This window comes from Mustelus asterias, chromosome 9 (genome assembly GCF_964213995.1).
Source record: "Mustelus asterias chromosome 9, sMusAst1.hap1.1, whole genome shotgun sequence".
Lineage (NCBI taxonomy): Eukaryota > Metazoa > Chordata > Chondrichthyes > Carcharhiniformes > Triakidae > Mustelus > Mustelus asterias.
The window spans coordinates 99867915-100012093 of record NC_135809.1 but is presented as its reverse complement, the minus strand read 5'-3'; the positions used below and the strand labels follow the sequence as shown (position 1 = coordinate 100012093).

The following is a 144179-nucleotide window of genomic DNA, read 5'->3' as shown; positions in this document are numbered from 1 at the left end:
CATCCCGTTGCAGGGGAACGGTGATTTGGCTGGGCGCCAAATTCTCCGACTTGGCTGCAGCGGGAGTGTGGCATGAACGGTCGGTAAGATCGTGCCCTAAGTTTCCAGTGAAGCACTCAGACATTGGGTAGTTAATATTTGTATTGCAGTGAAAGTTGTGACATCGGCCATCAGGCGCTGCATTCTGCTTAGATGCATAAATGTGCTGATGAAATTGGTTACCAGTTACAAGGTGGAAAGCATGGGCCCCAAGCTATGCTAGTGCTTGAATCCTCTGTGCTCCTTAACATTAACTGCAGACTTTCTGGCAGGCTTCCCAATGCATTTTGTTGTGCATATCTATCAGCATTCCTCTGTAGGCTGACCCTTCAAAGTCCTCATCTGAGTCCTCTCAGCCGAACCCGTGTACTATGTCACCATCCAGCCACATGTGCTATCCCTGTCCCCTGCCCTGGCTGCAATGCACTCACACACGAGACCTCACCACATGCAGATCCCACCTCTAAACTCCTCTCTAAGATATATGCAGAGTCAGTATCAGAATTGGTTCCTGCAGTTGTGAAATTATTAACAGAGCTATATTTTCATCATCACTGTCTTCTTGGTGCTCCCCCACTGTATGATCAGATTGCATCTCTTGGGTATCTGAAAGGAAAAAGGTACAAAGTAAGGTTATGGCACAGGATGTGGAAGAAAGTAAGAGACACATGCTTATACCATATGCAGCCTGTAAATCAGAAGAAATTGAAGAGGGAATGAGGAATGTGAGAAAGGATGAAGTGGAAATGGGAGGTGAAAATTAGGCATGAGGATTCCATCATGTGACATGTGGGTGTGAGGTTTGCAGTAGTGCTAACTGTGCGAAGGTGTTGTGTTGTGAAGCATATAAATGTTAGGTCTGAGCTGTGATTGATAGAGATTATTGGTAGGTGAGTTGAGGATTAGCTGAGGCTAGTGGTGCAGTTGGTAGAATATGCCATTTGAAGATGTATTCACTGACCTTGACCACTCATGTGAGGTCATTGAACTTCTTGTGGTATTGCAACCATGTCCTAGGAACTTGAACCTTAGCATTGACCTCAGCGGCTATCTGCTCCCACTGCCTTTCGATAATGTGTCTGGTGCATCTTCTCTCCTAGATTTTCTCTGTTCTTTTTCACCTCCTCCACCAAGGAGTCCAGTACAATATCTGATAATCATGGAATTTGCTCAGTTCCATGTTACATCATTCCTTTCCCAGGACAGATTTACTTCCTACATGACTTCCAGGACCTGCTCCAGCTAAAATGCACCTCCCCTTTAAGAAGTGCAGACTAGCTTTAAGTGGTTCTAGGAAGTTACGATTTTGGCTCTGGACTGGCTGCACAGAAAAATCGCGATAATGAAACGGCTACATGAAGTTGGCAAGCTGCCAACGTTTCAATCACCAGGCTCAGGTTAATTGAGCATCACAATCCATGCACCCATTTTAAGGGCTACCCAATTTAGCCTCCCATGATCAAAGGTGGTTTGAATGACTTTTTATATTGGGATTTTCTGCCCCCACCCCCTGGCTGGCCCATGGCATTCCTCATGGTGGTCCCATCACGGCAGGGCCAGAAAATCCCCACCTTAGCCTCTATGTATCTTGTGAATTACAGCTGAATACAGAATTGTTCACCAAGGCCAAAGAAAGTGAGGACTCAGTAACACAGCATTACAGGAGGCAATCTGACAGTCAATTAATGTAATTGTTTAAAGAATGAAGATAAAGGAGTGAGACCTTTTTTTATCCATTTGCAGGATGTGTGCATTGCTGGCAGTGCTGGCATTTATAGCCCATCCATGGATATCCTTTAGAAGGTGGTGATGAGTTCCCTTTTTGAACTGCTACAGCCCATGTAATGTAGGAAGAGCTACAATGCAGTTAAATAGGGAATTCCATAATTTTGATCCAGCAATGATAAGCCAACAGCGATATTCTCTGTTTCTAAATCAGGATGCTATGTGACTTGAAGGGAACTTAAAGGAAAGTATTGTCCCTATGCACCTGTTACCTTGGTCTTTCTCAGTGGTAGGAGTTGTGGGTTTGAAAGGTGCTGTTGATGGAAGCTTGGCAGGTTGCTGCAGCATTAGTTGAGATGATATACACAGCCACATTGCATTGGTGATGGTTGGCATGAATGTTCAAGTGCAGGATGGGGTGCCAACCAAATGAACTGCTTTGTCCAGGATGTTGTCAAGCTGCTTGAATGATGGAGCTGTGCTCATCCAGGGAAGTGAACAGTGTTATATCTCACTCCTAACTTGTGCCTTGTTGGTGATGAAAAAGCTTTGGGGAGTGAGGAGATGATTCAGTCACTGTAGCCTTGAACCTGCTTCTGTGGCCACTGTAATTGTAGCTGGTAAAAATATGTCTCTAGTCAATTGTGACCACCAGCATGCTGGTGGTGGGGGACTCAGTAACGTTAATGCTGCTGAATTATCAAGAGGAGATATTCTCTTTTGTTTCAGATGGTTATTACCTGATACTTGTGTAGCGTGAATGTTACTTACCATATATTGGGTGGCATGGTGGCACAGTGGTTAGCACTGCTGTCTCTCATCACCAGGGACCTGGGTTCAATTCTGGCCTCAGGTGACTGTCTGTAGAGTTTGCACGTTCTCCCCATCTCTGTGTGAGTTTCCTCCAGGTTCACCAATTTCCCAGGTGCACCAGTTTCTTCCCACAATCCAAAAATGTGCAGGTTAGGTGGACTGACCATGTTAAATTACCCCCTAGTGTACTATGATGTGTAGGTTAGGGAGATTAGTGGGATAAATGTGTGGGGTTATGGGGATAGTGCAGGGGGGTGGGCCTGGGTAAGATGCTCTGTTGAAGAGTCGGTGCAGACTGCATGGGCTGAATGTCCTCCTTCTGCATTGTTGGGATTCTATGGTTCTATTCTATATCAACCCAAACTTGTATGTTGTTCAGGTCTTGATGCAAGTGAATCAAGCTGCATTATGTTCTGAGTTATCGCAAATGGAACTGATCACCGTGTAACATCCTCACTTCTGATTTTATAAAGGAGGGAAGGACATTGGTAAAGCAGCTGGAGATTGGGCCGAGAACACTATCCTGAGAAATCCCTGCACTGATGTCGTGAGGCTGAGATGATTGATCTCCAACATTTATCTTCCTTTGTGTCAGGTTCCAACCAGGAAAGAGCTTTCCCTCTGATCCCCATTGACTTCAATTTTACTGGAGCTCCTTGGTGCAATATTCAGTCAAATAGCCGGGGGGTGTGTGGCGGGGCTGGGGGGGGGGGGGCGGGGTGGGTATAAGCATAGTGGTTTTGCTAATTGACTGGTAATCCAGAGGCCTGGATTAATAATCCAGAGAGGTGGGTTCAAATCTCATCATGGCAGCTGAGGAGTTCAAATTTAATTCATGAAATAATTCTGGAATTAAAAAGCTAGCATCAATAATGGTGACCATGAACCAACCAGATTGTCATAAAGAAAAACTACCTGGTCATTAATGTCCTTTAGGGAAGGAAATTTGGTGCCCTTACCTGGTCTGGCCTGTATGTGACTCCAGGCCTGCAGAAATATGATTGACACGTAACTGCCCAGGAAGTGTCTGAGTTGTATTCAAGAAGAAGGCCTTACCTACTCCAGAACAAATAGTGTTAAGCAATAAATGCTTGTCAATGACACCAACAACCTGTAAATTAATTTTTAAAATGCCCACCTCAAATATTGCTGATGCCAATATGCATTCGCCTTCTTGCTGTCAGGGAATGTTGTCTCTTGGTACCAGTTATCTGCTGCTCAGCCTCTAGGAAATACTGCAGAAGCAGAATGCAGAGGGGCAGTAAATGGGTTACTGATGCGTATACACAGTATATCAGGGGACTCTGCACTTCCATTCAGCATCCAGTCAAGGACTTGTCCTTCAGAACTAAATTAGAATCCCTAAAATCATCCCATCCTAAGCCAACTGAGTTGTAGCAGTAATCGCTGTACTGTAGAAAAGTATTGAGGGATAAATATTGCAATACGAAAGTGGCACTCTTTATAGCATCAGAAACAAATTCCGAGAGCAAAATATCACAAAATGTCAATGTTTCTTCAACCTCACAGTTTTAACAGTCCAGATTTTGCAAGTCAAGCCTCTGCATAATTTTAGACAATCAGTTGATGAAGGGTCGAATCTTTTCCCTCTCCTTGTTCACTATAACAGGATTTTTATTTTGGATAAGGATCTTTGCAATTTTAGTGTCTACTTAACCATTTACGCGCTGTGATCATAAAGAACTAGTCAGACAGGTTTTCTTGAGTTTAACAAAAGATGTCACAGTCTTAAAGTTCACACACAAATAAAGTAAATAAAAGAAGCTCACAGTTAATAGCTTGGAGTATCTGCTGGCTACAGGTGAATTGGTGCTCTCATTTTCAGTGTCAAGGCAGTTTGATGCTGTCGCTGGGCTTCTTGTCCTTTTGCAGACACTTCTGGGGAATTGAATTCTTTCTTTAAAGAAATCATTACTTACGCAGAATGGTGGAATTTTCTCAGAAAAATTCTAAGTGTCAAACGGTGAGAAAACGAGAGGTTTTTTCACTTGTTTGTCTAGTGAGGTAAGTGGTGGTAATTTAGGGCACTCCGTGCAATACAGAGGCCGTATTGTAAGTTCCGCCAGTAAGGGAGGCGGAGTCTATTCACATGGGAAGCCAGCTGCGGACTGCGATATGCGCTATTGCACAAGTGCCCCGATCTCCCAGGGGCCCTCAATTTCCTCCAGTGTCAGCGGTGAGGCCATCACATGGACCAGCTACGATTCTCATCGGTGAGGATTTCTACTGGGGAGGTCGGGAAGGTAAGTGAGCCCGGACTATTGTGTCCCAGGCTCACTAATTACATTAAAATAAATTAATAAATATTTAAATCAGTCTCGTGCCCTTCCCAGGCATGAGCCGATTTCACTGGTAGAACGGGGCCAGCAATATCAGGAGAGGCGAGAAATCAGGCGCTCACTGTGGCAAGTTTTGAAGATTTGCCATCTCTCCTCCATAGGATTGGAAATATATAGTAATGTAAATTGGAAATCATTTTAGACTGTCTCAAAAAAAAATTGTCTTTTTAGAGGTCCAATTCCTGTTTCTAGTCAATTAATTAAAACAATATTTGATATAAACACACCTTCATAACAATATGTACTCAGTTAATATTGACAAAGCCAGCAGTGGGAGTGGAGTTTAACTGAAGAACAGGAAACCTGACATGAGATCTGATTTGCAATTGAATCTTGCAATTGAAATGCAGCATGCTTAGATACTTGTGCACCTTTCATTTCCCTGCTCATTTCCTTTGCCATGCTGTAAAGTATCAAAAGTATCGAAAAAAAAATAATACAGCTGAGTGTCTCAATCACTCTCACTGATCTGCCTCTGACTTTAATAAATTTTCTAGACTTCACCTTGTAAAATTTTCCATTTCTGGGAACTTACCGACACACTCTGCAGCAGCTCACAGACTCAGGAAGCATTGTCTCCACGAATGACAAAATTAAATCAAAAGGATATTTGCCTTGATCCTCTGTCCCTTGATTCATGTGGCTGCCATAACTAAAAGTCCTTTCTTTTGGATTGCCCTTTTGTCCAGTAACATTGATATTTTTTCTATATATAACCAAATGGTGTGTGAACCAATAATAATGCAAATATCTGAAATAGAACATCACAGATTATTACCTCATTTAAATTTGTCCTCACATTTTGGGGAGTGTGATGGAATATTCTCCACTTGCCTGAATGAGTGCAGCTCCAACAACATTGTGGGGGAGATGGCGGCACAGTGGTAATGTCACTGGACGAGTAATCCAAGGACCCAGATTAATGCACTGGGGACAAGGGTTCAAATTCTACCATGGCAGCTGGTAGAATTTAATTTAATCAATAAATTTAGAAATTGAAAGCTAGTCTCCGTAATGGTGACGATGATAGCTGTTATAGTGGCCATGAAGGATACGGGGGGATCATCAATAGACCCTCTCGTGGGCTTTGTGGAGTACGAGTTTCCCTATTAAGTGAAGGGGAGCTTGCCCAATGAGAAACAAGCAGCAGGAGTTTAAAACCTACGCTCACAGCTTGGACTGGGATATTGTAGGTCTGGCGCTTAAGACTTATGTTGCTGTAAGCTGCGGATGTGACCTTTTCTTTATGTTAAATAAAGCAATGTGACACCAGAAGACTAGCCTTTGACGGGGTTATTACATTGGCGACGAGAGTAAACAGGACTATTTTTTTATCTCCTCCTGACAACCTTCACTGTCGAGCACAAACAGCCTTCTTCTCTGGTAAGAAACAAAATGCCTCTCCTCAGTAAACATGAACCCTATGACGTAAATGGAGAAAACTGGGCCCAATATACGGAGGGCATGTGTTTTTTCTTCTGGACAAATAATATTGAGGGTGATGAAAAACAGAAAGCAATCTTACTGACAACATGCGGGGCCCCGACATTCAGCGTGATTAAAAGCCTGACCTACCCACCCTGATTTGAAGACTTAATGAGCTCGTAGACCTGGTTAAAAACCATTATGATCCAAAGAGAAGCAGTTGAGGCTACCTCATTGAATGTTTCTAAGGGAAGGGTAGATGAATTTTTGAACAGTAAAGGAATTAAGCGTTATGGTGAGCGGGCAGGTGAGTGAAGCTGAGTCCACAAAAAGATCAGCCGTGATTTTATTGAATGGCGGAGCAGTATAGAGGGGTCAGATGGCCTACTCCTGCTCCTAGTTCTTATGTTCTTATGTAAAGTCCTCTGTCATACTCCAGAGGTATTGCTTCAATACAACAGGGAGAACCCCTGGGGAGCCTGTTACCGGAGATTTGGCCAGATTATGAAATTTGACAGAATATTGTGAATTTGGTTTATCCCTGAACAAAATGTTGCGAGACAGATTGGTGTGTGGAATAAACAACTTAATAATCCAGAAACAAAATATTGGCAGAATCTGATTTGGACTAAAAGAAAGCTATTGAAATAGTTTTATCATTGGAAAATGCAGAAAAAGGGGCTCAAGAGCTACAAGGGGCATCTAAAAATAATATTCTCCAGTTAGAGAGAAGGGCCTCAAATAACAGCAACCGTTCCTAAACTGAGGGCATCTGTGCAACTACGATCTCTGAGTTTCCATTACAATACTAGAGCTCAGCTTGTGTCACCAGGCAATCAGTTATAAATATGGTGGGGAACATATTCTGGAAGGTTGCAAATGCCAGATAATAGACTGTTGTAGGCACAGCCAAATGGCTCAGCCAAGGCACGGTTACAGGAGCAGACAAAATGCATGTTGTTCTGGGAAGAGGCCAAGGCCAGTACCGGCTCATATCTTACAAGTACATCCACTACCAGAACAAGAAACATGCAACTAAACCACATTATTAGGACCAAGGTCATCCCAATAATGGTGGAACTGCTGGTTAATGGTCACCCATTGAAAATGGAGGTGGGCATGGGAGCTGCAGATTCCATCACGGGCAGCTGACATATGATTATTTTCAAGCCAGTATTCAACTTCTGAACTTAGAGCACACAAAGGCCAGACTAGCCACCTCCATGAGGAGACCACCGAGAATCAGTGACCTACGGACAACAATCAACCCGACTCCCGCTCATTATTGTGCGTGACAAGGACCAAGTCTAATGGGGAGAGATTGTTCCAGCAACTCAGGCTGAACTGCTTGGAGATCTTTTGGCTAGGTGTGGGAGGGCTGAATGAAGTCATCAGCAGACACCCTGAAATTTTTTGGGAACGACTTAGGAAAATAAGAGGGGCCCAAGCCAAAATTTATGTCAGATGCCGCACCTAAGTACTATAGAGCAATACCTGTTCCTTACTCTCTACTCGAAAAAATGGAGACTGAACTCAGGTATCTGGAAGACCTAGGTAGAACCAGGCCCGTGCAGTTCACTGAGTGTGCCATGCTTATCGTTGCTGTCCTTAAGCCAGAAAAGTCGGTCCTCATATGTGGAGATTATAAGTTATCGATGAATCGAGTCTCTAAATTGGATGGATACCCAATGCCCAGGATCAGGGATCTGTATGGCAAATTAGTAAGTGGCCAGGTGTTCACTAAGCTGGATATGAGCCATCTGTATCTTCAATTTGAATTAGATGAGGCATCCTGGAAGTATGTTATGATCAATACGCTCAAAGGTTTATATGATTATACTCGTTTGCCCTTCGGGGTCTCATCCGCATGTGCCATATTCTAATGGACGGTGGAAAACATGCTCCAGGGGTTACTCAAAATGGCAGTACATACTGAGAAGATAACCTGGTCACGGGGACATGAGAAAAAGAACACTTGGCAAACCTGGAAGAGCTCTTGGGGAGATTTTCGCGAGCTGGGGTGTGTATAAAGAGGGAAATCGTTTCCTGTTTCTTGTTGTGGCAGTGGATGTACTTGTAAGATATGAGCCGGTATATCTTCCTGGCAACTGAAGTGACCTACTTGGATTATTGGTAGATGTGAAAGGGTTCCATCCAATAGAAGACAAAGTAAAGTCCATTAAGGAGGCACCAATTCCAAAATGTACCACAGAGTTAAAATCTTCTCCTGGATTAATAAACTACTATGGGAAATACATCCCGTACTTAGCCACCTTACTGATGCCTTCGCACACCCTGCTGCAGAAGTCTCAAAAATGGTCTTGGGAGGTTCATCAGGCTGAGGCCTTCAATAAGGTTAAATAACAATTTGTTGGCCCATTGTGACCCAAAGAAGAAACTCGTCTTGACGTGTGATGTTTCTCCTTACAGGATTGGAGCGGTACTTTTGCATTGCTGGAAAGATATGCATATGCATCCAGGATCCTCTCAGATGCAGTGTGAAGGTACTCACAAATTGAGAAATAGGGGTTGGTGGTCATTTTTGGTGTAAAAAAGTTCCATCAATATATCTATGGCAGATGCTTCATAATAGTGACCGACCACAAACACTTACTAGGGTTTTTTAAGGAGAATAAGCCATCCTTTCTCGTGCCTCCACCTGGATACAGAGTTGAGCCCTGTTACTTGCAGTTTGTGAACCTTTTAGAACACCACTCTGGAACCTGAATAGCCAACGTCAATGTGTTGAGCTGCCTTCCACTCCCCATAAGTTCAGCTGCTCTGCCAACATTGGAGGAAGTCGTAATGACTTTGAATTTTTTTAGAGACCCTACTGGTGTGCACAAAACAAATCAGGACGTGGACACAAATAGATCCAACCTTATCCAAAATAAAGCAAATGATGCAGAATGGTGGATTCCAAAGATGATCGCCACAAGAGGTGAAGCCTTATTTGACTACGACGAGCTAAGGGCTGAGGACAGTATAATTCTCTGGAGATCTTGAGCTGTTGTCCCTTATCCAGGGCAGTGCCCAATACTTATGGAACTATAAAATGGCCACCCTAGGATATCAAAAATGAAAATGTTGGCCAGGAGCTACTTCTGGTGGCCTAGCCTTGTCTTGGACATTACGGACCTGGTAAGACAGTGCGACCTATGTCAAGAGAGCTAAAAGCTCCCTCCCTCAGCCTCTTTGCACCCATGGCAGTGGCTTGGCACGCCATGGGTGCGAGTGCGCATGGACTTTGCTGGGCCTTTTATGGGCTACATGTTTTTGATCCTGGTAGATGCACACTCAAAATGGTTAGAGATACATCGCATGAACTCCACTACTTCCCATGCCGTGATCAAGAAGCTATGGCAGAGTTTCTGTACGCACGGGGTCCAGGAATCCTGATGTCCAACAACGGCACTGCCTTCAGCAGTAGTGAATTCCAAAACTTCATGCTTTCCAGTGGCATCAAACATTTCAAATCAGCACCCTTTGTTGAATGGGCTGGTCAAATGGGCAGCGCAAACATTTAAAACTGGCATCAAAAAACAACCAGCAGCATTTTTAGAGATAAAATTGGCACATTTTTTATTTGTTTATAGAATCACCCAGCATACAATGACAGGAATCACTCCAGTGGAACTGTTAATGGGACATCTCTTCATACCATACAAAGCCTACCATTCCCAAATTTGGTGGGGAGGCTGGAGTCAAGACAAGAGGACCAGAAAATAAATTATGACTCCACAAGAGCAGAGAGGACATTTGGGATGAGTGATCAGGTTTAGGGGAAGAGCTTTGGGGGTAGTTTCAGCTGACTCCCTGGGAGCAAAATGCAAAAAATGGAGTCAGTGTCCTATAAGATGCAAGTCCAGGGCAGCACAGTGCAACAGCTCGAAGCTGACCTGGTGCCCGTCCCACTGGACAATAAAGAAACAGACTCAGAGATGGAAGCTGAAGAAGCAGGAGTCCCGGGTGAGACGAACCCCAAAGAGTAACCTGCGTCAGTGACTCTTGGGCACTCCCTCCAGAAATGAAGGTCACCGATTCGGTTCATACTGCCATTCCCAGCTGACCTTAGACAGGTCGCTAAGCAGCAGAAAGAACTCCTTTGCAGTGAGGTTACTGGGGGAGCTATGGGTCTGAGAGAGGAGGGATGTTATGGTGGCCACAAAGGACACGGGGATATCATCAATTTATCTCCCTGTGAGCTTTGTAGAGTATGAGTTTCCCTATTAAGAGAGCGGGAGCTCTCCCAGTGAGAAATGAGCAGTGGGAGTTTAAAACCCGCGTTCACAGCCTGGACCAGGGAATTGTAGGACCAGAGCTTAGGACTTGTCTTGCTGTAAGCCATGGATGTGGTCTTTTCTTTATGTTAAGTAAAACAATGTGATACCTGAAGACTGGCCCTGGCTATCATCGATTGTTGTAAAAAAAAAACCCTCTGGTTCACTAATGTCTTTTTGGGAAGGAAATTTGCCATTCTTCCCTGGTCTTGCCTACTTGTGACTCCAAACTTACAACAATGTGGTTGAGACTTAACTGCCCTTGAAATGGCCTAGCCATTGAATCACTTGATTCAAGGCAATTAGGGATGGGCAACAATTGCTGGGCTTGCCAGAGATGCCCACATTGCATGAAAGAATAAAGAAAAATGCTGGCCTTGTCACCGATGCTCCTATTCCAAAAATGGACAGCAAATTTCACTCTAATTACTGCACAAATACTTAAGCAAAGCAATGTCACTTTTAGCCTTTCTGTGGTCAGCAAAAGCACCAACTTCCTCCAACATTTCACCACGGTATTTCCGCCAACTTTGCCTGAGTACAGGACAAAGGCATTGCAGCTGAAACTTACTGAGTGACCCTTTACATAACCCCAGAACAGGGCCTTTCTTGCTTCCTAAAGCTTTTTGTTTCTGGAGTGAATAAGAAGGATATTATCTGCACATTCATTAATCAATTTGATATTTTATTGCATCAGCCTGTTGTTTTAGAAACATAGAAGATAGGAGCAGGAGGAGGCCATTAGGCCCTTCGAGCCTGCTCCGCCACTCACTACGATCATGGCTCATCGTCCAACTCAATAGCCTAATCCTGCTTTCTCCCCATAACCTTTTGATCCCATTCACCCCAAGTGCTATATCCAGCTGCCTCTTGAATACATTCAATGCTTTGGCATCAACTACTTCCTGTGGTAATGAATTCCACAGGCTCACCACTCTTTGGATGAAGAAATGTCTCCTCACCTCTGACCTAAATGGTATACCCTGAATCCTCAGACTGTGACCCCTGGTTCTGGGGTCATGCACACTCAGCAACTTACAATGCACACAGGGGATGTACCTGTGCCACCATGCACTGATCACATGGGAAGCACCCACTGACACCTCGTCCACTACAAACCTTCAGGCAGACACTACGCAAATGAGCTTTGCACTCATACTTTTTAAAACCTGAAATAAACGAGATAAAAGCTGCTGCTCTTATCTGGCAAGGTCAGCTCCCAGTAATCAATGAAACATCTGCACTTTCATCTTTCCTCAGAAACGATGAGGTTTCTTTAGTATGAAATTTCTTTTTAGAAATACCCTGTTACGAAATCTAAATAATCTTCTCATCAAGGACAGTGGTTGGGAACTCCAAGTGCTGACAGACTTCAGAGTTTCCTTGCATGCATGGACCAGGAGTGGGAATTCTTTGGGCTGAGGACGGGTCCAGTACACCTGTGCAAAAATAAAGTGTGAAAATCTGGATGATGTGACTGGGAGTGGGGTGCCATTGCAGAGAATTGTCCCAGGCAAGGGATAGGGAGAGGTCCCAAAGGGAGAGTCCCGGCCAAATTAAAAAAAATAGAGGAGAACCGAAAGAGGCTCTAAACAGAAAAGGGTTGCGGTTAGCAGACTTTAAGTGGTGAGGGCTCAGGAGGAGATTAAAGGAGGTGCACGGAAAGTGCTGCTTTGAATGTTTGGCCCTGAGACCGTGTCCGACCTATCTCCCACACCACTGCTTTCACCCCTTCCTTTTCCTCCCAGAACCAGGAGAGGTTCCCCTTGTCCTCACTTTCCATCCCTCCAGCTTACGCAATTTTCGCCAACTCCAACATGATGCCACCACCAAACACATTTTCCCCTCACTCCCCCTGTCAGCATTCTGCAGGGACCGTTCCCTCCAGGACACCCTGGTCCACTCCTCCATCACGCCCAACACCTCACCCACCACCCACAGCACCTTCACATTGCCTCCTCCCTGCTCACCATCCCAGGGCCCAAGCACTCTTGTCAGGTGAAGCAGCGCTTCACGTGCATCTCCTTTAATCTGGTCTATTGCATTCACTGCTCCCAATGCGGTCTACTCTACATTGGAGAGACCAAACGCAGACTGGGTGACCACTTATAACATAGAACATAACAGCGCAGTACAGGCCCTTCGGCCCTCGATGTTGCACCGACCAGTGAAACCAATCTAAAGCCCATCTAACCTACACTATTCCAATATCATCCATATGTTTATCCAATGACCATTTAAATGCCCTTAATGTTGGCGAGTCCACTACTGCTGCAGGCAGGGCATTCCACGCACTTACTACTTTCTGAGTGAAGAACCTACCTCTGACATCTGTCCTAAATCTATCACCCCTCAATTTAAAGCTATGTCCCCTCGTGCTAGCTATCACCATCCGAGGAAAAAGGCTCTCACTATCCACCCTATCTAATCGTCTGATCATCTTGTATGCCTCTATTAAGTCACCTCTTAACCTTCTTCTCTCTAATGAAAACAACCTCAAGTCCCTCAGCCTTTCCTCATAAGACCTTCCCACCATACCGGGCAACATCCTAGTAAATCTCCTCTGCACCCTTTCCAATGTTTCCACATCCTTCCTATAATGCGGCGACCAGAACTGTACGCAATACTCCAAGTGCAGCCGCACCAGAGTTTTGTACAGCTGCAACATGACCTTCTGGCTCCGAAACTCAATCCCTCCACCAATAAAAACTAACACTCCGTACGCCTTCTTAACAATCCTATCAACCTGGGTGCCAACTTTCAGGGATCTATGCACACGGACACCGAGGTCTCTCTGTTCATCCACACAACCAAGTATCTTACCATTAGCCCAGTACTCTGTAATCCTGTTACTCCTTCCAAAGTGAATCACCTCACATTTTTCCGCATTGAACTCCATTTGCCACCTCTCAGTCTAGCATTGCAGTTTATCTATGTCCCTTTGTAACCTGCAACAACCTTCCGCACTGTCCACAACTCCACCGACTTTACTATCATCCGCAAATTTACTAACCCATCCTTCTACGCCCTCATCCAGGTCATTTATAAAAATGACAAACAGCAGTGGCCCCAAAACAGATCCTTGCGGTACACCACTAGTAACTGAACTCCAGGATGAACATTTCCCATCAACCACCACCCTCTGTTTTCTTACAGTGAGCAAATTCCTGATCCAAACCGCTAAATCACCCTCAATCCCATGCCTCCGTATCTTCTACAATAGCCTACCGTGGGGAACCTTATCAAACGTTTTACTGAAATCCATATACACCACATCAACTGCTTTACCCTCATCCACCTCTTTGGTCACCTTCTCAAAGAACTCAATAAGGTTTGTGAGGCACGACCTACCCTTCACAAAACCGTGTTGACTATCCCTAATCAAATTATTCCTTACTAGATGATTATAAATCCTATCTCTTATAATCCTTTCCAAAACTTTGCCCACAACAGAAGTAAGGCTCACTGGTCTATAATTACCAGGGTTGTCTCTACTCCCCTTCTTGAACAAGGGGACAACATTTGCTATCCTCCAGTCTTCTGGCACTATTCCTGTAGACAATGACGACATAAAGATCAAAGCCAAAGGCTCTGCAATCTCCTCCCTAGCCTCCCAGAGAATCCTGGGATAAATCCCATCCGGCCCAGGGGACTTATCTATTTTCACACTTTCCAGAATTGCTAACACCTCCTCCTTATTAACCTCAATCCTGTCTAGTCCAATAGCCTATATCTCAGTATTCTCCTCGACAACATTGTCTTTTTCCTATGTGAATGCTGACGAAAAATATTCATTTAGTGCCTCTCCTATCTCTTCAGACTCCACGCACAACTTCCCACTACTGTCCTTGACTGGCCCTAATCTTACCCTAGTCATTCTTTTACTCCTGACATACCTATAGAAAGCTTTAGGGTTTTCCTTGATCCTACCTGCCAAAGACTTCTCATGTCCCCTCCTGGCTCTTCTTAACTCTTTCTTTAGGTCCTTCCTGGCTAACTTGTAACTCTCAAGTAACCTAATTAAACCTTCACGTCTCATCTTTACATAAGTCTCCTTCTTCCTCTTCACAAGAGATTCAACTTCTTTAGTAAACCAAGGTTCCCTCACTCAACCACTTCCTCCCTGCCTGACAGGTACATACTTATCAAGGACACCCAGTAGTTGTTCCTTGAACAAGCTCCACATTTCAATTGTGCCCATCCCCTGCAGTTTTCTTCCCCAACCTATGCATCTAAATCTCGCCTAATCGCATCATAATTTCCTTTCCCCCAGCTATAACTCTTGCCCTTCTGTATATACCTATTCCTTTCCATCGCTAAAGTAAACGTAACCGAATTGTGGCCACTATCACCAAAGTGCTCCCCTACCTCCAAATCTAACACCTGGTCTGGTTCATTACCCAGTACCAAATCCAATGTGGCCTCGCCTCTTGTTGGCCTAACTACATACTGTGTCAGGAAACCCTCCTGCACACATTGGACAAAAACTGACCCATCTAAAGTACTCGAACTTTAGCTTTTCCAGTCAATATTTGCAAAGTTAAAGTCCCCCATAACAACTACCCTGTTATTTTCACTACTATCCAGAATCATCTTTGCAATCCTTTCCTCTACATCTCTGGAACTTTTCGGAGGCCTATAGAAAACTCCCAACAGGGTGACCTCTCCTTTGCTGTTTCTAACCTCAGCCCATACTACCTCAGTAGACGAGTCCTCATCAAACGTCCTTTCTGCCGCCGTAATACTGTCCTTGACTAACAATGCCACACCTCCACCTCTTTTACCACCTTCCCTGCTACTTTGCAGAACACCTTTGGTCCGTCCGCAAGCAGAACCTCCTGCCGCTTGCCATTTCAACACACCATCCTGCTCTCATGTCCACATGTCCATCCTTGGCCTGTTGCAATGTTCCAGTGAAGCCCAACGCAAACTGGAGGAAAGGCACCTGATCTTCCGATTAGGCACTTTACAACCTTCCGGGCGGAACATTGACTTCAACAACTTCAGAGCATGAAATCTCTCCTTTGCCTCTACTCCGTTTCCATTTATTTTATTTTATTTCTTCTTATCTTATTAATTTATTTTTATTATTTTATATTATTACTTTTAATTTTCATTTCTTCAATTCTCTCATTGCCCACTTCATAAAAATCTCACTTTCCATCTTGTTTCTTCACCCCCCCCCCCCCCGCCATTCCACTAGGGCCATGTGCCACATGCCCCACATTGTCCTTTGACACTCTGTGCCTTTATTCTGCCATTTATATCATCTGATCTCTTAATGGAGGTTATCCCTTCTTAGCCATGATCATTCCCTTTGTCCTTTGTCAATTACACCCCCCCATCCCACCCTTACAGCATAAACCTTGTCCTATTTTCTTTGTCTTCAGCTCTGACGAATGGTCATACCTACTTGACATGTTGGCTCTATTCTCTCTCCACAGATGCTGTCAGACCTGCTGAGATTTGCCAGCATTTTCTGATTTAGTTTCAGATTCCAACAACCACAGTAATTTGCTTTTATATGATATTGAACATAACTTCCATGCACCTATTTACAAAGCCCAAGCTCTCATATGCTGCATTTCTCAATCTGCCCTGCTACCTTGAATGATTTGTGCACAGATACCCACCCAGGTCATTCTGCTCCTGCATCCCTTTTAGAATTCTACCCATTATTTTGTATTACCTCTCCCTGCTCTTCCTACCAAACTGAATCACATCACACTTCTCTACATTAAATTCCATCTGCCACTTGTCCAACCATTCCACCATTCTATCCGTGTCCTTTTGAAGTTTAACACCGTTCTCCTCACAGTTCACAATACTTCAGCAAGTCTTGAAATTATGCCCTGTATACCAGAGTCTAGGTCAGAAGAGCAGGGGTTCAACACTTATCCCAGGGGAACACCCTATAAATCTATCTCCATTCCAAAAATCAGCCGTTCACAACTACCCTTTGTTTCCTGTCACTCAGCCAATTTTGTATCCATATCCCTTTTATTCCATGAGCTCTAACTTTGCTCACAAGTCTGTGGTGTGGCTCTTTATCAAAAGGGAAAGATTGTACAGATAGGGGGAAAGAGCAGAACAATGGGAGTAATTGGATAACTCTTTCAAAAATCTGGAAGAGATATGATGGGCTTAATGATCTCCTCTTTGCCTTCTAATTCTATATACCACCACACTTACATTGATGCAAAACATTTGTGTGTGTGTATCGTTATTAAAGTAGCAATATAATATGGGAGTTGGGTGATAATCTAAGTGCACTAAACCAGGATGTGCATGATCATCTTCAAAAGATCTAGGCATTGCTGGAAAGACCAACATTTGTTGCTAGTCCCTAATTGTCCTTGAAACGGTAGTGAGCTGCCATCTATGTGTTCTCGGTACACGCACAATGCTGTTAGGAAGGGAGTTCCAGGATTTTGATTTAGTGATAATGAAGAAATTGAGTCATAGTTATAGGCCTTGATTTTACCGGCATGTCCGCTCCAGAATCGAAGCAGGCGAGGCTCTCAAAACGGCATTCTCCGTTGGCCTCGGGTGTGATCTTCTGAATCTCGGGTGGGCATGCCAGTAAAATTCTGGCCATAGTGTTATATGGTACAGAAGAGGCCCTTCGGCCCGTCAACAAAACAACACTAAATCTACACTAATCCCACTTTCCAGCACTTGGCCCATAGCCTTGTATGTTATGACATTTCAAATGTTCATCCACATACTTCTTAAAGGTTGAGGTTTTTCGCCTCTATCACCCTCCCAGGCAGTGCATTCTAGACTCCCACCACCCTCTGGGTGAAAAAATGTTTCCTCAGATCCCCTTAAATCTCCTGCCCCTCACCTTAAAATTATGCCCCCTCATTATTGACCCTTCAACTAAGGGGAACAGCTGCTTCCTATCCACCTTATCCAGACCCTCATAATCTTATATACTTCAATCAGGTGCCCCCTCAGCCTTCTCTGCCCTAAAGAAAACAACCTGAGCCTATCCAGCCTCTCTTCATAGCACAAATGCTCCATCCCAGGCAACATCCTGGTGAATCTCCTCTGCACCCTTGCCAGTGTAATCACATCCTTCCTATAGTGAGGTGACCAGAACTGAACATAGTGCTCCAGCTGTGGCCGAACCAAAGTTTTGTACATCTCCAACATAACCTCCTTGCCCTTATAATCTATGCCACAACTGAGAAAGGCAAGTGTCCTGTATGCCTTCTTAACTACCATATTAACCTGTCCTGCTGCCTTTAAGGATCTGTGGACAAACATTCCCAGATTCCTCTGTTCCTCTGAGCTTCCTAATGTCCTGCCATTCATTGAGCACTCGTTTGTTTTGTTAATCCTTCCAAAATACGTCACCTCACATTTTCCAAAGGTTAAATTCCATATGCCACTGATCTGCCCACCTGACCAAACTATCTACATCTTCCTGCAACCTAAGACCTTGTTCCTCATTGTTAACTACCCTGAGAATCAGGGTAGTTAACAATGAGGAACCGGGGCGGCACGGTAGCACAGTGGTTAGCACTGCTGCTTCACAGCTCCAGGGTCCCGGGTTCGATTCCCGGCTTGGGTCACTGTCTGTGTGGAGTTTGCACGTTCTCCTCGTGTCTGCGTGGGTTTCCTCCGGGTGCTCCGGTTTCCTCCCACGGTCCAAAGATGTGTGGGTTAGGTTGATTGGCCAGGTTAAAAATTGCCCCTTAGAGTCCTGGGATGCGTAGGTTAGAGGGATTAGTGGGTAAATATGTGGGGTGGGATTGTGGTCGGTGCAGACTCGATGGGCCGAATGGCCTCCTTCTGCACTGTAGGGTTTCTATGAATCTTCATGTCATCTGCAAACTTTCTTATCATCCCCCACCCCCACATTCTCACTTTCATCATTTACATATATCACAAACAATAAGGGATCTAGCCACTGGACACTGGCCTCCGTCATACAAACAGCCTTCTACCACCACCCTCTGTCTCCTACCACTTCAGCACTTCAGCAGTCATGGGCATTCAGCCTTGGATCTTCAGGTAAGCGTTCTCCAAGGCGGCCTTCACGACACACGACAGCGCAGAGTCACTGAGCAGAAACTGATAGCCAAGTTTCGCACTCATGAGGACGGTCTAAACCGGGATGTTGGATTTATGTCACATTATCAGTAACCCCCACAGCTTGACTCCTGGACTTGCACAATTTCACAAGCTGTACTGTCTGGAGACAATACACATCTCTTTAACCTGTGTTGAATGCTCCCTCCACCCACATTGTCTGTGCATTTAAGACCTGGCTGGCTGTAGAGATTTGCATTCTAATCAGTATTCTGTAATTTGATTTCTGTGTCTGTGCCCTGTTTGAGAACAGAGACCACTCCATCTGACGAAGGAGCATTGCTCCGAAAGCTTATGGTATTTGCTACCAAATAAACCTGTTGGACTTTAACCTGGTGTTGTGAGACTTCTTACGGTCCTACCACTAAGCCAGTTTTAGATCCATCTTGCCAAGTTACCCTGGATCCCATGTGCTTTTATCTTCTTTATCAGTCTCCCACGTGGGACCTTGTCAAAGGCTTTGCTAAAATCCATTTAAATTACATCAACTGCACTACCCTCATCTACACACCCGATTACCTCCTTGAAAAATTCAATCAAATTTGTTAGGCATGACCACCCTCTAACAAAGCCATGCTGACTATCCCTTGCTTTTCCAAGTGGAGATTATTTTCCTCCTACAGAATTTCTTCAATAGTTTCCCCATCATTGATGTGGGTTGTAATTCCCTGGTTTATCTCGATCACCCGTCTTGAAAAGTGGAACCATAATAGCTGTCCTCCAATCCTCTGGCACCACCCTGTGGCCAGAGAAGAATTAAAAATTTGGGTCAGACCTCCTGTAATATCTTTTCTTGCCTCCCACAGCAGTCTGAGGTACAACTCATCCAGACCTGGGGATTTGTCCACTTTTAAGCCCACCAAAACCTCCTCATTCGCTATGTTGAACTGGTCAAGAACCTCACAGTCCCTCTCCACAAATTCTGTACCAACATCCTCCTTCTCCTGAGTGAAGACAGATGTGAAACATGCAACTGTACAGCACCTCGGTGAGACCACATTTGGAATATTGTGTGCAGTTCTGGTCACCTCACTATAAGAAGGACATGGAAGCATTGGAAAGAGTGCAAAAGAGATTTACCAGGATGCTGCCTGGTTTGGAGGGTAGGTCTTATGAGGAAAGGTTGAGGGAGCTAGGGCTTTTCTCTTTCGAGCGGAGGAGGATGAGAGGCGACTTAATAGAGATTTATAAGATGATGAGGAGGATAGATAGAGTGGACGTTCAGAGACTATTTCCTCGGGTGAATGTAGCTGTTACTAGGGGGCATAACTATAAGGTTCATGGTGGGAGATATAGGAGGGATGTCCGAGGTAGGTTCTTTACTCAGAGAGTAGTTGGGGTGTGGAATGGACTGCCTGCTGTGATAGTGGAGTCGGACACTTTAGGAACTTTCAAGCGGTTATTGGATAGGCACATGGAGCACACCAGAATGATAGGGAGTGGGATAGCTTGATCTTGGTTTCGGACAAAACTCGGCACAACATCGAGGGCTGAAGGGCCGTACTGTGCTATACTGTTCTATGTTCTATTTAACACCTTACCAATGTCCTCCAGCTCCATGCACAGATTGCCCCCTCGGTCAGTAATGGGCCCCACTCTTTCCCTTAATATACTTATAAAATATCTTGGGATTCTCCCTAATCATATCCACCAATGCTTTTTCATGCCTCCTCTTTGCTCTCCTAATCACTTTCTTAAGTCCCCATCTGCACCAATAAGGCCTCCACTTATTTGCTCTCTTTTCTTTCTTAGCCAGTCCTGAATATTCCTAAACATCCAGGGTTCTCTAGGTTTGTTGCTCCTACATTTCACCCCTAAGGGAACATGCTGGGCCTGTACTCTCCCCATTTTCTTTTTGAATGCTCCCCACTCCTACCGATTACTCTGTTGTAGGTTTTCCCACAGGAAGCTTTTCCCAACCTACTTTGACCAGAGCCTGCCTTATTTTAATAAAATCTGCCTTCCCCCAATCCAAAACCGGTTTTTGCAGACAATCATTTTCCTTTTCCATAACAAACTTAAATCGTACTATGTTGTGGTCACTATTACTAAAATGCTCCCCTACTGCCACATCGAACGACTGTCCGGCTTCATTCCTCAGAATTAGATCCAGCACTGTGCTATCCCTTGTTGGACCTTCTACATATTGACATACAAAGCTCTCCTGAATACATTTCAAGAAATCCACCCCCTCTAACTCCTTTACACCATGACTTTCCCAATTAATGTTGGGGAAGTTGAAATCCCCTAATATATGAATATATAAATGGTAGTCTAAATTTTCATTATCCCCTAATGTAGACACAGTCCTGATGACATTGTGTTATGTACCAGAGGCTTGAGAATCTTGGACCGCATGAAAATATAAGAAACTAAAAACCGGGAATGATGCTAAATTAGGAGTAGACACACTATCGCCTATTTTGTTACTCTTGCAAAGTCTATTAATTAAATCCTCATTTGTTGCTAAGGGATTGCTTAAAGAAATGTTCTACCTCTGCTCCATCCTTAGTTCACCCCCACCCTGCGTCGTCCTGTTTAAATTGTAGTTATAATGTAGGACTAAATATTTCTGGGAGGATTCCCCATCATCCATTGTAGATTTGGCAGAAAAAATCCATTGAAATCCCAGAGAACAGCTCAAAGGGCGTTTACCATTAAAGGCCTTTATAAAAACTTAATTCTTTGACTTAAGAGCTTCTGGAAATGATTTCTCTGAAGATATTGCTGTCACATTTTTTTTTGCTGTTGCGGTCTCTTACTTATTAAATGATTTTTTACATTTTAGGCTCTAAATTCTCTGCGCACAACACAATTTGTATCACAGCTTCTGGGGAAAGGGAAAACAAACGAGTTCTTGAGTTAAGGCTGCAGGGAATTTTTGCACCATGCAATAGCTTTCTCTGAAAAATTCAGATCAATAATTCAATCTACATTTTTCCTGAGCTGCTGGTAGATGTCCGATTGACAAAAGCTGGAGATAGTGTCATTAGCATAAAAGGAGCATGTGCCATTTATGGTATACTATGGATTGGCACAAGAGAAGTCAGAATGGTAAGGTTGTAATAGCTACAGCATTAAATTGTTTTATAAATGTAGTGATTTATTTGTAGCCACTTTACTAACATCAGTTGATTGATCTGTGGTTCATTTTCCTCAGAGAATCAGTATTGCATCTCCAATTTTCCCATTGTTACAGTTACACTACCTACTGATTTGATTTAATTTGCTTTATTATTGTCACATGTATTGGTGCAGAAAAAAGTATTGTTTCTTGCGTGTTATACAGACAAAGCATATCGTTCATAGTGAAGGAAAGGAGAGGATGCTGATTGCAGTGTTACAGTTATAGCTAGGACATAGAGAAAGATGAACTTAATATAAGGTATGTCCATTCAAAGGTATGATGGCAACAGGGAAGTCTTGAGTTGGTTGGTATGTGACCTCAGACTTCTGTATCTTTAAGCCGACAGAAGAAGGTGGAAGAGAATATGTCCAGGATACATGGGGTCCTTGATTATTCTGGTTGCTTTTCCGAGACAGTGAGAAGTGTAGTCAGAGTCAATGGATGGGAGGCTGATTTGCGTGATGAACTGGGCTTCATTCACAGTCCTTTGTAGTTTCTTGCGGTCTTGGTCAGAACAGGAGCCATACCTGTGATATATCCAGAAAGAATACTTTCCATGGTGCATCTGTAAAAGTTGGTGAGAATTGTAGCAGACAAGATATATTTCCTTAGCCTTCTGAGAAAGTAGAGGTGTTGGTGGGCTTTCTTAACTATAGCGTCGGCATGGAGGGACCAGGACAGGTTGTTGGTGATCTGGACACCTAAAAACTTGAAGCTCTCGACCATTTCCACTTCATCCTCGTTGATATAGACAGGGGCATGTGCTTTACTACGCTTCCTGAAGTCAATGACTATCTGTATACAGGTGTAATGAAAGAAAGGAAAGACTTACATTTAAACAACACCTTTCATGATGTCCTAAATTGCTTTACAGCCAATGAAAAACTTTTACGTTGTAATCATTGGTATAATGTAGGCAACGTTATTAAATGGCAATACAGGCTAAAGGGGCTGAATGGCTTACCCTTTCTCTTAATATATTAATTATTCTGGATGGGTGAGTTGAGCCGGGATAGATGGCCTTTGTCATTCATAATTATCTTGTGAATAGAGTGGAGTCATAGTTGGAATTCTGTTTATTTTGTTGTGAACAGGTTTTGTGCGGTGGAATTGCCAGTACAGGAGTGGGCAATGGTCTCGTAGTGAATCAGTAACCTGTTTTATTCTACACATGATTCTAAGCTTCTTTTCCATTGACTTTAATCTTGTCCTTTTGTATATCTACTTATTATCCAACTCTATCTTGGTTCTTTCATGAGTTTTTGACAAATGAAATGTTGTGTTGCATAGTAGTTATGGAAAATATATTGTAGTGAAAAGCAGCAATCAGCAAAGTCTTCAAACGATAAACACCAAAAGCCCCTTGATTTTTCGCCCTGGCCCTGGGCATAGGTAAGGCTGCACCTAAAGCACTGCGTGTAATTTTGATCTCCTCACTTGAGGAGGAATTTATTTGCATTGGAAGCAGTTCAGAGAAAGTTTATGAGGCTGATTCCTGGGATGAAGGAGCATCTTACGAGTTAAGGTTCAGAAAGTTGAGCCTATACTCGTTGGCATTTATTAGAATGAGAATGTGATCTTATTGAAACATACAAGATTCTGACAGGGCTTGACAGGGAAGATGCTGAGAGGATGTTTCCCCTCATGCAGGAATCTAGCACTTGGGGGCACAGTTTAAGTTAGAAGTGAGGAGGAATTTCTTCTCTCAGAGTATTGTTAGCCTTTGGGATTCCCTTCCACAGAAAGCGGTGGAGACTGGGTCATTGAATATATTCAAGGCTGAGTTAGACACGTTTTCGATCTACAAAGGAGTCAAGGGATTCTGCGGGGTAGGCAGGAAAGTGGAGTTAAGGCCACAGTGAGATCAGTCATTATCTTATTAAATGGTAGAGAAGCTTTAATGGGTTGAATGGCCTATTCCTGCTCCTATTTGTTATGACTTTATGGTCACTTGAATGTTGTTCAGGTCTTGCTGTATAGGGGCACGGACCGCTTTAGTATCTACGTTGACAACAGTACTAAACACTTTGCAATCTTCAGCGAGCTTCCTCACTTATGGCATTATGTTAAAGTGAGTTTATTAATGAAGTAGTTGGAGATGGTTGAGTCGAAAACATTGCCCTCAGGAGCTCCTGCAGAGATGTCCTAGGGCTCAAGTGATTGGCCTCAGCAACCCCAACCACATCTTCCATTGTGCTAGGTATGACTCCAGGCAGTGCAAAGTCCTCCATCCCCCTCATCGATTCCATTGACTTCAATTTTACTAGCTGAAGATGGTTGTAAATGCTTCAGCATTGTCATCATTGAGGATGGGGATCTTTGCAGAGCCTACTGCTCCGGTTGGTTGCTTGTGTTAAACCGGAGAAATGTGTCAGAACCATAAATGTAGTTTGTGACATTTGCACTGCTGCCCAAGGCCAGTAGTTGTGGGTTAACATCAGTCTAAACTCATCGAAAATGTAACCTGGATACTTTTGCCCTGCAGGACACTACACTACACTTACAGCACAGAATCTCACTCGATGGCAGTGTAAAATGGCGAATTAGATGCTATAATCAGGACAACTTATTTGCATTGCTCTTGGTTTTCCAGTTGTCATATATTTTTAAAAGTTAGGAATGCCAAATTTGGCACACTGACCTTTTACAGTCAAGCTGGTTGATAGCTCAACTCAACATGCAACAGAGTCAGTTTCCTGTTTTCAAAGGAAATTGAACAAATTTTAAATCAAATTCTGCCATCTAGTGGTTTCATTCTGTCAACAATATTCTGTAAAATGGTAGTTATTCCAGTCTTAAACTTTACTTCATGCACAGAAACTATTTTTCTTACTTAATACATTTTTATGTAATCCATAGGTTGGCCCTAATGCACTTCCTTCGTAATAGGCAGGTGAAGATACATTGAAAAATATTTGCACATATATTTGTTATAGCTCTTTCTCTTTAATTTGTTGCCAAAAATGTCAATGGATCAAAACTGAATATGGGCATGTTATGCTTTACTTAGCTCATAAGGCAGCATTACAGATGACACCTGTAATAAAACCAATAAGTTAACAGTTAAATACTTGTTCAGTATAATCTTAAATAAGTGTGGGTTTCCTCTGGGTTCTCCGGTTTCCTCCCACGGTCCAAAGATGTGTGGGTTAGGTGCACTGGCCATGCTAAATTGCCCCTTAGTGTTCCGGGATGTGGAGGTTAGAGGGATTAATGGGGTAAGTATGTGGAGTTACAGGGATAGGGCCTGAGTAGGATTGCTATTGGTGCATGCTCGATGGGCCGAATGGTCTCTTTCTGCACTGTAGGGATTCTATTCTATTCTAAGTTAACTAAATTCTACATCAGAGAACGCCTAATATCCTCTTTATAAAGTAAAGTCACCATGGTCCCCGATGACCATAGGCTGCTCTCCTATGAGAGTTAGCTGATGGTGATTTAACCTTTTGTTTCTAACTCAGGCAAGGTTGAGAAGGCAGGGCCTTCATGAATAACCTCAGTTGGTACAGTGAATTAAACTAACGCTGTTGGCATCACTCTACATCACGAGCCAGGCGTCCAGCCAACAGAGCTAACCGACTTCGCTTTATACCCCACGTCTGCATAAACCACATTTTCCTGAATGACAAACATATAAAAATGAAAAATAACAATTATTAAGAATTGAGGAAAATTAAGATTAAAAAATGAAATTGGGATAAAATAAAGGGATTGTTAAGTGCAGCTGTCTGAAGGAGTGTTTTGATATGTGTATTAGCATATCAATGGGAAAAACAAGTGTTTACCCATGTGACCAGGGGAAAAACAATGATGTATAGAATAGGTGACTTCAAAGTGGAGAGATAAGGGAACTGGCACTTATAATGCCAAAAGCCGGATCCATGGGGTGGGTAACATCAAAGGGAAAAATTATATATCCAAAGCCAGATAACTGGAGAAAGGGTCACAGTAGAATCATAGCCACAACCAGCTGTAGAAAGCATGCTCTCCCAAAAACAAGTCATTGCTGAAAGGCTGCTGTTTAAAATCCAAAACTTGAACAGAGAAGATTATTCCTTTACTCAGACTGAAGACGAGTTTCCCAAACATGGACAAATAACCTGTGCGTGGTAACTACCTGCTGGATTGAATTCATTAGAGTTATATAATGGAACAAAAACAGAAAATGCTGGAAAATCTCAGCAGGTCTGTGGAGAGAGAGCAGAGCTAACATTTCAAGTCTGGATGACTCTTCATCAGAGCTGGATAATATTGGATGTTGTTTGGGAAATAGGGGCATTTCTCAGACCTCAGGAAATGTAGGTAGTTAGAAACAAAGGGGTAACTTCATGAGATATTGTGTGTATAGCCATCAGTGTAGTTAAGTGTACTGTTGTCGTATATTATAGTCCTTCTTGTCGTATGTTTTTTTTGAGCTAATAAACATTCCTTATTAATTGGTCACAAAATGACTGGACTGTTCCTCACTGGTTTGCATATGTTTTCTCACATTATAACAAATTGAAAATATACACCACTATGAACCATTATTCCAAGTTACCCTTCTGGGTTTTGGGATACCCTTGCATTTAACATCAGTGTGGTTCGAAACACAATCATTTTCCTAAGATTTTAGGACAGATTGGAAATATATTCAATATGTTACCTCTGTTGATAATTCATACTATTTGAGTCACGTTGTAGGATATTTGTCAGCAGATTTGGGGTTGGGGCATGAAGCACAAAGTGGGAGTGGAGTAGAGGAACTTTTTATTTAATTATTTACAGTACATGTCTTGGGGTCAGGGAGGAGGTGAGCTCATAGATGAGTGGGTCTTGAAGCTGCTGTCATGAATGTGAAATAAACAAATCCAATTGATATTACATCAATGGTCATGAGATTGCAATTGATTAATGAAAATAAATTTGTGGTGAGGGAGAGCAACAACAGAAAGATTTTGTGGTCTTGTGGAATGGTTCCTGTGGATCATCAGGTTGTTAGAAAATGAAATTGGATTTATTTGTATCGCTGTAATCCATTGGTTTTTTACTAGTCTCTGTGATCAGTTTGTTATCCTTTTAAGAAAGCCATGGATTGCCAATGAACAGCTGCTTCTTTCTGAGCCACACTGAGGGGGCCATTTTATGAGAAAAATTCTAAGTGCCGGACTAGTGTGAAAACGGGAACCTTTCAGATCTGTTTTTTTGGGTGAGTCCAAATTGCATTTTTTACGAACTTAGAGAAGGAAAAAATGGACGAGACGATTTCTAGCCAATAGATGGAGGGGTGAGGCTTAACTTGCAACAGCAGAGAGAGCCATTGTGCATGTGCAAACCTGTGGCTGCACATGCGCAATGGCAACCAGCAAAGAGCCGACAGGTCTGAGAAAGATCTGTCAGGCCTCTGTTGCTGCAGCTGGCCTCAATGAACCCCCCTCCAGCTATCCTGGGGGCCCGTGGCTGATCACGAGCGGCCCCCGCCCGGAAATGTCACCCTGCCGCCGCATAGGCTAATCGTTCCTGCCCCTGCCTCCAGACCAATCATACCCCCCTCCCCACCGACTGTATTGCAGAGTGGCAGTGGGGTCCCCTCCCCCCGATGCAGAGTGGCAGCGGACCCCTCTCAACCTCCCCCCACGATCATGATGCAGAGTGGCAGCGTCCCTCCCCAACCGATCACAATGCAGAGTGGCAGCGGGCACTCCCTTCCCTCCCGATCGGCCTCACCCATTCAGGCCCTGCCCAGGCCTGGCCCTGCCACTTCAGGCCCCTCCCTTGTAGACTCCACCCACTCAGGCTCTGCCCTGCCTGGCACTGCCCATCAGGCAGTGCCAGGCAGGGCAGAGCCTGAGTGGGTGGAGCTTCAATGGCCTCTGGTTCTACCAGTGAGGCCATCACGACTGGTCCCCATTCGTGGGAACCATATGTGATCCTCACTGGAGAGAACCTCTCCTGGCATGGCCACAAAAGCAAATGAGCCCGGACGATTGCATCTCAGGGCTCATAATTTCTATTCAAATGAAGGTTTAAATATATTTAAATAATATATTCAGCCTCTTGCCAGAAATAGGCGAGGGGCTGAATGCGCCGGATATCCGATGCCGGTAAGATCGCGAGAGGCTCTCTTGGCTCTCATACGATTTTGCCGGCTTGCCCTGTCCAAGTGGCAACATCGTCCCTGAGAGAGACAAGGCAGATTCTGTTGTATGGTGAAGCAATGAAGGTACTACTGAGAGAAGGCTTATAATACAAATCCCATGGGAAAGCCATAAACCAAAATATCCAAATCTACTGAATGACCTCAAAATGAAGAAATTATCAACAAAATTATACATTTTGTAGCTTTTACCTCAACGTGAATCAGAACCAATGCAAATTACACTTGAATTAACATGTAAATTATACTTTAAATAAAAGGGTAACTTTCATTTTAAATAGTCAATACAACAAAGATACATATTTTGTAAAGAGAAGCACCTGCAACACCTCACAAAAATCGGGCACCATGTGCAATCTCAGTCTTTCCCTATGGGATTGTATTAAAATCCTGCTCACACAGCAGTATTTCCATTGTTTCTTTTATTTTATTTCCATTCTCTCTGTGTATTTTAAAAAGGAGCAGCTGTCCATTTCCAATCCTCTGGTATGTCGATCTCTCACTTTCCCACACAATTGCCTCAATCCTTACACATGTCTATGAACCAATCAGGTCACGACAGTTCTGATGGTGTAGTTCTCCAGGGTTCCTTTTGAATCGACCAACCCATAACAACCCAGTTCATGGTTTGGCCATTTCTGATAAAACACCCAGCTCTTAAGTGTCTCTAAGCAGTTCACAGTGCTTTTACGATTCAGTCCCTTTTAGTTCTGTCATTTATCGCTTCCCCTAGAGATTCAGCAATTCCATTTTTCTTCATACTACCAAAGAGAAAACAGACCTTTTCATAGTGCTTGATCTATTGTTGATTTTAGTTGTTTGTTGTAGCAGAAGTCTGAAAATGTGAAATCTTGTTGTTTGGTCCTGTGGGAAATTAATCTCTTTTTAAGTTATTTATGGGGCTTAAGGTCTCTTCAGGGTTTGTAACACAGACTGTAGGGACATTTTCAGCGATATTCCCCTGGTGTTGGTATTGGGTTCTTTTGCTATCCATTAATGATTTTTATTAAGGAATGAAACTGGTACCACTGATATCAACTGGCATTGACCTCGGCACCGGAAATGACAATCGCACACCCAGCTCGGTCAACCCTATAAAGTCCTTTTTACCACCATCTGGATGTTTATGGCAAAATTAGGAGAGCTGTCCCACAGGCTAGTCAAGCAACAGCGGGACATAGTCATACTTACGGAATCATACCTTACAGATGTCCGAGATGCCCGCATCACCATCCCTGGCTATATCCTGTCCCACTGGCACAGAGTCTCACCAGAATGGTGGAACAGTAGTATGCAGTTAGGAGGGAGTTGCTCTAGGAGTCCTCAGAATTGATTCTGAACCGCATGATATTTCATGGCATTCGGTCAAAACATGGGCAAAGAAATCTTCTGCTGATGACTACCTACCTCACCACCCTCTCACCCCACTTGATGAATAAATACTCCTCCATGTTGAACACCACTTGAAGGAAGCACTGGAGTAGATTGTACTCTGGGTGGGGAATTCAACGTCCATAACCAAGTATGGCTTGATAGCATTCCTACTGACAGAATAAAAGCAAATTACTGCGGATGCTGGAAAATCTCAGCAGGTCTGGCAGCATCTGTAAGGAGAGAAAATAGCTGATGTTTCGAGTCCAGATGACCCTTTGGCAAATCTTTGACAAAGGGTCATCTGGACTCGAAACATCAGCTCTTTTCTCTCTTTACAGATGCTGCCTGTAAGTTTCAGGGCAATCCTTCATATTTTAAAAGAACTCAGGAGAAACCTGACAGTTTAAAAGTGGCCAACTCTGGCTGCTGGCTGATAAAACCTCCCAGAAGGCTCGGCAGGACAAACATAACCTGCCTATGGACTGTGCTAAGGAAAGGTGTGAGCCCCCTGAATATGCAAGTGGCCAGGTGCGGCAGAGAGGCAGACACACCAGTGATCTAATCATCAGAAGGACAAAGGGAGATGGAGACCAGCAGACGAACAGTAAACAGACCAGCAGGGAGACAATGGCCACGGAAATCGGCCCATCCACAGAAGACCCATCCCACTAATGGGATACCGTTCAGGAAGCTCCGGAGGAGCATTAAAAAGACATTAAAATAATGACCAACGGGGGTCAAGGCAGTTCCAGCCTTTTGTGTTTGGACTTGACTCAATTAAACCGAGACTGCTGGTGATCGAAAGCCCATTGTCCTTGAAACTCACCTACGGGGGCAGGGAAGTTGGTTGTTAAATTGGGCTGAAGTTAAGATCAAGGGAGGCAGACAAGCCAAACCGAGCTCTCTTCCAGAATCGCAAGCTCATGTGCAGAAGTGAAGACCAACAGCAACCCAGTTTCGACCCTGCACTAAGACGTTCGAGCTCATCACAAAAGAACCCCTTTTAGAATTGTGAGTATCCCAGCCAACCTTGTGAAGCTCCCGAGGATAGGATAGAGGTTGAGGCAAGGGGAGGGGTGGTGTATTGTAATTATAAAGTTCAGTAATCTTGTTTTGAACTGTGTAAAGTAAGATTTTACATTGTACCCGTTAGCATTTCTCCCATAGTGATAATATAAAGTATATGTTTTATTCATGTGTGGTGTGGTATTGGAGAGGTTGATTCTATTGTTAAATAAATCACTGAAAGTTTTGAGTTTGGAGTTCGTCTTGCCTCTTGTTCTCTCATCAGCGCACTCTGGCGAGGTCAGTTTCAATATCCCTTACCATAAATCCGGAGTCCAGAACCGAGGGTGATCTGAGCGATTTTAACCCGCTCACTCAAGGGAGACTGCTGGTCAGGAGATAAAGAAGTCTCTCTGTTCTCTCTCTTGGAGACCTACTCAAGTGGAGTGGGTGCAGGGTGGCCGTTGTCCCACTGACAAGGGAGAGAATCACTCAGGCCTTGGTGGCGGTTTTGGGATGGCTGTGTGATATAAGTGTCAGGCTACCGGTCAGGTATAAACGCTGAGCTCTCTCCTGCGGAGTTGCCCCAGTGCAGCATTCCCCGGCCTTTGAAATTTCAAGGCCTGTAAGAAAGAGACACTCGCAGCTATCGGCAGACTCCCAAATACTGGCCTGTAAGCGGAGTAAAGAGAAAGATCCCGCTACATGCCAGACCTGCTGAGATTTTCCAGTGTTTTCTCTTTTAGTTCCTACTGACAGAACTGGCTGATTCCTAAAGGACATAGCTATTAGACTGGGTCTGTGGTAGGTGGTGAGGGAACCAACAGGAAGAAAAGCCTACCTGTCCTCATTCTCACCAACCTACCTGTCGCAGACGCATCTGTCCATGACAATTTTGGTAGGAATAACCACCTCACAGTCCTTGTGGAAACAAAGTTTCATCTTCACATTGAGGATACCCGCCACCAGAATGTGTGGCACCACCACTTGCGAAGTGGGATAGATTTTGAATAGGTCTAGTAATTCAAAACTGAGCATCCATGTGGTGCTGTGAAGCGTCAGCAGCAACAGAATTTAATTCAACAGCAATCTGTTACCTCATGGCCCAGCATATGCCCCATTCTACCATTATCAAAAGGTTGGGGGATCCATGAAGAGTGCTGGAGGGCATGCCAGGAGTAGCATTAGGCATACCAAAAAATTAGGCATCAATCTGGTGAAGCGACACACTTTAGGAAGGTTTCAAACTTTGAAGGGCTTTATATTCATAATGCAATGGGAACATAAGTAACACAGCTTTTATGCCCATCCCTATTTGCCCTTGAGAAGGTGATGGTGAGCCACCTTCTTAAACCGCAGCAGCCTGTTTGGTGTAGGTACACACACAGTGCTGTTAAGGGGTTTGGTCCTGTGCCAGTGAAGGAGCAGTGATATAGTTCCAAGTCAAGATGATGGGGATCTTTCAGGCAGTGAAGTTCTTTTACGGCTGTTGCCATTGTTCTTCCAGTTAGCAGAGATGGTGGTTTTAGAGGGTACTGTCAAAGCAACATTGATGAGTTGTTGCAGTGCACCTTGTAAATGATACAAATTACTGCTGCTGTGCGGTGGTGGCAGGGACAGTGAATGTTTATGATGTAGGTTGGGGTGCTGATCAAGTGGTCTGCTTTGTTCTGGATGGAATTGAATTAAAGTTATGTTGGAGCTGTACTTAAAGTTATGTTGGAGCTGCAAGTGGAGAATATTTCATCGCATTCCTGACCTGTGCCTTGAGATGGTGAACAGGTTTTGGGGAGTTAGGAGATGAATTACTCATTGCAGAATTCTCAGCCTCCGATCTACTCTTGTAGCCACAGTACTTAAATAGAAAATTCAATTATATTTCTGGTCAATGGTAAGCCCCAGAATGGATGGAGGAAGTGAGGGCAGGTACTTAGAGCTAGTAATGCCATTGAATGACAAGGTGAGATGGTTAGATTGCTTCTTGTTGGACATGGTAATTGCCCGGCACTTGTGTAGTTTGAATATTATTTGCCAGTTATCAGTCAATGACTAAATATTGTCCAGTTCTTGCTGTATTTGGGTTATCAACTCCTTCAGTATCTGAGGAGTTGCAAATGACACTGAACACTGCGCAATCATCAATTAACATCCATATTTCTGACCTAAAGATGGTAGGGAGGCCATTGATGAAGGCTATTGATGAAGTAGTGGGAGATGGCTGGGCCCAGGGCACTACCATGAGGAACTCCTGCAGTGTTGCCCTGGGGCTGAGAGATTGACCTCTAAGAAATGCAACCATCTTCCTTTGTGCTAGGTATGACTCCAAACAATGGAGAGTCCTATTGACTTCAATTTTGTTCGGGCTCCTTAATTCCACACTTGGCCAAATGCTGCCTTGATGTCAAAGGCAGTCAGTCTCACCTCACCTCACCTCTGGAATTCAGTTCTTTAGTCCATGTTTGGAATAAGGCTATATTGGGTTTGGAGACAAGTAGCCCTGGCAGAACACAAATTGAGCAATGATGAGCAGGTTGTTCTCAGATAATGTTGCTTGATTGCTTCATCACTGACACCTTTTATCAAATTGCTGATGATTGAAAGTAGACAGATGGCCTGGTAATTGGTAGGATTGTATTTTTCTGCTTTTTGTGGAGAGGACTTGCTTTGGTAATTTTCTGCAGTTGTCAGGGTCCACAATCTTTGCTATATCACAGCAAGCAGAAGACCATTAGGGTAATGGTATTGAGTTCTCTCTGGTGAAGGACCTCAGTTATGTGGAGAGATTGGAAAAGTTGGAGTTGTCTCCTTACAGCAGAGAAAGTTGAGGAGATTTGAGAGAGGTGTCCAAAATCATGAAAGGTAATAAATAAGGAGAAAACTTTTAATTTGACAGATGGGTCAGTAGCCTGAGGTCACCAATTTAAAGTCACAGAACGGTTACAGCACAGTAGGAGACCATTTGGTCCATCATGTCTGATGCAGCCCCTCAGAGAGAAACTCACCTCACCCCACTCCAACTTTCTCCATAGGCTAGCAATTTAAAAAAAAATATTTTTTTAATCCCAGTTTGAAAGCTATGATTGAATTTGCCTCCATCACACTTTTAGACAGTGCATTTCAGATCTTAACCACTTGCTGTGTAAAAAAGGTTCCCCTGATGTTGGCATTGCTTCTTTCATCAATTGATGTCCTGTGCTTCACAATCCTTCTACCAACAGGATCAGTTTCTCCATATCTATCCAGACCCCTCATGATTTTGAACACCACTATCAAATCCTCTTTTAATCTTCTCTGCTCCAAAGTGAACATCTCCAGCTTCTCAAATCTGTCTGTGTAACTGAAGCTTGTCATCCCTGGACCATGCTTGTGAAACTTTTCCGCACCCTCTTTAATCCCTTCACTTCCTTCCTAAAGTGTGGGCACGATACTCTAGTACAAGCCGAACCAATGTTTTATACAGATTAATCACAATATCCTGGCTTTGTACACTACGTCCTATTTTTGAAGCCTGTGCTTTAACTGCTTTCTCAACCCACCCTGCCACCTTCAAAGATTTGTGCGCATATACCCCTCTGTTTTCTCTTTAAAGTCGTACCATTTCTTTTTAGATTCTCTTCTCATTCTCCCTACCATATGAACCACACCCCTCTGATTTAAAGTTCATCTGCTACTTTTCTGCCCACTCCACCATTCTATGCCCTCTAGATCTTTATCACTATTCTCCTCACAATTTACAAAACTTCCAATTTTTTTGTTAGTCCCAAATTGTACCCTGTACACTCAACTCAATGTCATTAATATATATCAAGAAAAATTAGGTTCCTAACACTGACCCCTGAGAAACTCCACCTTTCCACAGTCCGAAAAACAGCCATTCACAACTATTCTGTTTTCTGTCATTCAGCCAATCTCTTATTACAGTGCAGAAGGTGGCCATTCGGCACTGACAACAATACCACCAAGGTCCGATTTCTGTAACCCCATTTATTTACCCTGACACCAATCCCTTTGACACAAAGGGGCAATTTAGTATGGCCAATCAACCTGCACATCTTTGGAATGTGGGAGGAAATCCATGCAGACACAGAGAGAACGTACAAACTCCACAATCACCCGAAGCTGGAATTGAACCCGGTTCCCCGGTACTGTGAGGCAGCAGTGCTAACCACTGCGCCAATGTGCTGCTATTGTCCCTTTTATTCCATAGATTCTAATTTTGCTGACTAGCCTGCTATATGACACTTTATCAAATGTCTTTTGGAAGTCCAGCAACTTCACAGAATTATATCCTCATTAACCCTCTCTGATAGCTCATCAAAAAGCTCAATCAAGTCAAGTTAAACGTGCCCATAATAAATTTTTTGCAATTCTCCATTTCTCTGGATCATCCTGTATCTAAGGAAGATTGGATTATTATGGCCAGACCCTCTGCAAATTCTACTTTTACTTCACTCAGTATCCTTAGATACATTTCATTTGGTCCTGGTAATGTATCAATTTTAAGTACAGCCAACCTTTCTAATCCATCATCTTTATCAGTTTTTAGCCCAGTGGTGTCTCAACTACCTCCTCTTTCACAATGATTTTGCCAGCATCTTTTACCCTGATAAAGGATGCAAAATACTAATTTAATGCCTCAGCCGTGTCCCTTACTCAAATCCCTTTCTCGATCCACAATTGGCCCTTTTTGCTATTTACATGCCAATAGAAGGCCTTTGGATTCTCTGTTATGTTAGTTGCCAGTCTTTTCTCAAACTTTGCTCCTGTTTGTTACTGAGCCTTCGATAGTCAGCTTGGTTATTAATAGCATTATCCACCTGACAGCTGTCATGTAAACTGACCTAGATTTTGGACTTTTATTTAATAAGATTTTGTGTTCTTGCTTAACTTGATCATTTTATCTTAAAGGCCATTTTATTTTAGCAGAAAAGGAGCTATGTTGATGTTGCTAAGCTTTTACCACAAGCTTACCTCATACAGCATTATGAATTAGTCACCAACTGGCAATAAATGATTGCATTACAAGGAAGTACCTCAACCTTGTAATTGAAGGATGAGTAATTAATCAAATAATAAGAGATGGGTTATATTATTTTTGTATTTTCATAGAATCATAGAATCCCTACAGTGCAGAAGGAGGCCATTGAGTCTGCGCCGACAACAATTCCACCCGGACCCCATCCCCACTACCCCACATATTTACCCCGCCAATCCCTTTAACCTATGCACCCCAGGACATTAAGGGGCAATTTAGCATGGCCAATCAACCTAACCCGCACATCTTTGGCACGTGGGAGGAAACCGGAGCACCCGGAGGAAACCCATGCAGACAAAGGAGAACGTGCAAACTCCACACAGACAGTGACCTAAGCCGGGAATCGAACCCAGGTCCCTGGAGCTATGAAACAGCAATGCTAACCATTGTGCCACCCCTTTTCTAATGATATTCCTGCGTTTGGATTTAATTTAAAAGTAATGTAACTGAAGCTGTGAGAAAGAAATTTACACTATCCAATACTGGCCTATCAAGAACACACTGGCCTTGACTGGCTCAGTGTTAGTCTGATGAATGGGATGTTTGTGACGGCATTAAGTTAAAGAGTGCATCCTGAAGCAACCTTAAGCATAAGGCAATGTGCCCATTAGGCAGAACCACTGAAATTAACCCTTTCAACATTACTGATCAATTAACCATTTCCAACAACATAGGCTAAGGTGGGGTGACATGTTTTTTCAGGTATAAAGAGGAGTTATGGGAACCATTTTGTTGTGTATACCAAGTGAAGGGAGACATATTACTGACAGTACACAGATCATGATAGTTGTACTGGATTGGGGACAGGGGCAAATTCCTGTCACCTTGGTATTAGAATCCCAGCTAATGTTACTGCTGAACAAGTCAGATTCCAGAGGGAAACCTGGCTTGATAAATCCTAACTTTCTTTAAATCGAAGGAAACTTATTGAACAAATTCACAGGAGTCTTCTGATGAACTTTTAACACAAAGAATAAAACATTTATTAAACAAGAAAAAGAATAATATTACACCAGATGAAAAGGTTAGGAAGATCTCAATACAAGTTCTATAATATGATTCAAATATTCACTATTCCTTCACCCCAGTTATATCTTTACATCAGTGATGGACAACCTAGGCTGGTAAATGATCTACGAGTGACCCTCCTTCATCTCAGTGGGCCACAAGATTGAAATCGGGCTTGTTCACTACCCATAACCCTCATGAATAAGATTAAATACATTTAATGCACACCAAATATTTCATAAGTTATGGAAAATGCTTAATCATTTATATATTAATAGAACTTTCATCAACTTCAAATGGCAAAAACAAAATAATATTTTTACACTTTGGACACATGGCTTTCACAGTCAATGTTGTGTGCTATCAGCATGCACCTCACTACACTTACTCTTGCTTTATGTGCGTATCACTCCTGTCACACCGACAGGAAATAAACTGCACGGATGACAATCAGCGAAATGTGGCAATGCTGCATATGGGCAGCAGTCAACAAAACTATCTCGTGGGGCACACTCAGAATTCAGATGGACAGCATGAGGCCCCTGGACAGCAGGTTGCCCACCACTTTACAGACACATATAAATTCAGAAAGATAAAACCATTTACCATATCTATCTTGTATGTGGTACAGGTTAACCAACTGGCCAACTGTGGCAAACACCACACTTCAAGTAAATGACAGACGTAACCAAAGCAGATTCTATGGATTGCTCAACGACCCACCCAGACACTTGTCACACCACGAACTAACTTGTCACACTGTCCATGTGGAGTTTGCAAGTTCTCCCCGTCTGCATGGGTTTTCTCCAGGTGCTCTGGTTTCCTCTCAAGAGTCCAAAGATGTGCAGGTTAATGTGGGTTGGCCGTGCTAAATTGCTCCTTAGTGTCCAAAGATATGTAGATTGGGCATTAGCTGGGTAAATACATGGGGTTATGTGGATAGGGGGGGCGCAGGGAAAGATGCTCTGTTGGAAAGTTCTGATGTGGAGATGCCGGCGTTGGACTGGGGTAAACACAGTAAGAAGTTTAACAACACCAGGTTAAAGTTGGAAAGTTGGCAGACTTGATGGGCTGAATGGCCACCTTCTGTACTGTAGGGATTATATATATTGCTAACAAAGATTTCCAATTTCCAAATGTTGGTCCCACTTGAACAGCTTAAACAAGGATCCACTTCCAGAGTTTTAATCTCACTTTCTGAGTTTCCTTTCCTCTGAATCTCCAAGGACACTCCACCTTTCACAATTTCAGATTCTCATCCATGCCAAGCAGAACACCAGTGCTCCAAAGAGCTTGGAGCAAGGAGTCACCATCCTTTAGTTACTTGCTCGGACCTACAGGGCTTTTCTCAAGCCTGTTTTGCTTCAAATCTGCTCTTTGCAGCTCTTTCTTTAATTTAGAACCTTTTGAATCTGTCCTTATTTATCTTGGCTCAATGGTATCTCTGTGGAGTGGGGAATGAGACTAATTGGGTAACTTTGTCGTTTGGTCTCCTTCTGATCTTGTAATTTTATTAATATAGCCACATAGGAATAGAAAACTATTACGACAGAGATGTGATTCTCAGGATGCAAAAAAAGGGTAGATTTACAAATTTGCAAGAAACAAGCTTGTTTACAAAACCACCCACAAAGACATGGCATCTTTAAGGCGTATTCGAAATTTGAAAATCAGTTATTTATAACGCTCTCCTGTTTTCATTTGCTCTCTCCAGTCGACGAATTAGTTGCGTTGGAAGGCTTCCTTCATTTCTCTTTTGAAATATCATACTTTTTCCCCCTCCCCCTAATTTTGCCTTGGCTGGAATAAACTCACAGCGAGCAATTTCCTGACTGACATCTTTGACTCCACCTCCTCGCCCAGCCGCCTCCCCGCACGGCCATTTTCAGACGCTGGGGGAGGCTGCCGTGTCACATCGCCTCCTTTCTTCGTCGAAGATGGTAGACGTCACAGCGCCCGGTGGACGTCAGTGCTGCTGCTCGGGAGGGGGCGTGGTTTTGTCGGAAGAGCGTTTCCGGTTCGAAGGGGGGGCTGGCCGAAGTTGGGCGGGGAGGGAAGGCGGGGCCAATGGGGGGATGATTGACAGGTCCGGCGCAAAGGTTGCTGGGATTGTCAAAACAAGCCGCATCCGTCCGCTCGAAGGCTTGAACCCCCCCCCCCCCCCCCCCACACATACAGGCGAAGCAGCCATCTTGAAAAGTCAGGCTTGTTGCTGTTCTTTCCCGCCCAGCTTTCGGCATACACACATCCATATTTTTAAAAACTAAAGTAAATACTTTACAGTCGCCGTTCTCATTTCAGGTTATTCGCAACAAATACCTTCTCCCGCTTTAATAACTGCGCATAACAGATTTATGAAACCGCTGGGTACGTATCAGTATATTTTTTCTCTCTCTCTATTTTGTTTCTCAGATAAGGAAGGAGTGAGTTTGTGTACTGCGGCCGGGCCCTCTTACTGTGTGTGTTTTAGCTTCTGTAACTGGCCGGAGCGGGGGAGGGGAGTGGGTGTTGTTGTTGCTGCTGTCCTACTAATGTTCCCAACCTCCCTCTTTTCTATTGGGGAAACCCAATATAGGCAGGAGCTCCCTTTATAAATTGAACCTTTCAGTGTTTTATTTTTGGAAGTATCTTTTTGATTAGCCGCTTCTGATATATTAGTCGGGAAGTGACAGATTGATTCATTTCTGAGTTGTTTTCAGAGGGAAGGTTCAGGTTGTCAAAACACAAGTCTGTTCTTGTGACAACAGTGCAGGGTTTGACACCACACAAAATTTACATCCGAGCAGCTACTTTTACTTTAATAAATATCTTTACTTGTTTAGTAGCCGCGTATTTTGTTTTGATTTTTAAGTTACAGCCAACTGAAATGATTTGAATATTTTGGTTTTCTGGAATAACTAGTTTTGCATTTAGGAAATTGTCATTTTTCTCAGCAACTTTCAGTGTGTGCTGGTGTGAAATGCACCTCATTGGAAATTAAATTGTGGGTTGATCTAGATTTGCTGTGTCATGCTGCTATTTTAAAGTTTACAGTTTGGAATTTTGAATGGAACTATGACTTGAGAAAATGTTTTCTTGCCTGGCCAACTGTTACCAATTTCTAACTTATATTTAATATTTTAAAATGATCAGTTCTGGAAGTATGGTGCATATATATAGAAATGCACCATTATTCAATTGGAAATATTTACAAACTATCCTTATATAGACTTAATCAGTAACGTATTCAAAACTGAAGCTAGATTAGCAATGTGTAATCAAATTGATCTTGACTTGTTGGAGAAAATAAGATCTGAAGCCTACAATTGTTTTGTAATAGAACATCATGATGATATTACTTGGGTGTAGTGCAAGTTTCAGCTTGTAATAAAAGTGTTTTGGGGAATAATGTAGGCTCCCAAATGTTTATAGTCTTGGAATCCATAGAATCCTACAGTGCAAAAGGAGGCCATTTGGCCTGTCAAGCCTGCACCAAACACAATCCCAACCAGACCCTATCCCCATAACCCCATGTATTTACCCTAGCTAGTCCCCCTGACACTAAGGGGCAATTTAGCATTGCCAATCCACCTAACTAACCCGCACATCTTTGGACTGAGAGGAAACCAGAGCACCCAGAGGAAACCCACGCAGACTTCGCACAGACAGTGACCCAAGCCGGGAATCAAACCCGGGTCCTTGGCACTGTGAGGCAGCAGTGCTAGCCACCGTGCCGCACATTAAATTTAATGTGAGCTAAATCCTGGATTTTGAGTATTTTGTGCTGTATTTGCATTTGCAGTAAAATTCAGTACAAGATTAGCGAGAGCCAAAGCAATGCCAACTGCTCTGCGACCTATCCATAACGATGTGATCTAGTTAGGTTACATGTTTGGTTTGTATGACACCTAGAATGGTAACAGCACAGAAGGAGGCCATTTGTACCATCGAGTCTGAGCTGGCTCGCTGTGATAGCATTTTCGCTCATCCCACTTTTCCACCATTCCCCTGTAGCTCTGCAATTTTTTTTCCCTTCAGCTGCTTATCCAATTCCCTTTTGAAAATCATGATTGAATCCATTTCCACTATCCTTTCAGCTGTACATTCCAGATCGTATCCACTTGCTGTATTTTTTTTAAAGAGAAAGGTTTTCCTCATGAAAGTGGATCTGGTTCAGAACCCAGTGTGTTGGACTATGTTTCTATTGGTTTACTGGAGTTTGACTTTCCAAATTCCTCTTTGTTCCCTTTAATACAAGTAATAATTAATATGACAGGTTAAAATTCATCCGCTATAACCATCTTTAAATTGTGAGCAGGCTGTAGGAATTATTTGATGTGTACTTTGGAATCTGAGTGGTTGCTATAACCTGACTGATATTGCAATTATAGTTGATACTCTTTTATTAATGCTGGTGGGAGAGATATTGCAAGTGGATCAAACTTGAGCAAATTATTTTTGCACTACTGTTTTTGCCAACTACAAAAATTAAGCCTCAGGTCTTGCATCATAGTTAACCTTAATATCGCTTGCCTCCTGTTGCCTAAACTATAGTGAAGCATAATGGTTGGAAGAGCATATTTCTACAAAATTTAACAAGAAAAACAACATGTGAGCTTCTGTTCCCCTTTTCAAATCAAATATATTCTGATTCTTCTGTTCTGACCTTCCATCATGCTTTATATTTCTCAGAGATTTCAACTTTAAACTGTGGATTGGTTGCAAGCAAATTAATACTTTGACATGCTGACCGTTGAACTTGCAACCTTATTATTGGAAATTAGTGTGCGTCTTATTTTGGTTCGCAAACATCTGTGCATCTAAAATAATAGATTTTTCAAAATGTCTTGCTTAATTTATATATTTGTGTTTAATGAGAAATATTTTTTAGGAAATATGCTCAAGTTGTTTGCTTACTTCAAAGATGGAGTCTGAAAACATTGTTTGTAACGATCTGTAATTGCTGAGTCTTGCTATTTGTTGCATGTGCACATTTGGAATACCATAGGATTGTTTTAAACTAACACCCTTTAAATTTGGTTGTTTGGATTTCCAAAAAAGGATAATTTATTATTTGAAATAAAATAGATTTTTAGCTTCTGTTCTAAAGTCGAGTTCCTGATCTTTACTGACAAACTCCTCTTGCACAAAATATTATTGGCCATGACCTTGAATAAGTCAACTTTATTTTCACTGCCTCATTAGTCGAGAAAATTCTGCTTGTTGCTTTATTTAAATCCATTTGTAGTGCAAAAATATTGATGCAAAGTTGTTTACACTGAATCAGTTGATTGGTTGCAATGTGGATCTGGTGAAGGACAGTATTTGCTGCACCGGTTAGTGGAAAGTTTATTGATTTTTTGTTTAAAACCAAAGTAAAACTTTTACCAGTAATAGGACACTTTTAAAACAATCAATATTTGTGTTTAGAAAGGTGACCTTAGAATAATTTTTCATACAAATTGGTGTTTTTACAATTTTTGTGTGGCTTTTCAAAATTAGTCCTAATTGGTGTACTTCATATTCTACTTTGAAAGGTTTCACTTTTGTAGGGTTTGATCTCCAAATCTAATCTGCATCAGTAGAGGGATAGAAAATTGAAAAGTAACTAGTTATGTTATGCTGCTCTTATAATAATTTCTCTATTCTGAACCTTTACTTCTAAAGTTGGGTAAGGTGTACAACTTTGTCTGTTGATGAGTATTTTACAGCACAGGACAGGTGATCTGCACACTTTCCCAAAGAGGTATCCATTTTCTTTTAAAATATTCCTTCCATTGCTTTCTGTAGGTTCAAACAAAACTGTTAGTATCTGCTTCATACTTTTGATCTCCAAGGAAACAGTCCTAACTTCTCCATTCTGTATATGAAACTGAAATTCCTCATCCCTGAAATCAATCATTACATTATAGGACAATGTAGATGGGCAGAACAATGACAAGTGGGATCTAACTCTGAAAAGTGTGAGGTAATGCATTTTGGGAGGAATAACAAGGTAAGGGAATATACAATGAATGGTCGGACCCAAGGAAGTGTGGAGGATAGAGAGGGACTTTGGTGTGCATGTTCATAGATCTCTTAAGACAGCAGGACAGGTAGGTAAGGTGGTTTAAAAAGCATATGGCATATTTGCCTTTATTAACTGAGGCATTGAATACATGGAGCCGTCTCGAACGCTGCTTAGGCCATAGCTGGAGTACTATGTGCAGTTCTGGTCACCAACTAGGAAGGAAATGATTGCACTAGAGAAGGTGCAGAGCAGATTCACCCAGGATGTTGTCTGGGTTGGACTATTTCGGCTATCGAGAGACTGGATAGGCGGGGATAGTTTTCCTTGGAGCAGAGAAGGCTGAGGGGCATAGATGGGTTGGATAGGAAGGATGGGGATGATAACCAGGGAGTATAGATTTAAATTAAAGAGCAGGAGGTTTATAGGAGATGTGAACAAAGAACAGTACAGCACGTGAAGATAAACTTTATCACTCAGAGGGTCGTGGGAACCTAGAACACTGCCTGAAAGGGTGGTAGAGGTGGGAACGCTCCGGAAAGCAATCATGAACCACTACTCTCTGTTTCCTGTCATTTGGTCAATTTCATGTTGCTACTGTCCTTTTTATTCCTTAAACTCTGACTTTGCTCTCAAGTTTGTTTATCAACTACTTTTGGAAGTCCATGAACAGCACATCAGCATTAACCTCATCAAACCCCTCTGGTACGTCTTCAAACAAAAAATGCATTAGTTAACCATGATTTGCCATTAGCAAATCCATGCTGGCTTGCCTTAACTAAACTGTTTTTGCCCAAGTAATTAATTTTTATCCCAGATTATGATTTCTAGAAGCTTCCTTGCCACTAAGATTAAACTGACTGGTCTGTCGTTGCAGGACTTATCTTTACACTTTGAATAAAGGTAAAACAGTTGCAATTCTCTTCATCTGGTGCCTTGAATTTAAGGAAGATGAAAAATTATGGCCAGTGCCTCTGCAATTTCCACTCTCACTTCCCTCTGTATCCTCGGATGCATCTCATTTAGCCTTAGTGCCTTATCAACTTTTAATTGAAGATAGTCAATCCAATAGCACTTCTTCATCAATTCTAAACCATTTCAGCGTCTGAATTACCTCCCCTTTCACCATGACCTGTGCAGCAGCATCTTCCTTGATAAAAGACTGATGCAAAGTATAAATTTAATACCTCAGCCATGCTCCCAGCCTCTGTGCATAAATCCCCTTTTTGGTCCCTGATTGGCACCACTTTTCCTTTTGCCATTCTCATACTATTCATATGTCAGTAGAAGACTTTTGGTTTATCTTTTATGTTAGCTGCTAGTCTCTTCTTGTACTTCATCTTTGCTTTGCTTATTTGCTGATTGACTTCACCTCTGAACCATCTATATTCTGCATGGTTCTCGGTTTTATTCTCCATCTGACATCTGTCGTTGGCACACTTCTTTCTGAATCTCTGTCTCATCATCGAGGGAGCTCTGGATTTGTTTGCTGTACCTTTTCTCTTGATTGCGCCGGAACTATCTCCACTTTAAGGGTAGCTCATGTTACAGTTTTGTCTGCCAACCTTTGATTCCACCTTACCTGAGTCAGATCAATCCTTACCCATTGAAGTTGGTTTCCCCTCAGTTAATTAATACCCCATCCTGATCACCTTTTGAGTCAGGTTTCCATTATAGCCGCAACATCATATTTCCCCATGACTGTACATCTGCAGCACACTAATCTGCTTTATCCTCAGTTCTTTTATTTTATTTTGGTGCCAGGGATAATCTGGAGATTACTACTTTGAGGTTCTGATTGCTAACTTCCTACCTAGATCCCTAAATTTTGATTGCAGGACTACAACCCTCTTTTTAGCTACGTTGTTTGTACCTATGTGGACAACAACTGATAGCTATTTACCATGCCCCCTCAGGGTGGTCTGCAACTGTTCAGCGACATCCTTGATCCTTGCACCAGGGAGGCAACATGCCATTATTAATTCACATCTGCAGCTGTAGAAACATTTGTTCGTTCCTCCAACTATTGACTCTCCAATAACTATTGTTCTTTCAATCTTCTTCGTGCCCCTCTGTATAGCTAAGCCACTTGTGGTGCTAAGGGCTTGGCTCTGGTTGCACTCCTGATATTAACCATAATTTTCATTAGTATTTGAAGCTGAATTCTGGTTGGGAACGAGATGTGTTCCGGGGACTCCTGCAATGCCTGCCTCTTTCTTGACTACCTGGTGGTCACGTCATTCAACATCTCCACAAAGCGCTCAACCTCATGGATGTGCCACAATGACAGTAACAGCTGCTCAAGTTCCAAAATCTGAAGCTTGAACAGTTACAATTGACGAGGGGTTTGGAGGCAAGGCTGGTGGTAACCATAAAATGTAATCTTTGTTTTTGTTATGCATTTACTCTCTCCCTGATGAATGAGGAACTGGCATTAAAGCTTTTTTTTGTTTTCCCATACATATATAGCAAAGGCAATAGAATTAGCACAGGGGTGCTTGGAACAAGATAATAAATTCTTCACCGTCAATGTTGACAAAATATGGTGAAGATCTTGATGTTGAGATTTATGATTTACTAAACTTTATCATTCAGAAGTAAATTGCATATCTTTGGAAATGAGCAGTCGGCAGATTGCAAGGACTGAGCATTGTTTCACACCTCTGCTGTCTGGCAATGGGAGTACCGATGGGTATTGCCAGGGTAATCTCCCCGAATTTTAAAAGCTTCCCAATTGTTCAACAGTTGGTCAGCTCCAGGTGTTATTTTATTGTTCAGTACTCCTAAATAGTAATTCCATGATACCTATGAGCAGTATTAATTGGAGACATGTTAGTGTTATATCCACTTTGGTATGGCATCTAAAAATGATAGTAAAAGATGCATTTGTCCATCCAACCTGCTCTATGTAGTTGTGATTCCTACTGCATCATCATAGACATTCATCAGCTGTTAGATTCCTTGAAAAGGCAAAAAATACATACACAAATCCAGGCCAATTCATGGGGAAAAAATCTTTTGAAATTCCTCCTCAATCTATGTGAGCAGTTTAAAAATAGTCCAGAAGATCATAGCCTCTAATTTAGATTACAGGATAACTATCCCTTCTCAAAAGTGATGGCTGCCCCAGCTAGAAACCGGTTCAGGTCTCTTTAAAGAATACAACAAATCAGGGAATTATAGTCGTTCTTTACAACATGGTTTAGTGTGAACATCTGCAGACAGAGAAACAGTTAACATTTCAGGTCAATGATCTTTCGTCAGAGTTGTTCTCTTTTCACAGATACTGCCTGACCCGCTCAATGTTTCCAATATTTGCTGTTTTTATTTGAGCATTCTACCACTTTGGTTACAAAAGATGAGTAGATTTTGCACTAGTAGAAAATCTAACTGCATCTACTAAATGCACTGAAAGCTTCTCTACAAACTTAAAAATGTTGAATGTTATTGGACAGAAATAGGCCCTTTTAGCATATCAAATGCTGTCGCTTGAGAGCAGAACAAAACTGTCTTTATTCTAACTGTTCGTCTTCACCTTCACATTTAAGTAATGCCTACTTGTGTGATTTTCTTTCTTATTCTAGTCACTGTGGTCTTTGAGAAAAATTAAATTTTTATGTCCATTGAGATCGTTGCATCTTCATTTGCATAAATTCCTTGTATTTGACATAATTCCATTCATCTGGCTTTGTCTCAAATCCAAGCTCTGGAGTTGAAAAGATGGTGCATTCATGTTTAAAGTTTATTTTATTTATTGGTGTCGCAAGTAGCTTACATTAATACTGCCATGAAGTTACTGTGAAAATCCCCTAGTCGCCACACTCCATTCGGATACACTGAGGTAGAATTTAGCATGGCCAATGCACCTAACCAGCACATCTTTCAGACTGTGGGAGGAAACCAGAGCACCTGGAGGAAACCCATGCAGACATGGGGAGAACATGCTAACTCCACGCAGACAGTGACCTAATCCACAAATTGAACTGGGTCCCTGGTGCTGTGAGGCAGCAGTACTAACCACTGTGCCACCATGCCACCCCATGTACCATGTCACTGTGTTTTCTGCTTCTTCCTGAAAAAGCATCTTAATGGGAATTATGGACTTTTTAAAATGCAAAGTGTGCATGTGAGTTCATATTCTTTATCAAGTTTGACTGGATAATTTGTGACATTTGTCTAGTATAGTATAGGATGGCACGGTGGCACAGTGGTTAGCACTGCTATCTCTCAGCGCCAGGGACCCGGGTTCGATTCCTGGCTTGGGTCACTGCCTGTGTGGAATTTGCACATGCTTCCCTTGTCTGCGTGGGTTTCCTCCGGGTGCTCCGCTTTTCTCCCAGAGTCCAAAGATGTGCAGGTTAGGTGAATTGGCCATGCTAAATTCTCCCTCAGTGTACCCGAACAGGCACCGGAGTGTGGCGACTAGGGGATTTTCACAATAACTGCATTGCAGTGTGAATATAAGCCTAATTGTGACTGATAAATAAACTTTATGCAAGGACTGGTGAGTTGAATGGAGCTTATAACTTAGGCGAACAGGAAAAAAGCAGGTAAACATTTGATGAAATAATATAATCAATGTAAATAATGACTACCTGGCTTTTGGACCTGTACTGCATTTACAGTAAAGCCACAAGAAAGTGATTGAGGTTGGCAGAACTAGTTTTGAATAAGCTTAGAAAAAAACTTGTGAAATACTTAGTGAATTTTTTGGTTTTATGAGTTAAGCTTTGAGGAAAATATGAGACACATATCTGCATGTCTTAAGGTCAAATTTTTATACTCATGTTTGGGTGTGGCACTTGTCTATGTTGAAAAATAAAAAGACTGAAATGTGTGATTGCTTCATTTGCAATCTCCTTTTGAATGTCCCCAACATGAAATCTGAGGTAGGGAAATAGTTGAATGTTGTTGATTGTTTTTCTGGGAATTATTCATTCTGGCAAATTAGTCCTTTTGTATTTTTAGAACTAGTTACTTGCCCAGGCACTAATTTATTTATTTTTTGCTTGCAGTGTCTTGTTTCATTAAATCTTATGGATTCATCTCCTTAACCTTGCTGGAACTGCCATTGTGAAACTGTGTTTCCAGAACAGGTGAGTTACCTCATTTTGCCTCCAATGTAGTACTGCAGTAACCTATATTTTAAAAAGGAAATGATTTATGCATTTACTGAAGATTCTCTTGCTTGAAAATACTTGTACTCCAGTGCTGCCTTTAACCTAAAAAAAATGCCTAAAGGTGATTTGCTTTTAATGCAATTTTTCTGGTTTCCCACTTTACCTTTTATGTATACTCTTTGCCATTTTCATTGAATGCTTGTTTCTCTCGGGGTTTCTCCAGGCATTCAGTGGCAAGAATCATAGTCTTAAAATCTGAATTGCATTAGAAACCTTTGTTCTATTTTCAAATCTGGACTTTATAGAAAAGAATGACATATTCTTGGCAAAATACAACCGATACAAAAATAGAAAATGCAGGAAATACAAAGCAGGTCAGGTAGCATCTGTGGAGCTGAAAATAGAGTTAATGTTTCAAGGGGGCAACTTTTCATAACTGGAAAATGTAAGAGATGTATTGGGTATTAAGCAAGTACAGCACCAAGGAAAGGGGTGGGTGGGGAGACTGTGGGCAGAAGAGATTAAATGATTGTGGTGCAAGTTTAAAGGAGATGGTAATGGGACAAGTGAAGCAACAAAAGATGCTGAATTATCAGGAGCAGGTGGTGTAAAAAAACTGATGTGGTGGGTGGGCTGATCTGAAATCACTGTTGAGGTGGGAAGGCTGTGAAGTGCCTAAATTGAATGGTGAGGGGACTGTTCCTCACTTGGTGTTGAGCTTCAATGGAGCAATAGTGAAGGCTGAACAGTGAGGGTGGGGTAGAGAAGTAAAAGTCAGACAACTGGAATCTTGCGATCATGCTTGCAGACTGAATGGGCATGTTCCGCAAAGCAGTCTCCAATATGGAAGAGACTGCATCATGAGCAGCAAATATGGTATGCTGAGTCTTAATACCTAATAATGTGGAATAGCAAGCCACAGGCTGAACAGTTTAATCCTTTTCACTCTTCACTTTGGAATGACTTGCCACTGGAAGATCCTCCAGTTGATGGACATGTAACCTGACACATCTTAATCTCAGGTTGCATGCTATTAAATCCAAGAACATGTGGAACCAAGGAACAAGCAGCAGAATTAATTGAAAGCTGGTTACAAAACAGTCAACAGACTAGAGGTTAAAGCATGGATAAGAAATTTCTGCCTTTGGCAGAATTCTGAGTTTTGATTATCGAATTCTGCTTTTTGAGATGTTTTCTCCAACCTTTTCCCCCCCCTCCCCTGAAGTTATGGGAGAGGTATATTTGAAATATATTGCACTTCAAAGATTTTTCAAAAGAGCACAATGTGACTCTGAGCTTACTAATGCAACACAGAAAGGGAAGAAAGCCTGTACAATATGTTGACATGTTGTTTTGTTGGATCTGGTGCCAGAGGGGTTGAATGTGGGATGTAAATGTCACAAAGTGCAAATTCCGGGGACAGTTCCAAAATAGAATGTGGCCTGAAGCACGAGGCAGATGGATGGGATGTCCCTGAGCATGGCTGTTGACTGGGAGGGAAGTTCTGAAGTGGTTCGGATTCTAGGCTAAAATTCTTCCAGAAAGTGGTGCAGAGGTACAACTGTGCAACTTTTATTTCCCTTTTCCTTCTGTTGATAGCATTTGCTTTTCAAGTCAGATATGTCTTGGGCAAACTTCTTCTCCCTTTCCCCAATTACCCCAGACTCTCTAATGAGTGGCGAGAACTCCTTTCCAGACTATTGTACAGTCTTGGCCTGAAAGTCTCTGCCTCACTCTCTTGGACCAGTTCTTCTGAACTTTTGTGTGCCAAACTCATTTTCTTGGATGTAAAGCACTGGGCAGTAGACCTTTACTGTACTTATTCTCTAATCTCTGTATTACTACTTAGCTTTATTAACCAGCAAGGAAAGTTGAACATGACTGGATTGTTGAAAATGAGCATAAACAGTTTCCTTGACAGAAGACATGAAATATTCAATTTATAATTTTCTTCTGCATTTCTGGCAAAATGAAGCAAAAATTTGAATTTTAAAAACATTTAGAGGTTGTTACTACCACACTATTTTGGAGAAATCAGAAGATTATAGGGATAAGGAGGGGTGAGATCATGAAGGAATTTTAAACTAAGGTGAGAATTTTAAAACGGGGATGTTGTGTAACCAGAAGCCAGTATACGTCAGTGAGCACAGGGATAATAGGTGAACAGACCTTGATGTGATTAAGGATACTGGCAGAGTTTGGGATGACCTGGATGAATAGTCAAATCTAAAGGCAACAAAAGTCATGAACGATTATTTCAGCAGCAGATGAGCTGAGGCAGGGATCGAGATGGGCAGCGTTAGAAATAAAAATAGGTGAACTTAGTGATGACACAGATTTATGTTTGGAGGAAGCCCATCTTGGGGTCAGAACCATCTGGTTCAGGCTCAGAGACGGATGAAATCAGTGGCTAGGAAGTGCAGTTTATTATGGGAACTGAAGATAATAGCTTCAGTCTTCCAATATTTAATTGGAGGAAATTTCTACTCATCTAGTACTGGATGTTAATTTGATTTATTATTGTCACATGTATTAGTATACAGTGAAAAGTATTGTTTCTTGCATGCTATACAGACAAAGCATACCGTACGAAGAGAAGAAAAGGAGCGGGTGCAGAATGCAGTGTTACAGTCATAGCTAGGATGTAGAGAAAGATTTAACTTAGTGTGTGGTAAGTCCATTCAAAAATCTGATGGCAGCAGGGAAGAAGCTTATCTTGAGTCGGTTGGTGCGTGATCTCAGACTTTTGTATCTTTTCCCTAACGGATGAAGGTGGAAGAGAGAATGTCCGGGGTGCATTAGGTCCTTGATTATGCTTTTCTGAGGCAGCGGGAAGTATAGACGGAGTCACTGGATGGGAGGCTGGTTTGTGTGATGGACTGGGCTACGTTCACAACCCTTTGTAGTTTTTTGCGGTCTTGGTCAGAGCAGGAACCATACAAAGCTGTGACCTATCAAGAGAGGATGCTTTCTCTGGATGTTGAACAAGCGGTCTGTGAGCTTATAGACAGTGGATGGTTGAGAGCTGGGCATCGTCAGTGTACATGTGGATACTGGCATGTTTATAATACATTACAATTGATGTAAAAAAAACTCATTTATGTTTGTGATTTATATCAGCCTTCGGAACTAGAGTATGTTCAACTGTAAGAAGAGCTACAAAGTAAATTTTAAAAAATGTTGGATCATGGCCTGGAGATTCCTCTATGGACACAATTGGAAAGTTAGATCTGAAAATTCCTCCAAATGACTCCTTGTCATAAAATAAGTTCTCACCTTTTTTGTTTTTAACCTACCCATCCTATTAAATTTGTTACTCAAATTGGCAAATGGTGGGAGATGGAAATTCATGACCGTTGGGAGCGCTGTTCACCGTTTAACATAAGTGGTTTGGATTCTGAAATTGATAGTACAATCTCAAAATTTGCTGCTGACCAAATGGAGAGTGCAGTTAATAGGAGGATTAAGATATAGGATAACAAACTTGCAGAATAGATGTGCAGTTGGAAAATGATTTTCAATAACGAGGTCACATACTCCTTGGAAAATAAGTGGTCAAATGGAATAGAGGTGCAGAAGGATTGCGAGGGGTAGGAGAGGTACAAATACACAAATGGCTGAAAATAGTGAGGCAGGTTAATAAAACCCTGAAAAGGCAAACTGAATTCATTTTGGAGGAATAGAACTGAAAAACAGAGAAATTGTGTTAAATTTGAATAGAGCTTTATTTAGACCATATTTGGAGGGCTGTGTGTACAGGTTTCAGTTGCTAAAGAAGGGACAAGAAAAGATTTACAGGAATGGTACCTGAACCAAGAAGTTATATCTATCGGGAAAGATTGAACTGGCTGAGCTTTTCTGGAAAGAAAATACTCTTGAGGGATGACTTGATGGGAGGTTCTTATAGAAACTAGAAGCAGGAGTAGGCCATTCGGCCCTTCGAGCCTGCTCCGCCATTCATTTTGATGACGGCTGATCATCGAATTCAATATCCTGATTTTCCCCCCTCTTTCTCCCCCCACCCATATCCCTTGATCCATTTAGCCCCAAGAGCTATATCTAATTTCTTCTTGAAATCAGACAGCGTTTTGGCCTTGACTACATTCTGTGATAGTGAATTCCAAACATTCACCATCCTCTGGGTGAAGACATTTCTCCTCATCTCAGTTCTAAAAGGTTTACCCCTTATCCTCAAACTATGACTCCCCCACCATTGGGAACATTCATAGAAACCCAACAGTGCAGAAGGAGGCAATTTGGCCCATCGAGTCTGCACCAACAACATTCCCATCCCAGGCCCTATCCCCACAACCCCACACATTTACCCTGCTAATCCCTCTAACCCAAACATCCTGGGACACTATGGGCACTTTAGCATGGCCAATTAACATAACCCGCATATCTTTGGACTGTGGGAGGGAACCGGAGCACCCGGAGGAGAATGTGCAAACTTCACACAGGCAGTCACCCAAGTCGGGAATTGAACCCAGGTCCCTGGAGTTGTGAGGCACTGCTAACCACTGTACCACCCATTCTTTCTGAATCTACCCTGTCTAACCCTGTTCGAATTTTATAAGTTTCTATGAGATCCCGCTCCCCCCCCCTCTTCTAAACTCCAGTGAATATATTCCCAACTGACTTAGTCTCTCCTCATTATGGCAGACCTGCCATCCCAGGAATCAGCCTGGTAAACCTTTGCTGTACTCCCTCTATAGCAAGGACATCCTTCCTCAGATAAGAGCACCAAAACTGCATACAGTACTCCAGATGTGGCCTCACCAATGCCCTATACAATTGCAGCAAAACATCTCTATCCCTATACTCAAATCCTCTTGCTGTGAAGACCAACATATCATTTGCCGCCTTTACTGCCGGCTGTACCTCTGCGCTTACTTTCAGCGACTGATGCATGAGGACTCCAAGGTCTCGTTGAGTATCCACCTCTCTCAATTTACACTCATTCAAGTAATAATCTGTCTTCCTATTATCGCTACCAAAGTGGATAACCTCGCATTTATCCACATACTGCATCTACCATGCAGATGCCCACACACAGCCTCAACGCGTTCAACATTATGAAATACTTTGATAGGGTTGATATAGAAACAGCTGTTTCAATTTGAGGAATATCAGAGCTAGAGGTTTTAAGTATACAATAATCACAAGTAAAACCAATAGGTAATTCAGGAGAAACTTCTTCACCAGAAAGTGGTTAGAATATGGAACTTGTATACCAGATGGAGTAGTTGAGACAATTAACGGAGATGCATTTGAAGGGGAAGCTAAGTAAGCACATAAGGGAGAAAGGATACGTTCACGGTTAGATTAAGGAGCCTGGGAGAAAACTCATAGCACAAGTGCTGGCATGGATCAATGAGACTGAATGGCCTGTTGCAGTGCTGTACTTAATGAAATTAAACTGAAACCATATTTTGCAATTTCTCATTCAACTTTGTATTTCTTTCATCACAAAAGTCCAATTTATAATTCTGTGCATTTTGAACAATATATGTCCTGATGGTCTGCTAACGAATGTTACCAAAGTTTGTTACAGTTTTCTCTCTTGCTTTGAAATCCAAGTGTGATGAAAGGTAGATTTTTACAATTAAACCAGTTGTTCACTAATTAGTGCAGAAATATTCAGTGTATCCAGCTGGTTTTATTGGCGCATTCTTTGCAATTGGGTCACAATTGATTTCTCATCTTGTGGAATGGCCAATACCATTTTCTGGACAGCCAAGAATTCCTAAAATAGGCAACTGCAAAATCATGGTGTCCTTGGGACTTACAAAAGTGGAAGGCAATTTGCTTACAGCAAAGTTCCAGAAATTGCAATGATCAGACAATCTGTTTTAGTGATACTCATTGATGGATAAATATTGGCTGGAAGATCACAGAGCTCTGCTGCTGTTCTTTGAACAGTGCCATGAGATCAGGAGGGTAGAGGATTTGTTTAACATCTTGTATGAAAGATGGCACCTTCAGAAGTGCAGCACTCCTTTTGTCCTGCACTGAAGTCTTAGTTTGGATTCATAGAATTCCTACAGTGCAGAAGGAGGCCATTTGCCCATCAGGTCTGCACCGACTCAGTATCTTACCCAGGTCCACACTGAATGAGATCCTTCTGTTCTCAGAATCGTTGTTTACCATTTATGGAATTGCAGGCATAAAGCTTTTAATCCAGTATAACCATTTGATGTATCCTCCAAGTTAATGAGTGGGGTTTTGAAATCCCGATCCAGTTTTGGAACACTTTGAAGTTCTTCCAGGATGGAATTAATCATGATAGCGCAGTCTCTAAAGAATTGGGTCCTTGCAAAAGCAGCAAACTGATTTCATTAGCTCCCCAAAATGGTTGTAACTATTAGCCTATCAAAGGAAGGTATCCTCATTTGTAATTCTATGAAGTAAGCTTCATTGAGACAGAATTTGCTGTCAAAATAATGGCAAGGCTGATGACGCTCACTGTTTATGGGTAAATGGTACAGCAACTTCAAGCAAGGAACAGATGCATGGTTACATGTAAACATGCAGAAGTTGCTATCTGAGTAGCACTGCTTGGCCATTAGCTTGATGTTTTGCAATTGATGTATGTGAGTTTAATGTTGAATCCTATTTAAGTATTGAGACCTAAGTGAAAAATGACACCAGTTATCTAGCTCAAAGTATTAATGTTGCATTATATTTGTACTACTTACATGGTATCCTTCTAATTTACCTATCCTTGCCTTAAAAACATTCAATGAGGTAGCCTCAACTGCTTCACCTATAACAAAATGGCTGAAATTTTTAAAAATACTTTCGTGAGATGTGGGTGTCGTTGGCAAGGCCAACATTTGTTGCCCAATCCTAGCGCTGGTTATTTTTCAGAAAGTATCAGTTTGGCTGTATCAAATTGGAGAGTGTTTGAACTCTTTGGAGAGTCATGGTCAGGTCGGATGTCTTCTGTGGAGAGTGAGAAAAGGATAAAAAGTGCTTTATTCTATATAAACGCATTGAACAAAAGAACATGGCTTTAATTTATATATTACCATTTATATCCTCAGCACATCTCATGAGTATTGCTTAAATAATTTAGAAGCATTCAAAGATGGCAGCCAAAACGTGTACTGAATGACCCCACAAAAGTATGATAAGAAATTTGAAAACTGCAATCCTTAACTTTGGTGGATAAGAAACACATTTTTGTAGATGCTGAACTTGTTTAAATATCTTTTACTTTGCTCAATATTATGGATGGTCCTGGTCCTTGATGCAGACAGGCATCTGTAGCGTCACTGGCAGTGACATGTCCACTAAATACACCCCTGCAGTTGAGTTGGAAGCAAATGCAGCCTACAATTGAAGAAAGTTAGAGCTGGAACCAGTGGTTACAAAGAGAATTGTGAAATTATTCCCTGCAAAGTTATTTGTGGATGAACTGAACTCACATTGACTCATTGTTAATATGCTCTTCTCCCACCCCCATGCCCCCATTTTAATAGTGTTTTATATCATTTTCATTTTCTTGCTTGCATTGTTTCTCATATTCTTCTTCTTCCTTTCATTCGGTAACAGCTGAAGAGCAATTTTGAATCCCAATTTTTTTCCTCCAAAAATAGAACTACCAAACTTTCCTTAGCATCAGGAAACCTTGAACATAACAGAGCAGAGATGCTGTACCCGCTTTCATCATCAGATGAATATTATAGGCACATTTATGTCAGACATACATTAACCGATCCTGTAAAATTGTGAACACATCATTTGATCACCAATCGCTTTGTGGTCATTGTTAAAATACTTCCAATTCCAATATCATGTAATCCTTTGGTTCCCTGTTCACTGAGATTGGGTATTCCATAATCCTTGTCTCAGATTTTTTTCCACTTTTAGGTTGGTGTCTCAAGTGCACTCTGCATATATTAGAGATTGACCTTTATGTATGATCTTGTCTTTTATGATACATTAACCATTGAGCTACCAAGAGAAACCGATCACACCCTGTTTTCTGATGTAAACAGAATAGTTTTTTTTCTTGTTGAACTACAGCTGCACTCCGAATGACCTTGTTTTTTTTCTTTCAAATCAGTGCATCATGTTTTGGAAGTTTGATCTTCACACGTCGTCCCATATAGACACACTCCTGGAGAAGGAAGATGTGACCCTTACTGAACTAATGGACGAGGAAGATGTTTTGCAGGAATGTAAAGCTCAGAACCGCAAACTGTTGGACTTTCTGGTCCGATCACAGAGTATGGAAGATCTAGTCACGTACATCACCCAGGAACCCCCAGATGATATGGATGAGAAGATGAAATACAAGTAAGAAAGTATTATTGTGGGCAATGTCTTCCAAACGAACACTTCCATACATGAGTGAAGTATCTTTAGCTTGACTTGATTTTTGAACATTGAGGCTTGCTAAGTGGCATTATCTGGAGGCTAGAAATAACTATTGCCATTTAATTCTTTGTTAAAAATGGGAAATGTCAGGTGCTTATCCTATTGGGTATTTGTTTTAAAGAAGGAAATTTATGACGCACTAATGTGAGAAGATATTATTAGATTTGTTAAGTATGTGTTGTGTCTAGTATCTTTAAAGAATGTTCCTCAAGTCCTGACTTTTGTGCTTCATCAGCTATTTGCTTGTGACAACATAATACATTAGTTCTGTAACAGATATGAATTTGTTAGTGGTCCAATTGACAATATAGCACCAATGCTCTGACTGCCTTTGTATTTAACTGCTCTTTCCCAACCTAAAATAGTAAGCTGTTTGATCCCTTGGCACTTTACTGGGATATTTGTGTTATCTAGTTAAGTAGTTGCATAATTGCTTTAAGAGCCAGTCACATGATTTGATGGTGATTTCATTGGGGTGTTTCGCAGGCTGATGTTTGGTTTCTGTTCTGTGCAGAGCACATCTCTTTCAATAAACCTATTATGTATTATTTTGAATCTACACGTGTAAACCACATCTTTTTTTTTGTTTAAAACCCACAAACTCTAACATAGGACATTACAATTTGTGACTACATCCTTCGGAACATATGGATTGAAGGTTCATGTTACAGGAGTAGTCAAATTCTGAATCTTAAAAAAATGTCTGTAGAAAGAAAGTAAACTGTTCGCTCAGGATGTAGCCGCTGAACAGATTGGATGAAATATCACTGATCAGGAGTGAAACCACGGTGAATTTTTCCCCATGAGGGGCTACTGCAGTAGAGTGCTGTAGCCTAACAAAGATCAATTAACTTGCCACAATGGAGGAATTGAACTTGGATTGCCTTCTATTTTGCTTGGCTTCACGTTTCTTTAGTCATTTGGCCATCGGGAAAAAATATTGTGACATAGTCAAAAACACGACATACTTGTACTTAATGGTGATCACAAATGTGCATTATTGTGAAAATTCAGCCTATTTACATTATTCAAAATAAATAAGTGGTCATTACTGAAGGCAAGTATTTGATTTGTTGGAATTTTGGTTGTTTACAATTACTGTTTATTTCATGTTGAATAATTTGTAAGTTGACATTTTGCTGGTTGGTTAAATAATGCTTGTAACTTGTGAGGCCATTGTATTAAAACTAAAAGACAATTAGACTGCCATAGAAACTTGCCTTGAAAAAACACTTTCTAAGATGCTCCAAGAAACTACTTAATGGTTTAGTATGTTAGTAACACTTGATAGGCAACATGGACCAAAAAATCTAAGAATCTTGCTTGATCTGATAATTTCAGCACTATTATTACCAGAATTTGTGGTACCCAACAAGAATGCATTAACACTTGCTGGGAAGTTAGGAAATGCACTTTAGAACCAATAGATTAGGTCAGTGGTTCCCAAGCATTTCAGTAACACGGCAAACGCACCCAATTTTGTTCCAGCTGAATTGATTGTTCATAAACGTCACATTTACTTATATTTCCTATGGATCATTGACATGGTGAGTACATCAAGAAAATTATCCGCATGTTGACAGCATTGACCAAGTGAAGGATTTTGGAAGGATTGCGATTAGCCAAAGATGTCTAATTAACTAGGCGTTAGATGTGGAGAGGGAATGCGTGAGTATGGAAGGGATTCCAATGGCAACAGGAATAGAGAAGATCCTTCAAGATGCAGCTGGGCTGGGGAAAGGGAGAGGGGTTTAGATCAGAGAGCGAGGTCAGCTTTCTGAGGAGGCAAAGCAAGCTGATCTGTTGGAGCTGGAATAGGAGCTTGGTGCAGGGGGCATGCTGAGCGCGAGTGTGCACACAGTCTCCATTTCGAAATAAGTGAAAAATGTCAAAACGGAAGTCTGAGATTTCTGCCAGTGACAAGCTCATCTTCCCAGGCTCGCTTAAGCACCGCTTTTAACTTACAAGGCACGGGCTGTCAATCCACTGGCCCTGGCATTTAAACAAAACAACTACTCATTTTCTTTCCAATTCCCCTTCAAACAAAATACTCTAAAGAAATATTGAAGAGGTAAGGTTGCCAGGAAGACACTGCCAATGATGGTCATTGCGAATGAACTGATTTCTTTTTTTAAAATTTCCATGACTATGGGGGGGGGTGTAGAGCACAGTACCTGACTCCCTAGGAATAATAGGGATGAAGCAACAATTTGGGGATTAAAACTGGCTTGAAAAGGAACCGGAAGGAACCTGCATTATCACCTCTACCTATCTGAGGCTGGTCTAGCCTGGCTGTTCGGTTAGTTGAGTTCAACACGCTCTACAAAGTCCTCAGTCACTTGTCTATTCAGTGTTTGGATTGCGAATAGCATTAGCTGGAGGGATGGCCTTGGACAGGCCAAGCACATCTGGGGTCGGTGGGGGGAACTGGTCCAGCAGACCCAACAAGCTGGCTCTCAGTCAAAATCCAGACGTGGACATTTCTGGCAAATCCTCGCAGCCAGAGACGCTGGTAGGCCTGGCCCAGCCATCAGCAGATGCTCCTCGCCCCTCCCAACACAATCTCATTTATTCAAAGATACCTTGGAAAGTGCCACATACGGAGAGGGAGAGAGGCAGCACATCTAATTTCTTAGAGTCTAGAGTGCTTCGGGTGGGGTGTAAATTCAAACTAATCTATGGTAACAATATTTTAGTTGTCTTTAAACTGTAGCCAGCTCTGTGATGTCTCCCTGAATGGGGAGAAATAACCAGTGTGACTACATCCCTGGTAGAAGGAGACCTGTGGTGACAGATGGGGCTTCTTGGATTGCTTGCTGCAAGGGCATGTGCGTGGGACTGCCGGTGGCTGTGGCACAGAGAGCCCTGGATTAGGTGATTCTTGTCAATAATTAGAAATAAAAAGGTAAATCACCAACTTTTTGGGGATCAAAATGTTCTGCACCCCCCCCCCCCCCCCCCCCCCCCAAACCACCCCCGGCTGGTTTGCAATGTAATGAATGACGTAGCAGAATCGTTGTGCATTGAAGCAGCTGATGAGGAATGGGATAAAATGGGTGTGGTGATTTGATTTTGAGTAATGGAAGGGATAAAAGACATACCTGTTTGACCTAAAACCAGAGATTGCTGTTCTAAGATGACACGTTCAAATTTTGGAGAAAATTACAATCTTTGTGAGGTTTGCATTTCATTTGCATTGCACTGTGGGGTGGCACAGTGGTCAGCACTGCTGCCTCACAGCGCCAGGGACCTGGGTTTGATTCCCAGCTTGGGTAACTGCCTGTGCGGAGTCTGCACGTTCTCCCCGTGTCTGCGTGGGTTTCCTCTGAGTTCTCTGATTTCCTCCCACAGTCTGAAAGATGTGCTGGTTAGGTTCATTGGCCGTGCTAAATTCTCCCTCGGTGTACCCGAACAGGTGCCAAAGTGTGGTGACTGGGAGATTTTCACAGCAACTTCATTGCAGTGTTAATGTAAGCCTACATATGACACTAATAAATAAACTATATAAACATTTGGTAGTCTTTTACAATTGAATCTACCTATCCATCTGATATCTGTAGCCCAGACTGTATAATGAGCTACATAAATGGTGAGATCAATTTTCTAAGTTAAGTATGAATTTAAAGTTTTGAGATGTGTTGTGCAGACATTTTTAGCTGGTTTCTTCATTCCTGCAATTGAAGTTGAGCTTTTTCAATGAGCGATGTTAACACTGCAAGTGACCTCAGGCAAATACAACTATTAGACTTTGTGGATTTAAGTAATACATTGTTACACAAAGCTACATCTTAGCATTACATAACAGTACAATATATTGTATGTTATTGGTATATTGTTTCTGTCCTGACAAAACATAGCCACTTGGCAACAAAAGACTTGGAGTACTTCATTTTCACACAGCTGAGGACATCAAATTGAACAAGACTTTGTAGTCTGAGCTATACTTAGAATTTTTGCAAAGATTTATTTAGAAGTGAACTGTTTTTTTGTTAAAAACATAGCTTCAGTTATCTTTGGAACTCTTGGAAGTTTTTTTAAAAATCAGTTTATGATCCAGAATTTTTTCTATACAGTCAGTTATTTCCATTTTAACTACGTAAATTTCAGCTTTTAACAAATCAAAATTATTTTGAGTTTTAAATAAACCAGAAAAGAAAATTTGAGAACCTGAAGCTATAAATGTCTAACCTTGCAGTCTTTTATCCCCAGTGCATAAGCTTAATGAGTTGAGTGAATCCTGCAGCTACAGTAAAATGGACGAATAGTGAGTTACTGCTTTAATCTAGTTGGTGTTTGAGGTGGCTATGGCCATCCAGAAAAGTGGTGAATATTATCACACTCCTGACTTAACCTTACAGGTTACAGAAGGTGTAAGCCACATGCCAGTGCCCAGACTCTGCCCTGATCTTATAACTCAATTTTTGATATAAATATTCAGTTAAGCTTCTCATCAAAGGTCACCTCCTCCAAGATATTTACCATTGCCAAATATTGTACAAATATTTTCACTTGTCAGCTGTAACCCAAATGTTATCCTGGTCATGAATAAGACTAGTGTGGGCTGCTGCATTTTCACAGGAATTATGAATAGAGTTATCCAGGCTTGGGCTGGCAAGTGGCATTCATGCCACACATGCCAGGCAGTGACCATCTCCAGCAAGAGAGAATCTAACCTTGACATTCTCTATCACTGCTGAATCCCCCACTATCAACATCCGTAGGGTTATCTTTGATAAGAAACTGAACTGGACTTGCCATTATGTGACTACAAGAGCAGGTTGGAGGCTAGGAATCCCTGCAGTGAGTAACGTGCTTCCTGACTCCACAAAGCTTATCCACCATCTACAAGACACATGTCAGGAGTGTAATGGAGTAGTTTCTCCTTGCCTGGATGAGTGCAGCTTCAACAGCACTTGAGAAGCTTGACACTATCGAGGACAAAGCAGCCTACTTGATTGGTAGCCCATCCACAAACTTTCACTCCCTCACCACCGATGCACAGAAGCAGCAGTGTGTACCATCTACAAGATGCACTATAGGAACTCAACAAGGCTGCTTGGACAGCACCTTTCAAACCTTTGGCTGCCATCTAGAAGGACCAGGGGCAGCAGACCCATGGGAACACAACCACCTGCAAATTCCCCTCCAAGTCTCTCGCCATCCTGACTTGAAATCTGTAGGTTGCTGAGGACATAGTACGGTTGGGTACTCCTTCCTGTTGGTCCCTTTATTACTTAATGCAGGCCCTGACAGGTGTATGCTTCTTGTACAACTGAGCCATTCTTGGATGTCAAAATGATCCCAAACAAAGTTTCCTTTTTTACCATTGTTCTCCTTGGATCTTCTCTAGGTGGTGAGTACTGATTTGACAGATGAAACAAAGATAGTAAATAATCAGGAAGAGGTTTCCTTGGCCTTGTTTATCTGAAGCTTTGAAACTTCACTGAGTCCAAGTGAGATGTTGTGTGGGACAAGATGTGGGTGGGAGTCTTTTCAACAAGGTGGAGTTGACACGGGAAGGAGATTAGGCAGCTGGTAAAGATTCACTTCTAAAGGCATTGGTTATCTGCTGGAATATAATGCTACAGATACTACCACATGACCAATTCTTGCCATGTAAGGATTGAATATTTATCATCAATTCCACCCTGGCTGGGGGAGAAGGAAGAGAATCAAAGCCAAGTATGATCCTAGTGCCCATGTGTGGATTTTCTCAAGGGGCTGTTTGACAATTAGAAACATGAACCCAAGGTGTGTATTTCTTTCTCCTCACCATCCACCAAATGCTGCTTTGAATGAAGTCACTGATAATTGACTGGGCCAAATCTGGAATCTTCCTGCTTTGTATGCTACAGATTCTCGCTGCTTTAATTTGTTGAACCACCAGTGAGCAGCTTGGATTTTCAAGAGATATTTGTTGTCAGACTCCTAGGAAGTGAAGAGAGAAAATTCAGCTTAAAAATTCTTTCTCCACCTTCTCCCCACTCACACTTCTAAATCTAGTTTTAAAATAGCTGCTTGACTGCATTGAATTTTCTCACCATTCTGAATGTAATTCATTAAGGGAAAAGAAAGAACTTGCATTGATATAATATCTTTCATGTACTCTGGGCATCTCAAAAGGGTTAAAAGATAATTAGTTTTGAAACGTTGTTAATTATAGAAACAAAAGGAGCAGTTATTATGCACAGCACGATTTCATGAATTGTAAATGAGAGAAATTATTATTTTAACTATTTTCATGATGGTAAGAACATAGGAAGAACAGTAAGCTATTTAGCTCCTTAAGCCTGTTTCACCATTAAATTAGACCATTCATTGTCCAGTATCCCTTAATACCTTTGGTTAACAAAAATCTATCAATCTCAGATTTGAGATTAATAATTGACTTAGCATGCAGAACTCCCACAATAGTCTTAAATTTTCTCTTTTTCACTTCTATTCATATCCACTGAACCAAGCCGTGAAGTGATTGCTGATTAATAGCTTCCAAAAAACATTACTTGCTGAGACCCTGTGGTGAACCTTTATTGTGTAGCAAGAAACCAAAAATGGCAAATATCTGTGCAGGAAAGTATCTTGGCAGGCAACTTAATGTTTTAAAATACAAGTAGGACTGGTTGTTGAAATGATGGTGTATTATTATGAATATAATTTCAGGCTATTGCAAAAGGCCAACTGGGAATTATTTGATTAAACTCGATATCTAATGTTTTAAAATTATTTTCATTCCAGGTATCCCAACATATCATGTGAACTACTTACTTCAGATGTAGCACAGCTGAATGATCGACTGGCAGAAGATGAACCTTTGCTGACACGACTTTACGGTTTTCTGCAGAATGAGCCACCACTTAACCCTTTGCTTGCCAGTTTCTTTAGTAAGGTGCTAAGCATTCTTATCAGCAGGAAACCTGACCAGGTAGGGACATAGGTCTAGATTTGTGTGATGTGTGTACTTAAGCAAACTGTTTAATAAAGACTTGATTGGTTTTGTTTGATAGACCCCTGCTTCTCTTGGAATATTTTGGCATGTATATGAATGAGAAGAAAAATGCTTGATGCTGAAAGTTCATAGATCTCTGCTATCTCACTTTAAAGAAGACATTAGACTTTTTCTCTATTTTAGACCATACTCTAGCCATAGGTGTAAGCATCACTGAATGAACAGAATAGTTTTGACTATCATTTTCATTGACTTGAGGTGCCTTCATGATTTCTGTTGTCCTTTAATATCAGGACTATTCCTCCTCCTTTTCCATTCTGTCTTTTCAAAATGTGGTATTACCCTGGAATATTTATTTGACAGTTTTTCTCAACTTGTCACCTCCTAAATCAGAGTCCTTCTTTCCCTTAATTGTATGCTTAAATCCAATTAGGTTTCTATCCCTTCCGTGCCCTAACCAACGTCGCAAATGCAACCCTCTATGACTGTGGTGTATAATTCCTCCTGGACCGTTCTGCAGCTTTTGACAATTGACTAAGGGATGAGAAATTTCTGCCAAATGGTGGGTTTCTGATGTAGGGGTTTTGGAAATCCACCATTGGCTTCATCCTTTCCAACCTTCAGACCTAAAAGACTGGCTTTAAAAATTGGAACGGTCAGTTCGACTGACCGGAAGGATGTCTCCACCAGTAGTGAGGATGAAGCAGACCTGGGGAGCCATCACTCTGGTTTCAGTTATGGTTTTTGGAGATCTCTAAGATATGCTGGTCGAATCGGTGAAAAAATTGTTTAGAGATTTGACTTCATTTACTCTTCTTGGTGTCAAGCCTGACCTGGCTTAGCCTACTCGGAACCTGGCACTACCCTCGCTGCTCCTCCAATCATAAGTTCTTTCCATCCCTGTAGGAGCACAAATCACACTTACAAACCCAATTACTGTTGGATGTTTTTCAAATTTTAAGTGGACATGGTGTGAAGACTTATTTCTTAGAATCCCTACATTGCAGAAGGAGGTCATTTGGCCCATTGAGTCTGCACCGACCACAATCCCACCCAGGCCCTATTCCCATACTCCACGTATTTACCCTGCTAATCCCCTGACACTCGGATCAATTTTAGCATTGCCAATCAACCTAACCTGCACATCTTTGGAGTGTGGAAGGAAACCGGAGCACCCAGAGGAAACCCACGCATACATGAGGAGAATGTGCAAACTCTACACAGACAGTGACCCAAGCCAGGAATTGAACCCAGGTCCCTGGAGCTGTGAGGCAGCAATGCTTGCCGCTGTGCCGTCCCATGAACTGCTCTGGTAATAACATGGGAGTCTTTCTCCAATTTTTCTTGCTACAATACAGGTGATTTTCATTATTGGTTCTAATTACTTTGGTTTGAACTTTTAGCATAAAGGTGGCAGTGGAGTCGTATCACCACTCTCTGATCATCGGGTCTTTCACGCAAACTGACTCTTATCAAAAACTGCAATCTATCCTTCCACACACTTGCAACGGAAAATTGGTCATCTTCTGGCACAACCTCGTACTCCCCGGCCTGCTTGGATCTGGGCCATTAGGACTAAGCTGTTTCTCCCAAAGGAGTGGCTCACCTTTTCCTAATAGATGGTGCTTCCCCAGAAGAAGCTGCAGCCACCCTACCGAAGAAGCCATCAGCAGTGATGGAGGAATTGAGTCCCGGCAAGGTGGAGAAATCTAGGTGGTGCAGAAATCTAGGTGGAAAAGAAAGAGGGATGGGTGAGTGTATCTGGGTGGGCAGGGGGAGCGGGGTTGAATGGGGAGACAGGGTGTTAGTGAGGCAGAAGGAGTTTGTTGAGGGGAGCTGCTGAGTGAGTGGGTGGGGGATGAGGGAGGGAATAGGGTCTGCGTAGTGTGTAGGGGAGGTACAGTGGGAAGAAGGATGTGTGTACGTGTGGCTTCACCCTCTTCCACCACCATGGAATTTGGTGAGCTTGCTGAAGCCTACATGATTACATAAAGTGATAACATTTTTATCAAGTAATGACAAATTTTCTTATCATGTATTATATGCTGATCTATAAATACGTGAACTTTATTGTTACTGTATTGCTTTATTGATGTTTTGCTTCTGCTGACATCTGGGGTCACATTCATTTTCAAGAATTATTTTTGTATTATCTTGTATTTGTTTATGGTATATGGGCATTGCTGGCACGGCCAGGCTTTGTTGCTCATCCTTAAGTGCCCTTGAGAAGATTGGTGGTTCTGTTACTGTGGGTTTGTCTCCAGATTATTTGGTTTCTTACTCTAGAAGAGATCTTGCTGGAGGCAATTGTCTTCTGTTCAAAATCATTTATTTGCATATTAATTTTTTACAAAGGTTAAATAAGACCAAGACACAGCTGGTGGCACTGTCTAAGATGCTTTAATCATCTTCTCTCCATAAGTAACATCACTGTGACATAGTTCCTTACGCACATGCTCAGTGTCTATCATTAGAGTTAATCCTTTATGCTGTGTTTTCGCTCTTCTTCCCCCACCCCCAAGCCAACCCTTATCCTCAGCCTTTATCTCCATGCTATTATACACACATTCTCCTGCACCTCCCTACAAAGTCTCTTCCCCTAAAGGAAACGTCTCTTTGGTTTCACCTGACTTCTTGAACGATTGCGGAGCTCCTTCTGAGGTAGTTTGGAATGCTATCGCTCTGAGTTCAGTTTGTGGGGATTGTCACTCCTGATTCCTCTCGTTTGTGGTTCTCGCACTGTGACATTCTTTTCGAGGTTCAGGGCACTCTGCCCATTCTGCACATTTTTTTCTATCCATTAAAATTAGGGCAGGGGTGTTCTTTCAAAATGATGTCAGACTGTTTTGATGAGGTCCGATCTCGGTTTTTGCAGTTTCTCAATTATGGCAGCTGCAATTCTGGCCTTTGGTTAAGCATATGAGCTTGACTCATTGGGTAGGCTTCTTACTAGCTTGATTGTGGTCTTCCACTGTGACGTTTGGTACTAAAGTGTGGGGCAAAAAAGGAAATTGGGTCATTAGCCTGTGACCCATCAGAAGTTCACATAGGATAAACCGATTATGTAATGGTGTGGAGTGATAACTAAGCAAAGTGCACTCAAAGTTATCAGTCTTCATTAGGGCTTTTATAGTGTGCTCTCCTTGCTCAGCTGGTGTATTAGACTAAAATATTTTGGGGAGCATGTGACATGCACAAATCCAAACGCTGCGAAGGATTGGAAGCGCTTTTTGGAAAATTGGGGTCCAACATCCAATGACAATGTCCGGATGCCATGTATAGTGAACATTTTCTTCAATGAGGTAATATTGCTTCTGAAGTGTAGCTGTGCAATTTATGCATCTCTATTCAGCAGGAACAATAAAATAAATATTTCTCTTTATCGTCAAACAGTTCCATGTCAAGGCATTCCCAAAGCTTGGATGGGAAGAAGGAGGGCAGCAGTGATTTTTTCTGTTCCTTCTGTGAATGACTTCAACTTACTCAATGAACTTTTTTCTTCCAGCTCATTGACTTGATCAACTTTTATGAACAGGTTCAGAGCTATGTGGGCTTTTCTGCACTTGATTCTTGATAATGTACAATGTTTCAGAAAATTTCTCTATCTTTATATTTTAGTATTTTATCTAGAAAGCCTTGAACGTTTAACTTGATCCCCTCTGGACCCAAGAGTTGAAAAGGGAATGAATGTCTTGTCACTTTATTCAGACATGAAACTCTGTTAGATAACTCTGGGTCATCAGCTCCTTGTCCAACTTGAATTGGGTCAGATGTCCAGAGTGGTTAGCACTGCTGCCTTACAGCGCCAGGGACCAATGTTCAATTCCAGCCTCAGATCACTGTTTGTGTGGAGTTTGCACATTCTCCCCGTGTCTGCGTGGGTTTCCTCCGGGTGCTCCAGTTTCCTCCCACAGTCCAATGATGTGCGGGTTAGGTTGATTGGCCATGATAAATTGACTCGAGTGTCAGGGGATTAACAAGGTAAGTATGTGGGGTTGCAGGAATAGGGCCTGGTTGGGATTGTGGTCGGTACAGACTTGATGGGTCGAATGGCCGCCTCCTGCACTGTAGGGATTCTATGATAAATGTCATCACCTTAATATTGGTCTTTATTTTCTGGATGTCAAGGTCTGGGGGGACGATTCTCCCAGCCTAGAGACTCAAATGGAGACCGTTTAGTGGGCTTCCCGCTGGGTGCCACGGCCTCCGTGAGGTGTTTCCCCCCCCCCCCCCCCCCCCCCCCCCCCCCCCCACCCCACCCCAGCCAGCAGTGGTTTGCTCCAATGGGGTTTACAATAGCTTCCCCACTTGAGGGGAGCTGACAGCCCAACCCCGCAGGAGTGAAGGGGTGCCATTGAATCCCCTCGGGAGGTAGGGGGGTAAAGGGGGCTGCCCTCTGGGTGTTACCAGCTTGGAAGTGCCAGCCTGGCCCCCTGGCATTGCCTACGGGGCAAAGTGACAATGGCCAGGGGGCAGTGCCAAGGAGTGGGATCTAATGGGGGCAGGGCTAATTTGGGGGGGGGGGGGGGGGGGGGCAGGGGAGGATCAGTGGAAGGCCAGCAGTGTGGGGCTATTGCACTGATCTCAGCATTGACAGATTGACGCATGCGCAGTAGCCCGCTCAGCACTATGCTGCCGCCTCTCCAGCAGGAATAGGCCCCACCTACATATTTATATTATTCACTGTGCAGTGCAGAGTGTGGGAGATTCATTTTGAAAATCCCACTGAAAAGAACAGCAGGATTTACTCCAGTTTTTATGCAAATTCGGCACTTTGAATTTTTTGGGAGAATCTCTCCCCTTGAATGGAGGTTTTTTTACAGATTCTCCTGTCTGGGAAATACAGATTTTCTAGAACGACAGACCACTTGCTACACCTATGGCACTGCGCAATTCAGGTAGTGTATTCTTCCTGCCTGTGGATCACCTTCCCGCCACAGCAGGGACATTGAAAAATGGCGGTTGACACCTTTTCTGCATGTTTCTTTGGTTGCTACTTTTGATACAATCCACGAATTGAATGACTTCATCCTTGGGGAAATCTCCTTCGCATCTCTGGCAAAAGGCTTAATCTGTCCCAGCTCTCCAGCCTGTATGGCCAGTTGTAAAGCCTTGCGGAAATTTAAATCGTCCCGAGATTGTAAGAACTCTCAGATTCTCATCTAAAATATCAATGATTTCTACCTCTGATCCGATTGGCTTTTAGTGTTCTGCGCTCAATTTTTGGTTAGGTGGCATAATTTGTTGATGAATGAGTTAATCCCTTCACCCTATTTTTGACCGCCGATTAAATTTCACCACCTCTGTGACAATATTTTTATAAAGTTAAAGTTTATTTATTAGTCACAAGTAAGGCTTACATTAACTACTGCAATGAAGTTACTGTGAAATTCCCCTAGTCACCACAGTCCGACCCCTGTCCAGGTCAATGCACCTGACCAGCACGTCTTTCAGAATGTGGGAGGAAACTGGAGCACCCGGAGGAAATCCACACGGACACGGGGAGAACGTGCAGACTCAACACACAGTGACCCAAGCCGGGAATCGAACCCAGGTCCCTGACGCTGTGAAGCAGCAGTGCTAACCACTGTGCTACTGTGCTGCCCACTGAAGACTGAAGTATGAGTCAAAGGATCCGATGAAGCCCTCTTAGGGGGTTGTCTCTTTGGTCACCCCCTGTTTGGCCGCACATTGCCTTGCTATGCTCCCAACAGTGCATAAGGAACTATGTCACAGTGCTAACTTGAAGCGTTGCAGTACTGGTTAAAATGTTTTGCCAATTTTGTCATTGCTCAGCCTGTCTAGGGCCCCTTCTAAAAGGATTCTGGTAGGGGCGAGAGGTAGTAATTGTTTCTCACCCAGGTTGGGTTTCTCCTTTCCCTCACTGCTCATCTTGCCAGTCACTGGGCTGCTCTCGTTGTTTTGTTGGCTGTGGTGGTTGCTGGGTTGGCCTCAAAGTTCTTCACTTACTGCTCTGTACTGCTGGGTTTCTCTTGAGGCTTTTCCCACTGTTCCTCTCTAGGTGTAGTCACCGCTGCCGTTTATCTTGGGATTCGTTAGCTTCTTACTCGAGAAGAGATCTTGCTGGAGGCAATGATCTTTTGTTCAAAATAGTTTATTTACTTGTTAATTATTTACAAAGGTTAAATAAGGCCAAAACATAGCTGGAGCTTCTGTCTGAGATGCTTTGCATTCATCATCTCTCTGTGAATGACATCACTACAACATAGCTCCTAACGCACATGCTCAGTAGCTATCATTAGAGTTAACCCTTTACAGCGGTGAGCTTAATTATGGTCACATTGGAAAATAGTTTGCAAAGCACTGCTGTAGTCATTTGCTTCACTGCACTTTGCATGTCATAGAGTCATAGAGGTTTACAGCATGGAAACAGACTCTTTGGCCCAACTTGTCCATGCTGCCCTTTTTTTTTTAAACCCCTAAGCTAATCCCAATTGCCTGCATTTGGCCCATATCCCTCTATACCCATGTAACTATCTAAATGCTTTTTAAAAGACAAACTTGTACCCGCCTCTACTATTACCTCTGGCAGCTTGTTCCAGACACTCACCACCCTCTGTGTGAAAAAATTGCCCCTCTGGACACTTTTGTATCTCTCCCCCCTCACCTTAAACCTATGCCCTCTAGTTTTAGACTCCCCTACCTTTGGGAAAAGATATTGACTACCTAACTGATCTGTGCCCCTCATTATTTTATAGACCTCTATAAGATCACCCCTCAGCCTCCTACGCTCCAGAGAAAAAAGTCCCAGTCTATCCAGCCTCTCCTTATAACTCAATCCATCAAGTCCCGGTAGCATCCTAGTAAATCTTTTCTGCACTCTTTCTAGTTTAATAATATCCTTTCTATAATAGGGTGACCAGAATTACACACAGTATTCCAAGTGTGGCCTTACCAATGTCTTGTACAACTTCAACAAGACGTCCCAACTCCTGTATTCAATGTTCTGACCGATGAAACCAAGCATGCCGAATGCCGCCTTCACCACTCTGTCCACCTGTGACTCCACTTTCAAGGAGCTATGAACATGTACCCCTAGATCTCTTTGTTCTGTAACTCTCCCCAGCGCCCTACCATTAACTGAGTAAGTCCTGCCCTGGTTCAATCTACCAAAATGCATCACTTCGCATTTGTCTAAATTAAACTACTTCTGTCATTCGTCAGCCCACTGGCCCAATTGATCAAGATCCCGTTGCAATTGGAGATAACTTTCTTCACTGTCCACTGTGCCACCAATCTTAGTGTCATTTGCAGACTTACTAACCATGCCTCCTATATTCTCATACAAATCATTAATATAAATGACAAACAGTGGACCCAGCACTGATCCCGGAGGCACACCGCTGGTCACAGGCCTCCAGTTTGAAAAACAACTCTCTACCACCATCCTCTGGCTTCTGTCAAGAAACCAATTTTGTAGCCATTTAGATACCTCACCCTGGATCCCGTGAGATTTAACCTTCTGCAACAACCTATCATGCGGTACCTTGTCAAAGGCCTTGCTAAAGTCCATGTAGACAACATCAACTGCACTGCCCTCATCTACCTTCTTGGTTACCCCTTCAAAAAACTCTATCAAATTTGTGAGACATGATTTTCCACTCACAAAGCCATGCTGGCTGTCCCTAATCAGTCCTTGCGATTCTAAATGCCTGTAGATTCTGTCTCTCAAAATACCTTCCGACAATTTACCCACCACAGATGTGAGGCTCACTGGCTTCTAGTTCCCAGGCTTTTCCCTGCAGCCCTTTTTAAACAAAAGCACAACATTTGCCGCTCTCCAATCTTCAGGCACCTCACCCATGACTATCGATGATTCAAATACCTCAGCTAGGGGACCCACAATTTCCTCCTTAGCCTCCCACAATGTCCTGGGATACACTTCATCAGGTATGTAATCCTACAAGGTCATGTTCTTTGCTAATATGAATTTCACCCTGTAATTACATGCATTGAATAGTGAAATGTTGAGCTCAATTTTGGTGATTTTGTATAATTGCATTGGTCCACAGTTCTGATGGTAATGGAAGGTATGCAAAGGGAAATCTAATCCATTTGAAGGCCTAGAAGCATTTGCATTTCACTGCAGATCATGAAAAGTCATAAAAGCATTTCTGATCTCTTTGTCTTCAGTCACTAGCCTTGACTTTTGTGTCACTGAACCCTGCAAGCGCACCATTTTCCTTCAATGCTCTCCCTCCATTTCCAGCAATAGTTTTCTTCCTGCCTCCTTGGTTTCTTCTCAAATCCCTCATTGATCTTTCTTTGCAACCTTCCTCATCTACATGCTGCACTTTGATGCCATCTTTAGACGTGGGTTAGCTTACATCTGTATGTGTATAATATTCAGCACTCCCTCTCCACTTCTCTGTGGTCAGTCTGATTGTCCAACATGCAATCCTGGGTAAAGCTCAATTTACTCAGTTAAAATTGAGAAGACTAAGGCCATTATCTTTGGTCCCAGCCATAAAGCACCCTTGCCTCCAACTCCACTCCACTTCTGGACCACCCCCTCCCCAGCCATTGTCTCAACCTGATTCAGAATGCTCACCTCTCCAGTCAGCATCCTGGGGATTACCATTAACCAGAAACTGAACTGGACTAGCCATATGGATACTGTAGCAAGTCAAAGACTTGGAATCCTGCAGCGAGTAACTCGCCTCTTGACCCCCTCAAAACCTATCCACCTCAACAAGTTCAACACCATCCAGGATAAAACAGCATATCTGATTCCTACCCCTTCCACAAACATTCAATCCCTCCACAATCGATGAACCGTGGCAGCTGTGTGTATCATTTTCCAAGATACACTGTGGGAACTCATCAAGGTTCCTTAGGCTGCACCAATACTGCTACCACCTGGAAGAACAAGAGCAGCAGTCACCTTGGAACACCACCACCTGGGGGTTTCCCTCCAAGTCCCTCACCCTCTTGACTTGGAAACATATCACCTTTTCTTCACTGTCGCTGGGTCAGAATCCTGGAATTCCCTCTCTAACCACCTTGGACTGCAATGGTTCAAGAAGGCAGTTGGGATGGGCAATAAATGCTGGCCTAGCCAGTGATGCCCACATCCCTTAATTTAAAAGAAAACTGTCTATGATTTAAAATAGTTATCCTCGTGTTTAAATCTTTTAATGACTTTTCCCCTGCCAATGACAGTAACCTTTAGTTTAGCTCTACAGCAACCCCTCCTTTGGTCTTCTGTGCAAATCTCCTCCTGCATCCCACCCTTCATAGCTGTGCTTTGACCTATTAAGATTGAGGCCAATCATTTTTATTTGTGTAAGGGTATCGAGGGATATGAAACTAAGATGGGTAAATAAAGATGTGGTGCAGATCAGCCATAATTAAAGGGTCGTGATGGCCAAGTGGTATTATTGCTGGACTATTAATCCAGAAACTCAGGTTCTGGGGACCTGCGTTCGAATCCCGCCACGGCAACTGGTGGGATTTGAATTCAATAAAAACAAGTCTGGAATTAAGAATCTACTGATGACCATGAAACCATTGTTGATTGTCAGAAAAACCCATCTGGTTCACTAATGTCCTTTAGGGGAAGAAATCTGCCATCCTTACCTGGTCTGGCCTACATGTGACTCCAGAGCCACAGCAATGTGGTTGACTTTCAACTCGGGATGGGCAATAACTGCTGGCCAGCCAGTGACATCTGTGCCCAATGAATGAATGAGTAAATAAATTCAGTCAGATTGCAATGGAAGTTCTTGAGAGTAAATGGCCTGCTCCTATATTCTGGAAGTTCACCCTTCGATCCTCCACCTCTCCTTCCTTTAAGCCTGTCCACCCTATACTTAAAATGTTTCCATATGAAAATTGAGATTTTACTGATCATATTCAAAATGGATGCTTGGCTTTGGCAGTGGGTAGATAAGGGAAGGAGAGACTTTGATAATTTCTGCTTGCAGGTATTACAGCTGATTTTCAATGTTATCTTTTTCATCTGCAGATTATCACATTTTTACAAAAGAGGGATGCTTTTGTAAGCCTAATGCTGAAACATATAGGGACCTCAGCACTCATGGATTTGCTGCTAAGGCTGTTGACATGCATTGAACCACCACAGCTGAGGCAGGATGTTTTAAATGTAAGTCAAATTTTTTGTATGTGGTGCATAAAGCAGATAGACCAGGGGCATGTTAATTGGTTATTTTGACATAAATAATTGGCTTTTCTAAAGTACTTACATGATGAACAATCTTGGAGCACTCTGCAGAAAGATAGAATTGGGGAAGGTTGGAGAAGAGGTTGGGGCAGATGTGAAACCATGACCAAAGAAGGACTCCTAAGGAAGCTTTTGAAAGCACAGATGTGGCTTGACAGTGATTTTTCATTGTGTGAAAGTGATGGCAGTAATCAAATATTACAGAAAAACAAGCTGCATGTGGAAACAAAAGTATGAACACTAATTCAGTAATTAGGTAATGAGCAGTGAATTATGGAAATAGATATAGATGTGATTTTCGGTGCACATTTGAGTATATTTTTATCCTGGAATACTGCTTATGGTTCAAGTATGGTAATAAGGTTAAATTATAAGTGAAGGCATTTTAATTTAGCATTGACTTCAGCTTTATTTTTCAATTATCTTTTATCTTTACTGATTTATTTTATTTTTGCAGTGGTTGAATGATGAAAAGATTATTCAGCAACTAATAGAAATGGTACATCCATCCCAGGATGAAGATGTAAGTAGATGTTCTTAAAACCCAACAAATCAACTCTGCTTCAGTATACAGCTGTCCACATAGTCCCATATTAAACCTGGTCTGTACAGTTGTCAGATCACACCAGATAAATGGGTATTAAAGACCTTAACATTTCCTGAGGAGTGTACCCCCCCCCCACGATAAATGGGTATTAAAGACCTTAACTGTACCTGAGGAGTGTACCCCCCCCCCCCGCGTAGTACTCCGCGTAGTTTCCTTTGGATCACTGATTAAACAGATGCCTTTTATTAGATTTAAATTTATGACCGTTTCCCTTATTGCCTCTTTATCCCTTACAAGGGACCATATTTTTAAAACTGAAGGACAGTAAAATGGTCAGAAGTGAAGATGACCACCTGGTTCCAAGTTCTTGCCCAAATGGTGTTTGATCTGCCTGCTTGGAGATTCCCACTGGTGTCCTGGATTAGCATTGCAACTGTTTTTCTCCATTTGGTGATCCTCTGTTAACCCTCATGGCACACTTGATAAGGCAGTTGGAGGGTGAACAGCATGTTGCAGGTTCTCCTGAATTGAGATGCATATCCAGCAAATCTTTGTGGCGGGAGAAGTTTATACAGTTCTCTTTATTCTTTGCTGCAGATTATAGTTGTCTCCCACTGCATAGGTGATAGGAGTGTATCCTGCAAGGTGTATGCTTTTGGCATAGCAGAAGTAATAAATTACCAACTGATAGACTGCTAAGATGACTTTAAGAAATGTAGAAGAATAATTATGCACTTTGAGTCATGCAGCAAATATTGATTAGAAGCATGCTGGATAGATTAAAAGTCCCTGTCTTTTGCTATTGTCATACTTCATTGGTTCATCCTCCATATACAAATAGGATATTGCTTCCCTTGCAATGGAGATGGGGATGGGCTGGATTTGTGTTCCAAGTGTTCAGATGATTTTCCATTCTGAATAAGTCTGTTTCTCACCTTGACGGAAGATTTCTGTCTTCCATACAAGAAAATCTTTGCATTCCAAAGGTCATCCTTGGTTTAAAAATTGTGTGTACTTTATGGAAAGATTATTTTATTTATGGTCTGCTTGTAAAGCTCATACACCATTTTTTACTAATGGTATCTTTAGCTGTGGCTTAGTCTGATTGGGGTGTATGTTCCATTTTCTGGTTCTAAAATGTGTGGAGTTCCATTGATCTTGTTAAGTGCTGCACTTAAACCATACTGCTCACTGCTGTTTTCCATAATCCATTGCATTTCAATATTGATCTGGTATGGCTAACCTATGGGGAGATACTGATGGTAATTCAGCAGGTTCGAGTTTGGGATTGTTGAGCAATGAGACAAATTGCAATTGCATCTAACTGGAGATCATTATTCAGAGAAGTTCGATTGCAGATGATGAAGGATACCTTCTGGGATTTACCATTATTTTGCACATTATTAATACAGAATGTTATCTCTATATTCTGAGATAATAGAAAAGACAAAAACAAAAATTAATTCAGATTAATTTGGCAATTTCAAAAAAAGGTTCCCCTGATGGAATCAATAGCATTTTACACCAAATAATTTTTTAAAAAAAGAAGTGGGACATCAGCAATTCTTTCTTATTGCAAAACACAAGGTTATTCATTTAAATTATGCAAGTGAGTTTCTTGTATATCTGTCCTCCTCGATATCCCTGTTCTAGGTTGAAGTGTGTTTGGTACACTTTAGCAGTGATCATGACAGTTGTGTTGTGGTTATATATTCTGATCACTGCTTTTTGTAGGCAGTTGGAGAGTCTCCTGAATTGAATTGCATATGCAGCAAATCTTTGTGGCAGGAGAAGTTTATACAGTTATCTTGATTTATAATGAATTTTGCTACACCTTGTGCATATACCAATTCAGCTTTGATCACTGACCAGCCTCTGGCTTCTTTAGAGTAAGCATTGATGTTGTGGATATATAGCGGTCACATGACCATTGTCAAATACATAATAAGCAATCTTTCATCCTGATGCCATATAGATATGGATCATAGAATCCCTACAGTACAGAAATAGGCCATTCGGCCCATCGAGTCTGCACCGACCACAATCCCACCCAGGCCCATCCCCCATATCCCTACATATTTACCCACTAATCCCTCTAACCTACGCATCTCAGGACACTCAGGGCAATTTTTAGCATGGCCAATCAACCTAACCCGCACATCTTTGGACTGGTAATTAATATGGTAATTAATGCAATCCAATATATGGATTGGAAGTGGTACAGACCAAGACAACTTAGGCCCCTTGGGAGATCATTTTGATTTTTGACGAAAGGAATTATCTAGAGATGAGCTCCATTGCCACATTTCAGAACAAAAGTCTGATTTCTCCTACAAGTTCTGAGATATCATGTTAGTGGCTATTGATCTCCTGGCAGGAAAGATTTCTGTACATGTTTCTCCTCCCCCTCCAGATTATTCTCTCTATTTAATTGACTGAAGAAAACATAGTCCTTGGGTATCGATCAATTTATAAGTATGTTGACTTATTTGACTAGTCAAATCTAACAAAGCACCGGAAGTCTCAGAGCTGCTTAAAAGGGTTGGCTTAAAGCAATTGGGAGTACAGTTATGAGTTGTAAGTTGCTTTTCTTGGAGGGATGATGGCAATAGCATATTTGTATGTGGAGTTAAAATCTTCAAACGGAGGGTAACTAATCTATCATTCTATTCAATATTTTTAATTTTCTACACTTTCTGTTTTTTTTCTATTTAAAAAAAAAAGTGGTACTCCATTAGTAAAATGGTGAAATAAAAACAAAATGCTGAAAATGTTCAGCAGGTCAGGCAGCATTTGTGAACTGAGAAAGGTTTCAGGTCAATGAAACTAATAACTTGGTGAATTTGTTACTCTGGATGGTCCTCTGTTAAAATCATTCACCCAGTTTGCATTTCAGGCTTGTAGGCGAAAACATATCTGCTTGGCTCTTTCTGAATATAACTGAATTTTTGATGGGTTCTAAACTAAATGACTTCAAATAGCTAACATTTTATTTTTGTAGAGGCACTCAAATGCATCGCAATCATTGTGTGAAATCATCCGCCTCAGCAGAGACCAGATGATTCAAATGCAGAATTCTCCAGAACCAGATCCACTTCTGTCAACAATAGAGAAGTATGTAATTTGATAGAAATTGTTTGAAAGCCACTCCATTAAGCTAAAATTTGATTTTATTGTGGACTTGTGAAGGGGACAAATTGTGTAAGAAGAAAATTACTTGAGTTCAAACTTGACTCAAGTTGGATAAGAAAACAATTTTATTCTTTGAGCAAATGAGAGCAGTTCATTCTGTATTTAATTATTTTAAGTTGATAAATAATCCAATTTTATAAATTCTATAAAGCATTTTGGCCTTGAAATGATTTATCATTTACATATCAAAAGCAGTAGTGATTTGAAAATCCGTACAAAATGGATATTGGTTGAGTTCACCACGTATTATGTACCAAACTTTGAAGAAAAAGGCCTTGAAAGTAGATCACGGAGTGTGTTTAGATCTTGATCACGGAGTGTGTTTAGATCTTTATCACAATATCTTCTTGTATACTTGTGAGTAAGCTTGGGTACCAAAAGGAAAATCATAAGGAACACGCATTGCCTAAAAAGGTTTGCTGATTTGGATAATCTTGTAAATATCTTAGATGTTTGGCTTCTCACAACTTGCTCTTTTGGCTTTCTGCTCCCTTGGTCCTTACATTCTCAATGTTTCTGTGGTGGTAGGCCAACATGGCAAGTCTTGTTCAGAGTAGTTCCATTCACTTCAGTGACAGCTTCAGACAGGCCTGGGGCTAAAATCATGGTAATTTTATCTTGGGGCTAGGTGAATACTTGTGTCAGCCAACTTCAAATTGGTTCTACTTTTAATGGAAGCCCTTGAATCTACGTTTGTAGAGTAACACTGGAGTTGCAAAGTGTTTTGATTTTGTATTGTTAGATGGTAACAACATATACATAGGGTATATAGCTCAGAAACAGGTCTGACCATTTCATGCTGTATTTAGAGCCTCCTCCTATCTTTCCTTTTTCTAAATCTAATATTATAGCCCTCTATTCCCTTCTCCCTCAAATGCTTGTCTAGCTTCCCCTTAAGTGCATCAATGATATTCGCTTCAAACACTCCCTGTGGTGTCAAGCTCCACATTCTCACAACTCTTATGCATTCCTTATTGGATTTCTTCATGATGCTTATTTTGATAGCCTCTAATCCTCTCTTCCCCACAACAGGAAACATTCTGTCAGTATCCACTCCATCAAAACTTTTCAGAATTTGATAGATCTCTATTAGGTCACCTGGTGCTTCCTTGTTTTCAACAAGGCAATCAGTAATGAGTATAAATTTGAAGGGAGTAGAGGAGAGTAAAGTATTTTGAATCGAAAGAACTATTCCATACAACTTTGTTTTTATGCTTTGATTTGAGATCTGTGACCTGTTCTTTTCTGACATGACATTATCTTAGATGTAATCCATAATACTTCAGTTTCTAGAATTAGGCCCATTTCTCTTCAAAGTTTTCAAAATTATTGCTCCCCACCCCACACCCCCCGCCCCACCCCCTCCAAAAGCTGTGTTAATCTTTCTTGCAATGCCACATTTGTATTTCTCCAATTAGATTTCGAACCCTGCTACAGCACTGAACAAGCCTAATCAAATTCATAAATTACATCCCCTGTGATTTTGGTGCATTATTCCTCCTTGTCTTTCTCGGCTTCTGTGCAACCGTTGATGTGATCATCCTCCAATTCCCCCCTCCATTGGCCATCTGGGCAGACTGCACTCATTTTGTTCCACTCTTGCGTATTCAATCATATTACACATTTTCCTGCTCCTGCAAAGTAACTTGGAATTTCTCAAGGGTCTATCTCTGGCCCAGATTTCTAGCTGATCCAAATACTGCCCCCTTAACAACGCTATCCAATGACATGGCATTACATTTCATGTGAGTTTGGATGACATCAGCACTTGTATTCCATCATCTCTCATGACCCTTTCATTGCCTCTTTGTTGCCAGACTACTTGTGGTTCATCCAGGACTGGATGGCTGACAAGTTCCTTCAGTTAAACATTCAAAAGGACCTAAGGTATTGCAAATGCTGTATCCCTTTCACCATCTTCATCCATCACCTGAGCCACACTCAGGTTGAATCTAACAGAGAGCAATCTACCACGTTATATGTGACCTAAGGGTGAGCTTCTGACATCAGAAACGGAGAGATTGAAATTAATGAAGGATTAAGGAATAGGGAAGAAGGTAGAGGATCGAGATTAGGGAAGTTGAGGGAGGTAAGAGGCAAGAGGATTGGAGGTCAATGTGGAAAAAGAGAAGAATTTTGCAATTACTTCCAAATGTCATTGATTTATATATCCATTTATGAGCTTTATTTCACAATACCTGCAGAAGCCTTGGAATTGTATCCCAACATAGTCTGAATATCTTTTGAGATTTGAAAAGTGAACTTATTCCTGAGCCCTTTAAAAAAAAAAGCCTATTATGTAAATTAATTGAATCACAGAAGCAATCACCTTGTACTGAGTGCAATGCATCAATAAAACTGCCAGAATTGATGAATGAGTTGTAGCATACTGTATCTTAATAGTCGGCACAAAATCAATGAGTACAGGCAAGCCACAATATGAAGACGTAATGTTCCTGTGTGTCCTAAAAGACGTTGGTGAACCTGATGGGTTTGATGAAAATCCTGTAGCTTCATAGTCACCATTACTGATAGCTTTTCATCATCATGGCTTTCCCCTGCTATTACAGTCCTTCTCCATATCAAGTCTATCTTCTCAATCATTGTCACAATACTAGTAAGCAGATAGCCCTATCCACACTTGGCAGTCGCACCCTAGTACCTTGTTCTCAGTCCTCTCACATACCAAGATCCATCTACCCAATAATCTTGCCCCACAGCTTTTTCCCAGCACAGCCACAGCCACCCCTTCTATTTGCATGCTCTGAAATGTTTATATCCACCATTGCTAATTCACCCCTTCCACTCTGCACAACTGACTAGCCCTCCCCCCACCCAACCTCTCTCCAAATGCTTTGAGACCCCAGCAACACTCTTCCAAGCTCTATTCGGAGTTTGAAGGCTCTGTATGATCCCTGCAACCTAACCTAGACCATCTTTCATCCCATCTTTTTCTTTTCATATTTTGAAAAGGTGAAAACTGAAATAAGCTATGTGGTTAAATGAATATGTAATCAAGGTAATTGGTTTATGTTTTGCACAAATGTGCATAATTATGAAATGATCCCAATATACCACTGAAATATCCACAATTTAGTCATTTGTTTCACAGTATATAATCTCGACTTCTATGCAAGCCTTGGGTTTAATGTCTAATCAGAAAGAGGGCACCTTTGACAGGGCAATAATCCCTCTCAATGCATTGGAGTGTCAGTCCTTGATTGTATTAACATTAACAGAGCACGTACAAAGCCTATTCAAATCCACTGTGGAGATTTCCGGTGACTCATTTGATCACAGAATTCTTCATACCACTGTATCAACTTTCTTTGCAAGGTTGAATCCATCTCCTTGGCCATCCAACCGTCTTTGATGGAAAAATCACTCCTTTCAATAATGGAATTTAAATTTTAGTTGGCATTCAACTGAGGTTCCAGTGAGTGATGTAAGGGGAGGGTGCATTAAGATATTTCAAAATCTAAGAACTGATACCAGGTTGATGAAAGAAATCCCATGGCACCCTTGAAGAGCAGGGCAGCTATCTCTGGTGTTCTGACCAATACGTGTCCCTCAATCACAAACAGATTAACTGGGCATAACCACATTGTTGTTTGGAAGTTTACTGAGCGTGAAATAGCTGCTGCGTCTGAAGACATATGGTGATTGTGTATGCGCCAATTAAGTGCAAGCCTTTCTTTTGTTTCTTTTAATACTAATAGAAGTGATGAAAATAGAAGCTTGTTTAATCTTAACTGCCGATCCTGTTTTTTCAGGCAAGAAACTTTAGAATACTTGCTTGCAAATGTCCTCGATAAGGAAAAGACTGAATCAGCAATTGTAAATTGTATCCAAATATTATTGACATTACTGGAGACGCGAAGACCAGCGTAAGTTAGTTATTTCTACATATAATTCAGAGCTCTAACATAATACTTTGTATCTTGTTTAATAATTGTGCTTTAATTGTGTTGTACAAAGACATAGCTCTCTGGATCGATGCAGTGTGATTCACTTGGGTTTGGGAAACTTCAAGCATGTGTCTGCAATGCAGTAACTTGGGACAGGCATAAAGGATTACCTGCTAAAGGTTGTGCTTCAGGAGTGGGATGTGAGATCATTGTGACTAAATTATTGAAGGTCAACAAGCAGTGTGATAAAGAATTGGAAAAGCATTGAATGTGGGGTGCTCGGCATGGTTAGATTGTGTATTGACAAAATATAAAACAAAGAATCCTGTACTTGGAGTATTGTATCTGGCTTTGACCAGCATATGGAATGAGGGATATTGAGGCCTTGGAAAAACTTTAGAGAACAACAGTTAAAATGATGGCTAGTTTGATGGCCATTTGCTGATGATACAAAGATGGGTGTAAAACAATTGAAATATTGTGTGCAGTTCTGGTCACCATATTACAGGAAGGACATAATTGCTCTGGAGAGAATGTAGAAGAGGTTTACAAGAATGTTGCCAGGGCTAGAAAAGTATAGCTATTAGGAGAGATTGGATAGGTTTGGGTTATTTTCCTTTAGAACAAAGATGGCTGATGGGTGACTTGATAGGGGTATATCAAATTATATGGGGAAGAGAGAGAGTGGACAGGATATAAAAATTGATGGGAAGAGATAGAGTGGACAGGATTGTTTCTCTTGGTGGAGAATTCTAGAACCGGGGGCATAGTTTCAAGATAAATGACAGTAGGTGTGGAGGGGACATGAGGAAGAACTTGTTTACACAAAAGATGGTGAGTATCTGGAATTTGCTGCCTGAGTTGGTGGTGGAGGCAGAGACTCTAGACTCTTTCTAAAAGGTATCTGGATCTGCACCTTAAGTGCTGTAAGTAACAGGGCCATAGGCCGGGTCAGGAACATGGAATTAGAAAGGGCTCCTGGTGTCCTTAGGCCAGCATGGACAAGATGGGCCGAATGGTCTCCTTCTATGCTGTAACATTTCTATGGGTAGAAACTCTAGTTGTGGAAAGGATACAAAGAACCTACAAATATATATAGATAGGTTAGGTGAGTGGGCAAAAATTGCCAGATAGAGTTTTTAGCAAGGGGAAATGTAAATTTGTCCATTTTGGCAAGAAGAATAGAAAAGCAGAATATTGTTTAAATGGAAGGGATTGTCTTATGTGGTCAGGTTAAACAGGTTTATTGTTCTTTTAAAATGGGAAGTAATTTTTTGAAACATGAGGCAGCTTGACCGAATAGATGCTGAGCAAATGTTTTCCTTTGTGGGGGAATCTGGAACTAGGTGGCACAGTTTCAAGATAAGAGGTTTTTCATTTAAGCCAGAGAAGGTTCATTAGTCTTTCGGGTTTGCTTCCCAGAGAGGAGTGGAGGCTGGATTTTTGAATATATTCAAGGTTGAGTTCGACAGGTCCTTGATCGATAAGAGAACTGGGGGGGGTGGGGGGGAAAAAGAAGAAAGTAGAGTTTAAGGCTTAAATAAGTCATGATGTTATTGAATGGCAGGGCAGGGTTGATGGGCCAAATGCTCCTGCCCTGTTAAATTCTTATCAAATTGGCTCCAGGATTTTCATTAGAAAAAGATAGACTCGAGAGGAGTTGTGATTGTGATTTTCAAAATGATGGCGGAATGCCTTATCTAAAGTGGATAAGAATGGGAAAATAGTATAATCATAATTACAAAAAAATACAAGCAAAGAGATGGGCCAGATGATCTTTTCAGAGTGTCATACTAGATTAGATTTTCAAAACATAGTGACTATAGGCTCACTGCAAGCTTTCAAAAGTGAAGTAGATGAGTTTCTGAGAGGGGGACATTCGAGTTATTAAATATGCTGTACAATAATAGTTTATTTTTTGAATTACTGTAGACTACAGAAGCTTGCTTGATTTGTCGTCGGGGATTAAGGTACATAGATCTATCATCCTAAATCAGTTACAGGTTTTTATGCCGTTTTCAGGAAATAAATGAAGGATTGAGGATGTAGGTGAATTTGCAGCTCCATGTTTAGTTGGGATAGTCTTAATTGCTTGAGTGATCTTTCCCATTTTCCTTTTGTATGATACAGCAATAAGGCGAAACTTATTTTCACTTGTTTTTCAAGTTTTGAAGGTCAGCTAGAGATCTGCCCAACTGGTATGAACCATGCAGCCTTTTCTGTGAGTAATAGCACATTACAGGCCATTAGACAAAGACTTAAAGACTTCCATCAAATACTACTTGAGCCTCCTAAGGTAAAATGGATTTAATGGCTTTCGATACTTTGATGTATGCTAATTTATTTACCGTTAAAACTGACAGCTTCACTAATATTACGTAACTAATTAGAAATATTTTGTTCCCTGTTCTGTAAGAATTCCAATTTTTCTTAGTAATTTGGCTTCCACATGCCACTCGCACACTAGCATGCAGATTTAATGTCACAAAGATCATGCTAGTGCGAGGGATGCATATTTGTTACAATTAAGCATATTGTTAGGCAAATGTAAGAATTAAACATCAGCAGCGCTACTGCTGAGTTTACTTCAGATACTGTCTTGGAGAGCACAGCAGCTTTATTAAAAAATGAACGGAAACTGCTCAATATGAAATCAAGGCTTTGATTTTGGATTTTCTCTGTTTTGGGGTAATATTGAATAAATTAATTTGCAATATCTTAAAATTGAAGAGAAGGAAAGAGAGAAATGGGTTTGCTACTAATGTTACCAGTCAGAACTACACACTATGAAATGTTTAACACACAATGTATATACCCAATTTTAGAAGTAATTAGAATCATAGAAACCCTACAGTGCAGAAGGAGGCCATTCGGCCCATCGAGTCTGCACTGACAACAATCCCACCCAAGCTCTATCCCCATTACCCCAAATATTTACACCGCTAATCCCTCTAACCTATGCATCCTGGGACACTATGGGCAATTTAGCATGGCCAATCAACCAATTAGTTGATATCAATGCAACCAAAGGAATAGCTATATCAGGAAGATGTAGATAAAGGTGAAAACTCTTGGAGGCAAACAAATGCATGTAAAGATAGTAAGGTATTCAGTTGTGTTGTATTTCATTAAAGAACTTGACATAAAAATGTGACCATTTTGATTTCATTTGATAATCTGTTTGATCTGTCTTCACCGTGTCCCTTTTATTTGTAGAAAAGTGCAATGAAAACTACCTGGGGAGTATTAGATACACCAGTGGGAAATACACGCCTGAATGTGGTCAGACTTGTAGCCAGCCTTCTGCAAACAAACACGCACAGCATCAATGCAGAGCTTGTAAAACTTAACACAATGGAGGTGTTATTGGTGAGGATCCACTGAGTGCTGGTGTTTTATGTTCCATTTATAGACACTGAATTAATAGTTTAAACAATGGGAATGGATTATATTGTTAACCATTTACTCCTTGTAACAATCTATTGAGCTAACCTTGTAGATCTGTTAGGAGTTAGAAAACTGTATGTGGATAGGTTGTAAAGGAGAGTAAGGATGTCAGAGTTATGGAAAAGATGCAGAGGAAAGTGGGATTGTTCTTTCTGTCTAGAACAGAGTAGGTTAAGGGAGATTTAATAGACATGTTCAAAATTCTTAAGAGTTTTGATAAAGTGTTACATAAAAAGTTACTGCACAAATATGGGCTCATGGTGTTGGGCTAATATAGCGAGAGGATTGGCTAACTTGCAGAGAATAGGAATCGGGATAAATGAGTAATTTTCAGATTGGAAAACTAACTTAAAGGGTGCCACAGGGATCCGTGCTGGGGTTCAACTATTTGCATCTATATTGATGATTTTGATGAAGGAACCAAGTGTATTAAAGCTAAAATTTCTGACTATACAAAGATAGGTGGAAAGCAAGTTTGTGAGGGGCACATAGTCCGTAAAGGCATATAGATAGGTCAAGTGAGTGGTCCGTTGGAGCATAATGTAGGGGGCATGTGACATTATCCACTTTGTAGATGCTATTTAGATGGCGAGAGACTGCAGAATACTTTGGGCACAGAAGGATCTTGTGCATGAATCACAAGTTAGCATGCAGGTATAGTAACTAATTGGGAAAGCAAATGTAATGTTGGCTTTATTTGCAAGGGTTTGGGGAGAGCGGGCTGGAATACTACTGTACAGGATGTTGGTGAGACCACACCCGAGGACCTGCATACAGTTTATGGTCTGCTTATTTAAGGAGAGATAGATTTCATTGAAGGTAATTCGGAGAGTGTCTACAAGGTTGTTTCCTGGGATGAAGGAGTTGTCTAAAGAGGTAAAGTTGAGCATATTGGTCCCTATACATTAAAGTTTGTAATGTGAGAATGATCTTATTGAAATATAGAGTGGCTTTAATGGGGTAGATACTGAGAGGATATTCACCTCGTAGGGGAATCTAGAACTAGGAGCACAGTTTCAGAATAAGAGGCCACCTATTTAAAACAGATCAGGAAAAAATTCTTCTCGCAGGGGATTTTGAAATTCTCTATTCCAGAAAGTTGGGTAGGCTGTCATTGAATATATTCAAGGCTGAGTTGAGACAGATTTTTGAACTGCAGGGGAGTTGAGGGTTATGGGGACAGGCTGAAAAGTGGAGCTGAGGCAAAATCCGATCAGCCATCATATTGAATGGCAAAGCAAGCTGGAAAGACCTACCCCTATCTCTATTTGTTATGTTTTATATAAATGGAAAAATAGTTTCCACTGACAGAATGGCTGGTAACCAAAGGATGCAGATTAAAGTTAATTGACAAAAAAAAGAGGGAGGGGAAGAGAAAGGTAATTTTGTTACACACCCAGTTGACATATCTGCAATGCATTGCCTGCGAGAATGGTGGGAACAGATTAGGTAAGTAGTAACTTCAGAAAGAAGTTGGACAGGTAAATGAAAGGAAAAATTTGCAGTGCTGCGAAGAGCAGGAAAGTGGACAAATTGGATACTCTTCCAAAGCCAGCAGTTATAGTGGGCCAAGTGGCCATCTCCTTTGTATCGTTCGATGATTTACTTGTGTAAACAATTGTGTAATTATTTTGTTGGAATATTTTAAGAACTTGACAGATTTTTTATTAAAATTAATTTTCATTATGCACTGAAACCAGAAATTTAATTTTTTTTAAATTCAGGATATGTACTTCAGATACGTTTGGAATAATTTTCTTCATGTACAAGTAGAAATTTGCATTGCAACAATCTTAGGAAGCCCTCCACCCCATGATGCCAGCACAGAAAACAACATAGAGGATAATTCCAACACTGCCAGAGAAAATATATTAATAAAACATGTAAGAGTCTCCACCTTATGTAATTGGGTATTGCATTGTTAAAGTTGCATTATGAATGTTGGTTGGTATGCTGTCAGACATACTAGTGCCTGTCTCTCCCGATCTGATCGTGATTCAAGTAAAATTATTTGTTGCTGTTGTACTTTTGAGATATCTTGAGCATGCTTTCTGTTATGATTTACTGTAGGTTCATATTTGTACTTTGGCTCACCATTGTGAAACAAACAACTGGATACCAATTCAGGAAGAAAATTCAGTCCCGTTTGTTCATTTAGTCAATGTTTGTTTCTTTTCCCATTTGTGAAAACTCAATCATGCTACAAACAAAATTTCAGTACCCTTTCAGCTCATGCAGTTTTCCTGTTTAAAATCCAAGAGACAGGTAATAGTTTACCTGTCAGTATTATATTGACCCCCGTCACTCATATATTCTGTGTAACTAGAACTGTTGGCAGCTTCTACCTTCTATTTTGCTACAATTGCTACTTGATGAATCATTATTCTTGTGTTATTCCCTATGCTTTTAGCCACTCTTAGAATTTACTGCCCACTCCCAGTTGCTCTTGGATCTTTGCTCCTCGTCCTAAGGGCAATTTTATAACGCATTTATATGTCTTTGTTATCAGTTTGTAGAATTATCTGAATCCTGGTTCTGCCTTTTGAATAAATGTTTTTGCGGGGGAGGGAATTTTGTGACATAAATCCTTTTTAGATGATTTTGTTCGCTTGTGGACAATATGCCCTCAGGAATTCTGAATTAAAACTAGAAATTGTGTTTTAGACTAACAAGGTTGGATTGTCTTAAGGTCTGGGTAGACTTGACGATTTTTGTAGTAAAGATGTTTTACTGTTTGGGGGGAAAAAAAGGAATCTTCATAAAAAGTTTCTTGACAACTTTTATTTAAAAACTTGATATTTATATTAAAACTGTTCTGGTTCAAAAATACTGTTTTAGATTTTCATCTTAGTTGCTTGCTTACAAACTGCTTTCAACAGACCTTTCAGAGTATGTGTCGCATAACAGCTGAGTCTGAAATGGCATAACTGACCCATTGTCCCAAAAGTCAGTAAACGCATGAAAAAAATAGTTTAAATCACTATTAACTCAGTTTTTTTGTTGTCCAGCTGTTTGTGAAGTGCCGATTAATTCAAAGAATACTCGATGCATGGGAAAATAATGAAAAAGAACAGTAAGTAACTTAAGTCCATATGGAGCTCAAATCAACAGTAATGTTTTAAAAATATATTAATGTATCAGTAACTTTTAAAATCATCAGTAATGTTTTTTAAAATTATAATCTTAGGAAAAGCAATGTTATTTGGAGGTTAGGAAACATGAAAGGGGCTAGGACTTGTGGGCCTTAGTGGGATCTGGGTTTGAATTCAACCTGGTCTGATGAAGTGAAGATTTCTCTTTCTGAAGGACTTTATCTAAAATAAGGCTGGAAAATCCTCATCCAGTCCTAGTTATTATAGCCAATTGCATAGAGCAGCACTTTCCTTGAGAAACCATTGGGATGATTGATGTGAAAAATGCCTGTGGTGAGTGAAAGGTGCACTTATCAGGATGTGATAGTGGCATGTAGTTGGGGCATAGAAGGGGATTTATTCAGGATCTTGTATATCATTGCAAAATGTTTAGTTTCATTCATGATTCACATGTTTTGGGAGTATAGCTTTTAGTTTGGACATTTTTAAATGCAAAAAAAATTAGAATACCTGGTGAAAAACTAAAATATTTGCAATTCAAAGGGTGGTCTATATTTAATAAGGCTGAATTGGATGTGAAAAAATAATAATATATGCGGCCTCTATTAGCTTCTTGAGTCTGGTAATATGGCAGTCGTCCCCATTTGAGATATAAATTATCCAGAATTAAGAGATATTTTAAAGGTAAAGTTACAGGGATGTCAGATTGCTGTGGGGATGCATTGCACACAAGTTTTTTTTGGTTTTGGATCAATCAGTGTCATTCTCACAGAAGCAGACATTTGTAGTTGGTGACTGGAGGAAACTTTAAGAAGTTTCAGGAATAGTGAACCAGTGCAATAGAGTTATCAGAAACCAATAGTGTTTTCTTATTTGAAATCACCAAGTAGGAAAGCAGTGAGGTCCATGCTTGAGTTGGGGAGTACATCCAGATATTAATGGAAGGATCCCAAGGAATCTCATCCTTGGAGAATAGCAGGAACACAGAGGAGAATCAAACTGAATTCCTGAGAACCATGGCACATTTTATTTTGATCCCAGGAGAAATTAAGGGACATTCCAGGTCCTTCAAAGTATAGAGAGACTCTTGGGTCTTTGGCAAATAAAAGCAGAATAGAAAATATCCTGTTGGGATTTTGGGGTTTAAAGAATAAGTATTTACGAAATATAGTGTTGTTAGTAGTATTTTCTTTGTTTAACTTCTGTGCAATAAAAGTTTATTTTGTGTTGTAACACGTGAAACCTTGTGGCATAATTCTTTCAGTTAATAACTGGGAGTTAAAAGTTGCTAGCCTCTCTCTCGAGATTATAATAAAATACCTCACGTAGAAGTGATGGTGCTAGTTGCCAAAAATCATTATCTTTAGCACTGGCATTGCACACCTGGATGTATAGAAAATGTGTTCAAAATAACTATTTAAACTTTGCCTTTTTAATGTTGCCATCATACACATAAAGCTTGATGTGATCTGTGTTGTCATGTGCAGTTCCAATTCTTGGTAAAACAACAACATGCAAAATAAGTTGTCTATTTTGCACATAAATCAAAATATACAGCTGTGCAAACAGCCTGTTGCTCTTCATAATAAAGTAACAGAATTATTTTTCTTTTAGTTTAAGTGACTCGATTTATGAAGTCAGTTTAAAGTTCTCGCTATTATTAAATGGGCGAGGGGGAAACATCTTGACTGTTCCTCCTGCAGCCAGACAATGATGTGAAGTTCTTAAAACTGCTTTGAAGTTCTAAGCTAGGAATGCAACTCGAACCCACATTATTTTCTGGTTGTGTGTAGTTACAGGGTTTGATGCTATGGCTCTTGTTTTTAGAATAGCAAGACGTTTTACAACAAATATAGCTGAATGACCATATCTTCCATCTTAATTTTAGTATATTTTCAGTCTGGAAGCTGTCTAAACATTAGTCCTGGATTGTGTGTGTCTGTTGGTATTTTTGTTTCTGTAGATTATCATGTTAGGTTTTTAAATGCTCTCTTGCTGCCTAATGCATTTCAGGTTTGTGTTACAACATTTATAAAATTGTGAGCTGTATGCTGCATTGGAGACAGAAACATTAGTTTTCAGGCTGTCGCTTTGAGTTATTTGCGTGGCTAACTCAGTGGCTACACGCTGATGTACAATCTAGGTTGAATTGCTGGTTTTGTTTATCCCTTGACTTTCAATTGTTGTTCACAGTTTCCTGATACTATTTTAGAAGCTGTTTTGGTACTTCAGAGGCTCAAACTGTTAAAAGTTACAGTCACAAATATAGATTAGGGTTATTGTGTTTCAGAACTGAAAAAGTGTCTTTGAAGAGCTGTAATCTAATTGTGGAGTTTACGATTTTGACTAATGGCTGTAGTTGGTGCAAATTTTAAAGCTTAAAAATCTTCACGGTTGCAAGCTTCTTTCATAACTCAACTGACTCCTTTACATGGCTTATTGTTAACCATATGCTGCATTTTAAGATATTCATGTTTTTGTGAACTATTTTTTGGTTCTACATCACCAGGTTTCAGACGAAGCTGTACAGAGTGATTTCCAGGTCTTACAAAAGTGGTTATAATTCAGACAGTACAAATTTGCGAATGCTGAAATGTATAAATGTCCTTAAATACACTCAAATTGTCACTCGGTTACTTTTTGGCCTAGTCCCAATTTTTGTTGCGGCTACGTCTAATTGAATAGTTGCATCATCAAATATACCAACAGAAGTTGCAACTTAGATATTACTGGAAATAAATTCCAATCCGGTAAGGGCATTTCTGTTTGATAAAAGCAAAATATTGCGAATATTTCTTATTGAAATAAGAACGGAACATTTTGGAAAAACTCAGCAAGTCTGGCAGCAACTGTGGAGAGAGAAGCAGAGTTAATGGGTGGAATTCTCCCAGTTTGAGATTGAGTGCTATGCAGGAACGTGGAGTGTTTTCCACTGTGGTGGCTAGAGGAAAAACACACCATTCCAGCCCTGACCTCATTAATTAAGCAACTGGATGTTTCACACCACATTTGGTGGTGGGACAGTCCTGGATGGCGTGTAGTCCACCATCAGTTTAGAATAACTATATTATGATAGTCTGTATCATGGTATTCTATTTTTCCCTTTTTACTTGTACCAATTAAACCAAAATCTCAGACTATTGCAAATCATAGCGCAGAAAAGGAGACCAACCTTCAACCCCAAGTAGCAATGGTATCTATTTTTAATTGAACCTTGATCTTTTTGAAGAGAGCATTAATAAAGTTTGTAGTTCTATAACTTTGTCTGATTATTGGATCAAATTTCACTTGGAAGATTATGTCCCCTGAAAATTCTTGAAAATATTGTATGACGTTTTCTGCCCAATCTTCATTAAATTGGCAACTTTACTTTTGCTAGGAACATTTCTTGAAATATTACCTCTCCCTCCCTCCTTTAGTTAGGCTATCTTAGTTTGGAATAAAGGGAGAACCCTTGTTCAGTGGATCAAATTGGATTGTTGTTTTTCAGATCAGCAGGTGGAAGACGGAGAGGGTACATGGGTCACTTAACACGGATAGCTAATGCTATTGTGCACAATACTGAAAAAGGGCCAAACAGTGTGCTAATGAATCAGCTGCTTAAAGGTACAATGTTTTACATATTTATTTCTGTTGATAATATATGTTTCAGTACAGCCACTACTCATCCTATACTTTCTTAAAAACACAATTTTAAAGAACAAAGAACAATGAAGCACAGGAACAGGCCCTTCGGCCCTCCAAGCCTGTGCCGCTCATGTGCCCACTAGACCATTCTTTTGTATCCCTCTATTCCCAGTCTGTTCATGTGGCTATCTAGATAAGTCTTAAACGATCCCAGCGTGTCTGCCTCAATCACCTTGCTTGGCAGTGCATTCCAGGCCCCCACCACCCTCTGTGTAAAATACGTCCCCCTGACATCTGTGTTGAACCTTGCCCCCCTCACCTTGAACCCGTGACCCCTTGTGTTCGTCACCTCTGACCTGGGAAAAAGCTTCCCATTGTTCACTCTTTTATTTTATTTGGACATTTTAGAATACTGAAATGAATTAAACCCTTGCACAGAAATTTAAATTCTCTGACTGTTTCTTTTGAGAAGAGTAGAGAGAACAAAATGAGCTGTGCTTAACTGCATGATGTGTGACAGTTGTTATGGATTGGGTTCAATCCTTTTTCCTTCTCCCGGTTTAAAAAAAAAACTTGACAACAGATTCCTTAAGCAGGCTGTCAATTATGACCTGAAAGCTGTGGCTTTTTAGTCTCTGATGCATTTTAGCCTAGGTCTACCAAATTCTAACTGAGGTGTGCTGAATAGATTTATGCTCACTGACCTAGCACAACATTATTTGTGTTCCAAGCTTACACTGCGATGGCTAAACTACAGATGTACTTTATTTACAGTTAACAATCATTTGCAGAAATGAAAGTGAATACAGACAAAAATAGTAAATAAGGTGCTGACCAGTCTACAAAGGGTTAACCTGACATTTCAAAAATGCTGCTTTTATCTTTTTAGTATTTGGTCCCTTAAGTAAGATAATGCAGTCAAAATTTTAACATTTGCACACCGTGATAAACAGGGATATAGTGACTTGTGACACCTAAAATTCCATTTTATCCTTACTAATTGTCAACTAAACAATTTCAACATGGTAGTATTTGGAAATATCAAATGTTAACATTTAGTTATGATGTTTCCTTTTAAACAAACTGATTTTTAATGTTTGATTTTGTATAAATAAACCAAGGAAAAAGGTTTTTTTGGTGGAGTTGATTATGTGGCAGTTGGCAATTAGTCCAGTTCTAAGATTTTGTGCCTCATGGATAATCCAGATAATGGATTTTCTTAAAACAATGCTTCTAACACTATTTACTTTTTCAGATCTTAGTGAGGACTACAGGGAAAAATGGGAGACATTCATCACAGGTTCATTGGCAGAAACCAATAAGAAGAATACGATAGATCTGGTAGGTGCTGGAAAACAAATGTGAACATTGAAAGATAAAGAGGACATAGAATTTAAGCAATTTGAATAAACATGAAGCTGTGGTATTGCAGAGATAAAAGTAGGCAATCTTTTGATGAAGATAAGTTAGAAGCTCGGGGTCAATGAGACACTTGAAACATGCAGATTGTTGGCTCTAGCATGAAACAGTGGTCAGGGAGGAGGGTAGAGTTGAGTGTGCAGAGTTTGTAGCAGGATTGAAGACTATAACTTCAGTCATCTTAATGTTTTTCAATGCTATTTCAACTAAAATTATGGTTCAGGGATGTTGCATTAGATGGGGTTGCATGTATGTGAAAATTATGATCACAAAATTGAGTATCATGCATAGATTAATATCAGCTCAACAAACTTGGCCCTCATTCTAAATGAGGTTAGGGAGAGTATTCCCATCCTTTGAATTGGGAATGGGCTTTTAGGTCTACGTATGTGAAGGTCTTCAAATTATTCTGAAAAATCAGTTGACCATTATGCATTTCTTAGAACTGGGCTCAGATGTGTCTTGTTTTTGCATAAAAGACAAGCTTGGTTTTCCTCTGTAAAGTGAGATTTGTAGTTTACGCTCTTGAAATATGGAGCAGCACTTGAGAAAAGTGTATGTTCACCTGAGCTAACTTTTACAAAATAACACTTTTTTTTCTGGAGGAATGGAGGTGGTTTATGAGGAAAGGAAGAAAAATTCATGCTCTGCTGTGCGCATTTTGAGTATTGTACTTGAAATAAACTTTGGAATTAAATTGTAAATTATTTTTTAACAGTGAAATCATTGCATGAAGATGTAAACAGAAAATGAGATTGTCATGGAATGAATCGGGTTTGTAGTGGAATCATTTTATCCTATAAATTATATTCCAGGTTAGCACACACAATATACATTCATCAAGTGATGATGAAGTTGATTTTAAAGAACCGGGATTTGCTCCAGACTCAGGGTTACAGCAAGTAAGTATTTTCTTTACTGAGTGGCAATTCTTTTTTGCTTGAATTAGGCAAATACCTGGTTTGCATGAGTAGAAATATAAATGAAAAATCTTCCAAAATTATCCTCTCCTAAATATACTAAATATTTAAGCTACAGTGCTTTATAAGAAATTTCTCATTGCTGAGTAACCGAATTATTGCTCAAGAATTTTCATTTAAGGTTGCAATATATTCTCTGCTCTTATTACTTGGAAACAAAGTAGAACCAAAATAGATTTGAGTTCATCAGAGCCATGATTGCTTATCATGTATCAAGATCCTATGTATGCACTTTGCTTCATCTTCATTAAAGCCTTGAGGGTGGAGGACGTATGGTTCTTCAGTTGTGGGGTGGGGGAGATTTTCAAATAAAACACCCAATTTGGGGAGGTGGAGGAAAAATACCCCTTCAACTGAAAGAGCTTTAATTCTTGGAGATTGTGATCAAAGATTATGAACAAATGAAGTGTACTTTTTGAAATAAAATCAGAGTGGGGGGGGGGAGAATAAAACCAATAGCATCTGGTAAAGCACAAACTGCTGAAAAAGTGGTCAGTCCACTGATTAGTTTTCATTGTTACTGTGTAAAGCCTAATTTCACTGAGTGTTTACAAATAGCATTGTTCACTTTATTTCAATTAAGAAGCAATTGCTGTATTTTTAAAATAAGAAATACTTAAGAGAACTCAAACTTGATCAAAAGTTGTTTTACAAAAAAATCTGTGGCTGTAAATGTTGAGAATATCAAATTTTAAATACTCAGACCAGCTTAGTTGCTATAGAATGTTTGGGAAACTGAATATTTTCACAAAGGAGAGGGGAAGGGTATATGGAATGAAGCTAGTTAAATGCATGCACGGATGAATAGATACAATAAAGAAACACCTTAACTGGTGCATTGTTGCCAGTTTGGCCTGGCAAGGAAGCCATGACTGCTCTCTCTTTCCCACCTCCCGCCCCAGCTCAGGCCTCAAGTTAAAATTGCAGTTGGACTTTGTTGCCATCATTGGAACCTAATCTACATACTTGGAGAAGGACAATGCAACATTCCAGCAGATGTCCCTCTCGTGCTCCAAAGAGCAGCATTAAGATGAAAGAAAGAATTGCATTTAATATTGTGCTTTTCGTGACCACCAATGTCTCAAAGTACTTTACAAACATTAATACAGAAAACGTGTAAGCCAGTTTGCGCATTACAATGTGATAATGATTAGGTAATTTTTTTTGTGATGCTGATTGAGGGATAAATATTGGCCAGGACACTGGGGTAACTCCCCTGTTCTCTTTCAAAATAGTGCCATGGGATCTTTTACATCCACCCAAGCAGGCAGATGGGGCCTCGATTTAACGTCTCTTCCGAAAGATAGTACCTCCGACAGTGCAACACTCCATCAATACTGCACTGGAGTGAGTTGATTTTTGTGCTCAAGTCCTGGAGTGGGACTTGAACCTGGAACCTTGTGACTCAGCTGTAAGAGTGATACCAACTGAGCCACGGCTGATATCAGTTACAACTCAAGAGAAGGCAGCAGATGGAAGGATGTAAGTTGTCGTAGGCATTTTAACTGACTACCTACTGTCAGGCAAGCAGATTTCAAATCAACCCTACTAGATTTAACCTCCTTTGCCCGCTCTGAAAATCACACAGACATTCAAGAAAGAAGGACTTGTATTTACATAGCACCTTTTACAACCTCAGGACGTCCTAAAACACTTGAATAAGTATGTATGAAGTTTAGTCATTGTTGTAATGTAGGAAATATGGCTGCCAATTTCTGAACAGCAAGATCCTGCAAACAGTAATAGGGAAATGATCAAATGTTCAATTGTATGTTGGTTGAGAGATAAATATTGGCCACAACACCGTAGAAGCCTTCTTGTATCATAATTAAAATAGTGCCATGGGATCTTTAATGTCCATCTGAGAAGGGCCTCAATTCAATGGCTCATTCAGAAGATAGCACCTTCTACAGTGTAGCAGTTCCCCTCGAAAATCTGACTAAGAGATTAAGTAACATTCTGGCATGGTTCTCTTCTGATTACAGAGATTAATAGTAAACAAAGGTAATCAACTAATCCAAGTGAGCGTCATGGGAATGTGACTAATTAGCTAGCTTTCTCTATTGGCTACTTGCCCACAGAAACAAGAGAATGCTATTCTTAGATGTAACTTAAAATTATTTTTATATTTATTTCTCTAAATAAAATCATATCTAAGAATGATGCATAGCATTTATTCTTTGTGACATTGCTACAACTGCTCACAGTTCTTTTTCCCCTCCCAAGTTTGCCTATTCAAGCTAGTGAGTAGAATGTAAGACATTCCTAGGTGATCCCCTTTACAGCAGTGTTATTTTTGAACAGGCGCAAATAGTAATTTTGTAAATGCCTAAGTTATGACTTTTGAAGTAGCTCCTTACAATGCTACGCAATACCTCATTGATAAAGACATTTAAGTAGAATGGATAACCTTGTTTCAAGATAGATGTTTAGAGAATTATCCTCCCATTTATATTTGGCACACAAACCTCTTTTTACGAGTTACCATCAAAAATCATCTAAAGGGATATGGTTTGGAGCAGATGTGCAGATGATGCATCTATTCATCACAATTTGATTTGATGGTCAGAATCCTCTCGTTTGTCCCTTCAGGTCCCGCTGACGGTGCATCCCCACCTCAGGTTTCCCAGGAATGTGGGGTGCAGACAATGGGAAATACCATTGACGGCGGCGGGACCAGAAGATTCCACTGCTGGCCTCCTGCCACCGAGAAACATGCAGCTAGGAGACCCGAGGATCCTGTCCTATGACATTTTTATGGATGTAACAGACCAGTAACTAGAATCTGAGATTGGGAAGTATTCCAGCACAGCGGTCCGCAAACTAGTGTTCAAAGAAATTTTCCAGGGGTCTGTAAAATAATGTAAACATGCAAGCTGGGAGAGGGGGTAGTGGAGTGTGGCTGCTGCATATACAGCAAGAAGTGGGCTGGCTGTCCCATCTTGAAAAGGAATGCTGAGAAGGGCACAAATGTAAATACCTGTTTTAGTGTTGTATGGTATAATTCAGATGGGGGAGATCGATGAATACTAATCCATTTTCAAAGGAATCTTTCAACTAAAAAGAATTTAGCTACTTGCAACCATCAACATAAACTAAAGGTACCATTAGATAAAGAATGTACTATGTTTTATATTACTAAGCCTCTTGTATGTCCACTGGTATCACCCTCACCACTAAATCAGACTTGTTCTGGGTTCAAGTCCTAGACTGGGGCTTAAACACACAATCACTGCAGCACTGAAGGATTGCATTGTCTGGAGAATTATTCTCCAAATTAACTATAAAAAGCTTTCTATGTTTGCCTGCTTTGGTGAATCAGATGGATGTTGAAAATCCCATAGCACTATTTGAGTTTGCGACTGGTGCGATTTTAGCATTTCTTCCCTGATGAGCACCACCACAAATCAGTAACTGATCATTTTATCTAATTGCTGTTTGTGGAATGTTTCTGAGAGATGTGACAGAATGTTACATATGTGCAAGTCTCTCTTTTACAGTGGCAGAAGTTATTTTATCTAGAATGTCAGTTGGCCCTGTAACTGGGAAATGAAGGCAGGGGCAGGATCAGCTTCCTGATTGCTATCCAGTGTTTACCAAAGGAAATTGAAAATGTGGACATAGGATGAGGGCATTCCTAAACTTCAGTGAAGTGTTTACTCATGGTTTGGATTCTTTGTTAGCTCTTGGAGTTAAAGTTCACACAAGAAGGCTAGTCACTTGACATAAGGTACTGCCTTCAAGAGGCTTTTATAAAAATTGTAAACATGATTCTTTGTAATTCTCAAATTTACAGCTATGGAGATTTGTTAAAATGTAGCTTTTTGAAATCTGGTAGCTGCTGTTTCTACTCGAAGGTTTGGGTCCCCCTTAAGTGAATTTCCCGATATGATTGAGTATCAAGATTATATCCCTGTCATTGGTCCTGGGTTTGCCAGGCCTTTTCTGATTATCAGATGCAACAAATGACGTCCAATTTTATTGACCAGTTCGGCTTCAACGATGAGGAGTTTGCTGATCAGGAGGACATAGTGAAGTAAGTATGACTTGTTTGAAACTGGTTTAAAATCTTGATTTGGGTAGCTAGCTGTAGATCTTTACACGGTAGCATGCAGTTTCTTGAAATGAAAGTATGTAACTAATTGGGGTGAGATTGGTGCTCTTTCTGTTTTCCTTTCCTATATTACTGCTTGGGCAGCAATCTTTCATTAAGTATATTAAATCTTTATTTTATTTTAAGTCCCACGTGTTTTTAAACTGCTTTGGTGCTTTGGGCTTTTTTTTCCTTTGGGTGTCGAACTTGGTTCTGTCTAGCATGCAATACACAGCTGATATGTTTTTATCTTATGCTTGAAGCTTTAAATCATGAATCTCTGGTTATACGTTTGGTTTACTATGCTAACAAGAATACAGCACAAGGGTTTTCAACCTTTCAGAACTGGAATGAATGTATTCAAACCAGTGAATAGGCTGCATTGATTGGACAGAAATGTGAGCCCCCTCACACAGAAAATGGGAACACCTCAATGTGCAAATATTTCCAAGCTAACAGAATTGTGATACATTTTCTTCTTCCTTCCCCTGCCAAACACAAAATATTCAAGGCTGCCTTTTTCCTCCACCCATGCTCCACTTTCCCATGAGCTTGAAAACTCAGAACCTCTTGCATCTAGTCTGTTTACTCCCCCAGGCTGGAGGATTGTTAAAGGTTCTTTCTAGTTGGTGGGAAAAGGTTGCTTCTTTATAGATTTAGATTTTGAAGAACCTCAGGCCTCATGTTTGAGAGGCTAGGACTGAAGTTGAAATCACTTTTGCACAAAGATCAAAAGAACCAGCAGAGCCTTTCTGGGCTGGTTAAAGGAGCGTGTATGTTGGATACCCTTGTTGTGTGCTCAGTTAAAGCATTCTGGTCATTATTATTGATTAATGAGTTGTAAAATCTGATCTCAATTCATCCAAAAGATAATATTGCTGAGCTATTTATGAGATGTGGCCAATTAACTAATGACATCACCTCTGATTTTCACAGTACCTTTAAAACTACATAAAATGTAAGATGTGCCTAATGCTTTTTTGGCTCAAATGTCAACCATGTAACTAGTTGAACCTTTAGCTTCACTTGGTGGAACTAATTTTCATTTTTACAGTTTAAATAGGATATAGCTCATCCAATATGTGGAGGAAATGGTCTGATGCATGGCCCCTCTCTGAGAACTTCATTTTCCCTTTTTCCACTTTATAGTATCCAGCTTTATATTACACCATTGTTCTTTCTGTACCAACAAAAACTCCTCATCTACCAAGGCAAAAGTTGTAACTGTAGTTGGACATATCCATGTTTCTACTCCTCCCTGTGGTCACTGCATTTCCACAGAGGAGGTATAATTGAGGCTTTTTTAGCTTTGAGTTAACTAAATCCATCTGTAAGCTTCTGGTACCATATTTCAACATTTCTACTGAGGCCAGATCCTATCAAACAAATCCAATGATAACTACTGATTTAAGGCTCATTCCTGGCATTAACATATTGCACGGCTACTGTTCTTTTTCAACTGCTCGACTCCCATGACACTTCTTGCTTTTTATCAGATGCATGATAAATGTGGGGTGAAGGCATAGTAAATTTTCCATTTGCATCTCCCGATAGTTAGCTGACCACTGATGCTTGGAGTCAATTTAAAAAGAAATATCGAAGAGTTCCCTTTGCCTTTTGTAGCATGCCCTAATGGTTGTTGGGTTTAAGATGAGAGTAAAACATTGGAAGTAAATTTAAATGGAGTAAAATCATGATTCAATGCATGAGACCCTGTCTCATTTCTATACTGGTGTGTAACTATGACAGATTTCCTGCACAGCTTCTTCTTCCCAATTTCAAAGTTATAATTTATTGTGTAACTATTGCCAATGTCATTTTACATTAGGTGTGTTTTTATTGACTGTCCATCACTAGTGGTAAATATAGCTGAATGCTTTACTTTCTTTCTCCTGCCTTGTGGGGAAATATTGTAGCCCATAGCCTATGTTTGGAGTCTTCCTGTGTGATATGTTAGTGAGTTAATGTGTTAAACCTTAATCATCTTCCCATTCAATAATAAGTTGCATTATTGCTAGAGTGTGGTACCATTTTAACCTTGCTTGATTTATGTTCCTGCACTATTAACTGTTAGCTCAGGAAGGCTAATCTTTTCCAGATTTCTCTTGCTGCTACTCTTGAATCTGTAACAACAGATATGCAAAATCTTCAATGGGAGATAAATTTCTTCCTTATAATAACATACTTCCCTCTGAAATATTTCTAAAATGGAGAGCTCACTTTGTGAAAAGCAACATGAAGATGTCTATCATTTTGGGAATTTATCATCCAAACATTTGCGTTCAAAAATTATTTAACTTGCTCTTTAAATCTAGTGTAGATAAGTGCCTTTTATACAAATCTGATTTTTGTTTCAATTAAAATGTACAATTAATTAGATGCTGCTCCAGGTTTAGTAATGCAGGAATTTGTTCTCCATGCTTTAGCTTGACACAGAAAATTATCTGCGATTATGTCCTTTCTGATCTTCCAAGTGACTACGAAGGCCACGAGTGGAAAGCTTGAAATTATGGGCCACGAACTATGGTGTCAATGGGAATTCTCCCTCTATTAATTTGCAAGGATAAATTTCACTAATAAAAGAAGGAAATTTTAATGTTTTAAATAGTTTCAAGTTAAAATTCCATTAAAGCTAGCTGGCCACAATCTTACAACATCTGCTTGATATGTGACCTCTAAAACCCTGGCTGCATAGAATCATGAGCATCAGTTGCAACAAACACATTTTTACTGTGGTCCTGAGTTAAAGTGCCTATTTAAGTAATAACCCTCAAATGACCTGGAACTGGAATTGACTAGATGGTTCATTGGTGAGGATTCTGTCCCCTCTTCCTCACTGAAATCTTTCTTCATGGAAGCAATTATCTTGAAAAAATTATAGCTGGCATTATTCATAACTGTTTTAACCCAATTTGGAGAAACCATTGGGTTTGGACTTGCCTTTTGGGGTGTTTATCGAATAGTCTTGGTCAGTGCCTAGCTTCGATGTTGGCACTCTTTGGTACCTAGCCTAATTTATTGCTTTATTCAGGCAATTTGGAAGTCTCGAGCCTCTTGCTGAATTTTAAATGAAGTACTAAACATTGGGAAGACAAGGGTGATAATATACTGCATTTTTGCATCTCTGCAATATGTATCAGTTTATCAAAGAATGTTCATATGACATTCTTTTTGGATGTGTCCTTTTTCTTGCTGTTCCTGAAGCTTCGTTTTGTGCTCTTCCTCAGATATACTGTAGTTACTTCCTTTCCAGATCTTTCCTGTATTCAACATCCATCTGCCCTGCGGTCTGTCATGGATTCTGTTCAGAAGACCCCAGATAGATTTTTTACAGTAGTGCGCAAACTTTAGAACCCTTTTTACTTTTGTTGCAGATTTCTCAATCCAAGTACAAAGTATATGTTCCCTTTAAAGGGACGATCATAATACCATAGAGGAGCAGGAAGGTATACTTTCACTGGGCATAAATATATTTACTCTCTTCAGAATCTAAGCCCTTGTGAAAAGATGCCTCTGCTGGATAATATATAAATTGCTGAACTATTTCAACAATGTACTGTTGATTCTTGTTATGGTTCAGGCCTTTAAAGTATAATTTTCTCTTCCCACAGTTGTACAGTGCTTCCTGTGAATGGAAGGGTACATCTTGGGTCTTCTGCCCATGCAGAGGTTTAACGCAGCCTGGGTCTAACAATTAGCTCAATTGAGGTAAATTCCATATTGCACTTTACGTGGACTTGTTCTACGATTTTTTTTTCTATCTCCTCATAAAATGGGATATTGCCTACAAATTCAAATGCTTGCAAACTAAAATATTTGCAAATTCAAAAATGAGCTATCTTAATTGAGTAAATAGTATACATATGAATTTTTTTTAAAAAACCTGGATTCAGATTTTTTTTCCCCAAATATCGGAAGTTACTGTATCTTTCCACAAGTCTACATCTAAAAAGCTTGGGGAATTGTCCCCAACATTTAATTTACCAGGAAATCTGAAGGGGTCCTCCTTAAGTTTTAATGAATATTCATATTAATTTGAATATGCAGCATTTTGCCAATTTTTGTTTAATTTGAATTCAGCAGTTTAAATAAACTGGTACATGAGCTGATTTTTACACAATTTCAGTTTGAATTGAGATTATTAAAATCAATGACAATAACTTATTAAGATGCAAATTAAGCAAATCTTGTGCCCTGATTAGATTTTATCCAGTGTAACAACAGTGCTTAAAGTAATCTATTCCAAACCGCTAGCCTCAAAATTCATTTGAAGTAAACCAGCAAATGTGAACTTAAGCACAAAAAAGGATACATTTGCCTGTTTTCAAGGACAGAAATGGTCATGGTTTGAGATGTCACATGTGGCTTTAAGAATGTCTTGCTCTGAATCGTTCTTATCAAAATACCTTGCCTTACAACCTGGTTGGTAAACACTGATCTTACCCCTGCAGCAAAGAAACATCCATTTTATCAATCTAATTTTCTTAAATCCTTTGAAGATGAGCTATGAGTTAAACTTCTGTCAATATCAATATTAATTAACAAAATTAGTTCATAGAAAAAGATATATAAATTAGTTTCAGGATAAGGTTGTTAATAATTGTTAATAGCGGCAAAATACATGCGCTATTAAAAAGGATGCACTAGAAAACTGTAGAAGAATTGTACACATGCCTTCTGAAATTGAAAGGCATGGTGCATTTCTATGGATGTAGTGCCACCAAAATGTTGACTAATCTATAGGCATTAATCCCACTAGAGTTGCTGTCAACTCCAGTAACGTACATCATAATATTTCTTTGGTTTCTCAAGTCAGATTTCTCATCTTTATTGTGCTCATCTTGTCATCAGTCTTTTTCTCGTGGGTTAAGTGCTTATCTTTTTTTCGAATTGACTATATCTACTTTCATTGTTCCATGTGTCCAACAATTTCCACAGTTTAACATTTTTCCGCACTTGAAAAGATCTACAGAATCACATTCTGAAGAAAAAAATTCCAAGTTTCAGTCAGAATAAGAGTTTTTCTCCCATCTAATTTTATTCCCACTATGGTAAATACTAATACATACATTTACCTTTAGTTCTTCCACAAGCTGTCAGGGTAACCAAGTGAGCTTCTCAGCATTCCTGGTCTGCTACAGTATTATCACCATCTGACCAGCTGACTATCCAGTTTCCAAGACCTAAAACAAATGTGCTAGGCCCTTTCAATTTTTTTAAAGTTACAGTTCCCAAGAGTCTTGTGTAAGCTTGTTAATATTACCAACGAAGAAGATGCTGCTAATCAATCAGTCAAGATGTGAGAGAAAAGAGAGATCTGGACAAATTTTCTCACAGTGGTAACATCACTTGCTCATGCTATCTATGTTGGTGTGGTGTTCTCAGGCTTATTTCTCTACTGATGGTCAATAGAGTTCAAGCAAAAAGTGACAAATTTCAGCAGGGGTTCAGTACTCTACAAAGAAATTGCAATAGCAGCGCAAGTAAATAACCTGAAGCGAAAACTGCTGATACAGGAAGATATAGTAAAAATATTGAAGAAGACAAATAGAGGAAAAAGGTGAAGTACTCTGAATTGTTCAGTGATATAAAAATAAAAACTGGAGGGAAACTTTATTCACTAGATTTGCCAATATTGGCATTCGCTGTTGGGATGTGTGAACCTGAAAATATTTGGAACTGGCCCAAAGATTTGGCAGCCACTAAAAATTTACATTAATCCTGATTTTCAGAAATATGTTTCTGATGGACAAGCTTTATTTCTTTAATGCTACTTGATTATAGAGAGAAAAGAGGGAGATGTATATTTTGGGGAAGGAATAAGGAGAGATACTTAGGAACAGTCGAGTGAACTTGAAGAAGGAAATAGATGGTCTTTAAAGAAAGGAATTCTTGAGTGACTGAACAAGAGGAGACAGAATTTGTTCGGGAAGAGATCTTATCCAGTGGAACAAAAGGATGGAGATTTGCTAAGGTCAAGAAAAGCAACAATGAGACGTGATAAATGGGTGGAATTCAGGGGTATGAGAGAAAACTTACCAATGGAGAGAAGTGTGCTGAGTTGTAAGGATGGAAGAGCATCTCAGGCTATGTCCAGAACAGTTGTACCTCCTGTGTGTGTTCCATTAGGTTTATTGACCATACTTTAATTTCATATTGCATCATACTTTGTGAATGCTGAGCTACATTGAGATGTGTATTCAGTATTTCATCACAAAAATCTTGATGTGTGATGCACGGTACCCATAGGATCCTGTTCTGCTGACACATCTGATTACATACAAGCCCTCCTAAGGTCTAACAGGACTCCTTTCAGAGTAACTGTTACTTGAGTCATTAATTATATCATGATTTAACTTTCAACCAAAGCTTTCCATGAAATGACATCTCCATAGTAACAGTTTACTTCTTGAGACAAAGCATTTATTTTAGAACCAGAAAGATCATTCTAAGCCCAGGCCTAGATAATCTAAAACAGGCAAAAGGCTGTTCATCACACCTTCCTAAGGAAATCTGTAGTTCCTTAATTCCAAATAAGTCAAAGTAACTAACTACTCCATGAAGATTTAATTCCTCAGCTCTTTTAGAGCTAGATCCATTGACAGCTATGCCCACTGTTTTTGAAGGACAGCACAGTTTCTTTCTGGGCTTTCTACAGATGATGTTTTTGAGGGGGCAGATTTTAATTAAAGCTCTTTGATTTTCAGTAGTGGATATCTTTCATACTAAAATATTCACACAAAGCATGTGAACAAATGGTCTTTTTAGTAGTTTAAAGGCATCACCTGTAAAATTACTTATTGTGACATTCTTGGTTTAGTTTCATTTGTTTGCAATCAAAACATGAGCTTCATAGGAATGCCTCCAGCAATGACAACTTCTACCTGCACTTAATGACCAGTGCTACAAAGAGTGTGCTTTGATTCTTCTGAGATTCAAACTCTAGTGTTAAAGCCGCCATCTTTCACGCCACACTTGGATTAAACCATTCTTTGGAGTAAAAATAAAATTCAGTTTAAAGTTCATTTTCTTGCTAGAATTGAAATACATAAACCTAGATCTTTTTTAGTCAGTGATGAATCCTCATGATTCAGTAACACATTGAGCCAAATGAGCTATAGAATATCTTGCATACTGGCAAATTGGTAATAAAAGTCAGTGAGAAATTGTTTCATTCTTGTTTCGTGCATCTTACAACTCCATATTTCATCACTGTAGGCCAATATTTACTTGTGTAGAGCAATTCTAATACTGTTTTGAGCACTTTTCTGGAGACACCTTTCAAATAAATATTTTTTGGTCAGCCCTTCAATGGACCTAATTTTCAAAAGACTTGCAGTACACTTTTTGCGTCATTAATATAATGCTGAAGCACGTGGAAAATAAATGATCATTTTAGATTTCCTTCGGTTGACCTCTTTGTCTTTTATGTAAAGGATAAGCTCTCCTTCATCACCATTTCTGACTGGGAGTCATTTTGATATCTTTAGTTTGATAACTTAGCTTGATGGCTGCTTTGACTTCCTCCCTGTCTCCATCCTATTCATGCTTGGGTCTGACCTTGACTCTGAAGTCTCTTGGTATGTTTAACCAAATTAGCACTACATAAATGGAGGCATTCTATAAGAGTAAATTCCACTTTAGGATGCCTCTTCTGGTAGGCCTTTTATGCTTTGAGAACAAAAGAGAAGACATCTGGGAGCATAAAATCCTTGAAGAATGTTGTCCATGCCCTAATGTGTGGACAGTAGGCCATCTTATCATATGTGATAAACTACATTCAAAGAATGAGGTTGATCATACAGAAGGTAGGTAATTTGTTTAGATATAGTATTTCCTTTTCCATCAGCTCAAATATCTGTTATTAAGTAACATTTGTTTAAGTCTTTTTATTTGCTGTTGAAGCCTGAAATGTGTGCCAGAAATAGGTTACTTAGTTTTCTCATATGCTTCATACACAATGTGAATCTTAGTAAAGAATTATTTTGTAATATTTGCATAAACTGACATGAATCAATTAAGGATTTTCTTCCCTTATAAACTTAAAACTTGGTAACTTCTCAAATAGCATTTGAAAAATGAGCTGTGCTGAAACAGATAATCAGTATATGATAACCATAATCTTTATAAAACCACTTAGTTTACATTGCTTAAAGTTAAGCTTATAACTTACCGTATTGTAACCCTAGAAAACGTTTTGAATCATTTGCAGTGTTCCCTTCGAAAGAATTGCTGATATCAACTTCTCATTGAATACAAATGAGAGTGTAAGTATTTTGTTTCTATTATACTTGGGCGGGGGGGGGGGGGTATTGTGAACAAATAAACCAGTTAGGCAAGAAGAAATTACAGAACTTGACACCAATTTCCTAATACCTCCTGATATCCAGTGAATAGCTGAGCTGTAAAAACCGGAAAGATCCCAGATTTAATTTTTTTTTGCAGCAGATGATTATATTCAGCTTGGCTGAAACAATGCTGCAATTGACATTAACTTTGTAGGACTGGAATGGTATAGTTGTATCAAATGGAGTACAGAATTCTGCGAAAATATTTCAAATGTGGCTGCATTACAGAATCGCAGAATTGTTACAGCACAGAGAGAGGCAAGTGCCCCTCGGCCTTCTCCCTGTAGCCCTGCACATTCATCCTTTTCAGATAATGATCCAATTCCCACTTAAATATCTTGGTTGGACCTGCCTTCAGACACCCTCAGGCAGTACAATCCACACCCCAATCACTCGTTGCATAAAATAGTTTTTACTCATGTTGCCATTGCTTCTTTTGTCAATTACCTTCAATCTAGGCCCTCTTGTTCGCAATCCTTCTGTCAGTGGGAATCTGCTAACATTTGATTCAAAATTATCTGGTCGCAGGTCCATTCTTGCCCCATTGAAGTTGACTTTCCCACATTAAATTATTCTTACTCTGGACATTGTTCCATGTCTTTTTCTATAGCTAACCTCAACCTTGTGATACAATGTTTTCTGTCCATTAAATCTTCCCCTACTGACACTTGGTCCATCTCATTCCCAAGAACCAGCTCTAGCATTGCCTCCTTTCTCATTGGATTAGAAATATTCTACTGTAGAAAATTCTCTTGAGCGCACTCCAGGAACTCTTGCCCCTTTTTGCCCTTTGTACTGTTAGTAAACCAGTCTATGCCAATTATAATTGCGCTACAATTCTTGTACTTTTTTATACTTTCATTGCAGATTTGTTTCTCTGCATCTTTACCACTAGTTGGTGACCTATAGACTACCAATGTAATTGAATCTTTTTTTCTTCCTTGGCTCTCGCCAAATAGATTCTCCAGTGTAACATTGTACACTAGTAGGTAGCCTGACATTGTTCATAGAACAGTGCGGAATAGAAGGAGGTTTTTCAGCATATTGGATCTGAGCTGGCTATTTCAAAGAACAGTTCATTTATTCCTGCCACCCTGCTCTTGCCCACAATCATGCAGTGTTTTTTTTAAACTCCATTTTGTTTTGAAAGTTACTACTAAATCAAATTGTAATCCCCCCACCTATCAGGCAGTAAATTCTAAATCCTAATTACTGATTACATTTTTTGCCGTTTAAACAATGGTTAATCTGTGTCCTCTGGTTATTGACCTTTCAGCCATTTGCTCCATTGCTTCGACAAAGTCCTCTTCCTTGTTAGACATAATGCTAAGTGTTCATTTAGTACCTCAGCCATACCTTCTGTTTCCGCCAGTGGATCTTTATTTTGGTCCCAAATGACCCCACTGCTCCTCGGACCATTTTACTGTTAATATACCAAAGCTCGGCACAACATCGTGGGCTGAAGGGCCTGTTCTGTGCTATACTGTTCTATGTTCTAGAAGACCTCTAGTTTCTGGTTCCTTTTTATGTTAACTAATATATGTTGTACCGTCTCTTTGCCCTGCTTATTTCCTTTTGACTCTTCTCTGTACTTCTATATTTAACCTGATTCTCCTTTTTGTCAAGCTGCTTTTTTTCTGCTTCATCCTGCTCATTAATTTATTGCCTATTTTTGGTTCCCCTCCCTTTCCTCCTTGTGGGAATATATATAGCCTGTACCCAAGCCATCTCCCCTTCCAAGGCTGCCAATTGCATCATTACATTTGTGTCCAGTCTTTGGCTCCAACTTATCTCTGTCACATCCCTCCTTAATTTGTTATAGTTAGCTCTCCTCCACTGGAGTGCTTTTATTCTTGGTTGCTGCTTGTTCCTCTCTATAACTAATCATTGGCTATGTTTTTAAATTGACCAAGCATATTTAGTTTGGTAGCAGTGCATTTTAGACACGTAATTTAATGTTGCAATCTGGTAGGATGCAGGATTTTGGTTGTGAGATTCAACTAAATCATTAGTGAAAGTGAAGTGTGTCTCGAGTGAGGCCACCCTGAATGTTTTCCTTGCTTCAGTCACTGCGTGACAGATAACTGGATGTCTGCAAGCAATGTGGGAATATTCAAGGACAAAAAAAAAGGCATGCAGAAGTTAGTTCTCTTTCTCCTCACCACAGCCATTTCACTCATGAAATGAGGAAGACTGCTGAGAGTTAAATATGGGGGTTATCTTATGAGGAAAGGTTGGAGAGTTCGGGCTTGTATCTATTGGAGTTTAGAAGAATGAAAACTGATCATGTTGAAACATGTAAGATCTTGATGTGGTGGATGCTAAAAGGATGTTTCCTCTTGTGGGAGAGACTAGAACTAGGGCGCAATCTTAAAAATAAAGGATCTCCCATTTAAGACGGAGATGAGAATTTTTTCTGAGGGTTATGAGTGTAGAACTCACTTTCCCAGAATGGTGGAGGCAGAGTTATATAGATTCTTGACTAACAAGGCAGTCAAAGGTTGTTGACGATAGGCGGGAATGTGGAATTGAGGGCACAGTCAGATCAGCCATGATCATATTTAATGGTGGGGCTGTTTTGAGAGACCAAATAGCCTACTCCTCTTCCTGTCTTGTGTTTTCATGTGTTCTGAGTGAAAGAATAATTATTTATGTTGGATGCAATGTGTGATAGACAATTGGCCTAAATAAATATTTTGAGAAATTATCTACTGAATCATAAACTTTATTTTACATTTCTCAAACTGTTTCACTGGATATTATAGCCATGTTGCACCATTTAACTCCAACTCTATTTGTTGCCATCGAGAAAAATTACTTTTGAGGTATCCATAGAAGGAGCGTATTTTTGGCAGAAGTACCTCCTCTTTTTACAATGTTAGAAATATAGTGCGTGATTGCTGTATGAATGTTACTTGTGCCGTATGTCAGTGATGTGCTTAAAGCTAGATCCCTTAACTGTAATAGAACCTTTATCCTACTTGGCTGTGCTCACAACTTGCAAGAGAATGCCTTCATATGTTGTTCCGTGAACCCGAGAGAACACCACAGCAATTAAAATTTTATATCGTTAATTTGTAATTGTTAACTTGTCCATTGTATTGATTATTCTATTCTGATGTGTTCTCTGAAATTGAAGCACATTTCTCTTCTGGAAGTTGGGGATTTCTACGAGCATGTTATTATTTGCTATTGTCCACCACACACTGTTCTGATGATGGTGATTTCCCAGTATTTCCTAACGTGTCTTATCCCCTCAGCAAAACCGTCCAGTTGAGTCAGCATGTTTTTATGCGGTTTTTTTTCCTGTTCACTTATACGTGTTGAGAATTTAGTTTGAGATTTTCTTGGGAACTGAAGTGTAAGGGTATTTATTACTCCTGAGAAATAGAGGCAGCTTTGTAGCTAATTGCAACCAGACATTAGATGTGCTGAATTTTATCTTGTTGCAAACTTCTGACATTTTATATTCTGGGTCCAGGCCAATGTAGCTCTGTTTGAGGCATGCTGTAAAGAGAGGATTCAACAATTTGATGACAGCGGTTCCGATGAGGAAGATATTTGGGATGAGAAAGATATAACTTTCGCAGAAGATGCACAAAATCGACATAGGTAAGTTTACAGAGATAGGCACGTGTTAATTTTATCTACATTGCCCCACCCCCTTTGCCAGCTGACCCCATCCCCAAGCACCACTCTCTTTTCCACCCCCCCATGCCCCACACTCTCCCCAAAGCACCATTCTCTTTCTCTCCCCCCCCCCCCCACCCCATAATTTAGTTTCCAAAAAAAATTAATTTTAACAGTCATGTTATAATTGACAGACTATTTTCTATTTTGTACAGAAGTTCAGGGAGCACAGACAGTGAAGAAAGCACAGATTCTGAAGATGAAGATGTGGATAAACGGAATAATTCTTTTGTACCCAGTGCCAGTCCAGATGATAGAATGGAAGTGGATACAAATGATGGCAAGTAGTGATTGTAGCCAACTTGATTCATTTTGGCTGATCCTAAAATGATGTGGTTATGATCATCATGAAGCTTAAATATTTGAGGAAACCTTTTGTGAACTATGAAATCAGTCTTATAATTCTTAAATCAAGTTCTCACTTTGTGCCATGGCATTGCTTTAATATAAAATTTTACCTGTGTGCATAAAAAGACCTTGCTATGGAATAAATTGATTTTCTTTCTCTCGTTATAAAAAGTCTTCATTGGTTCAGGGAAGTGTGTCCTTTTTGCCAAATGTCAGTAGCTATCATTCCCTGGGGAACTAATAATACACAGTTTAAAACCTTTGGGGTGCTAGGTAAATGCTTTCAGTTAGCCTCAACAATGAATCTCATTTTCTTTATGTTGGATCTCTAATGTTTGGTGTCCAATATTCTAAATTTGTGTGCTGTGGAACAGAGCCTGTTATGTTCTAAGCTTATTTCTGTTAAGTTCTCACGATAGGAAAGAACATAATGAATACATGGTCCGTACCGCATTAGCAGATTTCAGTCAGGATTTTTTTATTGTTTCAGGGGATATGGGCATCCCATCCCTAATTGTCCTTGAACTGAATGATTTGCTAAGCAATTTCAGAGGGCATTTAAAAGTCAACCACATTGCTGTGGGTCTGGAGTCGCATGTAGGCCAGATTTTTTTATTCGTTGACTGGGCCAGCATTTATTGCCCTTGAACTGAGTGGCTTGCTAGGCCATTAGTGAACCAAATGGATTTGTATGACAATTGTTTCATGCTCGTGATTAGACTTTTAATTCCAGATTCAAATTTCACCATCTGTTGTGGTTAGATTTGAACCCGGGTCCCAGAGGATTACCCTAGTTCTCTGGATTACTTGTCCAGTGACAATACCATTATGCTACCACCTCCCTTCTATGAAGATGATGATGGGGGCTGATGCAATTGGATTTAATATTATTCATTCTGATTGGTATCCTATGCACTTTTTTGGAAATTATATATATACTTACATATTATATATAAGGTTATGTTTGACCGTGATGGTTCCTATAACCATAAATGTGCTAAATCACATGATTTAGTTGGCACTTGGGCAGAGTAGTGGAGATTATCATGTCCTTTACCTCTGCCAGAAAAGAGAATTAAGTGAATTGACTATTTGTGTCAACATAGCATTGATAAAGACCTCTGACATGGTTACCTATCTCTTTGTTAGGCAGTGGTATGTGAGGGTAAGTTTGAAGAGCAGTCGGGAAAATAAATTACAAAATAGGAAGCTAATGAATTAACAATTAGAAGTGTCTAAATACATTAATTATAATAGTACTAGGTATTTTGCCATAACTACGGTGACAGGCCTGTGTGTTTTGGGGGGAAAATGTGTGTTTTATGTTGGGACGATGGCTCCTTTTAAGACCTAGATTTCTCTGAGAGGAGCTTACTGGTGAAGCAACTTCCTTCTAGTAACTGACCATTTTTTATTCATTCGTGGGACATGGGCGTCGCTGGCTGGCCAGCATTTATTGCCCATCTCTAGTTGCCCTTGAGAAGGTGGTGGTGAGCTGCCTTCCTGAAATGAAATGTGATCAAGTTGTTGGGAAGATGAACAATAGAAACCGGGTCAACCAAAAGTTAATTATGGGGAAAATGGAGTGTACTAAGTTGTTTCCCTTTAGGTTTAAACAAGCTGAGTGCAGGGAGCATCTCTTCAAGCAGAATTCAGTTGAAATTCTGTGTGCTGGTTATAAGAGCATAGAGAAACCCTAATAATTGAAACACTATGAGTTTAGAGTATAAAAGCTGGAGTCTGATGATGCAGCTGTATAGAACGCTGGTTAGGCCACATTTGGAGTACTGCGTCCAGTTCTGGTCGCCGCACTACCAGAAGGACGTGGAGGCATTGGAGAGAGTGCAGAGAAGGTTTACCAGGATGTTGCCTGGTATGGAGGGTCTTAGCTATGAGGAGAGATTGGGTAGACTGGGGTTGTTCTCCTTGGAAAGACGGAGAATGAGGGGAGATCTAATAGAGGTATACAAGATTATGAAGGGTATAGATAGGGTGAACAGTGGGAAGCTTTTTCCCAGGTCGGAGGTGACGATCACGAGGGGTCACGGGCTCAAGCTGAGAGGGGCGAAGTATAACTCAGACATCAGCGGGACGTTTTTTACACAGAGGGTGGTGGGGGCCTGGAATGCGCTGCCAAGTAGGGTGGTGGAGGCAGGCACGCTGACATCGTTTAAGACTTACCTGGATAGTCATAAGAGCAGCCTGGGAATGGAGGGATACAAACGATTGGTCTAGTTGGACCAAGGAGCGGCACAGGCTTGGAGGGCCGAAGGGCCTGTTTCCTGTGCTGTACTGTTCTTTGAACTTTTGGGATAGCTATATAAAGAAGAGAGAGACAGATTTATATGCAAGACTCCAGAGTGATAGAATTGTAGAACTAGTAAAATTCTAACCTGAGGTGGTGGCACTTAAGATCCAAGTGATACCAATATTGAACTGACAGTCTCCAGCTACAGGATGGTTGGATGAGATTTGAAGGAACAACATTACCAAAAGTAAGCCAAAAGCCTTCATTCGAATCGTTGAAACAGTAGTCAGACCAAGTGGTTAATCTTCTATTTTCTGACTTGAGTTATTGGGGGTGTAAGTCAAATCGGTATAAAGGAAATTTGAGTTAATAACTTTGGTTTATATTATAATTGTGTTCATTGCACTTGTGATATATTTAACATGGCTGATTATATCAGGGAGAATGTAGTTATTAGTGTTTATGCTCTTTTATTTTGGTGTAGTAAAATTATTTTTGTTGTGAACCATGAGGCTGCATTTTTTTAATGCATCTCTGGGTTTTTGGATTCTTAAAATAAAATTCAACATTACTGGTCTCAATTTAGATCAAAACACTACCCTCCCCCCTCCCCAAAAGAAAAGCTTTCCTTGAGATTAAGTGCAATAATTGTCATGGATGTTTGGTTGCAGTAAAGTTTGCTAATTGCAGGAACTGTTTTTACAGCCCCAGGATGGACAGCAAACTTTGAAGTGCCTATGGAAACTGCAAATATAACTGCAGCAAATTCTAATGAACCTACTTTGTGGAGTTCAGGTGACTCAGTACCGCAGGAAACTGGATGGGCTACTTTTTCTGACTTTTCATCTCCGTTAAGGTAATACTTATTCTGGATCTCCAAAAAAAATTTTAATGAGTTGTATTGATGCTTCCATTTAATTTACTGTGAGAGGCCAATCATTGAGTGCTAGTGTTTTGGAACTTGCTTCCAGTATTATTTTACCACGTTACTTTTCATGCTTGTATGATCTTGCTAAAGCCCTATCTCTTGATTTAGCTTTGAGTCTCTTGCACACCAATTCACCCTCGTTTAGTGTATGATGTAGCATTTATTGAAAGAAATTCGACCTCATGTAAGATTTTGTCCAATCTACCTTGTGCTGTTAATGTAAATATATTTTGTGTTATATTGCTTACATTTTCACTTGGAATCTCTGCTACTTCTGCTGAAGAAAGCTTCAAAATGTTTCTTGAAAACCTTGGAGTAAGGGAAAGTCCCTGACCAAATTAACTACATAAAGATGTTTGAAAGCACTTGACCTCCAGTTACCGATCCAAGACCAGCTGTTAAATAATCTGTCCCCTAATTGGGCGGCACAATGGTTAGCACTACTGCCTCATAGCGCCAGGGACCTGGATTTGATTCCCGGCTTGAGTCACTGTCTGTGCAGAGTCTGCACGTTCTCCCCATGTCTGTGTGCTCCGGTTTCCTCCCACAGTCCGAAAGACTGGTTAGGTGCATTGGCCATGCTAAATTCTCTCTGTACCCAGACAGATGCCGGAGTGTGGCAACTAGGAGATTTTCACAATGCGTTCATTGCAGTGTTCACGTAAACCCCCTTGTGACACAAATAAATAAACTTTAAACTTTAACTTTAAAACTTTTAAAAATACTTTAAAAACCCAAGAGAAGTAAGGCTGCACTATTCCTTTTGCGAGTCAGGTTATGATGCAAAAGCGATAGCATAAATGCTATCTTAAATAGTCTGTGGCATTTAATGCCTTTCTCTCTCCTCTCCCTGCCCCACTGTCCTTCATCAAATGCACAGATATTTAAGCCTAATGTAGCACAATCACTGCAGCCCCATGGGTAATAGGTCCCATGTTGAGTTAGCAGAGTGTGAACCTGAAACCTCTTATGCTACAGTGCAGATTCAGAGGCATTATGGCACATTGGGAGGCAATGGTGCAATGGTATTGTCACTGAATTAGCAATCCAGAGACCCAGGGCAAGATCTGGGGACCTGGGTTCAAATCCTACTGGATGGTGAAATATGAATTCAATTTTTAAAATCTGGAATTAAAAGTTTATTGACCATGCAACCATTGTTATAAAAAGCATCTGGTTCACTAATGTCACTAATAAATTAGGGAAGGAAATCTGCCATCCTTACCTGGTCTGATCTACATGTGACTCCAGATCCACAGTAATGTGGTTGACTCTCAAATGCCCTCTTAAATGGGATGAGTATTAAATGCCGTCTAGCCAAGAACGCCCACATCCCGTAAAGCATTAAATTTGCAAACTAAGCATTGCAGGGCAAACATAAACACTTCTAAACACGTTCACTAGTTTTCTTCAGTTAAAACACGTTTCCCCAAGCTCAAACAAGTTCTCCTGTTTCCAGAGATGATTTTGCAGTAATAATGACAGTTTTATCAGCATTCACTATCATTACTACTCTGAAATTGGCAGCAGCAATGTTAAATGCAGAAATTCAGAAGTTATTAGTGATTCTGTGCTTATCCATAGGGTGTGGTATTGAAGTCCTCTCTCAGACGGCAATCAATTAGAAACCATTAAACTGATGAGAACTTGGGAGTATTGCTGAAAAAGGCATGCTGTCAAAACTTTTCATCTGGCTTTTATCAAGGCAGATTCACAAGGATACCAAATCTCAAAGGGAACAATTTATACTACGTGAAAAGAGTGTGCTAATTGGTTGGCAAGTAGACTCTAGTAGAGGAGTTGCCATGGATAATGCACCAGTGAGCCATTAACTGCAAAGATTTTAATTCAAAGCAAGGGGTAGACTCTGGTCAAGGCCTTGCCATGGGAAATGAACCAGGAAATGGCAGTAATTTCATTGAAAAGGAACAATGTGTGGACATGTTCTCTCTGTTTGTAAAGCTCTTTTTGTAAATGTATGTAACTTCCTGAACACACAGGTGAGCCACACTGCAAGCCTAACTGATCATTTAAAATTGATTGTCAGTATAATTCTAAGCACAATCAGGATTGTTTAGCAAATGTTGTCCAATTGCAGAATCACATCTAATGTTGGATGCTATGTTCTGAGTTTTGCAAGCACTGACTGAGTGCAGACAGTACTCTGTCTGTTGAAAACAGCTGAAGGGGCGTGCAGTTTGATACAATCCAACAGTTGTTGGGGCGTATGACTTACACACCTGGTATCACATGGGTTCTAAAATTCATATACACATTACTCATTTGTGTGGTGGGCAGAATGTCTTTTTGATTAAATCGCAGCATCCTGTTGTGGAGAATGCTCAAAGTAGCAGAGTGAAATTTAGAACTTTACCTGTTGCATTTCTTTGCTGACTCAGTCCCACTTTGCAGGAGGAGTCTGTGAATTTTTTTGCTGATGGACATTTTGGGTGAGAAGATAAAAATTGTGCTCTCCATAAAGAAAGAGGACCAAAGACTCAAGTGTCTAGCAACAGAGTATGGATACCCAAGGCACGCAGTTCCAAATGATATCGAACCCATACATAGATAACAGATTCATGTTCATAATGTTATGTAAAAGTGTAAGCAATATGTAAATATTGCACTACAGTACCAGTAAGTTGCAAACTAAATATTTTTTGATTCAGCTCAAAGGATCCTTTGAGAAGTAGCTCGCCTGTTGAAATGGAAACCAGTGCTGACCCAGTGGATCCCCATCACAATAATATAATAGCACATCCTGAAGGTAATCGTCCTCCTTCCTTGTTTCAGATGTTGAATTGCCAAGATTTTTTTAATGTTGGGAAGTTAGATATGTTGCACACTATTTTCCCCAAAAACAAAAAAATAGTGTTAGCGAATAAAAATAATGGTTACAGCACAGAAGGAGGCCATTCAGCCTCTGCCAGCTCTGTGGGGGTAACTTATCTTGTCCTACATCCCTTTTCCCTGTAGCCCTAGAATCATAGAACCCTACAGTGCAGAAAGAGGCCATTCGGCCCATCGAGTCTGCACCGACCACAATCCCATCCAGGCCCTACCCCCATATCCCTATATGTTTTATCCACTAATCCCTCTAACCTACGCATCTCAGGAAACTAAGGGGCAATTTTATCATGGCCAATCAACCTAACCCGCATATCTTTGGACTGTGCGAGGAAACCGGAGCACCCGGAGGAAACCCACACAGACACAAGGAGAATGTGCAAACTCCACCCAGACAGTGACCCGAGCCGGGAATCGAACCCAGGTCCCTGGAGCTGTGAAGCAGCAGTGCTAACCACTGTGCTACCGTGTCGCCCCTGAAAATCTTTTCTCTTCAGATAATTATCTAATTCTCTTTTGAAGGTTTCAATTGAATCTGCCTCTACCACACTCCCTTTTAGGTCATTCTAGATTCTAACCAGTTGCAGTGTGAAAACTTTTATCCTTCATGTTGCTTTTGTCAAATACTTTAAATCAATGTCCTCGTGATCTTTCTGCCAATGGGAGCAGTTTCTCCCCATTTATTCTGTCCGAGTCCCTCATGACTTTGAACATCTTTATTAAATATCCTCCTAACCTTCCCTTCTCCAAAGAGAATGGCCCTGGCCTCTCCAGTCTGTCTGCCTAATTGTGGTTCCTTATCCTTAAAGCCATACTTCTGAATCTTTTCTACACCTCTTAATGCCTTCGCTTCCTCCTTACAAAGTGTGCTGCCCAGAATTGGGCACAAAACTTTGGTTGAGACCAGACCAGTCTTTTACACAGGTTTAATTACAACTTCCTTGCTTTTGTACTCTTTGCCCTTATTTACAAAACCCAGGATCCTTTATGCTTTATCACCACTCTCTCAGCCTGTCATACCATATTCTATGAGTTGCGCACATATACCCTGAGGTCCCTGTGTTCCTCCACACACTTTAGTATTGTATCCTTTATTTTGTGTTGTGTCTCCTCGTTCTTCCTACCTAAATGAATCACTTCTTAATTCTCTGCATTAAATTTCATCTGCTATTTGCCCATTCCACCCATGTCCTTTTAAAGTTTAACCATACCTCCTCACAGTTCACAATATTTCCAGGATTTGTGACAACTGCACATTTTGAAATTTTGCCCTATACACGCTCGAGTCCACTCACTAACGTATATATCAAGAAAAGCAGTTGTCCAAACACTGACTCCTGGAAAATCCCACTGAATAACTTTCCACCAGTCTGGAAAAACAACTGTTCACCAGTAATCTGTTTCCTGTGACTCAGCCAATTTTGTATCCATGCTGCTACTGTCTGTTTTATTCAGTGAGCTCTAAGCTTGCTCACAAACCTGTTCTGTGGACTTTATCAAAACACCTTATGGGTCCATGCGTGCCCCATCAACCACATTTTACCCTCATCCACCCTCTGTTATGTCATCAAAAACTCAATCAAGTTAGTTTTGTCCTTAAAAAATCAGAGTTGGATTTCCTTAAGTTTCCCCAGCACTGAGGTTACACTGACTGGCCCTTGGTTGCTGGGCTACCCCTTGAATCTTTTTGAGAACAACAATGTAATATTTGCAATTCTCCAGTATCTGGCACCACCTTGTATCTAAGGAGGATTGAAAGATTATAGTCAGTGCTTCCACAATTACCAACCTCCCCTCAAATACTTGGATGCATCACATCCAGTTCTTCTGATTTATCAGCCTTTAAATGCAGACAGACAAGCTAATACCTCATCTTTATCAAGTTTTAGTCCATCAGGTGTCTCAACTGTCTCCTTTTTTGCAATGATTTGGGCAGCACCTCTCTTGATAGAAATAGATGTGAAAAACTCATTTGATACCTTAAACTTGCTCCCTGCCCTCCATGCATAAATCCCCATTTGGGTCGATCATCTGCCCCACTCTTTCTTTTTTTTTATCTATGAAGGCTTTTGGATTTGCTTTTATATTGGCTGAAATTCTTTTCCCATACCATCTCTTTGTTCCTCTTAGTTTCAGATTGGAAGTGAAAAAAAATCTATATTGAACCCGGTTCTCAATTGTATTATCCACCTGACATATGCACCCTTTTTCTGCTTTATCTTACTCTCTCTCTTTCATTATTCATGGAGCTCTGGATTTGTTTGCCCTACCTTTCCCTCTGGGGAATGTACTGTGACGGTACTCAAACTGTCTCTTGAAAGCAGCTGAGTTTGTGCCATTACAAATTTGCCTGCCAGCCTTGGATTCCAGTTTATCTGAGCCAGATCTGTTCTCACCCCATTGAAGCGGGCCCATGTCCAATTAGTTATTCTTTGTATGGATTGTTCCTAAAAGGGCTTTCATGGGTTTAGCCTTACCACGAGGGACCTGTGCAACTCGCTGCTTCCAGTTCTAAGTCCATGCTGTATTGTGTTTCGATATATTTCTAAGTAAAGAAGACTGAACATCACAATGTGTTCAACCAACCTTTTTGTGGCCAAGTTACCACAACATCTATATACTGTTCATCTCACCCATTGTTCCCTCTACACTGTGGCTGAACAGCAATCCAGAAGTTTCCGCATAGACCATGCACCTATAAAATTCTAGCAGGACTATACAGGGTAGATGCAAGAAGGATGTTCCTGATGGTGGGGTTATCCAGAACCAGGAGAGAATACAGGGTCGACTGTTTAGGACAGAGATGAGGAGAAATTTCTTTACCCAGCCTGTGGAATTCACAACCATGGAAAGTAGTTGAGGCCAAAACATTGTATGTTATCAAGAAATGGTTAGATATAGCACTTGAAACGAAGTGGATCCAAGGATCTGGGGGTAAGGCAGGATCAGGCTATTGAGTTGGATGATCAACCATGATCAGAATGAATGGTGGAGCAGGCTCAAAGGGTTGAAAGGCCTCCTCTTGCTTTTCTTTTTTATGTTTCTGGGCACAAGTTAGTGTTGAAGTGGAAACTTTCCTGCTTCTTGACTGTGATAGAAAGACTCAACAAAATTTGTTCCGACTAAATAACTAGTCTTTATTTACGAAAGACTGCATGCAGTATTGGCTGAAACTTGAGTTCAGAGAGCAGTTGGTACAACTTGCTAATTCCTCCAAGTCCGCGCTTACATAAAGAATCAGTCAGTATTTATACATAATCATTTTCAGTTTGCGTGACTAGAGCTTATTCAGTAATTTGATCAGTAATAGAATCATAAGCAATGTCATTAATCCTGGCACAACCTGCTGACCTAGAACTCTTTGTCTCATCATTCATACCCTTATCTTGTCCTTTGATGTAACAGAAAAAGGTCGGGGACTCCTTCATCCCTGACCTTATCTAGTCTTACTCATACAGCCCTAGGTTATGAGGAGTCAATCTTATCAGGCCTTAGAGATCAGGCATTTTGGAATAGCCTGACCTTCTCTGGTCTTATTCATGTCTTAAGTTATGCGGAGTCAGCCTTATCAGGTCTTACAGGGGTCAGGCATTTTGAAATAGCTTGGTCAGCCATTCTTATATTGTACCAAATAGTTGACCAATTTTCCCATCATGCCATTACTTAGTTCGTACAACTTCACATTCCCTCCTTTTGTCATATCATGACAACTAATTAAATAGGTATATCCATGACCCAATTAAAAATGCATTTGCACAAGCAACCAAGCAATCCTATTCCCAGTAACAGTAGTAGTAGTAGCATGAAGGCCTTAAAGATCCAATCAACTAATCTGTGACCCAACCATCCTAACCAACCCGGTGGGTCATAATCATGAAATTCACAGCCAATCTCTTGAATTTGATCAGCGTGTCTCTTAATATGGTCGGCCAGGTTGGTGATATTTTCAGAGGGATCTGGGATATAAGTACAGCATTCCTGACCTACAATGGCGCACATTCCTCCCTGCGAGGCTAACAGATAATCCAAAGCCAGTCGATTTTGTAATGCCACGGTCCGGACAGCCTCCAGCTCAGCCAAGACCTCGGCCAGTGCCTGTCCAGTTGCCCTGGCTTCTGCCGCTGTTACGTTTGCCAGTTGTTCCCATGCTGAGGCCATAAGAATCAGTTCGTTGGCTGCCCTGCCCCTTCCATATAGTGGAAAGGCCATCATAAAGAACCGTTTGGTCCCGCTAATGGTCCCTTTGGCTCGCGAGGGGTGATGCTGAAGGGAGGGTAGGTGGTGCATGTAGGGTACGACATATCCCAGATAACAGGATCCTATCCAATTGGTAGGAAGCCACGAGTATGCTTTAGTGCCACATATGAAATATGTTCCATTATAGGCCGTAAAATCATCAGCCAATGTCATCCAGGCTGTTGGGGAAGTATGTGCCCATGAGCTATTAGAGATTATATTCCATACCCTGGACCAATCAAGAATAAACATACCCTTGCTAGATAGGTTTGCTACTGGTCCTTGCCACTTAGCTGTAAGGTTGCATCTACTTTGCCCCATCAACTTTCCTTTCCCTGATTTACTAAAACATAGGGAACCTCGCACATCACTCGAGGGGATGGTAAGGGAGAGTGGAAGCAAGGCATGATTATAAGCAGGCTGGTACCAAGCCGAAAACCTAGCCATTTCATAGCCAGCTGATTTCCATTCTTTCATAGCTCCCCCGCTCCCTGCTCGGCTTTGACGTAGAATCCATTCAACTGTCTCTTCTATATGGAATGGGAGGGATTGAAGAGGTATTCCTTCCTTCGAATGGACGGGGATGTGGGTACAAACCCAACACTTGCTTACATTCAATTTTTCAGCATAAATATATGACATATATAAATAGGTGTTGGCATGCAGTCCACGGGTAGTTCGCTTTTTCATTACCGAGTGGCCATTAAGGCCAAATAGTCCAGAAAGTCCAAAAAATATATAATGAGGATCTTCATCCTGTGTTCGTATCTGGGTTGGAGACAATCTTCTTGCAATCGGATAGATGTATCCAACTTGAACATCCTTCAAGCTTGACGGAAGTCGATGTGGTCAGTAGTACTTGAAAAGGTCTGCTCCAGCATTGTCCTAGTTTCTTTCTATCCCAGTTCTTCACCAATACGTAGTCTCCGGGTTCGATCACTGGATATCGAGGGGTGGCTGTCCCAGCTGTCACTGGGAGATGTGTCTGTTTCACCTCTAAGTGGAGAAACTTCAGAGAAAGTGTTAATTGCTTCAAATAATTCTGCATCTGTTCCCCCATCACATGGAGGTCTACTCCGTCCAGGGGTTTTTCATGTGCATCCCAGGGACTCCTCATTGGCCGACCATAGACTATCTCTGCAGCTGACAGTCCGGTCTGCGAATGTGGAGTCACCCGCATGTGATACAGTGCCAAGGGCAGAACCTTTAACCAATTTAACCCAGTTTCTTCAATCAATTTAGATAATTTTTCTTTTAAAGTCCCGTTGGCTCTTTCCACAATTCCTGCTGCCTGCGGGTGATACGCGCAGTGCAGTTGTTGTTTAATTACGAGTGCTTTGCACAATTCAGTATTGATCCGAGTCACAAAATGTGGTCCATTATCTGAGCTCACGATTTTGGGTACCCCAAAACGGGGAATAACTTCTGTCAACAATAACTTCGCCACCTATGTGCAGTACAGTTCGTGGTGGGGAAGGCTTCAATCCAGTTACTAAACACATCGATTATTACTAAACAATATTTATAGCAATGTACTTTAGGTAATTCAATAAAATCAAGCTGTATTCAGGCAAAAGGACCATCTGGCAAGGGAGTGGTTCTGGGAGGGCATTTAGTGTCTTTACCCTTATTATTTCTCATGCAAATGAGGCATCGATCCAGCCGCATTTGCGCTGCTGTATTCAAATCTGCGTGCCACCAAGTCTTTAGAAGTAGCTGTACCATTCCCTCCTTGCCAAGATGGGTACAAGAATGCAAATAGTCAATAAGTACTGGCAATAAAGAATCCGGAGTACAAACATCACCAACTGGAGTAAGTCAGAGGTCCCGTGCCAAGGAGTGCGAACACCCCATTGACTTCAATAGTGTGCACTCAGAATCAGAGGTGTCCCTCTGTAAATGTTGAACCTCAGTTATCTCTGGCATGCCCTTCGTCCCTAATGCAGGTAAAGGGAGGGTCTAGGGGTCAACTCCTCCTCTTCCTCCATATCGCCTGAATAGGGAAACAGCGGCATGCCAGAGCAACTGGGAGGATCCTCCTGTTGTTTAATCTGATGGGCTAGCCCAACCTGCCTATCACCCGATGCTTTCTTATCCCTACCCTGTCGTTTCGTCTCATGATGCTTCCTATCCCAAAGTTCACATTCCAATTTTAAAGTTTCCCAATCCTTTGATTTCCCATCCACACATTCATCAATCCCTTTTTTACGGGCGTTATTCCTCCAACTCATTAACAGCGATTGTTCGTGGCGCCTAGTCGACTCTTTTTTCCATTTTGAAATAAAAGTTTTCCACTTGGAACCTGCATTTTTCATCCAAATAGCTTTCTCTGCTGCAGTGCAATTTTCCAAGTTCCATGTGCTGCCTAGTGGCCAAATATCTTTACCCAATTTACTATTTAGTGCAGCAGATAATCGACGTAAATTACGTTCCTGAGCAGGGGACTTAGAACACATAAAAAGCAAAGGAGAATTGCCCCCTGTTTTGTCTAAACTCTGTCCCATAACGGAGTATACTGTGCCCCGGCAAAAACGTTAATGAAAAAGAATTCCTGGTACCAAAGTCAAATCACAGGGTCCCTGACCCAAACTAAGCCTGTGTAACCCTGATCTAAAACGAGATCAAGGGGTCCCTGACCTTAGGCTAGCCACAATCGGGTCCCTGACCATAAACGCTCTACTCACAGTTCGAATACCGTCAGCTGTTAGTGACCTCCGTCAGGGACGAGGGGTCGTAGCACCGATCCTAGAGAGACCAAGGTGAATCTTACCTTATGCCGGTGTCCGTCTCTTCCCTCCGGGTCGTGGCTCGATCACTCCTTCAGTCCCCCATGGAATTCACCCAGGGTATTGGTTTCTGCTTCGCAGCGCCAAATGGTGGCAACGGTTTTTACTCTTCAGCATTCTTCTAAAAAGAGAAATTTGGCTCATCTGACAACATAAATACAATGTAAATGATATATAAAGTCAAATGAATTGTACATTGTCTGAGATATTAGTCAATTAAGTTTTCAAAAGCAATTTCCATCTAACATGCCTAGTTGTGGAAGTCTACAGATCTTTAATCCTGTCTTCAAACTACAGATTTTGTTGCAACCTCACAGCTTGCTTGCAAGGAACAAAGAGCAGTGTCAACCACAGTAAATGTAGAAGCCAACTTGTCTGATGGAGAGGATGAAGAGGTGGCTACAGACCAAATAACAGAGACAGTTACAAATGGCTCCATGAAAGAGACAGTCAGCCTTACTGTAGATGCCAAAACTGAAACTGCTGTGTTTAAAAGGTAGGATGAGTGTTCTAAAATTCCTCAGAATATTGCATCGTTTTTGAATATATAGTGAACATTCTTTTATCCCTAATGTTATTGATTTAGGCCAGTTAGTCAAACATCAGTTGTTGGGAAAATGCTGGAATCTATTATCAAGGAAGTCTTAGCAATGCATTTGGAAAAGCATAGTATGATTAGAACAAATAAACATAGTTTTACTAAGGGGAAAACCTGTTTGACAAATTTATTGGAATCTTTTGAGTATGTAACTAGTAGAGTACATAAATGGGAGCCAGTAGATGATTATGCCTCGATTTCCAAAGGGCATTTGATAAGGTGTCACACAAATGGTTAATAAGCAAAATAAGTGCTCATGAAATTGAGGGATTATTTTGGCATGTCAAATTGATTAATGGATAGAAAGCAGAGTGTGGATAAATGGGGCATTTTCAAGTTGGCATGTAGTCAATAGTGGAATGCCACAAGGATCAGTGCTGAAGCCTCAGCTATTTAGAATCTGTGTTAATAACTTAGACTCATCATAGGTCAACTCTCAGTCTCTCCAACTAAGCAAATTGGGTTTATATTCTCTGGAGTTTAGAAGAATGACAGACGATCTAATTGAAACATACAAAATTCTGAGGGGCTTGATAGGGTAGATGCTGAGAGACCGTTTCTGCCAGTTGGGAAATCTACACATAGGCACAGTTTCTGGACAAGGGACGGTTCATTTAGGACTGAGATGAGAAATTATTTTACTCAGTTATGAATCTTTGGAATCCTCCATCGCAGAGAATTTTGGATGATCCGTTGTGAATACAATGCCAGCTGGGATAGACAGATATTTGGTCTCGCAGGTGAGAAATAGAATTGAAGCACAAGATCAGCCAGTCCAAAGATGTGCGGGTTAGGTTGATTGGCCATGCTAAAATTGCCCCTTAGTGTCCTGGGATGCGTAGATTAGAGGGATTAGTGGGTAAAATGTGTAGGGATATGGGGGTGGGGCCTGGGTGGGATTGTGGTCGGTGCAGACTCGATGGGCCGAATGGCCTCTTTCTGTACTGTAGGGTTTCTATGATTTCTATGATTCTATAATCTTATTGAATGGCAGAACAGGCTCAACAGGCCATGTGGTCCACTCCTGCTCATATTTCTTGTGTCTTTGTGGGGCATTTCATGATTTAGTCAGATTCTCACAATGAAGATTAATGTATTTCAGTGATAGTACATTGGAGTCTACATATTATGAACAGACAGTGCGTAATGCCAGTCCACTCTTTCCTAGATGTATTTTGATTTGCATTTTGACTGAAAATGGGCTTGAGGATTATTCAGAGAGGTAGAAGATTTAAATGTTATAAATGTTTCAGAAATGTCTGTCAAAAGTGGAGTAGAAAATTTTGGTGATGATGCTTTTACAGTCTTAAAGATTTATTTGTCTTACATTTTCTTGATATCCTCCTCTTCAGGTATTGCAACTTATCGTTAAATAGACATTTGTTACTTGCTTCACCAAACTGTTCTCAGTGCATTTTATGCCTAGATTTTTGCATAAGTAAAGCATTTAATACATGCATAAGAATATAAGCCCTCACTGAGCTAGATTGCATGGAAATACATGCTGGAATTTTAACGTCCTGGCCACCATGGGAATCGGAGCGGGCGAGGGGTGCACCATGGAAAGGTCCGTTGACCTTGGGCGGGATTTTACGTTATCAGGGCGAGCAAGGCTGTAAAATCCCATCCATAGAATCTACAGCAGAAAAATAAGCCCTTTGGCCAATATGATCTCAGGAATATAGGAATAGAGGACTAGGAGCAGGAATTGGCCATTCAGCCTTTCAAGCCTGCTCTGCCATTTGGTAGCATCTTGGCTGATCTGGTTGTAGTCTCAACTTTGCCTATATTTAGGCTTCACTTGAGCCTCTTCCCATCTTAATTACTACCTCTTACCCAGCCCACACATTCCTCCATCTCCTCTCCCTCATTTATATCAGCACCCCCCACCCTATTTGGCAGTGGGTTTCATATTTTTCCCATGCAGTGAAAAGAAGTTCTTAAATTCTTTATTTAATCTATTAGTTGCTATCTTATATTTATGTTTCCTTGTTCTGCACTTCTGACATCCACCTAATTGAACCACTCCCTAATTTTGAAGTTCTCTGGTCAGAACTTGCTCTGTCTTCTGTTTTCCAGGGAATGAAAAGCCATAATCCTCTCAATTCTTAAACATTTATAATTGTTTTCTGCACCTCCTTGAATGCTCAAATTATTTTTGTTGTCTGGCAACCAGATTACTGTGCAATGTTCCCAAAAATGATCTAACCAAGTTTCTGTGTAAATTTAACGTCGCCTCCCTGTTTTTGGATGTGTCTCGAGTCTTAAAGGAAAGTTTAAATGTACGCATTTCATTCAGACAATATGCCTTTGTGTGGCAAATCTGTTGTACATGTTCTGTTTGATGTAGTACCTAGCAAACCTAAAATATAATATTTGTGAAAGCATAAACCAGTAAATTCAACATCTGGTAACCTATTGGTGCTGGAAGGTCGACATAATGAAACTCAGTTCAGCGCACCAATACCTCAGTTCTTTTAATATCAGCTACAATGCACTCCATTTACTTTTTCAAGAACACTTTGCCAACATCCAAACCTCTCGTTCTCTTATCTGCTAATTTTAAAATTGATGGAATAGCAAGTTTTTATTTTCAAATCCATGTAAGATTACTACCAATGCAGGAAATTCATAAACTTTATCCATGTGTTTGGCTATATTAAAGCCACTAGAATAACTACAGTCACCCCACTGCATAAATGATGTGAGAAATGTGGTAATGCAAGTACAATGTTGGCATTTAGAAAAAAAATGCTGAATTTGAGATTGGGGTCTTTATCCTACTTAACCTTGTTCACTCATGCCTCACTTAATTTTTAGAGCTGCTTTTATGTACACACAGACTTGAACTGAGTGATTTGTAGGAATAGCTTTAAGTTTCACATTTACAGGTTTCTCTTGTGTACATATAGTTTCTGAAACTAATACTACTGAGGCAAACACTGATGACACAATCATTGTATTGAAGTAGAGAAAGCATCCCTTCCACACAATTACTGAAATAGTTTTTTTAAAATATTGCTGATATTTATTTGGATGAGGTGGGTGGACTTTGAGATGTGCTTTAGTATACAGATTTCAAAAATGAAAACCTGCAGTTGGAGCTTTGTGATGTTGCATAATATTTAAATATCTGCTCCTTCTTTACCGCTGTGTACTCCATTTATGATCTAATTATCTTTCTTTCTGATATAAAACTAAAGTTTTCTTTTCAGCAAATGTTCTATTCTGCTTGTGGTGAGACTTTTGGGGCAGGATTTTCTGGCCACGCTCGTCCTGAAACCTGAAAATCCTCCCCAAGATCAACGGACATTTGCATAGTCCATGTCCCGCCTGCTACGATTTCCGTAGCAGGTGGGACGAGAAAATTCCACCCATGATTTATTGTTTTCTCCAACTTAATTGTGGTTGGTGGAAACATTTAGGTAGTAAATTCTTAAAATATAAGTATGCTAGATATTTTAAAGCAGCATTTGAATGTGATACTTGAATATCATAAACTAGATCATACTAATTTAGTTGAGTGTTTCACAATTTAAGCTTCCTTTCTCTTTCTTTCGTGCTTGTGGCTTCAGAGTGTTGAAATCCTATTGGTATGTATTATAATTAAGTGTAAATTAATTCAGTGCTGCAAACAAATGATTCATTGATAGATGTTCAATGTGCAAACACACAGCCTCATGCGATCTTAGATTTCTTTTCCTATTATGGCATGATTTTGAGATGTCACCCAAAATACTATGTTAAAGTTTAATGTGCCTGCAAGCTGAACCTCATTTATTCATGCTTTCCGTCCATTTGCATGTGAAGATTTTCATAAACTGCATGATTGGAGAGTGAATTTCATAACCATTTTGTGATAGGATATGTATTTTATTTTGAAAACATTATAGATATTTGATAACTTGCCCTTTCTGTTTAGTGAGGAAGTAAAGTTGTCTACCTCTGAAGATGTTTCTTCAAAATATGTGTTACCAGAAAGCTTAGAAACTTCAAAACTGACTCCAACATCACAGTCAAATGATTATCGACCAGATGGGTATGTGCATTCAAGTTATGATAAATATTGCTAGTCTTTCAGGTGTTAACTTGTCATTTACTAGTTTACTTACACAGAATGGAAATGCTTGCGAATGGAATGTGCAAGCAGGCTTAAACCTCAGGCTATATTTGTTACATCCGCTTTGTTTCTGCTATATAGACAATTTTAGTTTAAAGCTGTTATTGGCATCTTAATTACACATGCTTAGTGTGTGAAATTCAAATACCCTGCTACGTGGAAAAGGATTTCTACTTCTGATCTAATGATACAGACTGCTGCACATGAGTCATGTTTTATATGGAACAATATTTTTGTGTGGGGCGGGGGTGGTGGTAGGTAAAGCCAAAGTTTTTCCAAGCTAACCAGTCACAGTTGACATAACTGCAGCTGCAAAGAAAGAAAGAGACTACTACAGGGCTTTTGCTTTAGATAATGCAGTGTGACTACTAATTATACCATAGCATGAATTGTACCATTTCACTTCTTTCTCCACTCATTTTTGACATTGGAATGATTCATGGTTTGTGTTTGCGTCAGTAAGTGATAGCTGACATGTATGCTTAAGTCAGTACCAAAAGCTGATGGTTTTCAGTTTGAGTAAAAACGGTTTATGTCAGAATATGTATGTGTAAAGAATACGTTTCCATCTTTAACACACACTATTTTATCAGCAGCTTGAAGCATTCTGAAGGGAATATAAAATCTTGCGCAAAAGACACCTTGAATGGGCCTGTTGATGATGTGAGATCAGTGGAAGAAATCAAGTAAGCCTCAATTGCAGTCTGTGCATTATCCAGTTATACACCATGCAGTATATAATTTTAGTTCTGACTATTTCCTGATAGCTCCATGTCACAGTTTTTATGGGAAATTCATTGGGCACGTGTTATTTAAAGTACTGGCTGACCAAGGCATTATCTCACTGTCATCTCTAGTGGCGAGTTTAAATAGTAGGGTTATGTATTACGAAACCAGAATTACGTACATTCTTAATATTGAAGTTTAAACTATTTGAGAGCAAGACATTGCCTCCATTCTGAACAGTGTTACAATCCCCGTAGAGACCAATAACTTATAGAAAAGATACTTGAATTCCCAGTGATCTCCTTGAAGGAATTGCATGACAAAATTTCAAGTTTTAACACTTTTACTAGACCATGCCATGCTCTTCCATTCATTACAATCATGGTGGTCAAGAGATCAAATCAAGAGATTTGAAGAGCAGGCAGGAAAATGAAGTTGAAACTTGATACCCACTCAAATCTCTTGATTCCCTGAGAGACTTAAAAGTCTTATCTATCTTAACCTAAAATATATTCAATGTTGGCATATCCACAACCCGGTGTGATAAAGCATTCCAAAGATTCGCAACTCTTTCAGTGAAGAAATTTCTCCTCATCTCAGTCCTGAATGATCTGTCCATAACATTCAATGGCATTGCCATCATTGAATCCCCTACTATCAATATCCTGGGGGTTACCATTGACCAGAAACTGAACTGGATTAGCCATATAACTGCTAATAAAGAGCAGTTTAGAGGCTGAGAATTCTGTGGTGAGAATAAGGAGGCACTCCTTATTCCCCAAGCCTGTCCACTACGTACAAGGCACAACCAGGAATGTGATGTAATACTCTCCACTTGCCTGGATGAGTGCAGCTCCAACAACACTCAAGAAACTCAGCATCATCTAAGACAAAGCAGCCTGCTTGATTGGCACCCCATCCAACATTTATTCCCTCCAATATTGGCGCAAAGTGGCAGCAGTGTGTACCATCTGCAAGATGCACTGCAGCAACTTACCAAGTTTCCCTCAACAGCATCTTCCAAACCCACAACCTCCACCATCTAGAAGGACAAGGGCAGCAGATGCATGGGAACATAACCACCTGCAAGTTCCTCTCCAAGTCTCACACCATCCTGACTTGGAAATATATTGTTGTTTCTTGACTGCTGCTGGTTCAAAATCCTGGAACTCTTTTTCTAACTGCACTAAGTATACCTGCACCACACAGACTGCAGCACTTTAAGAATGTGGCTTACCACCACCTTCTTGAGGGTAATAAATGCTGGCCTAGTCAACGACACCCACATCGAATCATAGAATCCCTACAGTGCAGAAGGAGGTCATTCGGCTCATTGAGCCTGCACCGACAACAATCCCACCCAGGCCCTATCCCCGTAACCCCAGGCACTAACACTGCCCGTCCCCCTGACACTAGGGGGCTATTTACCATGGCCAATCAACCTAACCTGCACATTCTCACATCCCTTGAAAGAATTTAAAAATGCTAACTATATGAAGTTTTTTTCCTTTGTTCTAACTAAAAATGTTTGTTTATAATAGTTGAAAAGAAATTTGACTGCATATTTGCCAGCGTATAAAATTTCATCCTGTATTGTCTTTTTTCTTTAAGGACTACTCAACAAGTCCTGCTGCCCGAAGCTTCGGTTAATGGCCCTGCATGATTAATTCTGTCTGCTATTGTCTACTCCAGCCTGAGCAGCTACTATCCAGGGGTATCAGTGGGGTTCACTGGAGGCACTGGGCTTCGGCCTATCAAAGCCAGTCACTGCTGCACTAAATTCACATGGGATCAGGACCAGCAATATTATCAGATTTTTTAAGATGGATGTGCAAAGAAGAGTTTGAATGAAATGTATAAGTGAGGGTATTACATGTTGGCAGATACAAAGAACTCTTGCGTGCATTTGTATCAAATACATGTTCTTCTAAACGGGGATGATCAGTCCATTAAATATCTTGCCACTCACGTGATAATTAGTATTGTTGCCATAGTCAAATGGTTATAAGAGTAGAATATTTTATAAAAATGTGTATACTTAAACCCGACATATATAATTGAAGTATACCAATTGGAACACATAGTGTGACCAAAGTGTTTAGAAATTTTCATACTTTTTTTCATCTTGTATAAAATTTTAACTTTCAGTGTTTCTTCCAAGTGGGCAGAGTAAATTGTAGAAGTGAAATGCAAATGTAAAAGTGTTATTTTGATTGAGTTGCCTATATTAAACCAATTGCTAGAGAAAATTCTAATTGTAAATGTTCAATAGTGCTCTTTGCTTCAGGTTTTATTTGTAAACATTTCTTGAATTCTAGAACATTAGTTTGAAAGCTCTTTGATATGGAGTTTAAACATATTTGTTACTGAAGACTAGTTGATCATTTGGTATGTCACTGAACAGCCATAAGCTTGTTCATCCCTTTGTATTTTACATTTTCAGACCAAGAAATTGTTCAAATCAAAGGTGAAGAACACTTAAGATTAGCCTTGAATTGCATGTGACTTCTGTGTTTCTCTTTGCTAGAGGCCTGCATCAGTGCATTGCCTGAATGATTTAAACTATCTTTTAACTTTTTAAACTTCTATTGAACCAACTAACTGATTTGTTTTTAAATATAGCCCCTTTATTTCAGTTGCCAAGGCAATGGAACTTAATCAGGGTGAACTGATAACTGAGCACTTAATGTAACAATGGTTGACTAAAAGTGGCTCTATTGGCAGAAACTTCTAAGGAGTGGCGGAGAGCCCTACTTTGATAAAGTATGACAATAATTAAAGAGTTAACTCTAACTTTTAAATTCAGGGATTTGAAGTGTTATGACAGGTTGACCCTTATTCATTGGGACCTTACTGTACTGTTAATGGAAGTGGCAGCTAGTATTGGGTTAAGCTAAGACAGTTTTGGAAAAAGTGTCATTTGACAAAGTGCCTATGGTACTGGTTTAAGTCAGAAAGGAGATGGTGGTGATGCATGATGAATTTGTGGAAGAATTCTTTCACATTAGAAAATAGTGTCTGTTCCAGAAAAGTAAAATGAGATGTGCACTCATCTTTTTGTGTGGCTTGTTCTTTGCAGCATCTACAGTAACTATATTGTTGGACCCTCCAAGCACCTTAATACATTCTAAGTCAATGAAATATTTTTTGTCAATTTCATCACTGGTTTAAAAAAGTTGACAGTTTGAGTTTAGAGTTCTACGCATCTGTATTTGAAGAAAAATCGCCAAACCAAGCAATGCAATTTTCTGTGATCTTCCTAAACTGCTTTGGGGCAGTTCAATTCAGCTGCCAATGCTTGATTCACCACTTAAACTTCTGAAATAACCAATCACAGATACTTGAAGGCTGGGATGTTGAGACAGCCCTATCAGTAGCAATCAATTAAAACTGGTAGGATTATAGTATACATTTTAAGTATTGTAAAAGATGGGAGAGGGATGGAGAAGAAATGTTTCCGAATCAAAATATTGGGAATAGTGGTGTTATTTGGCTGTGGCTGCTAAATAGGAAAAAAAAACCTGTTCTGTCTTGACAATCTTCATTTGCAATGTTTGTGTGTTTAGTTGCATGAAAACATGGCAACTATTTTTTTAATAATGCATTAGGATGGACATTAACCACTCACGCAAGCAAATACAAAATGTAAAAAGTATTGGATTCTTACTGTCAGATTATTCTGGTTGTATGATACATTTTTCATTTGTCCTCTTTCAGATGTACATCCAATATACAATGTAAATATACCTTGTTAAAATTAATATGCCATTAGTTAAAAGTTTGCAATAAAGTGAATTGCTTAAGTTGTACAAAAGTGAATTGCTTAAGTTATATGAGCATGGTGGCCCAATAATTATTGGTCACATGTTCAGTGGTACCAATTATTGCCAAAAACTTCCTCAATGCTTGGATGTACAAAAATCTCTCCCACAGTTATAAAAGTAAGAATCTGAGGATGCTGGATATCTGAAATAAAACAGAAAATGCTGGAAATGCTCAGCAAGTCTGGCAGCACTTGTGACAAGAGAAACAGAGTTAATGTTTCGAGTTGAATATGACTCTTCAGAACTGCAAAATTCCCATAATTGATTTGCAACACCATTCTTGAACTTACTATTTGAAATTTATTCACAAAAGTGGTTGTAATCCTGTCTTTGTTTTAAAACTAAAATAAACTAAAGCTTTAGTAAGGTTTCCCCCTTTTAAAAGATGTATCATGGTTTGATTAAAATGTTGGGTTGCTGAATAAAAAGGGTTGCTTACAAGTTGCTTTGAACTGTGTTACTTAAAAATGGAATACATTTGATTGCTCAAAGCATCTGGTCACATTTGGTTTTCATATATAGACCTGAGATTATCAACAGGGCATTCCATGCAGTTATTTTTATAAATCTATATACTTTGGAGTAAGTTCAGGTCCAGTTGGAATGAACTGATGCAGGTTAATTAATTGGTTGCATAAGTGGTGTAATAGTTATTTTTGCATGGCAATTAGGCCATTTTATAAGTTAAAATAGTATTGAGCAGCTAGAGGCCAGTCAAGTGTAAAAGGGTGCAAGTGTTGAGTTTAGCATGGGCACAAGTTTAGATTTGGAGGAAGTGGGCCTGAAGTTAAATTTGATGGGTTAAATCACTTATTTGAGAAATGGTTTAGTTCCAACATCAGGGGTCAACTGTCCTGGGATAGCCATGTTTACTGTCTCTGACTACTTGAGAGCTTAAGGAGCATACCCCATAATATTGGCAGGTTGTAGAGTTCTTTGTATGTACTTTCTTATAGATGGATCATCTCGGAGTAATTTTCATCAGAGGAAGAAAAGAGGATAATCCACTATGGCTACCTTGAGTGTTTATTTAGCATAGTTCTTCAGTACGGAATATATGACAGATACAGCTCTGAGGAGGATGACAAAGACACAACCATGAGCTAAAACTCGGGAAGAAGTGATTGCACTGGATTTGTGCTGTGCAAGGAACACATTCGTAACAGTAATTTCCATTGTTTGCAAATGGATGGGTTGCCTACGAAGTTTAAGAATGAGATAACAGAATGGGTGTAAAAGATTTTGTAGAGGAAATGGAAACGGCCAGAAGTTGTAATTAATTATACTGGAGGCCCACAAAGGAAGTTTCAGCAGTTAGTGGCACAGTGTATAGCACTGCTGCCTCACCGCTCCAGGGACCCGAGTTCAATTCCCACTGTGGGTGACTGTCTCTTTGGAGTTTGCATGTTTTCCATGTCTGTATGGGTTTCCTCCGGGTGCTCTGGTTTCCTCCCACAGTGCAAAGATGTGCATGCTAAATTGCCCCTTGGTGTCCCAAAATGTGTAGGTTAGATGGATGAACCATGGTAAATGTGTGGGGTTGCAGGAATCAGGCGGGAAGAGGGCCTGAGTAAGATACTCTGAGAGTCCATGCAGATTGCTGGGCTGAATGGCCTCTTCTGCACTGTAGGAATTCTATGATTAGAAGACAGATTAGAGCAAGATTGTGTGTGTGTAATAATCTCAGGATTACTCTTAATGATGCATACTAATTTGAATTGGAGAATAAATGAGTTAAATGCAAGGCTGGAAGGTGGGTTCAAAATTCATTGGATTAGTTGGGGGACCTGAGTGGCCTGGCCCAAGTAACTAATGCTATGGTGGCAGATATAAACAACTACAGCAGAGACGGTGAAAGCAAAACATGGTATATAGGATAATTATAAAGGCAGATCAAAAGGAGGGATTAAAACAAGACTGCGTTCGGTCACATGATTCAAATGTGACTTTCAAAGTATTATGGCTGACCTATGTGACAGCGAAATGAAAAGGAAAGCTGCAAATGATGGTCATCGAGAATAAACATAAAATGCTTAAACCCAGTTCTGGAAGGGTGCAAACAGCCCAGCTTTTCTCTTTAAACAGAGGCACAAATTGAATTGATAACATATAATTAGCAGTAGGCGGGATTTGAGAGACAAATATTCAGGAGGGACAGAGTATCAAAAAAGGGACAAAAGGTGACTTGATCAAAAATTCTGCTACAGTACTAATAAGGTGGTCCAGAGGCTGAATCTAGTTACTTAGCATTAAGGAAGAATGAAAAAGTTACTCTATTTGGGAGTATATTATAGACTTTTGAATAATAGAAAGAAGGTAGACATCGACATGATCCAATTTGTCTGTTCCTGAATTTTGCGGTAAAGATAAACTGAGATAAAGCAAACGTGAACAGCAAAATGAAAAGGTGCAAATAATGGCTGTCAAAAAAAACCAAAATGCTAAAACCTCGTTCTGAAAGTGTGCACAATCAAAATATCAGTCTAGCTTTACACTGTGAACGCTTACTCGCATGCTTTGTAGTGTCAGTATTTTCTTTATTTTGGGTGTTTTGACGATGTGTCTAGAAATAAGTGTGTGTAAAATATCTACACAATAGCAACCGTAACGTAATTCAATTTGAAATACAAACTGAAAAGGGGAGCAGTCAAAAATGAAGGAGGTGTAACTGGGGTGATCAGTAAGTTTGCGGACGACACAAAAATGGCTGGACTTGCAGATAGTGAGGAACATTGTCAGAGGCTACAGAAGGATATAGATAGGCTGGAAATTTGGGCAAAGAAATGGCAGATGGAGTTCAATCCAGATAAATGCGAAGTGATGCATTTTTGTAGAACTAACGTAGGGGGGAGCTATACGATAAATGGCAGAACCATAAAGGGTGTAGATACGCAGAGGGACCTGGGTGTGCAAGTCCACAGATCCTTGAAGGTGATGTCACAGGTGGAGAAGGTAGTGAATAAGGCATATGGTATGCTTGCCTTTATAGGACGGGGCATAGAGTATAAAAATTGGGGTCTGATGTTGCAGTTGTATAGAACGTTGGTTCGGCCGCATTTGGAATACTGCGCCCAATTCTGGTCGCCACACTACCAGAAGGACGTGGAGGCTTTAGAGAGTGCAGAGGAGGTTTACCAGGATGTTGCCTGGTATGGAAGGGCTTAGTTATGAGGAGAGATTGGGTAAACGGGTTGTTCTCACTGGAAAGACGGAGGATGAAGGGTGACCTAATAGAGGTGTATAAAATTATGAAAGGCATAGATAGGGTGAACGGTGGGAAGCTTTTTCCCAGGTTGGTGGTGACGTTCACGAGGGGTCATAGGTTCAAGGTGAGGGAGGGGAGGTTTAACACGGATATCAGAAGGACGTGTTTTACACAGAGGGAGGTGGGGGCCTGGAATGCGCTGCTGGGCAAGGTGGTGGAGTCGGACACACTGGGAACGTTTAAGACTTATCTAGGTAGCCACATGAATGGAGTGGGAATGGAGGGATACAAAAGAATGGTCTAGTTTGGACCAGGGAGCGGCGTGGGCTTGGAGGGCCGAAGGGCCTGTTCCTGTACTGTATTGTTCTTTGAAGAGACTCAAGAATAGCAAATTCCAATGAAGATAAAGGCAACTTGCTGGATAAATTGGGCTTGGGTCACTGTGGTGTGGAGTTTGCATGTTCCCCCCGTGGGTTTCCTCCCATAGTTCAAAAGATGTGCTGGTTAGGCGCATTGGCCATGCGAAATTCTCGCTCAGTGTACCTGCACAGGCGGTGGAGTGTGATGTCTGGGGGATTTTCATGGTAACTTCATTGCAGTGTTAATGTAAGCCTACTTATGACACTAATAAATAAACTTCAAAATTGAAATGAAAAACTGAAATGTGAGACCATACACAAATAAGCCATGTTTACACATGAGGAAAACAATGCAGCAAATATTAGTGTTCCTTGTATTAATACTTGCATTAGAATGAGTCACACGCATGTATTTATGACTAATGCAAAAGAAATTGAACAGAATGTGGAAAATATGGAGCAAAAAATATGGAAAAGCAAAAAATAATAGGTTAAAAGCAGGCATGAAAATCAGCAGGTACTGAAGTGATACAGTAAAGGATTTAATAATCAGTGAAGTATTGTTGAAAGGTAGGCTGAACTCGATTTGAGATAAATCTTGTTAATATTTATTGCGTTACCTATCTTGATCTTTAGTGGTGTGACCGTAAGAACGCAATGGTGCAACAAAAGAAGATGGAACAAATAAATGAGAGCACTGAAGAAAATGGTGGTAAAAGCCAATGGGTTCTGAAGATATACTTATGGAATTCCCTGAGTCAGAGAAGTTGGGAGAAAACCCTTTTGAACATGGAAGTTGCCAGCAGATGGAGGGTTGCCACTGTAGCAGGGAACGATACAGTGGCACAGTGGTTAACACTGCTGCCTCACAGCGCCAGGGACCCATGTTCAATTCCTGGCTTGGGTCACTGTGGAGTTTGCACATTCTCCCTGTGTCTGCGTGGGTTTCCTCCAGGTGCCCCGGTTTTCTCCTACAGTCTAAAGATGTGCGGGTTGGGTGGATTGGCCATGCTAAATTGCCCCTTAGTGTCAGGGGGACTAGTTAGGGTAAATACATAGGGTTATGGGGATAGGGCCTGGGTGGGATTGTGGTCGGTGCAGACATGATGGACCGAATGGCCTCCTTCCGCACTGTAGGATTCTATTCTAACACCTCTATTCCGAAAGGGTTAAAACAGGCAATTATAAACTGGTCTGCCTAATAATTGAGAGAGGCATTATGCAAGATAAATTGAATACCTGGGAATGCTTGGGCTAATTAACAGGCATTGTGATCTTGTAAGACAAATTGTGCCCCTCAAAATTCTCTTTGCTTCTAACTACACAGTTTCTTAGTTTGCACCCTGTTGTGTACTGAGCTGTGTAGGCTAAACACCTCCCCCTGCCCCTTGCTGCTGCTCATTCCTCTCTACTACCATAACCTAGCATTCAAATCGGGTGTCTAATTTGTAGATCAAGTATTTCATCTTTTTGAGTAAAGATCATTTCCCCAATGTTTTGGTTTACATCATATCTTGAAGTATTATTTTGGGTTTGCCTTCTCTATAATTAGTACTTTATATAATTCAATGATATTGCCCTTCAACTCTATATTCTCTGGTTCTTCGATATCTCTAAATCATCCTCATTATGCCTAGTCTTCTGCCCAAAGGCAGGTCCTTGGCAATTACTCACTGAACCTTAGGAAAGTGCAGGGAGGGCACAGAGGCAGGCACCAAATTTGACTCAGAACAGGAATTGAACCCTGTGCTGTTGACATTAATCTGATCCACACATCCAGCCAACTGAGCTAACCAGCCCTCTCACCATTCTTATCAATGCCTGTATGCACGCACTAATACATGCATATTCCTTTTGAAATGCAATCAAAATTAACTTGTGATCAGTGCATTAGAATTTTCCAGAGATTCTGACAACTCTGAAGTCCAATGCTCTACTGTCTCATATTTTCCAATATTATATTTTTAAAAAATTCCCCATGTCATTTGGTGATACAGAAAGTGAGTATTGCTGAAAAAAAGAGATGCTATCACAGCTTTTCATGCACCCAATGGACAGATGTAAGAATGCCAAATTTTAAAGAAAGCACCAATTTATACTGCATGAAAAAAGGTGCTGATTGGTTGGCATGTCAATTTTGATTGCCATAGAGAATGCTATGCATCAGGGAGCTATTGTCCCCTGCATGTTTTATTTCAATAAAGGAGCAATGTCTGGACATGTTCCTTTTTCCAGTGAGTCACATTGCCAGCTTGACTTGATAAATCTTTAAATGGTTATTCAGGTAATTCTCAGCACACTCAGGATTGTTCAACAAGTACTGTCCAATCACAGAATCAGTTTTGCAAGCATTGGCTGGTTGAGTTAAGTCAATATTCTGCCAATTGCAAACAGTCAAAGGCATATGCTGTTTAATATGATCCACCAGTTATTGGGATATACAGCCAAGCTGCTTGCATTGAAATTCATACACCACATTATTTTCGTCTATATTGGCTGGGATCGGGTGTGGTATGGTCGGCAGCCCATGGTCGGCCGCACTTGGTCGGGGTCATTGGGTTGCACTGGGGCTTCATATGTTTCATATGAAGCAATTTTTTAAAGCGGCATCTCGGCCTTTTGGCTAAGGTGCAAATGAGCTCAAGTCTTGGAGGAGGAACCTCCCCCTCCTCCAATCAGCTTGGCTCATGTAGATTAGGCCCAGGACAGGGTGGTTTGGTCGCTCGCCCTGTCTTGTCAGCCTGGATCTGAAATGTCTCAACTTGTTGAGACTCTGAATTGGATTTGATTTGATTGAATTGGCAAAGTATTAAAAAAAAATGTGTTTATGTAGTATGAATAGAAACAGGAGCAGATCATTTACCTCTCAACCTCTTCCATCAGTAAATGGTATGGCTGATCTGCAACCTCCCTATATGCTTGCCTTTGTTTTACATCCCTTAATATCTTTGGCTAACAATTTTTTTTTCAATCGTGGTTTTAAAATTAACAGTTTGATCTAGCATCAATTGTCATTTGCAGAAGAGCATTCCAAATTTCTACCATCCTTTGCATATGTGTTTCCGAATTTTATTCCTGAAAGGCCTTTCTGTAATATTTACACTAAGACTCCTTAATATCTTGCAAATCACCCCAGACCTAACAAGGGAACACAATACTAGGTTTATGTGGCCGCTCCATATAATTTAACCCTAATTTAATAAATCCAGGTATTCTGGTAATTTTACACTGCACTCCCTTCAAGGCCAATATATTCTCCCCAAGGTGTGGTGCCCAGACAGTCCTCCAGGTGTGCTCTAAGCAGGACTTTGTATATCTCAATTTGTGGGCACTCTATTATAAACAGCTGATTATTTTACCCAGATTAAATCTTTTTTGTTTATATAAAGATGCCTTTAAATGGTTTCAATCTTTCTAGCACTGACATTGACACAGAAGAGGTCGGAAAAGTACCTTGACTGCCCAGGGGGTGAGATCATGGAATCTTTTGCAGCAGTTAAGCTGTCCTGGAGGTTAGGGAGCCGGGAGTTGCCTATCTTGATGGCATATGTATTAAGTAAGCACTGATTCTCTTCTACTTTTCTCAAACTTTTAAAGGGTGTGCAGTGGTTTTCAGGCCACTTGGGTGCATTACACATCGATCCGAAAACATGAAACTCGCTAGTGGCCACAGGCAGCCTCAGTACTTTAAAGGGGCAATAGTTTCATGGCTCAGTTACAATTAATGACAGAGGATTGGAGTGGCTAATGTAATATCAATTAGTAAATCAAGGCAGTACTGACCCAGCCAATTAAAAATTGATAAGGAAAATTTCAGGACCTTTAAAATAGAGATGAAATTATTAGGTGCCTAGAGAGGAAGACTTGCCATTTCATAAGGCTTCTCATGACCATCAACCAACATTTGCTTTTGAAGTGAAGAATGTAATATAAGAAACGCAACAGCTAATTTACCTTCAGCAAAAACAAGATTGTAATAATGACCAAGCAAGGCTTTGTGATGTGAGAGATACATATTGGCCAGGCACCACTTCCCCTACTCTTCCAAATAGTGCATAGGATATTTTACATCCACCCAAGCAGAATGGGGCCTCAGTTTAACATTTCATCCAAAAGACAAGCAGATGAATAGAAAATAATTAGAAGCCGCCAGCATGTTTCAGAAAAGATTTTGCTTAACATAAGTAGTAATTGTGAGTGGAACGATCGAGATGGAATGGATGTGATGTGCACGATTTCAGAAATTCTTTTACATCCCACAGGAGATCACTGAAAAAGATTAAGGGGTATGGAACTAGGGGAAGGGTAGAAAATTAGATAACTTATCAGAAGGGAGAAAGGAGTAGGAATTCAGGACAGTTTTCTCAAGTGTTGGGAGGGTGGTTCACACGGTCCTGTGCTGGATCCATTTCTGTGTACATCAGTTATTTGGAGGGGACAGCACCCAAATTCAGAAATTATACTAATAAAAATGAAAGTAATAATTCTATTTTGAAGGGGGGTAAGGCTAGAATGGTTGGAAAAGCAAAGGGATTCAGAGGCTGAGGTTCACAAAACATTAAATACAGCACCTGAAGTGGCAAAAGGTAATTAAAAATGCTGTCATTGGTGGCAGGAATGGAATATAAAAATCTACGTAATGACTGGTCTATATAAAGTCATTTTATATAAGACCACTGTGGGTGTACTTTGTGCAGCTGTGGATTGTGGATTCTGTTGGAAGTATGTTGAAGCAACAGAGAACATATTTGTTTCGTTATGGCTTGAAAGAATATAAATATGAAGAAAAACTTCAAAAATTTGATTTTTTGTAGAATCCAGATTTATCAGTTGATTTGATCAAGGTGTTTATAATTTAAGAAGCGATGAGTCAGACTTGATGGAAAAATCAACTTGTATTCATACAGTCCCTTTCCACAGTAAAAGAATCCCAAAAGACACTTCATAGATGTATCATGGAATAGAATCCCGACAGTACTTAAGAAAATAAGAAATAGGAGCAGGAGTAGGCCATCGAGCCCCTCGAGCCTGCCCCGCCATTCAATAAGATCATGGCTGATCTGATAGTGGCTTAGTTCCACTTACCCGCCCACTTCCCATAACCCTTAATTCCCTTATTGATCAGAAATCTATCTACCTGTGACTTAAACATATTTAACGAGGTAGCCTCCACTGCTTCAATGGGCAGAGAATTCCAGAGATTCACTACCCTCTGAGAGAAGAAGTTCCTCCTCAACTCTGTCCTAAACTGACTCTCCCTTATTTTGAGGCTGTGTCCTCTAGTTCTGTTTCCTTTCTAACTGGAAAGAATCTCTCTGCCTCTACCCTGTCTAGCCCTTCATTATCTTATATGTCTCTATAAGGAGGCCATTTGGCCCATCGAGTCTGTACCAACCACAATCCCACCCAGGCACTCTACCCATAACCCCACACATTTAGACTGCTAATCCCCCTAACACTAGGGTCTATTTATCATGGCCAGTCAACCTAACCTGCACATCTTTGGACTGTGGGAGGAAACTGGAGTAACCGGAGGAAACTCATGCAGACACGAAAAGTACCAACTCCACACTGCCCCGAAGCCGGAATTGAACCTTGGTCCCTGGTGCTGTGAGGCAGTAGTGCTAACCACTGTGCCACCCAAACCAAGTCAGGACAGGTGGTCAAAAACTAGGTGAAAGAGGTAGGTTTTCAGGAGTGCCTTAAAGGAGATAGAGGTGTAAGTTCTAGGTATTATTTGAACTTAAGTTCTAATTATGTTCCTTTTTTTTGTACTTTTCCAATTCAATCAAATCAAGTCCAATTCAGAGTCTCAACAAGTCGAGACATTTCCGATCCAAGCTGACAAGACAGTGCCCTCACACCTGTCTTGGGCCTGATCTACATGAGCCAAGCTGATTGGAGGAGGGGGAGGTTTCCTCCTCCAAGGCTTGATCTCATTTGCATCTTAGCCAAAAGGCCGAGATGCCGCTTTTAAAAATTGCTTCATATGAAAATGAAGCTGAAATGCAACCTAATGACCTTGACCAAGCGCAGCATCCAATCCATACTACACTTGATCTTAGCCAAAAGGCCGAGAAGCGGCTTTGAGATTTTTAATCATATAGGCAATAGGAGACAGTTTCTTAGAACTTAGAAACCCTACAGCACAGAAAGAGGCCATTCGGCCCATCGAGTCTGCACCGACCACAGTCCCACCCAGGCCCTACCCCCTTATCCCTACATATTTACCCACTAATCCCTCTAACCTACGCATCCCAGGACACTAAGGGCAATTTTGGCATGGCCAATCAACCTAACCCGCACATCTTTGGACTGTGGGAGGAAACCGGAGCACCCGGAGGAAACCCACACAGACACGAGGAGAATGTGCAAACTCCACACAGACAGTGACCCAAGCCAGGAATCGAACCCAGGTCCCTGGAGCTGTGAAGCAGCAGTGCTAACCACTGTGCTACCGTGCCGCCCTTGGGAAGTAACTAGGAAATCTTTGATAAATTGTAAATTAACACCTATTAAAGATGGGGTGGCACTTTACTACCATACCAAGGGTTCTTGTTTTTCATTTCAGCCTTGGGCACAGGTCTCTGTTCTCTCTCCGTAACTTATCGCTTCTCGGCCTTTTGGCTAAGATCAAGTGTAGTATCGGATCTGCACTTGGTTGAGGTTATGAGGTTACGCTGAGGCTTCATATGTTTCATATGAAGCAATTTTTAAAAGCGGCATCTCGGCCTTTTGGCTAAGATGCAAATGAGCTCAAGTCCTGGAGGAGGATCCTCCCCCTTCTCCAATCAGCTTGACTCATGTAGATCAGGCCCAGGACAGGGTGGCTTAGTCACCCGCCCTGTCTTGTCAGCCTGGATCGGAAATGTCTCAACTTGTTGAGACTCTGAATTGGATTTGATTTGATTGAATTGGAAAAGTACAAAAAAAAACTTATGCTTTCCTGTGGACAGCAGGTACTTGCTGTGTAACTTGCTCAGTGAAAGCTTCTGCTTATTAACACATTCCAAGCCACAACCCACAGCGTGATCCATGATGTTATTGCATTACAGTTGTCCTAAATAAGGCAAGGCTAATTCTTAATTGGCTTAAGAGATGTGCGATTGGTCTCAGTGCACATCATCAGTTTCTAATTGGCTTCTTGAAGGGGATGGTCATTGATGTCATTTCCCATTGTCCTGTGACTGGCCCTTTAAGATGTCAATAACCTGTGGGACGATCCATCTCATTAAGTTTGTTACTTCATTTACTAGATTAAACAATATTTCATGATATATTCTTAGCATTTTTCCCCCATTCTGAATAGGCAGTCATGCCCTCATGATCAATATCTTGTGCTCATCATCTCAAATTTTCATTTAGTTGGTATTAAAACAGATCACTATCAGTTACTACATTTTAGAGGTTATTTAAAGGTTGACTTTACTTCTCTCAGTGGTTACTTGGAATTAATTACTTCTCTTTTGAAATGAAGGATAGAGTGGTAAAGTTTCAAATAGCCTTAAAACTAATGATGTTTACAAAATACTAATAAAATATACATAGACTATAAGTGGGAATGTTTTTGATATCTGCTTTTACGTGAGATAAGACAGCATGCAATGTCTGGGGATATGGATTCATTGGATGTCTAATTGTATCAATAGATAACATACATCCTGCAGAACTTCATTAAAACTGGCACTCATCTATCTGTTTTTGCTGAGAGAAATGCTTTGCGATAGTATGCTTTTGTTGTAACTGTCAGTGCTTGGTACAAGTTGATTAAACTTATAGATTAGCTTTACAAAAAACTTAAGGTTACAGCAATTACACAGTCTACATAAAATACATACAAAATCAATGTTTGAAAGTGATTGATGTGTTAAAGTAACATTCAATTAACATTTAAATTTAAAAGAACCATAGTGTTACAAAAACTAATTACAGAACTTAATTCTAAACTTTAAAAAAAATCAAAGATGGTTACATACTGTGAAATAGTGACTTCCCTTGAACATCACAAGTTAAACTGCACTAATTTAATGCACAAGGCTGAATGTTTTAACACTTGTTTTTCCTTACATAGTAGGACTTTGTTCTCTATCTTCAATGCTGATGATCAAAATTGAGAGGGAGGTTGATGGTTGCATTTGTTCAACCCTGACGTCTTGTATCACTGGCTTAAGAGTCATATGTCGTTCCTCACATCAATGTTGAATGTGATATGAAAACCAAGTCATGTGATGAGCTAGTGTCCCAGAATTCAGCATAAAACCATAGCAGGTTGACATACTTTGTGATTATTTGACTAATACCATTACTAAACCACAAACTAATTGAAAATAATCATCAAGATTAAACTTTCACACAGAGGTGCAAGGAGGGAATTCCAAAACTTAGGGTCTAAGCAGCTAACAGTGCTGCCATCAATGATGAAGCAATACAAATCTTGGGCTAGGTTCTGTGTTTCAGAGAATGGCGAGGGCCTGGAAAAATTTAAACTTGGAATATTTTAAAATCTAGATTTTGCCAGGAAAGGGTTAAGGTAGGTCAGAGGC

General features: G+C 40.6%; 1 protein-coding gene and 1 pseudogene across 16 annotated transcripts; both read left to right on the top strand.

Annotated features, from left to right (window-relative positions):
- The first annotated feature begins 38593 nt into the window (after nucleotides 1-38593).
- Nucleotides 38594-132513, top strand: ppp6r3 (protein phosphatase 6, regulatory subunit 3). Of its 16 annotated transcripts, XM_078220653.1 has the most exons (27): nucleotides 38602-38626; nucleotides 38729-38794; nucleotides 44563-44791; nucleotides 47429-47509; nucleotides 55605-55837; nucleotides 62654-62840; nucleotides 72853-72990; nucleotides 73526-73591; nucleotides 76617-76729; nucleotides 80581-80694; nucleotides 82882-83011; nucleotides 83932-84084; nucleotides 85887-86045; nucleotides 87171-87235; nucleotides 90745-90860; nucleotides 92137-92222; nucleotides 93116-93202; nucleotides 97219-97316; nucleotides 105586-105640; nucleotides 109203-109333; nucleotides 109567-109691; nucleotides 112713-112863; nucleotides 115605-115702; nucleotides 123102-123300; nucleotides 127325-127441; nucleotides 128116-128208; nucleotides 129860-132513. In XM_078220653.1, exons 5-27 carry the CDS (start codon nucleotides 55611-55613, stop codon nucleotides 129909-129911), a joined length of 2760 nt encoding a protein of 919 aa, XP_078076779.1. In that variant the 5' UTR covers nucleotides 38602-38626; nucleotides 38729-38794; nucleotides 44563-44791; nucleotides 47429-47509; nucleotides 55605-55610; the 3' UTR covers nucleotides 129912-132513. The 16 variants fall into 16 exon arrangements, with proteins under 16 accessions (XP_078076786.1, XP_078076781.1, XP_078076778.1 ...); XM_078220660.1 differs by lacking the exon at nucleotides 44563-44791 and having other exon boundaries at nucleotides 38594-38626; nucleotides 97237-97316; nucleotides 128119-128208; XM_078220655.1 differs by lacking the exon at nucleotides 44563-44791 and having other exon boundaries at nucleotides 38594-38626; nucleotides 128119-128208.
- A 9730-nt stretch (nucleotides 132514-142243) lies between these two features.
- Nucleotides 142244-142373, top strand: LOC144499372 (U2 spliceosomal RNA; annotated as a pseudogene).
- The last annotated feature ends 1806 nt before the right edge of the window (nucleotides 142374-144179 follow it).

Excerpts from the sequence above, each read along its gene's own strand:
- ppp6r3 (XM_078220652.1), top strand. The coding sequence starts at position 55,611 with ATGTTTTGGAAGTTTGATCTTCACACGTCGTCCCATATAGACACACTC. Across the intron at positions 90,861-92,136 it reads AATGAATCAGCTGCTTAAAG|ATCTTAGTGAGGACTACAGG; the intron begins GTACAATGTTTT and ends TTACTTTTTCAG. Across the intron at positions 109,334-109,566 it reads GATGCACAAAATCGACATAG|AAGTTCAGGGAGCACAGACA; the intron begins GTAAGTTTACAG and ends TATTTTGTACAG.